This window comes from Brassica rapa, chromosome A02 (assembly GCF_000309985.2).
Source record: "Brassica rapa cultivar Chiifu-401-42 chromosome A02, CAAS_Brap_v3.01, whole genome shotgun sequence".
NCBI classification, from domain to species: Eukaryota; Viridiplantae; Streptophyta; class Magnoliopsida; order Brassicales; family Brassicaceae; genus Brassica; species Brassica rapa.
This window is the reverse complement of record NC_024796.2, coordinates 29,743,436-29,846,178: the sequence shown is the minus strand read 5'-3', so window position 1 is coordinate 29,846,178 and position 102,743 is coordinate 29,743,436. Positions and strand designations below refer to the sequence as shown.

The 102,743-nt window shown below is 34.4% G+C and overlaps 21 protein-coding genes and 3 long non-coding RNA genes across 43 annotated transcripts in view; 15 read left to right on the top strand and 9 right to left on the bottom strand.

Annotated features, from left to right (window-relative positions):
• Window positions 1–4,304: 4,304 nt before the first annotated feature.
• LOC103854954 (U-box domain-containing protein 52) lies at window positions 4,305–8,322 on the top strand. The gene is made up of 8 exons (XM_009131921.2): window positions 4,305–4,509; window positions 4,602–4,723; window positions 4,797–5,112; window positions 5,213–5,667; window positions 5,961–6,062; window positions 6,122–6,550; window positions 7,026–7,784; window positions 7,868–8,322. The coding sequence occupies exons 1-8, from the start codon at window positions 4,305–4,307 to the stop codon at window positions 8,045–8,047; spliced, it is 2,568 nt and encodes an 855-aa protein (XP_009130169.2). The 3' UTR covers window positions 8,048–8,322.
• Window positions 8,323–8,760: 438 nt separating this feature from the next.
• LOC103854953 (U-box domain-containing protein 51) lies at window positions 8,761–15,538 on the top strand. Of its 3 annotated transcripts, none has more exons than XM_033284473.1 (9): window positions 8,761–10,794; window positions 11,726–11,901; window positions 12,188–12,309; window positions 12,393–12,514; window positions 12,597–12,772; window positions 12,848–13,158; window positions 13,230–13,769; window positions 14,265–15,050; window positions 15,127–15,538. In XM_033284473.1, the coding sequence occupies exons 1-9, from the start codon at window positions 10,769–10,771 to the stop codon at window positions 15,310–15,312; spliced, it is 2,445 nt and encodes an 814-aa protein (XP_033140364.1). In that variant the 5' UTR covers window positions 8,761–10,768; the 3' UTR covers window positions 15,313–15,538. The 3 variants fall into 3 exon arrangements, with proteins under 3 accessions (XP_033140364.1, XP_033140365.1, XP_018511683.1); XM_033284474.1 differs by lacking the exon at window positions 8,761–10,794 and adding an exon at window positions 10,836–11,286; XM_018656167.2 differs by lacking the exon at window positions 8,761–10,794 and adding an exon at window positions 10,836–11,333.
• Window positions 15,539–16,443: 905 nt separating this feature from the next.
• On the bottom strand, window positions 16,444–17,677 carry LOC103854952 (ethylene-responsive transcription factor ERF104). The gene has a single exon (XM_009131919.3). It carries the CDS (start codon window positions 17,367–17,369, stop codon window positions 16,698–16,700), a length of 672 nt encoding a protein of 223 aa, XP_009130167.1. The 5' UTR covers window positions 17,370–17,677; the 3' UTR covers window positions 16,444–16,697.
• A 294-nt stretch (window positions 17,678–17,971) lies between these two features.
• LOC103854951 (probable transcription factor At5g61620) lies at window positions 17,972–19,815 on the top strand. The gene is made up of 3 exons (XM_009131918.3): window positions 17,972–18,900; window positions 19,077–19,288; window positions 19,362–19,815. Exons 1-3 carry the CDS (start codon window positions 18,603–18,605, stop codon window positions 19,764–19,766), a joined length of 915 nt encoding a protein of 304 aa, XP_009130166.1. The 5' UTR covers window positions 17,972–18,602; the 3' UTR covers window positions 19,767–19,815.
• A 167-nt stretch (window positions 19,816–19,982) lies between these two features.
• LOC103854950 lies at window positions 19,983–25,501 on the bottom strand. 2 transcript variants are annotated; one of them, XM_033284602.1, is made up of 3 exons: window positions 24,148–25,501; window positions 20,629–23,568; window positions 19,983–20,244 (listed from the first exon to the last, which is right to left on the bottom strand). In XM_033284602.1, the coding sequence occupies exons 2-3, from the start codon at window positions 20,873–20,875 to the stop codon at window positions 20,039–20,041; spliced, it is 453 nt and encodes a 150-aa protein (XP_033140493.1). In that variant the 5' UTR covers window positions 20,876–23,568; window positions 24,148–25,501; the 3' UTR covers window positions 19,983–20,038. The 2 variants fall into 2 exon arrangements, with proteins under 2 accessions (XP_033140493.1, XP_009130165.1); XM_009131917.3 differs by lacking the exon at window positions 24,148–25,501 and having other exon boundaries at window positions 20,629–24,138.
• A 5,143-nt stretch (window positions 25,502–30,644) lies between these two features.
• Window positions 30,645–36,521, bottom strand: LOC103854946. Of its 7 annotated transcripts, XM_033284539.1 has the most exons (8): window positions 36,270–36,473; window positions 35,912–36,008; window positions 35,638–35,709; window positions 35,396–35,471; window positions 35,000–35,311; window positions 32,572–32,745; window positions 32,445–32,473; window positions 30,645–32,064 (listed from the first exon to the last, which is right to left on the bottom strand). In XM_033284539.1, exon 8 carries the CDS (start codon window positions 32,062–32,064, stop codon window positions 30,904–30,906), a length of 1,161 nt encoding a protein of 386 aa, XP_033140430.1. In that variant the 5' UTR covers window positions 32,445–32,473; window positions 32,572–32,745; window positions 35,000–35,311; window positions 35,396–35,471; window positions 35,638–35,709; window positions 35,912–36,008; window positions 36,270–36,473; the 3' UTR covers window positions 30,645–30,903. The 7 variants fall into 7 exon arrangements, with proteins under 7 accessions (XP_033140430.1, XP_033140429.1, XP_033140433.1 ...); XM_033284538.1 differs by having other exon boundaries at window positions 32,445–32,745; XM_033284542.1 differs by lacking the exon at window positions 32,445–32,473.
• Window positions 32,760–34,477, top strand: LOC103854947. Its single transcript, XR_630604.3, has 2 exons — window positions 32,760–34,298; window positions 34,388–34,477. It is a non-coding gene; the product is annotated as an uncharacterized LOC103854947 (long non-coding RNA).
• A 51-nt stretch (window positions 36,522–36,572) lies between the features above and the next one.
• On the top strand, window positions 36,573–38,099 carry LOC103854939 (LYR motif-containing protein 4B). Of its 2 annotated transcripts, none has more exons than XM_009131905.3 (2): window positions 36,573–36,751; window positions 37,576–38,099. In XM_009131905.3, the coding sequence occupies exon 2, from the start codon at window positions 37,616–37,618 to the stop codon at window positions 37,877–37,879; it is 264 nt and encodes an 87-aa protein (XP_009130153.1). In that variant the 5' UTR covers window positions 36,573–36,751; window positions 37,576–37,615; the 3' UTR covers window positions 37,880–38,099. The 2 variants fall into 2 exon arrangements, with proteins under 2 accessions (XP_009130153.1, XP_009130154.1); XM_009131906.3 differs by having other exon boundaries at window positions 36,666–36,751; window positions 37,573–38,099.
• On the bottom strand, window positions 37,904–38,957 carry LOC103854940. 2 transcript variants are annotated; one of them, XR_630599.3, is made up of 2 exons: window positions 38,731–38,957; window positions 37,904–38,549 (listed from the first exon to the last, which is right to left on the bottom strand). It is a non-coding gene; the product is annotated as an uncharacterized LOC103854940 (long non-coding RNA). The 2 variants fall into 2 exon arrangements; XR_630600.3 differs by having other exon boundaries at window positions 38,700–38,919.
• A 106-nt stretch (window positions 38,958–39,063) lies between these two features.
• Window positions 39,064–41,681, top strand: LOC103854941 (amino acid transporter AVT3A). The gene is made up of 2 exons (XM_009131907.3): window positions 39,064–40,031; window positions 40,885–41,681. The coding sequence occupies exons 1-2, from the start codon at window positions 39,294–39,296 to the stop codon at window positions 41,431–41,433; spliced, it is 1,287 nt and encodes a 428-aa protein (XP_009130155.1). The 5' UTR covers window positions 39,064–39,293; the 3' UTR covers window positions 41,434–41,681.
• A 189-nt stretch (window positions 41,682–41,870) lies between these two features.
• Window positions 41,871–45,308, bottom strand: LOC103854944 (SNAP25 homologous protein SNAP33). Of its 2 annotated transcripts, XR_004455201.1 has the most exons (6): window positions 44,902–45,308; window positions 44,055–44,574; window positions 43,655–43,748; window positions 43,441–43,571; window positions 42,795–43,078; window positions 41,871–42,036 (listed from the first exon to the last, which is right to left on the bottom strand). XR_004455201.1 is itself a non-coding variant. In XM_009131910.3 (5 exons), the coding sequence occupies exons 2-5, from the start codon at window positions 44,514–44,516 to the stop codon at window positions 42,881–42,883; spliced, it is 885 nt and encodes a 294-aa protein (XP_009130158.1). In that variant the 5' UTR covers window positions 44,517–44,574; window positions 44,902–45,308; the 3' UTR covers window positions 42,755–42,880. The 2 variants fall into 2 exon arrangements, 1 of the variants encoding a protein (XP_009130158.1); XM_009131910.3 differs by lacking the exon at window positions 41,871–42,036 and having other exon boundaries at window positions 42,755–43,078.
• Window positions 42,051–43,159, top strand: LOC103854943. Its single transcript, XM_009131909.3, has 2 exons — window positions 42,051–42,569; window positions 42,646–43,159. Exons 1-2 carry the CDS (start codon window positions 42,222–42,224, stop codon window positions 42,727–42,729), a joined length of 432 nt encoding a protein of 143 aa, XP_009130157.2. The 5' UTR covers window positions 42,051–42,221; the 3' UTR covers window positions 42,730–43,159.
• LOC117131814 lies at window positions 44,583–45,141 on the top strand. Its single transcript, XR_004455211.1, has 2 exons — window positions 44,583–44,724; window positions 44,772–45,141. It is a non-coding gene; the product is annotated as an uncharacterized LOC117131814 (long non-coding RNA).
• Window positions 45,309–45,527: 219 nt separating the features above from the next.
• On the bottom strand, window positions 45,528–48,624 carry LOC103854945. Of its 3 annotated transcripts, none has more exons than XM_009131912.3 (6): window positions 48,222–48,624; window positions 47,145–47,784; window positions 46,647–46,971; window positions 46,413–46,555; window positions 46,087–46,351; window positions 45,528–45,992 (listed from the first exon to the last, which is right to left on the bottom strand). In XM_009131912.3, exons 1-6 carry the CDS (start codon window positions 48,472–48,474, stop codon window positions 45,726–45,728), a joined length of 1,893 nt encoding a protein of 630 aa, XP_009130160.2. In that variant the 5' UTR covers window positions 48,475–48,624; the 3' UTR covers window positions 45,528–45,725. The 3 variants fall into 3 exon arrangements, with proteins under 3 accessions (XP_009130160.2, XP_009130159.2, XP_009130161.1); XM_009131911.3 differs by having other exon boundaries at window positions 46,069–46,351; window positions 48,222–48,623; XM_009131913.3 differs by lacking the exon at window positions 48,222–48,624 and adding an exon at window positions 47,926–48,207 and having other exon boundaries at window positions 46,069–46,351.
• A 422-nt stretch (window positions 48,625–49,046) lies between these two features.
• LOC108870808 lies at window positions 49,047–52,999 on the top strand. The gene is given in 5 exon segments (XM_018656505.2): window positions 49,047–49,055; window positions 49,839–49,907; window positions 49,909–49,944; window positions 49,946–50,078; window positions 50,081–52,999. Coding segments are annotated over 5 exon segments (351 nt in total). The 3' UTR covers window positions 50,185–52,999.
• LOC103854938 (40S ribosomal protein S19-3-like) lies at window positions 49,327–57,251 on the bottom strand. The gene is made up of 3 exons (XM_009131904.3): window positions 56,101–57,251; window positions 55,867–55,957; window positions 49,327–55,784 (listed from the first exon to the last, which is right to left on the bottom strand). Exons 1-3 carry the CDS (start codon window positions 56,182–56,184, stop codon window positions 55,588–55,590), a joined length of 372 nt encoding a protein of 123 aa, XP_009130152.2. The 5' UTR covers window positions 56,185–57,251; the 3' UTR covers window positions 49,327–55,587.
• On the bottom strand, window positions 53,115–53,759 carry LOC103855095 (meiosis regulator and mRNA stability factor 1). The gene is made up of 2 exons (XM_009132052.3): window positions 53,495–53,759; window positions 53,115–53,398 (listed from the first exon to the last, which is right to left on the bottom strand). The coding sequence occupies exons 1-2, from the start codon at window positions 53,757–53,759 to the stop codon at window positions 53,115–53,117; spliced, it is 549 nt and encodes a 182-aa protein (XP_009130300.3).
• A 201-nt stretch (window positions 57,252–57,452) lies between the features above and the next one.
• On the top strand, window positions 57,453–61,584 carry LOC103854937 (protein LEO1 homolog). Its single transcript, XM_009131903.3, has 11 exons — window positions 57,453–57,701; window positions 58,153–58,469; window positions 58,840–58,960; window positions 59,036–59,248; window positions 59,335–59,511; window positions 59,652–59,783; window positions 59,885–60,064; window positions 60,156–60,284; window positions 60,704–60,808; window positions 60,889–61,116; window positions 61,210–61,584. Exons 1-11 carry the CDS (start codon window positions 57,564–57,566, stop codon window positions 61,348–61,350), a joined length of 1,881 nt encoding a protein of 626 aa, XP_009130151.1. The 5' UTR covers window positions 57,453–57,563; the 3' UTR covers window positions 61,351–61,584.
• A 4,592-nt stretch (window positions 61,585–66,176) lies between these two features.
• Window positions 66,177–79,007, bottom strand: LOC103854936 (DExH-box ATP-dependent RNA helicase DExH14). The gene is made up of 49 exons (XM_033284461.1): window positions 78,740–79,007; window positions 78,513–78,574; window positions 78,096–78,276; window positions 77,569–77,998; window positions 77,401–77,466; window positions 76,899–77,003; window positions 76,520–76,816; window positions 76,239–76,355; window positions 76,096–76,155; window positions 75,813–75,884; window positions 75,622–75,738; window positions 75,372–75,533; window positions 75,149–75,214; window positions 74,847–74,999; window positions 74,679–74,762; window positions 74,403–74,477; window positions 74,190–74,321; window positions 74,049–74,114; window positions 73,783–73,848; window positions 73,582–73,704; window positions 73,301–73,450; window positions 72,802–73,014; window positions 72,507–72,662; window positions 72,182–72,406; window positions 72,009–72,110; window positions 71,840–71,920; window positions 71,675–71,755; window positions 71,225–71,428; window positions 71,016–71,132; window positions 70,794–70,916; window positions 70,615–70,704; window positions 70,367–70,492; window positions 70,223–70,285; window positions 69,936–70,024; window positions 69,738–69,828; window positions 69,500–69,649; window positions 69,211–69,402; window positions 69,037–69,102; window positions 68,765–68,920; window positions 68,539–68,682; window positions 68,226–68,293; window positions 67,967–68,132; window positions 67,804–67,866; window positions 67,585–67,680; window positions 67,285–67,452; window positions 67,021–67,191; window positions 66,791–66,931; window positions 66,575–66,706; window positions 66,177–66,490 (listed from the first exon to the last, which is right to left on the bottom strand). Exons 1-49 carry the CDS (start codon window positions 78,847–78,849, stop codon window positions 66,407–66,409), a joined length of 6,252 nt encoding a protein of 2,083 aa, XP_033140352.1. The 5' UTR covers window positions 78,850–79,007; the 3' UTR covers window positions 66,177–66,406.
• Window positions 79,008–79,571: 564 nt separating this feature from the next.
• LOC103854935 (PLASMODESMATA CALLOSE-BINDING PROTEIN 1) lies at window positions 79,572–81,786 on the top strand. Its single transcript, XM_009131901.2, has 4 exons — window positions 79,572–79,829; window positions 80,225–80,464; window positions 80,702–80,735; window positions 81,296–81,786. Exons 1-4 carry the CDS (start codon window positions 79,778–79,780, stop codon window positions 81,555–81,557), a joined length of 588 nt encoding a protein of 195 aa, XP_009130149.2. The 5' UTR covers window positions 79,572–79,777; the 3' UTR covers window positions 81,558–81,786.
• A 238-nt stretch (window positions 81,787–82,024) lies between these two features.
• On the top strand, window positions 82,025–84,895 carry LOC103854934. Its single transcript, XM_009131899.3, has 3 exons — window positions 82,025–82,983; window positions 83,088–83,361; window positions 83,458–84,895. The coding sequence occupies exons 1-3, from the start codon at window positions 82,891–82,893 to the stop codon at window positions 83,541–83,543; spliced, it is 453 nt and encodes a 150-aa protein (XP_009130147.1). The 5' UTR covers window positions 82,025–82,890; the 3' UTR covers window positions 83,544–84,895.
• Window positions 84,896–86,599: 1,704 nt separating this feature from the next.
• LOC117132022 lies at window positions 86,600–90,644 on the top strand. The gene is made up of 3 exons (XM_033285333.1): window positions 86,600–86,665; window positions 86,751–86,839; window positions 86,925–90,644. Exons 1-3 carry the CDS (start codon window positions 86,600–86,602, stop codon window positions 87,064–87,066), a joined length of 297 nt encoding a protein of 98 aa, XP_033141224.1. The 3' UTR covers window positions 87,067–90,644.
• A 1,741-nt stretch (window positions 90,645–92,385) lies between these two features.
• Window positions 92,386–100,689, top strand: LOC103854933. Of its 6 annotated transcripts, XM_009131897.3 has the most exons (7): window positions 92,387–97,306; window positions 97,568–97,630; window positions 98,542–99,248; window positions 99,345–99,468; window positions 99,671–99,904; window positions 99,982–100,106; window positions 100,187–100,689. In XM_009131897.3, the coding sequence occupies exons 3-7, from the start codon at window positions 98,561–98,563 to the stop codon at window positions 100,441–100,443; spliced, it is 1,428 nt and encodes a 475-aa protein (XP_009130145.1). In that variant the 5' UTR covers window positions 92,387–97,306; window positions 97,568–97,630; window positions 98,542–98,560; the 3' UTR covers window positions 100,444–100,689. The 6 variants fall into 6 exon arrangements, with proteins under 6 accessions (XP_033140411.1, XP_009130145.1, XP_033140409.1 ...); XM_033284518.1 differs by having other exon boundaries at window positions 92,387–92,897; window positions 93,152–99,248; XM_033284519.1 differs by having other exon boundaries at window positions 92,387–93,234; window positions 93,337–99,248.
• Window positions 100,690–100,908: 219 nt separating this feature from the next.
• Window positions 100,909–102,743, top strand: part of LOC103854931 (histone deacetylase 5-like) — a 3,192-nt gene continuing 1,357 nt past the window's right edge. The window contains exons 1-6 of the mRNA XM_009131896.3: window positions 100,909–101,135; window positions 101,235–101,436; window positions 101,514–101,660; window positions 101,738–102,062; window positions 102,405–102,469; window positions 102,540–102,710. Of these exons, the coding sequence (XP_009130144.2) occupies window positions 100,984–101,135; window positions 101,235–101,436; window positions 101,514–101,660; window positions 101,738–102,062; window positions 102,405–102,469; window positions 102,540–102,710 (1,062 nt within the window). The 5' untranslated portion in view covers window positions 100,909–100,983. The remainder of the gene's footprint in view (window positions 101,136–101,234; window positions 101,437–101,513; window positions 101,661–101,737; window positions 102,063–102,404; window positions 102,470–102,539; window positions 102,711–102,743) is intronic.

Sequence of the window (102,743 nt, the reverse complement as noted above, 5' to 3'; positions counted from 1 at the left end):
AAAATTGAGTTTGGCTTTCAAAACTCCAATCACAAATAACAGTACTGTCTATGCAATTCTGAGTGAGAAGAAGCGATTCTCAGCGACTTTAGAGAAAACAAGTCAGTGAAAGGATGGTGAAAAACCACTTAGGAACTCGGACATGATTCAACATGGCTTAATCATTTACCTTTCACTTTCTATCGGAATTAAAATTCTGAATATTCTTCAAATCAGAAATTTTTCCAACTTCCACCACTACTTCCGAAGTAGATTTTCACTATTCTCTCACTGGAAGTACACTTGTTTGATCTTCAGTCATTGTGAATCACTTTCTATCACTCATAATCGTTTTCTATCACTCAGAATCGCATGACACAATCGATATTACTAATTTTAGAGTTTTGAAATCTAAACTTGATCCCCTTTCCAATTACAATTAACGTTTATGTCTAGTAATTAACGTTTGAATTTTTCAAGTCTAATTTTGCGCAGTCAACTATGATTTTGAGATTAAATCTGTGCAAGTGATAGCTGAGTATTAAAAGTGCTGATTTCAAATAGATGAGAATTTAAAAACTCATTTTCCCTAAAATATCCAGAGATGTTTAGAAAGATCTCGTAGTTTCTACATTGTCTCGTGGAGCAATGTAGTCAGTCCATGAATTCAAATTAGGAATGTATTTTACATCTATTTCTATATTCTTTCTTAACTCAAAGCAAATGTAAAAAGAGTTTATGGCCTAATATATTTCTGATTAAGTAATGTAAAACTTTTCTCAGGTTACACTTGTAATGAATTTTATCTTTATTAATTTTATCATCTTCTAATTGTATATATATATATATATATATACTTTAATAACAACTAGGTGATAACCCGCGCCCTGCGCGGGGCGAGGAGATTATTAATGTATTAGATATTATAATATGTAGACATAATTAAAGTTATAGGCATAGTAATAAAAATATATATAGGAAAGAACGGATTATAGGTAAGAATTTTAGTATGTGAATATAAATTTACATGTGATGGGCATGAGAATTAAATTGTATATTTGTTTGCATGCGGGTAAATTATAAATATAATATTAAATGAAACATAAGCAACAGGCTAATAAAATATTAAAAGAACAATGTATAAAAAAACAAAAGAAAATTGAAAATTCGGACAAAGTAACTGCTGCCAAACCGCAACCTTCAGAAGTCTTCGTTTGCAATCCTATTATGAACAATAAAAAAGAGATCATGTAGAGAATTTAAAAATATTATTTAACAAAATCTGTGAATGCATATATTACCTCAATCGTAAAGCATCAATTTCTGGGACACCAATGGGGTCGAAAACAATTTTGGAAATCCCATCAATGTTAGTAACCCTCTTAAGTCGGCCTTTTTATGAAATCCAGGAAAATATTAGGAAAATTTACATATAATATCAGTTCCTATTAACCTATTGTATATACAATAAATACAATAGATTACCTTGTCCCCAATTAATTTGCCAACACTGTAAAACACATAATATTATGTCTGCATCTATAGAATTCCATAAATCATTGAAAACATGAGCAAGTGCACCATAAGCGACACACTTAATGACGACGTTACTAATTACCACAAAAAAAGAAGGGTTAAAACCATGTGATACTATACAGATGTATATCTTTCTTTTTATAGAATACAATGAATACTTACGGGATGTGTAGTACAAAAAAACGGATTTTGTGGTCGATGATACCATTATTTCCGTTTACAGGCTCCATGATATATTCTTCAAGAAATCCAACTCCTATCACTTGACCATAAATATCTAATGGATAGGCAAAAAAAATTACACATATTTAGATATTGCCTATCATCAATATGAACAGATTCGATATTTCGATATTGCCTAACGATTATTTTGCTGCTTTCAATTACATTTAATTATATAGAAGATAAAACATACCAATAGGAAACTTAGGATGATGTAAGCCGCGGTAGAGATCATCCCAGTTTGGAAAACAATAAAAGCTGAAATGTTTTATAGGATCGATCTTCAAAATGACAGAGGATTTAGTGATGTTAATATTGTATCGGTTCCTTGTCAATCGAACACGCTCTGGTATGACATGGGATAGCTCGAAATCTTTAATTTCATAAGAGTGACCTTCCTCCAATGGCATATCAGCTGAAGCCTCCAAATCTCTAACCAAAGTGGCTTGAATTGTATTTCCCTATGTCAAACATGTAATCGAATGTATTAGTATCTTTCTAACCGAAACGTATAATATAATGTAATCGAATGTATTAGTATCTTTCTAACCGAATGAATTGTATCTTTCCCTATGTCAAACATGTAATCGAATGTATTAGTATCTTTCTAATCGAATGAATTGTATCTTTCCCTATGTCAAACATGTAATCGAATGTATTAGTATCTTTCTAACCGAAACGTATAACTCACCAATTAGAAAGTCGGGGTTAAGACTACCATCGAGAACTTCCTGGAAGTTCACGGGTGTAAAACCATTTAAACCTACAGGCAAAGCCTCGCAACTTCTCACACGCGTTGTGGCCAACAAACTGATCTTGTAAAGATGGTTTGTCGTCCGGTATGAGCCAACCGAATGATTCAGAGAGAAATTAGTGAGAGTCAGAGTTTTCCCCTGCTCAAGCTGGTGGTCGAACTGGTTAACCAATTCTTTCTTCACAGTCGCATGGATCTTATCTCCCTATACAAATAAATAAACGATGCATGAAAGACATAATTTCATATTAGTGAAAGAATAACTAAATATAATTATTTGATCTTAATAAGATTGTTTCAAACTTACATTGGAATCAATGATAACCATTTCAATGGTCAGTCCTCCAGCAGCAGAGTATTGCTTCCACAACCTCACAATGCTCACTTTCACTCTCCACATGGTCTTAAAGGGTTTCAAGTCGGCAACAGAGTTAAAACCTGCCATTTGATTTTTTGTGTTTGCTTGTATCGGGTGCTTAAGGACTTTAGAGAAAGAGGTAATGGTGAGGAGATGGATACGAATTGCTCTAATATTTATATCAAAACAGAGCATAGGTTTTTACTCTTCACGCAATGTTGCTTTTACGATACGAACATTAATGCTCCTCTTTAAGCCCGTATATACGACTTACCTTATATGGTTATTGCGTGATGCGTTTATATGTTATGTGCACTATCAGATCCGTGATGGTCACGCCAAATTAAATCAGGAATATTCGTCGATCGATTATGGTAAGTATTGAAATCTATTTGATTGTTGTTTCCTTTTATATGTACATAATATTATTGTGTTTACTTAATATTTGACCAAATTAGTGTGTATAATAATTTGGAATCGTGTGATCAGTTTGTTTCCTTTCTTATGAATGTTCTTCCCTTTTTTTTTGAATGCGTAACGTGAAAAGAAAATGTTCATAAAATTCTTTTTTTTTTAAAAGGCTGTTCATAAAAAATGATCATAAAATGTTCATAAAATTCTTCCCTATTACAATACGATTTGAATGCGTAAAAGGCTGTTCATAAAATGTTGCATAAAAATGATCATAAAATGTTGACTTGAATGTTAGAAATTGTTCTTCAAACGTTGCAATATAAGTGCATGCAGACAGAAGGTTTAATTTCATATAATGTTAAGGGTAGCATTATAACATACGTTAACAAAATTGTTCATAAAGACAAACCTTAATATTCGTCGCCTCATAAGTTTGTTGCCTTTTACAAAATTATCAATTTACTGCGTGCTTTAAATTCCGGTTTCATATGTATCAATTCGGATTGTAAGCATATATTATAATGCATATTAGCAATGGCATTTGGTGGTAAATAATCTAGTAAAGAATGGGTTTTTTTATAAAGTTAGTGAGAGTGCATGAGAGAATGCCACATAGGAAATGGCATTCATGTAATAAACACATGGTTGAAAGGTTTATTTCTAAGAGTGTTTCTCTTTTAATAAGAAAGGGATCTCAAGCCTTTATTTTATTTGTTTGACTTTGTTTATTTAAAACAAAAATTGAGGGATATACGACGTAGATACTTTTACGACGTATATAACGATAATTTTATAGAAACAAGACAGAGAAAAGTATGTACTACTATTTCAACGTATGAAAAAAAATAATTAATTAGTGAGCTAACTATAAATAAAGATTGTGCGGCAACAACGTGTTTGCTTGTGGCAAGTTTTCTGTCTTTAAGAAAATGTCATAAGATCACCAAACTTTAGGGGTTTTGTTCTTCTTCCTCCTCATTGTTCTCTGTTAGAACATAACTACAAGGTAACTACCGTGTTGACTTTTGTCTGAAAGCCACAATGGAAGGAAAAAAACCAGCAAGATCATTAAGCGAACACCTATCTCTACCTCCTACACCATCTCCTGCTGTAGCTGTAGCCATTAATGGTAAAAAGAAGAGCAAATACGTAGCCTTTTGGGCTCTTGAGAAGTTCATCCCTGAAGGCTTCTCTGATTTCAAATTGATCTATGTTCGTCCTCCTGTCACTTACATCCCTACCCCTAGTAAGTTGTGACTTAAAATATTTTTTTATAGCTTATGCAAAATATCTATGTGTTTGGGAACAAAGATTTGAGTCTTTCTTATTCGGTTTCAGTGGGGAATGCGATATCGATATCCGAGCTAAGAGCTGACGTAGTATCAGCTTACAGACAAGAAGTGGATTGGAACACAAACGAGACGCTCCGTCCTTACAAGAAAATGTTCGAAAGGAGAAAGGTTTGGTCTCAAGACTTTCCTTTATTGTTCTGTTTTCTCAAAATCTGAAAGTATCCCAAATGGTGTAACGTAGGTGCGAGTAGAGATTCTGGTGCTGGAGTCGCACGATCCTGTGGCTGCGATAGCAGAAGAGATTGCTGGAACCAGGGTCACCAAACTCGTTATAGGAATGTCTCTTCGCGGATTCTTTTCAAGAAAGATCGATATGTCTTCTATGATCGCCACTGCTGTCCCAAGATTCTGCACAGTCTATGTAGTCTCAAAGGGGAAGCTAGCATCCGTGCGTCCTTCTGATTCAGACGCTAGCGGAACGATAAGGATCGAGAGAATAGAGAGAGACAGCTTCACCAGTGGCTCCACTGATAGTCCTAGTCCTAGAGTCCCTTCTGGTAAAACTCTAAGATTGAATCGTAACGAGTCTTTTATTTTATTGTTTTAAGTTGGAAGTCCATAAAACTTAACAATTATTTATTTGGTCGTCTGGAACAGACTACCAAGACTTTCTCTCCTTTGTTTCGGAAGCGCAATCCCGAGTCTCTCATTTCCTCCCCCCTGCAAAACATTCGGAGGTGGGCAGCAGCGCGGTGGTTCAAATGGATACGAGTTCTAGCGAGACGGACCAGTCGGAAGTGTCTACAGGGAGAGCGATGCAGATTGTACCGAGCGGTGGTAATGAAGAGAAGAAGAGTAACACTAGCAATGAGAGCTTTAGTGCATCGTTTCCAATGGGAGCTGAGGCGTATCACGCGATGAGCTTTGCTTCTAAATGGAGAGATCATGAGGATAGGAGATCGATCATGAGCTCGTCATCGAGCAACAACCACGATATAACCAATATGGATTGGGGAGCAGTGGTTCCTGAGAACTATTCTTTTGTTTCTCATCAAGCTTCTAACATGTCTGAGGGCCTCCTCAGTGTCCATTCCGTGACCAATAATAATCAGGTAAGTCAACTGTGTTGGTTCTTGATATTCTTTTTCTAGAGATCTGAGAAGGTTAAATTTCATGGACTTCCAACTTAAAATCAATTAACTAACGGTAAATGGGCCAAAGTCTCTTATATATTAGTGTTGGTTTCTGTAATCTTTCGAAGTGTAATTTCAACAGAGAACTAGATTCTAGAGTATCATATCATTTTGCTGACTCAGAGCAATCAAACTGTCTTGATCTTTGTTTTCTTTGTCTGAGAGACATAACTTATTTATGTTTGTAACTGAAGTTATGTCTGATTGTCTAGGTGAATCTGAATTTTGAGATAGAGAAGCTGAGAGCCGAGCTGAAACATGTTCAGGAGATGTATGCTATGGCTCAAACCGAGACTGTTGATGCCTCTCAAAAGGTTTTAGTCTAAACTTGTTATGTTATATTATGTGTTCTTATTTATGTTTTTGGTTGCAGCTAACTGAGCTAAACCAGCGAAAACATGAGGAGTCAGAGAAGCTTATGGAGCTGAAAGAAAAGGAAGAACTAGCTAAAGATACAGCTTCAAAGGAGAAGCAGAGGTACGAAGAGACGATGAAGGAGGCAGAGAAGGTTAAAGAACTCATGATGAAAGAGGCTTTACGTAGAAGAGAAGCTGAGATCAAAGCAGAACGTGATGCTAAAGAGAAAGATAAGCTCCAGGCTTCTCTCGTCTCTCCGGGGATCCAGTACCAACATTATTCATGGGAGGAGATTGCAGCCGCGACTTCTGACTTTTCTGAAGATCTCAAGATCGGAATGGGAGCCTATGGAACGGTTTACAAATGTAATCTGCATCACACAACCGGTGCTGTCAAGGTTCTTCACGCAGGAGAAACTCAGCTCTCTAAACAATTTGATCAAGAGGTCAGTTTTCTAGTTACATTAAGCAGACCGGTCTTGGGCATACCGCTATAGTTAAAACATTTGTTTTAACTTCCCAATTTAAAGAACAAATTTACATAAGTTTTAAGCACCTAAACTACTAAAAAATTCATTTTAAGTTTTATCTTAAAATGTTCATTGCCCTCCCAAAATTATTTTTTATATTATTTGTTGTTCTTTTGGATTGATCCAAAACTATTTTTTTTTTCTTTTTACGGAAAATTAATTTCTTAAAATAAAATGAAATAAAAATAAATGAAAATTAACTATAATTACAAAAAACTCTTCTTCAATTATGCATACGCACCAAAAATAGGAATTAAAGTAGTAGATCTTTCTCTTTGTCAAAAAAAAAAAGTAGTAGATCTTTTGGCTTACTTCATTCCTCAGTTTCTTTTTATGTTTACCATAAACTTACTAATCAGAGTCTGAATGTTTGTATTTTATGTTTTGACAGCTTGAGATCTTGAGCAAGATCAGGCATCCTCACCTTGTCCTCCTCCTTGGTGCATGTCCCGAACGAGGCTGTCTTGTCTACGAGTACATGGATAACGGAAGCTTAGATGACAGGTTGATGCAAGTCAACGACACACCTGCTATCCCTTGGTTCGAGCGTTTCAGGATCGCTTTAGAAGTCGCTTCAGCGCTAGTCTTCCTCCACAAGTCCAAGCCTAGACCAATCATTCACCGTGACCTCAAACCAGGAAACATCTTACTTGACCACAACTTCGTCAGCAAACTAGGCGACGTTGGCCTCTCCACGATGGTTAACCAAGACGACGCTGCTTCTAAACTAACCGTCTTCAAGAAAACAAGTCCCGTGGGAACACTATGTTACATCGACCCTGAGTATCAACGGACAGGGATCATCTCACCCAAGTCCGATGTATATTCACTAGGGATTGTGATTCTGCAGCTGATAACAGGCAAGCCCGCGATAGCTATTACACATGTGGTGGAAGAAGCTATTGGAGACGATGCTGAGTTTATGGCATTGTTGGATATGAAGGCTGGACCGTGGCCTATTAGTGAGACTCGTGAGTTAGCTGCTTTAGGGCTGTGTTGTACTGAACTAAGACGCAGAGATAGACCTGATCTTAAGGATCAGATCATACCGGCTTTGGAGCGGCTTAGGAAAGTCGTTGACAAAGCTCAAAACCTTATCGGGAGAACACCTTCTGGTCCTCCATCCCATTTCATTTGTCCACTTCTCAAGGTTTGAACATTATTTGTTACTTGTATGGCAAGAAACTTTGTATTGGTCATGATTTAACCTAGTTTTCTTTACATTGATTATAGGGAGTGATGAACGAGCCATGCGTGGCTGCAGATGGATACACGTACGATCGTGAAGCCATACAGGACTGGCTTAGAGAGAATGATACGTCCCCAGTGACAAACCTACCGTTGCCTAACAAGAACCTTCTTGCTAATTACACTCTTTACTCAGCAATCATGGAGTGGAAATCTAATAAATAATAATGAGAGAGATAAGTACAATTTGGTTCAGTGATCATTTTTTGTGTGTGTGCGCTTTTCGTTCCTCCTTTGTTTCTTGTGTGATGAGATGCCAGATTACAACAATAGAGATGAAGAGATATATGTCTTTTGTTTTGTTTTTTTTGTCAAAAGGAAAAAGAAAAGAGATATGTCTTTTGATTTAATCTCCTTGTATTTCTTTCTACTCTTGTTTGATAACAGTGTAATCTCATTTTGAACCTCCTTAAGAAAAAAACTCTTGATTTATATTTTCATTAAATCAAGGATTTGTCATTCTATGTTTTGCCAACATTAATACACACCACTAAACTACAGATTCTATTAAAAAACTTATTTCAGTCCAAATAGAATTAGATAGACTGATGATATGAAGATGTTGGACCATCTCCAAGAAAAGAACCCACACCTACACTATCATATCAACCACGAAATGTCCACTCGAGGTTAAGGTCAATAAATGCACATGATCAGTGATAAAGTTAAAACTGTGATTATCAAACGCATAATCCCCTATATATTAAAGGAGAAGCACTTTTAAAACTTACCATAAAACTTTATTAGCAAGGAATGTGACGTGGTGACGTGGCTTCACGAGAAGCTTTTATTTAGTACAACGCTTAGGTATCACGCAGAAAACGCTTCTTACCAAAACTGTAAATTTAATGCGTTCACACTAACATTACTTAAAAAAAACTTCATACCATCTTTATCATTATTTTTCTTGACAAACACTTTTACGTGATAAACCTTCAGCTTCAACTTTGATTAGTTGATTTATCAATCATCTCAATATAATCATAGCATCAATAAAGCTTCCTTATTTCTCTATATGTTTCTGTTAAAAACGATAACCTATTTGATCTATCGCCACTAAGTCGACTGATCCGTAGAGACGACAAAACGATGAAACTTTAGTATGATGCCAAGTGTTAATGAAATAACCATTTTCTCCATACATGCCTTCATGCATTTAGTAGAGTACTCACGTTCTTGAGAACCGTCTCTCATTGCTGAAAGAGTACGTTGAAAATATATTTCTAGATAAATGTGTCGTACTCGATTTTGTTACTGCTCGATAAGGTGATATCTGTTTCGAGGAGATTCAATCATTGTAAATCGTCTCAGTTTAGTGTATTAGTCTTCTCGAACAAGCAATATAAGCATCCGAGTGTCACCACCTTCGCCGCCATGAGAGCTCTGCATTAGACGACTTTGAAAATGAGGAAAAAATTTCAGGAACGAACCACCAGCAAGTCTCACATGCTGGTCGCATCCAGAACAACCTTTACAATTTAGAAAGAGCGAATAACCTTCATTTTTTTATTATGCAACTATGTTTTCTGAATTTAAAAAAGCTATACTTTTTTTAATTTCACACAGTTATTTTTTTTTTTTTTTTAATTTCACACAGGTATTGTTTTGTTTATAATATGTTATTGATCCATATTTTTTCAATTTTATTTGTTAAATTCTTAAATCCATAACTATTACAACATGATAAGCGAAATAAAAAAAAATTATTTTCCAAAGCTTCTTCTCAAATGCAAACACCATATAACAAATTTTAATATTAGTGCACCCATTATACCTTTAGTTCTATCTAACTATCGCTTAAAGTATATCTTATGTTTTACATAATCATAATATATAATTTTAACATTAATATAGACATCTTATCCCGCGTAAAGCGCGGGTTACTATCTAGTTTAAAGTTTTATTCCCCATAACATCCTTATCTCAGATTTCCAGCACCTGTTATTTTGTCCAACATTGAATGTTAACAACTCAAAGCCATTTAATGAACATAATAAATGCTAAAAGTACATCTGTATGCTCATATTGGACCGCCACTATAAATACATCCAAGAGTAATCCAATGAAAATAATGCTATTTATTACTACTAGTATATGTGTTTCATAATATTAAATGTTTTGTGAAACTGAGTGAGTATTAAAAGTTGTAGTTATTAAATCGACCACTAACTAAATGGTTGTACAGTAACTGAGTAAATGACAAACTAGTTGGTACCTAATACTTGATCTTTTTTTTAATATAAGTCGTTTTAGAAAAAAATTATGTTCCAAATTATATGACGTTTTTGATTTTCTATATAAAATTTATTAGCACTTAATGTTATATGATCAATTATAATATATCTTTTATTTTATTATTGATTGACTTGTGGTTAGGTAAATAATTAATGATGTTTTGTTTAGAAAATATAAAAAAAATAATGATTTTCTTAATCTATATACACAAATTTAAAATGATTTATATTAAAAAAATGGAGAGAGTAACTTTGTTTAAAAGTTCACATGTCACTCAAAAGAGTTGTAGAAGGACAGTCTCAATAAATGGTCACGTGTACATCTGTATTTCAATTGCTCTGTTGCATGAATAAGTAGATCAAATTAACTTGTCGTCTAACTTATCTGACATGCATATCCATTTAAGAGGTGAGCATCCGCATCTGAAAGCTTTGTAGGGGATTTTCTGTTTTACTGTTAAACTTCTCAAGTACCCAAATACTAAAGATTCATGCGAAGAAGTTTATTAGTTGGAGTATAGACCACAAGACGTTTTGGTTCAGATTGTATTGTGACGGGAAGATTCATGTGATAATTTTACTGGGAGGTATATCGACGCAACGAGGTCCAAGAAAGGAGCTGCTATGGATAAGTTCTCTCACGTATTATGTCATGATTCATTTGCTTTTAAAACCAAGGTAAAACAACATGCAAATTATCATCAAGTTCAATTTCATGTCACTACAACAAGATTCGCAAAAGAAGAGTCATATTGTAGTTGAACAAGAAAGCTAAAACAAAAGATAAATCTAATGTATTCACTATTGATCAGCGAAAACCTCACAACTTGAAAAGTCAACAATATAGAATAAACAAGTTGGTAGTCCGACAAAATCCCACGTCGTTCTGACTTACAACGTCATCTCGCTTCTCAAACCTTTGTGGAAGAGACATCACACAAACAAACAAAAAATCATCTAGACTTTTTTGACACTTTCATTCCCTTAACCTTTTAATCATTACTTTTTTGAAATCCTGGTTTAAAATATAGATATTTATTTAATCAACTGACCATTTCACTGACTCAAATTTGATTCGTCATCATCTTCTTCTTCTTCTTCTCTTTCTCTCTCTCCATCACATCCATTCGTCGAGTTTCTGGGAAAGCTTCAAGCAAGTCAAAAGAAATCGTTAGATATCTTCAAATCTTATCTGATACCATTGTTAAGACTTTCTGGTATTTTCTTAAAATTTAATAAAACAAACCTTAAACGCTTATAATCTTACCCGTTGAATTAGTTAATCAGGGTCTTCCATCTTGTTATGTTACTTTTTTGAATAAATATTATTTTATAAATTATTTTATCCATTAAGGATTCAGCTTGTTTGTTTTGTCCACAGAACATGTCTTTGTAACTACATTAATTAATCAAAAAAAAACATACCAAGTTGTTCCAAAAGTAAAAAACATACCAAGTCATGACTCTCTCTCTCTCCACCTCTCTTTGTCTCTCTAAGCTCTTAAATCATTTCAACGACCAGATTAAGGAAACAAAAAGCTTGAAATAAGTCAAATCCATCAGCAATCTTCAGAACTTATCTCTAATAACCCTTTCTTGGTTTCTGTAGTTTTTTGGATCATCAGATCTTAGCCGCTGAAGTTGAAGAAATGGGAGATGGAGCTTTAATCGTAGCGGTGGCGATCAAAGGAAACAACAGCAAAACAAAAGGCGTTGTTCGATGGGCACTTCAACAATTCGCTTCTCAAGAACATGTCGTCTTCAAACTCTTACATGTCCAGCCAAGTAAGAATATTACAAAACGTTACAACCTTTTAAGTCAAAACTTGATCTGATATTAGGCTCACCGGTTTTCTTCGGTCCGAGCCAGTCTCGTTGTCTAGCTGGTTATTAGGCTAAGTCCGGTTCTACGTTGGGTTCAGTTATTTGTCGTCCTAGTTTCTCTTTGTTTAGTTTCATTTTCGCATTCGGCTATGAATTCTCATTATAATTTTTCCAAAAATATAAAAATTGATATACAATTTAACATTTTACTAAAATTACATTTGATCTATATGTTGTGAAAAAATAGGAGATTCAATTTCGGTTTCAACCGCAAGAAAAGATTCAACCACTACGGTTTACAAGAAAGATGTTGACAGGAAAACAAGAGAAATGCTTCTTCCAAGCAGAGACATGTTCGCTCATAGAGAGGTATTTTAATCTGGACCACTTGATTTAATTTCTTGTTTCTTATTTTTGTTATCAAGAACTTGTATCTTGTGAAAATGTGATAGGTACAAATGGATATAATGGTGCTTGAATCAGATGATGTAGCAGATGCCATCTCTAAAGCGGTTCAAGATCATGGAATCAGTGAGCTAGTCATTGGAGCTTCCTCTTCTATTATCTTCTCATGGTATAAAATATCCAAAACAAGTTTTAAATCTTTCGGAATTTTTCAATTCCTTAAATATATATATTTTTTTTTTGTTTTGCAGGAAGTTGAAGAGAAGCAACTTGTCTTCAAAGATTTCAGATGTTACACCAAGATTCTGCACCGTTCACGTTATCTCTAAAGGAAAGCTTCTCAATGTTCGTAAATCCGATATAGACATTGAAACAAGCATTACAGATGATAGAAGCGAAAACCAGTTCACTTCAAGTAGCCATTCAGGTAATAACTACTTCTTTAGGACACAAGAAGTTCTTGAAAACCGGTTTGATTTTGGTTGCTTTTGTAACATTTTAGGGTCGGTAAGTTCAACATCAAGTCATCAGTTCTCATCTACACCTTTACTCTTCCAAAGAATGCAAGCACTTTCAACCGTTAACCAGAAGGTCGGCACAAAGATTGGAACAAATAACAATATTGATACACACCATAACAGAACTGCGTCCCTAGATGTGGATACAAAGATGCTTAACCAGAAGGGCTTTTACCGAACAAACAGCTCGGGAATCGGGTATGGAGGAAGTGATATACAAGGCAGGAGAAGGTCTTATACAGATGAGGGTTCAAGCTCAAGTTGCTCCAGCGACCCTACTTCATCTAGTAGCCAGGTATAAGGAGTGGAGTTGATTCATTTAATTAGTATATTATAGTTTTTGAATGTGGCATTGTTAACATGTAGGTGAATAAAGACTTTGAGCTAGAGAAGCTGAAGATTGAACTCCGCCATATTAAAGGAATGTATGCAGTTGCTCAAGGAGAAGTCATGGATGCTTCTAAAAAGGTTCAAGATCTGAACCAGCGTAGGTCAGAGGAAGCAACGAGGCTCAAGAACTTAACGATAAGAGAAGAAGACGCGGACGAAGTGGTGGAGATGGAGAGGGAGAGACAAGAGCAGGCGGAAAACGAAGCTGAGCTCGTGAGAAGATGCGTTGAGAGAGAAACTGAAGACAAACTTGAGGCGCAAGCAAGAGCTGAAGAGGTTAGAAAGGAGAAGCAGAGGCTAGAGGATGCACTTGAAGGAGGGCCGCTTCAGCGCCAACAATACATGAAGTTTGAGTGGGAAGAGATCGTTCAGGCCACATCTTCTTTCTCAGATGAACTTAAGATTGGAATGGGCGGGTACGGAAGCGTGTATCGGTGTAACTTGCACCACACGACAGTAGCTGTCAAGGTTCTTCATGCAGACAAAAGTAACTTAACCAAACAGTTTCACCAAGAGGTAAATAAGATAATTTTTCCTTTTACTTTTTATAATGTTAAGCAAGCTTACTATTTTCCAATGTTCAAAAAAATCTTTAGGCGTTAACTAAATGCTCTATTAAAAATTAGATACTATGTGAATTATTCAAAGCTTATGTTCTGCCTTAACAGTTTAAGTTATTTTGAAAATATTGTGATTAATTAGAAAATTAATTTGATGAAACATTATAAATTAGATATACTTTGACGAGAAGAAAATTAAAACTTTATTCATAGACAAATTAATGATAAAATAATATAATTAAATTAGTAATGCCCTAATTTGATGTTACTTGATTTAACAGGTTTAAACTAATTTAAATTAATTAAAACTGATTTAGAATGATTTGATCAATTTAGTACGATTTAAACAAATTTGTATTTGCTTAAATCGGATTTTAAGACGGTTTTCATAACATTGCTATTCAGTTTTTTTTTTTCAAAACGATTGCTCTTTTGGTTGATACTTCTTCAGCTTGAGATTCTTAGCAAGATTCGCCACCCACACTTGCTTCTCCTCCTAGGCGCATGTCCTGACCACGGCAGCTTAGTCTACGAGTATATGCACAACGGAAGCCTCGAGGAAAGACTCATGACACGCAGACCAAACTCTGACGCACCACAACCGCCGTTACGGTGGTTTGAGCGGTTCAGAATCGCTTGGGAGATAGCTTCAGCTCTCTACTTTCTCCACACAAACGAGCCAAGACCAATCGTTCACCGCGATCTTAAACCGGCAAATATACTCCTAGACCGGAACAACGTGAGCAAAATCGGAGACGTAGGCCTCTCCAAAATGGTTAATCTTGATCCTTCGCATGCCTCAACGGTTTTTAACCAAACCGGTCCGGTAGGAACGTTCTTCTACATTGATCCTGAGTACCAAAGAACCGGTGTGGTGACTCCAGAGTCCGATATCTACGCGTTTGGAATCATACTTCTTCAGCTAGCCACGGCTAGGTCAGCTATGGGTTTGGCTCATTCGTTAGAGAAAGCGTTGAGAGATCAAACCGGGAAATTTTCAGAGATCTTGGATAAGACTGCTGGTGATTGGCCGGTTAAGGAAGCTAAAGAGATGGTTATGATAGGTCTTAGATGTGCAGAGATGAGGAAGCGTGACCGTCCTGATCTAGGGAAAGAGATTCTACCGGTTCTTGAACGATTAAATGACGTTGCTTGTAACGCAAGAAACATGTTTGCTGAAACCCTAATTGACCATAACCACCACGCTCCGGGCCATTTCTACTGTCCAATAACTAAGGTAATGATAATGATCGAATTTACAACATAGTTATCGTTTATTTTTGTTTGATTTTGATCATTATTGATGATATTAGGATGTGATGGATAATCCATGTGTTGCTTCTGATGGATACACATACGAGAAGAAAGCCATTATGGAATGGCTTGAGAAGAATCATAAATCTCCAATGACGGATGCGCCCTTCCCCAACCAAACTCTTCTTCCTAATCAGTCTCTTCTTTCTGCTATTAAGGAATGGAGATCACATCTAATTAAATAGAAAAAAGGTTACAAGTTACAATTCTAAACTCGTCAATTAACATGCATCATTGTGTTTTCCTTTTCCTCACCACTCTTGTGCACACATACACACACGACTACACGAGTAGATAAATGTTGATTTTATACATATTGAAACTATTTGAGTTTTGTACGTAAAATTAATAACCTTGTTTGACAAAAAAAATAAAATAGTGATCTTATATAATTAAACATTTGCTTGGCTCTGTGGTGCATCACTTCTTTCTCCTCTTCTGGCTAGAATTGACCGGAGCATCATATTTTCCTGCATCGAACATGTGTTTGGCAGCCTTTGTGTAAGGTGTCATTAGTCTTTCTCTGTCTCTCTGGTTTACTCTGTGGACCCCCATTCCTATATACCCATTAACCATTTATGGAGACAATTTAAGATCTTTTGTCAGGACTCATTCAAGTTGTGCCAACTTGATTTTGTCTCTCATGGTGACTAACTTCACTAACATCTAGTTTGATTCTTGTTGGGTTCATTCCCTTGAGCCACATATGGTTCAAATCCTAAGTTATTTGCTAAAAAGCTCGTGGGTTTTAGCTTATTATGGGTGAATGTCTTAACATATCAAGATACATCATGTACAATAACGTAGGACTAGAGGAGAGACAAATTCGTCAAGTTGCTTTTCATGTAGGGTTACCTTGCCAGCTACTTGCTAGGATATGATTTGAAGCAACTTGATTTTCTACTTAATTTTCTAGGGCTCCACATATATATATATACAAAACCAAACTCCACCCTCTTGCTCAGTTGCTTGACAATTACACTCCTAATCTAGTAATAATATTAAGTCATATTTTATGAATAAATTAATCCTCATAATTTTAAAATAATGGGTAAGATGATGTTGATTACACATTCTTTTTATGGATGCTTTGTAGATAATCTTAGGCGGCATTATCCATTGATGGTGTGTTCCACTATTGAAAATTTAAAAATATTAACTTTGACGTTTACGTTTGTGTAAATAACTGCTTATTGTATACTTTATTGATTAATTAGCATTTTTTTAATAGCTACGTTTACCTTTTTACTGTTATAATTGTATACTCTATTGACTAATTAATTAGCAGTGAGGGTAGATATGACTTGAAGAAAAACTATGATGAACAAGAATTTTTATAGAATCAACGAATTTACAAGAATATCAACAAATACAAAATATCATTTTAGATTTTCAACATCCACACTTCTCCTATAAAAAAAAAATTAACGAATAAAATGATTGGTACTAAAACACTAATTTGATATTTGTACACTACCGCTTGTATTAGTATATACTATAAAGAATAAAGAAATTATGAGAGTGAAGCAGGTGAAAGCGTACGTCACCAACCGTTGACAATTCAGAAGTTTCAAGTAGCGGAGCTGGGAGACGTCGGAGTTAACGGAGGAACACTGAATATCCCGTCTCCTGCTCCCACGTCCCAAACCCCTTTCCAGCTTGACGGCGTCAAAGGAACCGCTTCAACCTCAGCCACCGTGGTATCACTCTCCTTTTCCTCAGCTTTAACCCTAACCGGCACCGTCTCTTCCTCCGCCACGAAGCTCTTAAGCCGCTTTCGTTTCCCTAATCCGACGAAACAACTTTCTGACGTAGCCCTCACATCTAGAGGGAAATTCAAGATTGCTTTTCTCCCACGCAACTCAAACGCCGCTAGGTCGTAAGCTCTTGCAGCTTCCACGGCGGTGTCGTAAGTCCCAAGCCAAAGCCTAGAACCCTTTTTGTTAGGATCCCTAATCTCCGCTGCATACTTTCCCCATGGCCTCCTCCTCACTCCTCGGTAATGTCTTTTCTCCTCCTCCTCATCCTCCTCCTCTGGCTTCTTCATCGTACTAGAGACCGAAACGGATAGGTTCGGTAAGGGCGGTTTACGACGGTTAAGAGTAGAGTTTGGTTTAGGGTTATGGTTTCCTATGGTTCTTGGGGTTGTTTCTGAGTGAAGGTGGTGATCTTGGCTTGCAAAATCTGTGAGAAGGTGTTGGCTTATGAACTCGATGGCTAAAGCTTCTTGCTTAGTTGCCATCTATCTTCACTCCTAGTTAACCCTATTGATCTTTGTATATGTTTGTAAATGTGAAGTAGAATGAGGATGAGTATATGGTAATTATATAGTGAAGAAAGCTTCTAGAAAGGAAGGGTTTGAGGGAGTTTCGTGGATCGGTCCGAGAACTATCATACTACCTTCGGTTGTTTTGGTAGTGGACTTCTGACTTGTTGTCTTCTTTATCTTTAGATCTTGTCGTTTTTTTTCTTCTCCTTTTCACTTATTTTGTCTTATTGCGCGACATGGACTTCTTATCAATTAAAAGAATTAATCAAGTTATCATGATTACACTCTTTAAGACTTTTTAAATATATATACACAAGGGTGGGTGGGTTATTGACATAATTTTATGTGAAGTTGCTTTATTGATATGTATTTATTAACAAGTTGTTTTACTCATGGATTAGGGATTACTTGCCTTTTAATATTTATATCAACAATACGGATACATATATTAGTTGGTAGGAATTCTAAGTTAACATGCATACACCACTTTTGTAGTAGTTTTGATGTTCAACACTCATTTAGTATCATTTTTTTAGTAACCAAATCCAAAAGAAGAACAATTCATTGTAAATAAAATAGTTTTACAACGAATTGAGATTTAAGAATCACGGATGTGAAAATTCCGATTCGACATGTCATTGTGAATTTATCGGTCAATAATAAAATATCCGATCGATAGAGAAATAATAATTTACTTATAGGGTGTACTAAAAGACTTCGCCATAATTTTTCTAGGGTGTACTGTACAATTTACTTATATCTTAAGACAAAGATAAAAGTAAATTTCAACTGCACTAAGATTGGGAAATATTGATAAAAATCTGGATGTCTTTGGAAACTCAATTAAGAAAAATCGAATATACGATTTACTCTCTCAAATATATCAGGAATTAATATTCACCACAATTTTAGCTGGAAAAAAATCTAACGGCTGAAATCTACACTAATGCATAACGTAAAAAATCTACACCGTAGGTTATGATCTTATGCTGATACTGCTGGATATTTTCCAAAAAAAAGAAGATAAATAAGGAAACGCTTTATCTCTTAAGGTAAAACACCAAAGATATTCACAAAACCAGCTCACGCATATATTCGGATATAAATATCGTATATATATAAAATATCTATAAATTACACGCAGAGATTAAAGATATAAATGCAACTCGTGAGAAATCGTACGTAGAGAGAGATCATCGGAGAAAGATGGCGACTACGGCGAAGACGTGTTCACTCTGTGGCAACAATGGTCATAATGCACCTACTTGTTGCCTTAACAGCGTTAACAAAGGAAGCGTGAAACTGTTCGGCGTTGACATATCATCTGATCCTATTAACTCGCCTGAGGTAACGGCGTTAAGGAAGAGTCTCAGTTTAGGGAATCTTGATTCTCTTCTTGATAACGGTAATGGTGACCTAATCGCCGCCGTTGAAGATACGGGTTATCATTCTGATGGTCAGATTCATTCAAAGAAGAGGAGGTCTTCTCATGAGAAGAAAAAGGGTAGGCTTTTCTTGACCTTATCTTTATTCTTTTTCTTGATTCACTAAACAATCTAGTAAGAATTTTAATTTAAAAAAAAATTGAGAACCTATAAATCATATACATTAATTCTAAATATTTTGGAACAAATGTCAATGTTTCACTGTCTATACGGTTCTTGTAATCAAACTTTATAGGGAATCCATGGACGGAAGAAGAACATCGTATGTTCTTGGTCGGCTTGAAGAGGGTCGGGAAAGGAGATTGGAGAGGGATCTCAAAGAGCTTCGTGACGACAAGAACACCGACACAAGTGGCGAGTCATGCTCAAAAATATTTTCTTAGGTTAAATGGTAACGACAAGAGAAAAAGACGTGCTAGTCTCTTTGACATCTCTCTAGAAGATCAGGTTTTTGCCTTGCTTAGTATCCATTACTCCAAGTTTTTGATATTTAGGGTTTTAATTTTTGATTAACTTGTAGAAGGAGAAAGAGAAGAATTTTCCAGATGCATCAACATCATCATCAAAGACTCCATCTAAACAACTAATAACCGGATCTCAAGAACCGGTACAAGTTCAAACTCAAACTGAGATATCAAACCGGTTTCAGAATCTATCAATGGGGTACATGCCAATCTACAACTTTTCACCTTTTATGTTCCATCCAATGTACTACGCCAACCCTGGACCGATTAGGTATGTTCACCCTTCCGGTATACCTGTACCAATGCATGTACCGGTTAGTATGCCTCAACCTCATTTAAATGAAGTCTCTGATATGACAACGAAAGACGGTTTGGAACTTGCTATCGGTTTGCCTCCTCCTCCTCCACAAGCTACCGGATCAACCGACTTGACTGCCCATGGCACCATTCATGTGAAGTGACGCTAATAACAATTTTAATCCTCCTCCATGCATTATTCATGTGAAGTGATATTACAATTTTTTTGATAGTTTTATATGAATATATATATATCTCTATATTTAGAAGTTTTGTCAATCGGATTCATGTAGAATTTTTTGTTTTTGATATCAGATAAATACACTTGGATTTAAATTAAGCTGCTCATTTATTAACCAAAAAAAACTTTGGAATTATAGATTGGAATGATGATCCAAAATGCATAAAAATGGATTGGTGGTTTATTTATTATTAACTAGTAGAAGCCTTTAATCAGTTTCCTTGAAGCTCGTCTGTTCCGATCAGCATAATGTGTTTTGTCTGAATCACCACTGAGCTCTAAGGTTGCGCCCAAGAAACCAGTCTGAGTTCCATCACTATCATTGTCGATGTCTCCTTCTATTGTCAGTCCTTCAATCCTAGCCGCAATAGATTCCTCTCTCATCCCAACATCCACCACATCTACAAAATTGTGTTATGTTATAAATTACTCATACAACGATCTTACTTACTCACACTAGCTAATTGCAAATGAGTGAGGTTGCATACAGAGCCGGTATTTGCCATAGCGAGATAAAACATTGGTCTCCAAAGTAATTTACTTAATATGTATATATCACTCGGTCCCCAAATGATTAAAGAAAACGGTATTCTAAGAAAAATATATGTTTAGTAAAATTTTTCAAGCCGATCATGAGTCTCAAGGTAGGTCATGGTTGTATAGTGTTTTTTTTTAAAAAGACTAAAAATTCTAGGACCGCAAGTTCAGCTCAAATTGGACCATTATGTTACTACACGTAGAGTTTTTGGTTCACTAACCTTTCTGTGTGTACATTATATATATACCTGGATTTGAGAATAGCCAAAGGACGAGAGCACATGCAAGAAGAACAAAAGGAATGATGTGAATCGCCTTTTCTGCGAACTTGGCAGGTGACTTCTCCTTCTTAACCATCTCATCCGCTGGTGGATTATTGTAGGAAGGTGGCTCGTCTTCGTCAAGGGGACCGATCATGGAGCCCATCCACAATCCTTTGGGCGGTGCGGACGAGTAGTCTTCCGTGGCACGGTTCCAACTCGCAGATCTGTACATATTCTTTGCTTTGTAGAATGTTGATGGTTTTGTAAACGAGCTTGATCAGTTTCTCCTTTACATTTTTTTTTTTGTAATTCGTTGATATATACGCAATTATTCTTACAAAGAAAATTCCGTATTTGATTGCGAATTTAGAGCCTGTGGTTTTGGTACATTTGGATCGAAATTAGGACTTTGTCAAATCGTTCAATGGTAATCTCACTTGTTTCTTCCTTTCAGGGTGACAAAAGTAATTTCTGTAGATTTGTTTTGTAATTCTATCCAAATTTTGCAATAACATTATATGTATCTCAGCGAAAATACATATACAGTAAAAATCATATAAATTAATATTCGATAAATTAATAACCCCTATAAAGTAATAATTTTTCTCAGTTCTAAATTGAGCCGGTTTAAAATATGACATAAATCGATAAAATAAAAGATAATAACTTTTTAGAAAATTCATGTAAGAATATGGTCCAATCAACATTATAAATTAATAATTTATATCGAGTTTGGTATTATATAAGTTAAAAATTATGATTGAATTGACATTTTATTCAAATAACAAAAAAATCTCATGAATAATTAATAAAAATGATTGAATTCATTTCTACGTCTTCTCTCTTGATAATAGAAAATATGCTCATGAATAATTAAGAAAAAACTAAATTTTATCTCATTATTTTAGAAAATTTGATGGTGCATTTATTGTCGTATCCATAATCTTCTTGCGCCTTACATATTCTGAATCCTGCAAAACAAATTTATAAAGAAAATCAGAAAGGTTTAATTATAAATTAACTAGAAAATAATATTTAGTTTTATATTAGGGATATTACATCCCACATCGGAAATTCTAAGAGACATTAACTAATATATAAAGGGTTAGGGCCAATCCACTAATTACCAATTGGTTTTAAGTTGGAAGCACATAATAAATTCGAATTTAACATTTTATTTATCAAGAAGTTAGAAAACAGGACTATAAAAAATAATGGTGAAAGATTTCAACCTCACTTAGCAATTTTTAGTATCACATAAATACTAATGCTTTACAATTATTAAACTAAATAAAAGAATATAATTATTAAAATTACCTATCGCAGTCTACTGATGGGGTGAAAGGCACAACTGGAGAAATATGATAAGAGTTCAGGCAAGTTGATAAGGTTTGAATATGGAGATGATTGTGCAGCATCTTTGAAACATCTGCAGAGGTGTCGACGAGTCAGTCTCCGGGTTATGCTATTAATAGCCTCACAACAAGTAACTGTTGGCTTCTCACCTACGACATGCTGTAAACATGGTTTCACCTTGTCTAGCGGCTAGCGCCATGCCACAAATGATACTATACACCATATTAACATTGAAAAGTGGAGGAAATAATGGTCACTACTCACTAACACTACTGAAACTATAAAAATTAAACGAAAATAATGAAAATAGGGTGTTTTATAATTTGTTACATAAAAACTGTTGTATAAAAAATCTCCAACTCCACTGTATATTTTACTCCAAAACAAAATAAGACATGGAGTAATGAACAAATAATAAAAGCATTACTCTATAAAATTATGTAAAATATGGAGTATATTGGAGATGCTTTAACACACTTAAATGATGAACATAATCATTTATTTTTGGGTCAACTACCTATTTCCCACGAGAACTATCGTATAGTGCTTTATGTCTCTGAAACTATTGCCTCTATCTATATTTCCCTGAAATATTTTTTTGATAAAAAAACAAAACTTGGTAAATTACCATTTATTTTCTTGGTAATAGCATATACAAACATGTTTAGCACTACTCTTTAGCAGCTATCTTGTTTTATAAATTTTTTGCCAAAAAAAGAATAGCTAATCGATTTACGACATTTTAATGTTAGTCTTTCGCCTCTTCACATGGAGATAGGCATTCATTTAGGCAATGAAGTGTATGGGGAATTTATGGCAGTTTAATGTTACTTTTGCAACATATTATTCTCAATTGGTGAAGATGGTTTCGGAACCAGAAGAATTGTCAGTCTTTGCAATGTATTTTGAAGATATTAAGATCCTCAGAAGCAATTTCAACCATGCATGGCTCATTCATGTACATCGAACGAAAAATATCAAGGCGAACAGTCTCGCACACAGTACCAGGAAACAACTGTTTTTCATCGTTCATATGGATGCAGAGTTACCAGTTTGGTTTACAGATTCATCATGAATATGTTCTTGTTTATGTCAGAAAAAAATAGATTAGAAGCTGCATTGATGATAGGAGCATAAGACAATATAAATAAGGGTACAAACAGAAAGATATGATAAGAGATTAGAAGTTTTTTTCTGAGAAAGGAAGATTAGAAGTTGTATGAAAGATATATATATACTAGATGGTGGCCCGCACACTTGTGCGGACTAATATATATCCAACTAATTCAAGTTTTAACAAATTTTTAATTTCAATCTAAATTATTTAATTAGTTTCAAATATTAAATTAATTACTGATATAATTATCTTTTTTTATTACAAGACAACATAGATAATGGTTTGGTATTTTTAAAATGTTTTATTTATTATATCACTAAACCATACATGTAAAAATATCATCATTATAATAACCTAATAAAGTTTTATTATTACTTTAAAAATAATATAAAAGATAAATCTACAAATAAACCATAATTACCAAATTATCAGTGAAGCCTATGAAATCAAACCTAGTGCTGGGAATATGAATCATTATCTGCGGGCCCCGCCCCATTTGACCCGCTGCGGGGCGGGTGCGGGTCGAGTGATTTGAAAAATTTGGTTCGCGGGTGCGGGTGCGGGTTGAGTGATTTTTATGTGGGGCGGGTGCGGATCAGCCAAAATTCAGTGCGGGTATCCGCCAACCCGCAAAAACTAAAAAAAAAGATTTTTTTTTAAGATATTATTTTTAAATAGAAAATTTTTTAAAAATAATTTAATTTTTAATTATAAATAGATTAATATTTATTATTTTTAATAAAAAATATTTAAAATATTAAATTTTATTGTTATTTTTAATAAAAATATTTAAAATATTAAATTTTATTGTTATTTTAATAAAAAATATTTAAATTAATAATTTTTAATATTATTAATATTATCCGCGGGTCTAGCGGATCACTCGCGGGTTTTAGCGGGGCGGGTGCAGATTTCATATTTTCTTCTTGCGGGTCAAGCGGGTCAAATTTTTTGAGTAAAAAAGTTCAGTTTACCCGCGGGTTGGCGGGTCAGCGGGGCGGGTTTGACCCGCAACCCAGCTCTAATCAAACCCCTATTCATCAAAGTCTTAATTGCATTTTATATGAATTTCTCCTTCATCGGAGTTTATATTAATACTTATTAACAAATTTACAATAATTAAAAACATACCTCTATTTAATAAAAGTATATATATCTTGTAAAGCTGTATTTTTTTAATTTTTAACAGCGAGAGATTGTATTCTTTGGACTCATATTTTGATTGATAAAATAATTCGGTGGTATAAAAGAGAAGCAAGCTTCATTTTAAAAATAATAAATAAAACATTAAAAGATTTAATATTGAAAATTAACATAAGATGAACAAAACTATAAAATTAATACTCATTAATAATATTTATTCATGAATATATTGAAAAGATTTATTAAATAATCACTATATATGTTCAAAACTAACAATTCAAAAAGTTATTTATTAAAACTAATGACTGAGCCTAAATTAAATCATGGAATATGAAAAATAATGTTCTAAAAGTAATAAAACATGAAAATAATAAAAATAGCCTAAACTTATGGATAACATGACAAGTAAGCAAAACTAAAATTACCACCTAAAATTATTTTAAATATGATAAATAAATAAAATTACTACAGAAAATTATAAAGAACATAAGAAATAATAAATAACCTAAATTATGGAGGATATGAAAAATATGAAAAAGTATAATTATTGAAAACATAACAAATAAATAAATTATCTAAAATTATAGAAAATATGAAAAATAAGCAATAAACAATGATAAATAAACAAAAATTATCTAAAATCAAGCATAAGAGGACAACTAAGCAAAATCACAAATTATAGAAAATATGACAAATAAACAATAATAAATAATTAAAAATTATCTAAATCATGGACAAGAGGACAACTAAGCAAAATCACTTCATAAATAATAGTATAGATCTTATTAAAGTAGAAGTACATTTAGGAAGTGTTTCGAAACATGTATATCAGTAAAAAATGAATATAATAATGTTTGGAAACATGTATACCAATATATTAAGAAAAAAAAAGTAATAACTTATGTTTTAAAAAAATATTGGAAGTTCATAATATTATGATAAACTATATATCTAAGCCAGCTTTAAAATATACGAAAATAGCCCAATCTAATTACCTAAAACATTTTTTGTCTAAAATAATGATAACACAAATTTTAAATTTTATATACATATTTCAAATCAAAATATTAATTTAAAATTGATTTAAATCAAAAATTGATTCAAAATATAAATCTATTCAAAAATTGATTTTTACTAAAATATTTTCCAATAATCATTATAAAAATGCTTTAAATATATATATTAAAAATAAAATACAAAGCTCAATTTCAAACGCAAACTTAAATTATGGTTTTTATATTTCACATTGTGTTTTAAAAATATTATATATATGATTATGATACATATAAAATACTATTAATTATATAATGACACATATATGATATATAATGGTGACAAGAAAAATAAATAGCAACATATTTTGAAAAATATAATATATAGAATATTATATTATACTTATAAGAATAACAAAATAACATTTAATAAAAAATAATAATATAATATTGTCTACTTACAACAAATATATATATTTATATAAAAGATAAAGTAAACACCCGTGTGGGTGCAGATCAAAATCTAGTTGTCATTAAATGGGTTTACATTATGTTTGCAAGGTGACAGTCTCACAACAATTTAAAAATGAATACACCGACATGTCACATGCAGAAAGCTTCTCAACCAAACTCTACATAAATGTATACACACTATATAATATTTAATATTTTTTCAATATAAAACTCAGATGTAAGATTCTACGAATTATACACACGTTCTAAATAAAATAAATTCAAAACAAATCACTAATGTCTAGGCTTATTTTACTTTTACTTAATTTTTATTTTAAGAATTTTTATCTTTTATGTGTTATTTTGAAGAAAATGTATTTTAATGTTAATTAACTGTATCTTTAGATATTCATCAATCACTTATATATATATATAATATATATATATATATGTGTGTAAAGGTGGGCACGAATCAGATATCCGGGGTTTTAAAGATATTCGTGATCCGATTTGTTTCGTCTGAATAATTAAATATTCGATTTGATTTGATTCATAGCTATCCGAATATACGGTATCACAGATATCCAATTTTTTAAAGATTTTAACCGGATAGCCGATCCAATCTGTAAAAATAAATAAATTAATTAAAAATGAATAAAAACTCTAAGATAAAAAAAATTACAAAAAAATTATTAACTTTTTTGAATACTAATAACTATTTTAATAAATTTAGTAAATAACAATATTGTAAAACTTATATATATAATTCATTATATATAGCATATAATGAATCAAATCGGATATATTTTTCTAAAAATATTAATATTTGTGACTTTTTTGTTTCTATGGATATTGCATATTAGCATTTTCTTAGCTTCGTAGAGTTACAGATATCCAGATTTTTGGTTCAATTCGAAAAGGATAACAAATCAAATCTAAATTTACGGATATTTTGCCTCGCCCTACATATATGTGCACATTGAAGTGAGTACCTATATAACTAAATATTCACTACAAGTGAAGATTCTAATTCTCTTGGAAGCTGAAATATTATTTTTTAACGTTTCTTTTTACCATCGACCAAATTTTAATGAAATGATTTGTCTTCATAATTTTCTTCTTTCTCTTCAATTATTATCTAGATTTGATTTTATTTTTCATGCATTTAGAAATTATAATATGAAACCATTAGTTGGACATCAGGACTGCCTAAAATTCATATGATATGAAACCAAACAAATAATAATAGATTTTGGTTATCATCGAAAAAAACTAAAAACCTCAAGCATTTAACCGAAGAAACAAAATAAATATTGATTCAGAATGGTAGTTATATTTTAGTAGATTAAAAACCAAACAAACTAACCTAAAACCGAACTGATATCAAAATTAAACATACCTAATATCTTCTTATCTTAAGAAATAGCAAAATTAATAATTTCAGCATGCGCAAGACGCTGGTTATTACCTAGTATATATTAAAAGATAAGCATTTCTTTAACAAAAAAAAAGATAAACATTACAACATTTTAACTATGACACGTGGTATCACTAGAATACTTCTTAAAGTCTATAGAGAAATAAATATGTTGGTCCACTTGACATATATTATATACTTCTCATTAAACTAACCATGAAATTAATTAACAATCTACGATTATTATTTTGCTTTCTTTCCTTAAATAAAAGTTATGGAATTATCAAAAGTGAATTATATATATTTGATAATTAATAATTTTAATAATAAAGATTTGACAACAATTTACATATCTTCCATATTTTAATGTTATATTATTAAAATAAATTAAACAATCATATAAACCATATAATAAAAATTTAGATTTTTTGTGTATGTTATATTTTGAATTTATTAAAATGACTATAAATAATGAAAATTGTTAAAAGTCTCACATTGATAATTTTATAATCTATAGTTTAATTTTTGTATAATAAAATACAAATGATCAAAAAACTATGAGTAATAATAATATTTAATAGATATTCAGATATATATATATATATATATATATATATATGGCTTATGAATGATATAATTATGGTTGAACGGTCAAAATTTGTATTAAAAAATTATTAAAATATAATTTCATTATGACTATATCCCCGGTTCATGGTCAAACTTGGTCCAACAATCAGGTCGGTCCGGTTTTTAAAAACACTGCCTAGGAATGAAGCTAAATCACTCGTAAATTATGGGATCTTATGCTTGTACCATTAGGACTTCATTGGACAGGCACAAAGTGCATCTGTTGAGATGGCTTTTCATCGACAGAAATATTCTGTAGATTGGTATCAAAGAACCAACAAAACTCCTAATTAAAGATAACACAACCGATCATAAAATAATTTGCTCTTGGTTTTGGATAAGAACTTTAAGAAGGATAAACATTATGGCAGAATGTTATTTTTACTGGACAATTCTCAACTTTTAACATTTGTCCCAAAAAAAAAACATTTTACCCCAAAAAAAAACATATTATGGCAGACCTTCTCAATCGTTGGAGTGGGTAGTTCTTCATCCCATAACCGTAAACCAAGTTCTTGATGGCATAATCTTTTAACAACAGACCAGCAAAGTTCACTCTCATTCTCTCAAAACCGTCGAACCCCAGCTTGTCGTGCTTGATTAGCCGTAAACGAAAGTTTTGTTTCTCATTGGTATTTAAGAGAAATAAAACCAAAAAAATGATTGTTCTTTATTTAATCACAGATTTAGTTTCTTTTGAACAAAATTTTATACAGTTACCCAAAACGGACCAAACTGTATTAAATAAACCGTCCAAACAGATATTTGTATAATGTAGATTTATGTGTTGGTTCACATATGGGGTTCTCGTGCACTACATTGTTCAATACAAAGCATAACACTAGAGACAGATTATCTCTGGCTCTCTTACCACTAATCTCAACAACGGGTGTGTTTTCACATCATGTTAGTGTTATGTTATTTCTATTATAGTCGCTGAATTTTGTCGCCTAATTAAAGAAAATATGCTCATGAGTGATTTAAAAAGACGGAATGTTATCTTATTTTTGGAAAATATTTTGATACATTAGTAATCGCATTAATCTTCTTGCTCCTTGCATATTCTTCTTCTTCTTTGCTTCAGACTTGGATGCTGAGAAACAAAATTTATATAAAAATTAGAAAAGTTAAATTATAAATTAACTAAAGAATAAAAGAAAATATCTCATATATATATTTATTGAAATTTTGAAAAACACGACTATGGATAATATTGGTGGAAGATTTCAACCTGCACGTAACAATTTTTTTTGTTTCACATAAAAATTAATTTTTATAATTATTAATCTAAAAAATTAATATAAAAATTAATCATACCTATCACAACCATGAGGTGGGGTTAAAATCCCAGTTATAGGAATCCGACAGAGTTCAGGCAAGGGTATAAGTTTTACATATGGAGATGAATGGATAACATTTTTAAAGCAGTTGCAATAAAATTGTCGAATCTGTTTGGTCGTTGCTTGGAACTCTATGGCTTGAAGAGCATCACAACAAGGTCTTGTTGGCACCTGACCTGGTGCCAAGACCAAACAAGGTCTCATCGAATCTTTTGCCATTCCACAAGTGATACTATACACCATTTTAGCATTGAAAATTGGGGAAACTATAGTCATTAAAACGATAGAAACTATAAAAACCGAATTACTCATATTTATCAGATTATATATATGATTTTTGGTTTTGTGATAATTTTTTGAATCAGATGAACGAATTTATATACAATTTAAAAAATGTTTAAGCCCACAAAGTCAAAAAACAATTTATCAAATGTTATGTTTGAATAAAATATTACCAAAATAATAATATTTGAATTGAGAAAAATAACCAAATAATTAAAAGAATTAATTGAAAAATAATTGAAAAATATAGTCAAGTCTTGATAGATATGCAAAAGAATCTAAATTGATTACTTATTAAAATGTGTCAACAATTTTTGGTCAGTATATTAGTTTGATTTTTTTTATCAATAATTTCTTTAAAATATCCTAAATTGGTTACCAATTTTTAAAATTACACTCAATCAAAAACACAATAACATTTGGGGTTAGATTTAGTGATTACTATTTAAAGTTTAGTATTTAGAAGGTGGGATTGTGTTTATAAAATTCTATAAATATTATATAAATTATTCTTATGCATTTATAAATGATCTAGGAGAATTAATTTAGGTGGTGTTATTTGAATAGATGATGATTCTAAATTCTACTTTAAAATCTAGTGTTATTGAATATGGTATTTATAAATCAAATTTAAAATCTGGTGTTATTAAGTGTGATTTAAATGTAGTGTTATTCAACTTCAAAGGATCTAAAAATTCTTTGTATTTAAAATTGATTTCCAATCATTTGTGGTGGATTCTCATGAACAAATAAATCAAAATCCAAGGTATATTACGTAGATTTTAGAATTCATTAATTAAAAACTATGTTTAATTTTAAAAGTTTAATTGATTACAAAACTTAAAAATTGATTTTAAATCACCGATTGAATAACATCCCCTAAAATAAAATCACCCTATAAAAATAACTTCACGTTTTTTTATATAAGACACTGAATTTTCAAAACACAAACGCAGAATTTAAAAATAGAAACCCAAACTTAACACATTTTTCTTTAAAAAAAAATATATATATATATATATATATATAAAGATTTTGGAATTGAGAGTCTGAAAGCTTCCATAAACTTTTGATTTCGGTTTTTTTATATAAAACACTGAATTTTCAAAACACAAACGCAAGATTTCAAAATGGAAACACAAACTTAATACGTTTTTCTTATAAAAAAAGTTATAAAGATTTTGAAATTGAGAGTCTGAAAGCTTCCATAAATTTTCGATTTGATTCTAAAACTGGAAATGGACATCGCTTCCATGCTACATAGATCATGATTGTAAAAAATAATAAACTGTTCTTTTTCTTTAATTGTGGAAAATAGATAAAACTTGAAATCTTTACTTCATCTTCAGTTATATTGTCAAGGTCATAAATCCTTTTGCTCTCTCGAGGACAGTAACAAGACAGTTATATCTATAGCTCTCTTCCTCTCAAAATAAGTTCTCAAAGTTTGAAATATTGCATGTTATATCGATCATATGCAGCACACAAATAAGTTTCTGTTGTCTCACTGTTGGCCACCCAAAGGACTAAACCTTAAAATGTTGTGGCCTTGCTCTGAACTTTCTGAGGTGTCTTATTGTCCTGAAGAGAGATTACAGTTTCAAAAGCACCGATAAGAGCTTTCACTTTGGTCTTCCTCACCTTTGTCAACTTACTCATTGTCTCCTCAATCACATTGTTGAATAGTGTCATCATTTTTTTCTTCCCTTCTACCTTTTGATGCCTCAGAACAACCTTCTCATGTTTGCTTCCTTCACAAGAACCACTTCTTGTCTCAATACCTTTCAGATTCTTCTTCTTCTTCCCTTCGGTTTGAGGTTTCAGTTCCTGCACAACCTTCTTTCTGAACTTGATCCATTTAGGAGAAGCGTCCTCAGGTCTTGGTTCAAGAGTCTTCCCTTTCTTGAAACTCATCTGCTTAGCTAGATTCACCTTTGCACCTGACATCATCCTCTTAGGCCTAATCTTCTTCTCAGGGGTTTGATCTGCTTCAAGCTCTGCATCACCACTTTTCTTCTCAGATGATGCTTGCTTCTCACTCTGAACACCTTTGACGCTAGCTTCAACAACACACACTGTCTTCTCTTTTACATCTTCACCACTAATTGCCTGAGTGTTTCTCTTCTCCTTATTCTTTGGAGCAGAAACCTTCTTCATAGCAAAACTTGACTTATCATTTGCCAAGCCAGGAACCTTTTTAACTACAGCTGAACCAGTTAGAGTACTTATGGTTCCTTTGTTCCTCTTAGCTTCAACAGATCTCGCCATCTCACCATCTCTCTTTGCAGCCACAGAGCTTTCCGGTTTAGTCACACTTGCCAAAGACTTCTTTCTCAAACCTGGAATCTCAACTTTAACCGTCACTGAGGCTTCAACACTCTTTCTCCTCACTACCTTCCATGGTTTCACCGCATCATCATGTTGATCACACCTCTTGCCATGTGTCCCATGTTTGCAGTGATCATGAATTGAGCTCACATGATGATCACCGCGATAACGGGACTTAACCTGCGGTTTACCTGCTCGTGTACCAGCAGCTCTAGTTGAGTTCACACTTGGTGGCTTAGGCACAGGCACTTCATTAGTCTCTGATACACACTCTTCTTGACCCTTGGGTGCCTCAGATATAACAACATCTTCCACAGGTCCCACGTCCTTTACATGTGCCGTTTCCACAGAACCTTCTTCAGACATCTATAAACCACAAGAGTGGACAACTTTTAAACATATCAAATTAAAATAACTTTTCTTTCTGTACTCAAATTACATAACCAAAGATGACTAAACATTCTTCTTCATTTCAACAATTTTTAAACGAAGGAATCTACATCCAAAGGACACATGTTGACTTTTAAGAGTCTAAATCAAAACATGTGTGTCATGCCAACAAGTCATCAATGACATCAATACCTAAAAGACAAAACTGTAATCTGATCGTGATACAATTAAAACTGAGATATGATCAAATATTTGAGGACTACTCTGCAGGCTTTAAAGCCCTACCAACAGTTTTTAAACTCAAACATAACCAAACACACAAAACACAGAGAAATCAAGGATTCAGACAATGATACCTTTAGATTGCTTCTCAAGGAATGAAAACCTAATTCTCAGAAAATTACAAACAGAAGAAGATGAAGAAAATAATCGAACAGAAGATGAGAAGAAAATAAATTATATAAAACCAGAAGGTTGCCTTACCAAGGGAGACTAGTTTTCTCTTTACTTTGGGAAACAAAATTGATGAAAGAAGAAAAGTAGGTTTGATTGTTAGGAAAGTAAACACACACAAAACAACATAGAGAGAGAAGAAAATATTTCCTTTGGAGAAAGTCTTATGAGAGAGAGAGGGAGAGGCCAAGTTTTATAACTATACTAGGATCGGCCCGCCCTACGGACGGGAAGTTATAATAAAAACTATTTTATATGATTTTATATAAATCTATGAAGCATTTAAAATCATTATAGAAAATTGTATTACATACAAACAAATAATGATAACTTTAAAATATTCAATTTATTTGAGTAGAATATCATAACTTTAATAATATTTTCACAACAATTTTATCTTTATTTTACTATTCATTTTGGAGATTATATACTTATCTAACTATTATATAATTTAAAATTAAAATTATTTACTTTATTTCATTGTTTGTTTTAGTCTATGGATTAAAAATTACAGTCAATTGGATTCAGTAGAGTTATAAATAATAAGTGAACTTTCCGTTAATTTCTATTTCATTTATATGTTTTTTTATGAATTAAATTATTTTTATTTTTAAAGATATATTTTCTGAAAATTAATTACACATGGAAAAGAAATAACTTATTCATTAATATTTTAAAATCTATCTAATTACATTGGAGCGCTCACGTTTATTTTGTGTAATGATTTTTTTGATGGCCTTCCAACTTTAATCTCTCATTGTCTTATTTTACATCCATTCAGTCTTGTTCAAGTAGATTCTCCGGACTGCTAACTTTTCCCTACATAACATGAGAATATCGTATAGACAAATGGCATTGATATAAAAACTTTGTGTTGATGTTCGAAAGTGATGCATCCCTAAGTTGACACTATTTTTATGGTAATATTTTTGTATGTTTTTCACATACTGAGCTCCTGCTTTCCGAGTGGAAAGGCATCTCGTCATTAGATCAACGTAGCTGATTAGTGGTGCTCATGGATGGTCTGTAACGAATAGATACATATGTTCTTGTAGACCTAGGGATCCAGAGCGGTTTTGGATAAAATCAATAATGATTGCATGACATTTCCAACATTGATCTTTGAAAATTAACCATATTTATAATCTATGGAATAAGTTCAGGATTTTTCTTCAAAAATAAATAAGGTGAGGGTTTTATTAATTTTTTAATTCTTTTTTAGAAGAAATTATCTCACACATATTGGTCTCGCCCAAAAATAATAACCAAATGTTTTGATTTTGACCCATTTAATGTGTATTTGAAACCACTTGTAAAGCTCATTCAGGATTTTTTAAAATAATAACAATTCCTGGAGAACCAATGATCATATATGCATACTTAGAACTTCTACATACCAGTTTTATCTAAATTCTAAAGTAAAGATATTGAGCATGTACTTTTACAAAAAAAAATATTGAGCATGTTAGTGACAAACTAAATGCCATAATCCGAAACTCATATCCATACTCATAAGTCATAACCATTATAACACTAATACAACACGTGGAAGATCATGGCATCAACATCTAAGCAAGTGGCCTTTGATTAGATGAATTCTCCCGATGCAGAGAGCACCATGCTCAGCCGTAAGCTTCACCAGCAATCATTTTGAGAGCTTAGTCATTGCCGATATTTGCCCAAATCACCTCCTTTTTTCTTGGTGATACAATCTCTCCGCCGGTAAAAAATCAGAGCATAATCCAATAAGCATCTCAGTAAGTTTTTTTTGTGCAGCACTAATTTGTAATCTCTTTCTTCAATAAGTATAACATGAATCACTGACGTCTCAAATCTGAAAAAACAGATAACACTCTAATCAACGGAGAGCGGACTCTTTGTAGGGGGAACACCGAGAGTACTGAATCCGACCAGATGATTAGAAGAAATCCAACAACAATGATGATTGAGAAGGAGAAAGCGATGAATCTCAGGGAAAGGAACTCCCAGATTTATAGTAGTAGATTCATAAGGAGGTGTGTATTGATTGAGACGTGGTGGTAGTAGTGGGTCGGTGGCGTTTATGAGGAGGTTAATGGAGCATTGATAGCGGTGATTGAATGCAAGCGTTTTACGTAACGGTGCCGGATCTCCAAAGCCGCTGGGAAGCACATCGTTCATCACGACGGCGTCTTCGCTTTCCAAAGAACCGTTTGAAAAGAGGGTCGGTTGACGTGAGAAATCATTATGGGCTTAGGTTTGTGAAATTATGGAAGCCCAACTATTAAACAACCTAATCAATAACTTTTCTAGCGTTTATTTTTAGAAGCCCAACATGTGATGAACGAAGAAAGTCCATCCCGACGTGCGGTTAAATGAAACGCCGAGTTTCATTAATGGGGACACGTGGCAGCGCGAGAAAGCTCAACTTTCCTAGGTGGAATCCTAGGTGGCACATCCTGGAGAGAACAAACCTTACTTTATATATAAAGATATCTCTTCATATTTAAGTTTTATTTTTAATTTATTAAATTTCTTATTTATGTTACTTAAGATCCAATTAATAATTAATGGTGTTGTCATTTTTGGTCTATCTATTAATAAAAAAACTATAAAACTGATACTTTTATTTGATTAAGGAGGAATATAGATTAGTGGAATGTGTCTTTAACTATACAATATGAAAGATAGAAACTTGTTCCATTTTCATGAAGGTGTAGATACCGAAGCTAACGGAAGAGCAGCTAATTCCTTTGGAGTTTCTCCCTTGAAGCTATTGAAGCTCAAGTACCTTAAAAAAGAAACCATGATTTTCATTTGGACGCAAATATGGATAATCATCAGAAGCTAAACAAGAAACACAATGGTAACTTACAAATGGGTTAGCCTCTTCAGCTCACCAACCTCAGGGGGAAGGAATCACATCTTGTAGTTTATTCCACCTCAGGTTTCTAAAAGTTGCAACAGAGAAGATGATTAGGTGAAGCATTGGCATGATATGATGACACAAATAACACACTCCTGTCACATGCAAGTCTCAGAACAATAAACAAAGGTAAAATGAAAAAGACAGAAGATCAACCACACTATATCACTGTAAGAGCATAAGGAACATACAGTAACTTTCAGCCGTTTTAGTCGCTTAGTCTGTGAAGGGATTGGACCAGTCAGCTTGTTGTTATGTAGATCCTTGAAAAAAATCAAACAAACCAAACACCGTTTTCAATTTAACCATCTCAAAACATGAACGCTCTAACAGTCTAGTCAAATCCAAAAGGATTGTTACTGCAAGGTCCAACAATCGAAACCGCGTAAACTTATCTATGTTCAGTCAAGTAATATACAGAAGAAAACATTAAAGCCAGAACAAGAAGAAAAAAGTAGGACTTACAGTTCTGTGACCAAGGTGGGAGATCTCCATCTCCTCAAGGATCATGAATACACCACTCTCCATCCTAAAGAAGCTTTGATTTCATTCAAACCTTTCACTGTGCAAACAGATCAATACAATGAGCAAAGAGAGCTAATATTAATAATATATATATTAAGTAACTAGCTTCATGATTGATACACAGACAGAACTTGACTGAGGCTAGTAGTACATATACTATCGGATCTATTCCTTGTCCACACATAAGCCAATCGAAAAGAATAAAACTTTATAGAGAGATACAAAGAATCTTGACAATGGGTATGTTCCAAATCTGTTAAAGAGCTATAGAAATCAAAAGTAATGGAGAGAGGATTACATAAACACAGAAGAACCAGACGGTGGAAAAAAGCAGACTTTACCATCACGCTTCAACGTCTTGGAGTGAGAGAGTGAGAGAGCAAAGAAGAGAGACAAGACGCAGATCACAAGTACCTTCACACTTTGTTTGACGCAGAACCGGTTAAACCAAAACCAAGCCTTAAAACAGAGTTGACTACATTCTCTCACTCACAGAGCGTTGACAGAGAGAGACAAGAGAATAGTGTTTTTTTTTTGTGAAATATGCCACGTCATACAGCTTATTATTAAAAAAATGCTTTTCACCTATTAGCCCAAATATAACGGGCCTAAATGTCAGGCCCATTATTAAACCGGTTTAATTATTCTTTCCCGGTTCAATTTCGGTTTTAACTAACTACTAGGTTTATGTAAGCACGGAGAAGGAACCTCAACGCCGAGCTCCCACTTTGTTGTCGTCGACGTGAGGGAACTAATCACACATCGACGTTTTCATCTTAGGTATGTTTATACGAATTTGGACTTTGGAGTTTCGTTTCCTCAGATTCTATTCTTACCTGAATTTGATTGGATGGATCCTCTCTTGTGTGAATTAGATGTTCTTGTCTCTTTTAGTTGTTGTCTGCAATTACTATACAATTTTGGTGGAGTTTAGTACTTTAGTTGTATGTCGGCTGTTAAGTTGTTGTTTTAGATACAATTTAATCGGTTTTGGTTTTTTTTTTAATTGCTTCTTTAGCATATTTTTTCAGTGAAGCTTTTGTTGCTAATGTTAGAGATTGAATGCTGCTGATAAATGAATCTCCTCACTAACTAGTTTTGATTTTCTGGAGAAAGTTTGGTTCTTTTTTGCTTTAATCCAATTCCACTGTCATATGTCAAAGTTTGTGTCTTTAGCCCTTATCTTGACTCATTCTCTTTTGTTTTTTTTGGCACTGCTAATCACTTTCCTAGATTGTGTGTTGTTATATTGAATTGCGTTTATGCAGGGCTTTGTACAATAAAGGGTTAATGTCTATTACTGCAGTGGTAGAGAAAATTCAAGTTTATGACTCTTTAAGTATGTGTATGGCTATTAAGTTCCTTCTTGATTGTCTAAAGAGGTTGTTTTAGAGTCAATTTAATCGGTTTTGTTTAAAAGTTTTGGTTTTTATTGCCATAGTTTTCAGTGAAGCTTTGTGTTGTTAATGTTTGATTTTCTGGAGAAAGTTTGGTTCTTTTTTGCTTATAATCCAGTTCCACTGTCTACAAAATCTTCTTTTCATATGTCAAAGTTTGTGTCTTTAGCCCTTATCTTGACTCTTAATCTTTGTTAATGTAAGCAGGCTTTGTACCAATAAAAGGGGTTAGTTTTCATTCACTGCGATGGTAGATAAAGCTCAAGTCATCAGCCTCTGTCGCTCCCTGCTTCGAGCGGGGCGTCAGTACCCTGACTACAACATCAGGGAGTACGCTAAGAGAAGGACCTTGGATGGGTTCCGCATGAACAAGAATCTCACCGACCATTCTAAGGTGGAGGAGGCTTATGCTGAAGGCAAGAAGCAGCTGGAGGTTGTGGAGAGGGTGGTCAAGGTTTACTTGGCGTATCCTCCCAAGACCAAGAACATCATGGAACTCAAGCTTCAGTAGTGGATATGTATGTTTGTCACTTTTAATACACTCCAAAGCTATTTGTTATTGTTATTGGTCATGTTTCTTAGTTCTTTTCCCAACTATGAGACATTGCTTTGTGTGATTCTCATGTAATATTTGTGTCTTGATGGCTTCAGACCCTTTATTGAGTGAAGAGAGGATCAGAGAATAATTTTGTATTAGAGCTGAGATAAAAAGAGTCTTTGTGTTAATTCTTCTTACTAATAAATCTCACATGTTCTCAATTTTTCTGTAGTGTATGTCTACCTTTAGCTCTGATGCTGTTAGGTTATAGATTCATACACATTATCTATGAATTGTCAGGAGACAAATCTGTATGATACAGAAGAACAACAACAATATGGTTGCTTGTGTTGTATACAAATAAAGTTTAGGTTTTCCATAATAAGAAGCGTTTTGAGTTTAAGCAACAAGATTCACAGAAGATTAAAACAAAAGAGGGTCTGTGATGAACATGTATAACTCTGTTCATCCACTTCCCAGCTGGCAGCTGCTGTTTTGGTTGCACTTGAAGTTGAATTCTTCAACATCATGATGAAGATTGTTTTTCTCTGTCACTTCACATGTCAACTTCCATGTTCTTTAGCTCCCCCCAACAGATCACTCAAATCTGAAACCCATCTTGTAGCTTTGCTTTTTTTTCCATCTGTTGAAAACGAGTCTAGTTTTAGCAAGACAAAATGATCGAGTTCCACTACAGCTAGATGACAAAAGCAGTAATAAAGGACAGAGGCTTGATCATTAAAGCAACACAAGTTAGACTTAAGAGGAGAACATGTCTTGGAGGAGCACTGACACCATCAAATCTCAAAGATGACTGAACCGACCTTCTCCTGTAGATGATGATGATACAAGCTCAGCTTGAATACACTCTCTAGTCTCTTCCTAAATCATTCACATGGCCCAAAGAGAGACGGAGAGAGCCCAAAGAGGAGCAGAGAAGCGTGTAGAAGTTGAAAAAAAAAAGAAAAGAAACGTGCGCCGTCTGCAACCTCCACGTTGCTTCCCTGTTACTGGTTGACACCTCCTCAATCATTTCTCAATTTCTCCTCACACCTGTCCTCTCCTCCCTTATTCACTTTGATTATGTTTATTCACTTTGATTTGATCTCTATTTAATATCCTTCTCCAAATCATTCAAATCCAACAAAACAGCTCATTACAAAAAGTATATGGTTAAACTAAGTAACATGTGTCGGTCCATTACATAATACTACAACTCTAAAAAAAACAAAAACTTTGTCGTTTTCGTACCTTTTTTGTTTCTCTCAGATTAACAAGAAGACTCCTGAGATGTGGTAAAGTTTCCACCTTTATCATCTCCAACTACAAACCACAGCCTCAAACACACACAGATCTTGTCTCTTTTCTTAGTTATCATCTTGTCCTGATGGGCTTGGAGTACGATCAAGACTCGGGATCGTCCACCCACTCCCTCCGATCATCCTCCAACTCCCTCTACGTCCCACGAGAAGACACCCCTCTCCTCGGCCCACGAACCCTCTCCTCACAGCCCAAAACCTTCGCCAACGTCTTCATCGCCATCGTCGGCGCCGGCGTCCTCGGCCTCCCCTACACCTTCAAGAAAACCGGATGGCTCCTCGGCCTCCTCACCCTCTTCTTCGTCTCCTCCCTCACCTTCTTCTGCATGATGCTCCTCGTCCGCACCCGCCGCAAGCTCGAGTCCCTCTCCGGCTTCTCCTCCATCACCTCCTTCGGCGACCTCGGCGAAGCCGTCTGCGGCCCCGCCGGGCGCCTCGTCGTCGACGTCATGCTCGTCCTCTCCCAGGCAGGGTTCTGCGTCAGCTACTTGATCTTCGTCGCCACCACCATGGCCAACTTGCTTAGCCGTGGGACTGAAGTTATCTTGGGGCTTGATCCCAGCTCTGTGTACATGTGGGCGTGTTTCCCTTTTCAGCTCGGGCTTAACTCCATCCCCACGCTGACTCATCTCGCTCCTTTGAGTATATTCGCTGATGTTGTTGACGTGGCGGCTACCTTGGTGGTTATGGTTCAGGATGTGTTTATCTTTGTTAAGAAGAGACCTCCTTTGAGAGTCTTTGGTGGCTTCTCTGTGTTCTTTTATGGGTTGGGAGTCGCTGTGTATGCGTTTGAAGGGATTGGAATGGTAAAAAAGACAAATCACTTCCCTCTCTCATTACATCTCATTACATCTCCTGTCTCTATGGTTAGACGTTTTATAGAAAAGTATTGTTTAGGAGTTGTTTGAAGGGACTGGAATGGTAAAAGAGAATCACTTTCCTCTTCATTACATCTCCTGTCTCTATGTTTTGAAACCAATGTTTGAAAAATCGCTAGGCGGTGGTTAGGCATTTCGTAGAAAATTATTGTTTAGGAGTTGCTGTGTAGGCGTTTGAAGTGATTGGAATGGTAAAAGAGAATCACTTTCCTCTTTATTACATCCTGTCTCTATGTGTTGTCTGTGTTGAAACCAATGTTCAAAAAAAAATCGCTAGGCGGTGGTTAGGCATTTCGTAGAAAATTACTGTTTAGGAGTTGTTTGAAGGGATTGGAATGGTAAAAAAGACAATCACTTCCCTCTCTCATTACATCTTCTGTCTCTGTGTTTTGAAACCAATGTTTGAAAAATCGCTAGGCGGTCGTTAGACGTTTTGTAGAAAATTATTGTTTAGGAGTTGCTGTGTATGCATTTGAAGGTATTGGAATGGTAAAGACAAACACTTTCTACTTTATTACATCTCCTGTCTCTGTGTTTTGAAACCAATGTTTAAAAAATCGCTAGGCGTTAGACGTTTTATAGAAAAGTATTGTTTAGGAGTTGTTTGAAGGGATTGGAATGGTAAAAGAGAATCACTCTCCTCTCTATTACATCTCATGTTGTTGTCTTTGTTGAAACCAATGTTCAAAAAATCGCTAGGTGGAGTTTTGCACAGAAGATTATTGTTTAAGCAGACATCGTCTAGACCTATTTTTTAACACTGGTTGAAACATCTCTACAGGTACTTCCTTTGGAGCTAGAGGCTAAGTACAAAGACAAGTTTGGAAGAGCGTTGGGGCTAGCCATGGGGTTAATCTCGATCATGTACGGAGCGTTTGGGCTGCTAGGGTACATGGCTTATGGAGACGAGACTAAAGATATCATCACCACAAACCTAGGAGCAGGTTTGGTGAGCACTCTTGTTCAGCTAGGCTTAGCAATCAACCTCTTCTTCACGTTTCCACTCATGATGCATCCTGTCTATGAGGTCATAGAGCGCCGTCTCTGCAGCTCTAGTTACTCCATTTGGGTTCGTTGGTCCACTGTGCTGGTGGTCACTCTCGTTGCCCTGCTTGTCCCTAACTTTGCAGACTTCTTGTCTCTTGTTGGGAGCAGTGTTTGTGTGGTGTTGGGGTTTGTTTTGCCATCGCTCTTCCACTTACAGGCTTTCAAAGAGGAGCTGAGCTTTGCAAGAAAGGTGGTAGATGTTGTTATTTTCCTCATTGGTGTTATGATAGCTGTGACTGGGACATGGACTGCTGTCATTGAGATCATGACATCCAAGGCCTGATCATTTTTCTTTCATTGAAGATTCTTGTTAGCAGTAGAAACAAGAAGAGAAGAAGACATTGTTGGTTGTTATTTCTGTTGCGTTCCCTTCCACACTTGTTTTTGTTTGAGTCTTTTATTACTATTTTGTAAGAAAGACTCTTGAAGAGATAACCAATAATACAAGTATTCTTAAGAGTGTGACCGTGCGGGATTTATTTTGTAGTTATTGTGTCATTATGTTTTATACAATAGAGATGGTTTATTTAATTCGAAGTAAAGAAAAGAACTAACAGTGTGTATAATTTTTTTGAAATGGACTAACCATTTATGTTTTCCATATACTGCTTTCTTATGTAGAAATGATTCTTTGATCGAATGTTTAACTGTTTAGTTGCTTTTCATCTCTAGTTGTACCTTATGTGGAAGCATCCTTCTGTAGATGCAAAGATAATCAGATAAGCACAACAAAGATCAATTTTTTTTTACAAAAACTTAAATAAGATTATGAAACTATGAGAGAGATTCATACATCATCTTTCTGTTTGTCAGAATTTCTTGAGAAAGTATATGTTTGCTTGTATTCTATTAAGATTTTTGTTCTTTCATAATCAATATCCAATATTTTTTTTTTGTCACTGAAATTATATTAAAGATAGAAAATAAAGGAGGTTCTGGCCCAAATGGCCTTAGCCCAAGTTCAAAACACGGTGGTGAAGAGCCGCCTTAGCTAAGCGATCACAGTTTGAGTTTTTCGATCTAGCGATATGAAGAAAAAGGATAGAAGCGAAAGCAGAAGAGATTGATCGGATGTCTGAGACAATTCCAATAATTTCTTTTCTCTGCGATTTGCCGGTGATTGCTCCAAGGAGCGTTAAGCAGTCGGTGTGGATTCTGAGATCGGCGATCTCTAGCTCCACAGCCTTCGATAGAGCCGCTCGAACCGCCATGGCTTCCGCCACTAGTGGTGATCCAACAAACTCCTCTACACGGGTTTCTTCCCATACGATCGGGGGGGATGAGCCTGAGAACGTCCAGGCTAGTCCTGCTCTCTTTCTCTCTTTCTCCCAAGCCGCGTCTGTGTGGCAGATGACCGCTTCCCCATTTTGTTGCCTTCTACTAGATGATGTCGTCTCCCTCTCCTTCTGCAACATGGAGGTATGAAGTTCGTTCTTTTGCTGCGCTAGATTCCATTCTTGTGCTGATGCTATTCCTTTTGTCGCTGTCTCCTCAGATGTATAGCTTTTCTTTTCAAAGACCAGCGCGTTTCTTGAAGTCCAGATTGCCCAGCAGATCCAAGGTAGTACACTGCCTCTGATTCCTGTCGGAGGAAGACAAATTGCTTGCCGGAACTTTGTGATTGCTCAAATCAATATCCAATATAAACATAGACAGAAACGTATATAAGCAACTAGTTCACTGAAGAAACACGAGAGGAAGGAGTGTAATGAACATATAACTATGTTCATCTACTTCCTGAGCAACCGGCTGGCACGTTGGTTTGATTGTTGCACTCTGTAATTGAGTTCGTCAACATCATCATGAAGATGATCAAGACCATCTTTCTGCTTTTCCATTTCACTTCCCATGTCAACTGCCATGTTCTTTAGCTCCCCTAGTAGATCACTCAAATCAGAAAGTCCATCATCTTGCTTAGCTTTTTCCATCTGTCATAAACGTATAAATTAGTAAAGATTACATAACTTTTTTTACTCAAATGTCAAGAGAAGCTAGCTTTTGATGTTTAATCAATGTATCAGGGTATGGATCTTTGTGCATTTGCATCATGTTCATGCAACACTCATCTAGGACCGGTCCTGAGCATAGACTAGTGAAGCATTGGCCTATGGTCTCTAAAATTGAAAACTTTATAGGTTCCCAAATTTGAAAAAAAAAATTATATAAATCTTTACTTAATTGTTTATAGTCTCAAAATCTTAGTACCTGCCCTTAATCTCATATGTGAGATTATAGTAATGTTCCTCTGAAAGAAAGAAAAAAAAGCAAGAGAGGGAAGAGAAGTGCTAACCTCCACTCTCTGATAGGCATCAGCTGATTCAGGGAGAGGTTCTCTGGTTCTTGACTGTGCTTTTGGTGCTGGACTCAGTCCCAGTTTTTCCCTTTTCTCTAAGTGGTTAACTCTTCTCGTTGGTGAGTGATCTAAAAACACACACAATGGGAATCATGCAGTTAGTAAGAAAAAAAAAACTAAAATAGCTGCGAGAATAAACCAAGAAGCAAACCTCTAGATATGACAGGACCATTTATAGGGCGAGTCTTCTTCGGCTTCCATGTCTTTGAAAACATACCTCCAAGGCTTCCAAGAAGCTTCTCGCCCTTCAAAATCAAAATATCTTAATCAATATACCTCATGTGACTCATGTCATTATTTTATTTCACACCAATGTTCGAGAAATCGCAAGGCCCTAACTATGGGATCATTGACTAGACACGGCCGTCTAGACCGATATTTTTAGTGTCTAGACTGATTTTTTAAAAAATCGGTCTAGAAAAATCATTTTGTTAAGGTCTGATTTGCCGACTAGGCTTATTTTTAGAATACTGTTTCACACCAAACAAACACACCCTCTCATCTGTAATCAATTAATAAGAAAAAAAACAAGAGAGAGAGAGAGAGCTTACTCTACTGAGATCATGATCAATTTCAACAGCTTTATGATGCGTCCTCGTGATTTGCTCACCCTGGTCATGTAACATGACCAAAGTTCTAGTAGCATCTGACCTTATCTCTTCAGCTACTTTCAGACAACCTTGAACAGACTTTGTAGTCTCTTCAGCTTTGTACACAGCATAGCCTTCAAGCTCCTGAACAGACTGGTTCTCAACACCTCCTGAATCCCTGAAATTGTTCTTGTACTGGTGTCTCGAGTTCGAAGTCAATGACTGCTTGGAAGAGCTACTACTAGACCCTTTCTCAACCTCATCAAAAGGGTTGGTCGTGATAGCTAAAGAGGGTTCAGAGGAAGTTCTCTTGGAGGGGTTAAGGGTGGTATCATCTGAATCAAACGGGTTTGGTTTGTGGAATCCAGGATCAGCAGAGTTGTGCTTGGGAAGGTTTGCTGGTGATTTCTTCGAACCGAACATTGTCTCTTAAAAACTTGTGGACAAACGAATATTTGGGTTGGTTATGTAATAAACTTTCCTGCAGAAACCAAACAGTGGTCAAGATTTGATGCTTTGGTTCTGACTTGGAAGCTAAACAACAAAAGTAAGAGTAAAAAGGGGGTTTTGTCCAAGACAAAACATAGAAGCTACGGTAGCGAATAATATCAACGAATAAACAAAAAAAAATGTAAGATCCATCGATTGCACTTTGTTTCTTTTAGATATCAAAAGGAGAGTGCTTGAAAATAATGGAGCAGATGGTGCAGGGACAATTGAAGTGGCTAAAAGAGACAAACGTACAATACTTTCAATAATCATCAGACAACAAACATTCAGTCGGAACAGGAACAGAAGAACAGGTTACCTGAATGGATGAGGAATGGAGTAGAGTAGAAGAGACGCGGAAGAAGATTGGTGTTTAAAAGGACCAAATCAATGCGTATAAGAAGGGATCAAAATAAGGAAAACGATTTAACGCGGAACGACCCAAGAAGAAGGTTTTTAGTTCAAAAGTCTTTAGGATTTGTCTTTACGAAATATTAATATCTTGTAGCAATTAAACTACGTATATATATCTATCTATTAAATAAAACAAAATTATTAATTCCACTCTCTTTTTTCATGCACCAGTGTAAAAAATATGTTAGTTTCAACAAAAGATACAATAAATTTACCAGAAAAATTAGAATTTTTAATAACTAAATATCTCTTTTTTCTATTTTTTGTTTCCTTTTCCCTGTATTTTTGACGTTTGGGGACATGTTATCGATCAACTTTTAACCAAAAACAACCTTCTTTGTTGAATTTGTCAAACAACATGATATAATGTAGCCCAAAATATCATATACTTGAAGATTAAAATATGATAGTTTGACCATGCATATATGCACGTGTGATATGCCCATTCAGCACATTATTTTGTTTACCTAGAATCTCGTCCAAACCTTCTAGCAGGTATGAATGATACTTCAGTATGTGATTTCAAACGCATACAAGAAAATATGAATCGAACTTTAGGTAGATTTTACATTTTAATCATAAGCCTTTTATTTGAAAAATACACACATTTATTTAAATAACCCCATCATGATGAACCTTAAGTGGCGGCCCATTAATCACAGTATTTTGTTTGTCAACCACATAGGCCCAGTGGATAATTATTGAGGGCGGGAAAATACAAAGGCCCAGTTAAGGCCCATTCTTTCTAACATAAGCAAATTTGGTCCCAGCTTGCTTCTTCACCACGGCATCATGCTTCTTCACAACGGGTTCACGCTTTTTCACGGTGGCAGCATGCTTCTCCTCCTCCACACGCTCAGATGTGCTTCCAGCCTCAACCACCGTCTGCTTCGACGTATCCTCCAGAGAAACTTCTAATATCTTGACCATTGAGTCTCTTGGGTGATCTTTTTCTTTAAGGCTTTCTTCTAGAATCTTCTTATCATCAAAGAGAACCTGTACACTCAGTGTTTAACAAGTATCAGTGAGACTACTTTAAGCGTTAAAAACCAAAAAAAATACTCAACGTTACCTCTGCATGCTTCTTTACCTTGGCAGCGTGCCTTCGACCCATCAGATGAGACTCAAAGACAGTTGGACAAGCGCATACCACACTGCAGATACTACACACATATGCTTCAGACTCAGCTTTATCTTTACTCACCTTGTCCTTGAACTCCTCTGGATGCTCAGTGACTCCTTCATAGTCGCCTGAGTTCATCTCCAAGCTTTGGTTTAGCATACTCTCAAACTCCAGGGTTAGATTTGCATTTTGTGAAAGCTCTTGTGTGTTGAAAATTGCATCAATCCATTCCCTGTAGCAGACTTCAAAAATAAGAATACTTCAATTTGGCATAAGCCAAGTTTGAAGTTTACCTAGCTTCTTCATTTGGAAGAGGTTTGTAATCAATCTCTGGTACGTCTTCAAAGTAGTCGATATTCTCTGATGCCTCTCCATCTATCAAGTGACCATTATGTTGAACAACATCATATGGTATTTGCTTATCACCAAGTAGAGCCTGTTTCAATAATAACGTTTTATCATAATCAAACCTTTGACTTCAAATTGAGACACTCTAGAGATGTGCAGAAACAGACTCATTAACTTACCTCTGCGTGCTTCTCAACCATGGCAGCATGCTTACGACCATTAAGATGAGACTCGAATATGGCAGGACTATCACAAATAACACTGCAGATACTGCAAACATAGGGTTCAGCTTTATCTTCTTCAATCACTCTACTCTTCTTCTTGTTCCTCTTTTTCTTCTTCTTGTTCATGTCCTCCTTTAGATTCTCACTCAGGCCTGCAGGTGCAGTTTCTGGCTCACCTGACTTTATTTGTAAGATCTGTTTGAGCATGCCTTCCAACTCCTCGATCACAATCTCATTTTGTGTAGGTTCTAATTTCATGGGGATTGCATCAAAACTCTCTCTGTTACACAAAAATATTGTCAGTGTTAAAGTTTCGTGAGCTTCCAACTTAAAACCAATTGACGGTAGATAAATTGAGAAGATAAAGTCATCGATGTAAGAGCTTTATATTAACACAATCATATTAGAATCTACTTAAAAATGTGACATTTGAGAGGCACAACTGGAATTTACCTCACTTCTTTGGGCACCGGAAAGTCACGGCTTAGTTCACCGTAGACATAATCTACATTGAGAGGAGCTACATTTCTTTCAGATGTTGTAATAGTCTCCATCAGTTCTTTGTTCTGTTTCTCCAAGCACTTCAAAGACTCTTGGTCATTGTTTTGAACACTTTCTTCAACGTTTTTAGTTTCACTACATTTCTTCTGAAGCTTCTTTCTATTTGCCTCCTTTACTAAGAGCTCATTTGGTGCTTTTGGGACATAGATTCCTTTGAGTTTACTTCGCGCAGCCTTACTAGAACCAGACCCTGAGTCCATTGCTTGTGTGGACAAAACATGTTCAGAAACATCTTCACTAGTTATTTCAGAACCGTCAAGTACCCCTGAGGATCCACACTGTGTGAGAGAACTCCCACTTGCTAATAATAAGCTTCTCCAGAGCCATGAGGTCTTAGCAGAAGCAACCAGGGAAGGTGAAATGTTTTGAGGGTGTGCTAGAAGAATGTTGTATCTTCTCATTCGCAGCCGGTGAAGAGCATCAGAGAAGTCTATGTCACCGGAGATAAGCATTATATTAGCCGGAGGAGGATTCTCCACCACCCACAAAAACATATCCACCAGAATCTTCTTGTCACTCGCGTCTTTCCTTCCTGTTCAAGAACCAAAAAGACTTGAGATTCAACGACCATACCCACATCCAGTTCCTTGCAATAAATAAAATGTTAGAATAAATAAGTAATCCAAATCCAGCAACGGATATTAAAACAAAAAAAAATCTGATATATATTTACATGTGGTCTAACTCTATTTAGTACGAGGTCTTTTGAGAATAACCGATCCAATACAAATCTGCAAGGATTTAATTCCGAAACGGACAATATATACTAAGCCAAGGGTTGGATCCAGGAATGCACATCTGATCTGTTACAACATAACACACATCTAGTATAATTTTAGTAGAGTGTATGGCCTAGAAATGCATCGTCCGTCACAACATAAGCACAGCTCCTTGAACCTAAACTCTAACTACATAATCCATTCCGATCCAAAATTTATATATGTATTATAAAAATCAAGAGATTTTAACCGGAGGGGACGTGGTTAAGAGAGATTCCAGTGGAGGAGAGAGCTAGTTGAACAGCTTTAGGGATGAGATCTGTGTTGCCATAGGAAGAGATAGAGAGAGGACCACAGTAATTCATATTAGCCAGCGCTGCGCTTAACTTCTTAGTGATCCCATGAGCATCACAACCCCTGGGAACAGCACAGTTCTCAATGTCCCACCAAACCGACGTTTTAGCCCTCGTGTACTCAGCCTCAGCCCTGTTGTCCATCACCATCTCCGCCGATGTGATGAGAAGGTCGTCACTCAACTTCTTCTCACATACTCATCGTATTATTGAAGAGGCTGATCGGTTTTGTACAAGTAAGCTTTTGCTTTCCAAAGCAAAGACGACAAAGAGAAAAGCAGAGGACAACAAAAAGTATATAAAATTGACTTGACTTTAGAATAAAGAAACTTATTGAAGAGCTTAATTATAATTTAATTACAACTCGATAATTAGTTTTTTTTTTCTTTTTTTTTTGGACAAAATTAGTTTTTATTTTTCTTAAAGAATGTTTAGTCTTTGGTTTAAAATACTTTCTTAACGTTATATTCTCATTAGACCACCAACTACAGTTGGCCAAAAAACAAGAAAGAACACAAACTATCAAACAGCCCTGTTCTTCTGCTTATTGAACTTGGGTTAAGGACTGTCAGATTTAAGGAAGAAACCACTTGGAGACTTTATTTCTCAGCAAATTCCATACAATATACTTAATATATTAGAATATTTTACCTGTGTCATCTAACACCTTTTCTTACTGAGTGGGTCCGCCGGAAACATGGTTAAAATGTATGGTGTAAATAATGGCAGTTGTATGAAACTATGAAGCATAATGTTTGACATGGATATAATGTGTGGTATAATCAATGTTTTAATAAGTGTGTCTGGATGTAGTTGTTTCAAAATATAATTAGAGAGTAATTCAATAGTGGCGTATTGATCACAAAACAATTATAAACTTAAATATTATTATGATACACCACTTAAATATGCAAAAACTTGGTTCCATGATCATTTATAAGTAACTTATAATCTTAACTTCCCCTGTGGTAGAATCTGAACTGGTTTTTGTTCTATTCTTTCTTGGTTTCTAATGTGGAAATCTTTTTATTACTGGTTTGAAGTAATTCATCTTTAACACTTATGAGGATTCAATTACCTCTTTTATTAGCAAATAGGATCGACATACCTCTATGTAAATACAAAAATAAAAACGAGATTAAATAATGTTTCTTTTCATCCTAGATTACTTTATTTTGATGTATAAAATGAGAGTTTAGAGATTGTTTTTTTTCTATAAAAAAACTCAAATGATTTACAGATAATTGCTAGAATAAGCTATTTATTATTAATAAGATTTACAATGGTGTAATAACTGCGTATTGTTTTGTTTTTGTCAACACCTGCATATTGGTTTGTTTAGTAAAATATAATATTGTTAAGCCATTCCATTTCCAGAGACACTTTCCCTCTTACCATAAAATATTATAGATAAGCTTCTCGAAGTAATCACTTTTTTTTTCTTTTGACAAACATCTCGAAGTAACCTTAATGTACTAATTTTGTATTGCACTATGAGTTCTCTCTTTTTTTAGAAACATTATGAATTCTACTTCGAGCTTAAGAGACATGTTGACAGCAAACTTGACGAGTATCTAAACAGTTTTTAGCGATGGTCAATTGGCATGTTACAATGGTACGTACTATCCAATGCGAGATGCTTTCGTTGCCTTCCGTCACATTGACCTTCTACAAAGGAGCTTCTTTAGTGTTTGGTCCAACCAGCCTATTCCACCATTCTGGAGATGAATATTTCTGCTTAGACGTGTTGATGAGCCAATTATCTTAACATCATTGGGACAATGACATACCAATTATAACATCGGGTTTGAAGATGAGACCATTTACTTTGACAAAATCTTATGCGACTATCTTGACTAGGTCAGATTGCAATGTTCCACGAGATGCACTAGTGTTTTTAAATGTAATGTTTTTTCTTAAGTTCGTAATAAAAGCTCAGTTTTCTTAATTAACAACTACGATAATTTCAAGACATAACATACAATGTTTTTCTCTTCACGTACGCTTCGTCCGGTATTATTATATAAACAAGTCCTAGAGCTGCAGCTCTTATTAAGTAATCCCTAAATTCTTTTAGTTAGAATCTGGTTAAAACTAAGTTGGATTAATGTTTCCATTAATGTTTGCTCCGGACTTGGGAATACTACAGAGCTAAAACCGAACTTTATCGATTTAAAAAGCAAATAGAACAAATGTTAATTAAATAGGGTGTATCAATTCCATACAAATTTGGTGATCAAAAGAAAACATACTATAAATTGTTATAGTTGATGACATATGTAATTGATGTGTGAATAAATGGGTATGTGTGAAAAATAGGTAAGGTGGATTCCAATTCACTATTGGATAGTAAGAAGTGTTTAACATAGTAAATATTTTCTAGAATTTGACTATAAAGATGTGTGTATCCATCACTGTCAGCCAAATTTCTTCAATCCACAATTTGTTTTCAATCCAAAAATATGAAATATGTGAAACAATAAAATACCATATTTCGCCTTTTTAATTATTATCTTTCTATTTTATATTTTCACTTCTATAACCATTATACATTTATATATGATATGGATGGAACTATTTTTCACACAAATAATTATATAATTAGAAATAAAATATAATATAAATTAATATGTGAAGAACGAAGTAGAGAACAAATTAGCTGGTGTTCTTTCTTGTTTTTTGGCCGACCGCAGTTGGTGGTCTAATGAGAATATAAAGTAAAAGAAAGTACTGATAGAAAAAAACCATTAAGAAAGTATTTGAAACCAAAGATTAAACATTCTTTTAAAAAATTAAAACTAATTATTGAGTTGTAATTAAATTATAAAGCTCTTCAATAATAATAATTGGTCATTAGTTTCTTTATTCTAATGTAAACAAAAAAAGTTTCTTTATATTAGAATAGTTGGAATTTAGAGCACATGAATAGTTGGGATTCTAAATATTTAACAAAAAAAAAATGAAATTAAAAGAGAGAAGACCAAAATTCTAATTTTAGAGGTTTTTAGAAACTTTTAGTATATCTAAAAAATACATGTCATCATATAAGAGAAAATTAATGATTTTGTTAATTTAGAAAAATAAAACATAATTAAATAATTACAATACTAATATGTTATTTCTTTTAGAAACTTATGTGATTTCTTATTGTTGGAATTATGTTGGAATTGCTCTTAGAGCCTCCCCCAACGAAAGATTTCCACCAAACTTTTAATGAGAATTTTTTATTGGATGTGCTCTTAGTTTCTTTCCTTGATCTTTTCTTTTGGCAGCTTCTCCTTAAATTTTCCAAGACTCTTTATGGGGTTTTTTTTTTTTCAAAAAAAAGACTCTTTATGGCTTCCTAGGGTTAGTTCTCGGTAAAACACAATAAAACATTTGTTTTGACTCTTAATTTTAAAGCACTATTATATATAAATCGTATGTTTTCAGATTGGAGAAATTTTGTTTATATTAAAATTCATCTTCAAATTATTATTTTTTTGGTTGAAATGTTAAATTCTTCAAATTATTGTTTATGACCCTATAAATCTTTAGACCAGCCTGATTTTGGTTCGTTTATGGTTGGACTTATCTTCCAACTCCAGTCACATTCACATCTGTGTACTCTCTCTGGAAACACATCCAAACATCCTCTGATATGGCATTTATCTCTACTCGTTATCTTCTTGGACCCCTTGAAACCTTAGATCAGCAATCTCTACTATTTTATGTTCCTTTGTTGTTTCTTTTTCTGTATCCCTTTCTTCTCGGAATTTTGAGTCGAGAATGAGTGCATGTTCTAGTGATCTTTGGTTAAATTCTTATCAAGTTCTTGCATCAACGTTTGCCTTCTGCAACATAATAATCTAGTTTAGTTTCTTTCTCTTTGATTCACTATGTATATACTGCTATGGCCTATGTACCCTTTATTTGACACTTGAAGTGGGAATCAAACTCTGGCTACCACAAATCTTACTAAAGCATGGTTATTGAGCTATATAACTAATTATTAAGAAGTTTCCATCTTATTTCTTTACCGTGTCGACCAAGAAACCTTTAGTTTTCTTTCTTGAATAAAGCGTATAATCTACGATAGCCGTGTGTAACTTTGGAAGTCGATCTACTGTATATCGGTAATTACTAATTAGCAGAAAAACTAGAAAATGGGATGTTAAGCAATTTTATTTAATAATTTTAGGCAGATGGACGCATGTGAAAGTTTTAATTAGCGGAACTAAAATCACACATTTCTATCTAGAGGTCTCGAATTTTAAATTTTTAATATTTTTGCCACAATAATACTCTACTAATTTTTTTGGGGGTAAAAGACAGTGTAAAAACGCTATCTTACAGAACAAAAACGTTTATAATTTCGTAGATCACTTCCTCCTTTACAAAATACATTTAAAGACAAGTACCTCAAAACCAGTTCTGAAATACACAAATTGCAATTTCTTTCACTTATAAGCTATAACTTATAACCCAATGTTTATACTTTAAGTTTGTTTTTGTGTTTTCTCCCTGAGGTATGTTCTTCATGCCCAGCTGTTGCGTAATGGACTTCGCAAATCTTACACCACATAGTTTTTGATTTGACATGACTGCTTTGAGTGGCTATACTATCGAAGCCTACACAACAAAAACAAATTAAGAAGAAAAAAATGGTTTAATCTTAAGACTCAACAACAAGCCACATATAAAGTAAAAACATACATACTTGTTGGTTCTTGAAGAGGTTACGAGTTTCTTCACATTATAACTAATTAGGACAAGGAACATGCACACGGAATCTCTTGCTACTCTTACTTTCAACGACCAAGGCCTGAGTTCACACCCTTGCTGACCTCGGAGCCAGAGCCACCAGCAACTACGCTCCTCCATAACCATATTCTATCTGCTGCAGCAACTAAAAAGCGAGATGCACTCTCAGGTCGCACTAAAAGAACGTTGTACCCCATCATCCTCAATCGGTGAAGAACATATGAGTAATCTCCATCACCAGAGATCAGCATCACATTAGCAGGAGCTCGGTTTTCCATTGTCCACAACAACATATCTACAAGGATCTTCTTGTCGCTCCCGTCTTTAACTCCTGTTGAAATCACACCATCAAAGACACCTTAATGATCACCACTAAAAAATACAAACTAGAGACTTGATAATCAAGAAAGGGGTTAGATATATTAACCGGGAGGGACGTGGTTGAGTGATACGCCGGTGGAGGAGAGAGCTTGTTGTACAGATGAACGCATTTGATTAATGTCACCATAAGCATAAATGGCGAGCGGACCACAATACTTCATTTTCCCCAAAGCTGATTTAATGTTGAGAGCAATCTTATGGCCATCACAACCTTTTGGGACACCGCAGTTCTCAATGTCCCACCAGACTGATGTTTTCGCTGTTCTCGCAAATCCCTCTTCCTCAGATGCTTCTCTGCACGTTGCTTCCATAGCTAGATACTTAAGACCAGCGTCACTGAGACACAGTCGCTGCTGAACGACGCCGTTCTCAGATATTCTAGTCCTTCTCAGCGTAACTTGCCGGAAACGTTTTGAAAAAAAGATTGAAGCTAACATCATCAGTTTGAATTTCATACTTTTTTTTTTTTTGCATATCTTGACTTTAACGTTTGAAAAAAGGAGTAATGGAGTGTTTTAGTTCGAGTAAACCACATATATCTATAGCTAAGCAAATACGAGCAACTAGATAATAACCTACTACAAACATGCATGTGTGATGTGTGCATGCAGCCTAAGGCTAAAAGTTGATGATTAAGCTTTTTTGGGAAGATAAACCGTCGAATTTTTACAAAGGCTTCCCAATTATGAAAAGTTGTAGATTTCTTTCATAATTTCATTGTCAGACTGTGTTAACGTTACCGTAAGTAAACAAAAATAAATGATGATCTGAAAAATCTCTAGGGACTAGGGTATAACTTTTCCCGAAAATGAAAGTAAAGGTGATTGGGCTCAACGAGAGGACAACAAGCACCAGCAAATTAAAGTGTATAATTCACCTTAGTTCTGTATGTGCCTTATATAGGTGATCGGAATAATTCATGGTTAATTTGAAAAACCAAAATTGCATAAAAAAAAGCTTTAGGCTATAAACTAACGTACCAATGAAAACTAAATAACATAAATAAATAAAAAAAATGAAATCATATTATAAAGCACTACTAATCCTAATGAGATACTCTAGAATGCTTATTGTCACGTGAAAGTCTACTAACAAGGAGACGAGAAAGGGCCTCCTGCAAACACGCTTTGGGGAACGCTCGACTTCACCTTCTTCAAGTTCGTTTTGATGGCTTCTCCCTAAGAATAATGTGATCTTCATACTTAGCTTCGCTGTGGAAACCAATCTGGCAAACTCCACACCACATTAATTTACTGATATGAGTAAATTTGTCCGTAAATTTGTCCACATTAAAATTTAGTGAACAAAATACATGTTTCATCCTACTACGCCTAGAAATGACTTTGCATTAATCTAACACCATAGAGGCTTTTTTTTATTATAAGTAAAAGTGAAATAAATATATATTGAGCCCAAGGAAAAGGACAGGAAGCACTAACCAAAAAAAAAAAAAGTTTCGTGTACCTTAGTTCGAGGGCCGTCTCAAATTAATTTGAAGCCCTGTTCAAAAAAAATATTAATCGTATATTTTATGAAGTAATTTTAAAATTTAATAATTTTTTTTTTTTTTTAATTATAAGTTCTAAATTTAGCATTATATCTAAAGTTTTAAAGTTTCTTACCATAATTTATCTATATATTTCCAAAAAGCCTTAAATTTTTTATTTTTATATTTCGGGGCCCTGTTCGACCGCTCTACTTGCGCGTGCTGTTAGACGGCCCTGCAGTTAGTTCTGTACTCTCTACCAGAGAGGTGAGTGGCTAAATCATGGTGTGAACAAACAACATTGCATAACCCACAGAAACTCGAACTTAAACTGAGAGATCATCAAATCCAAAGATAGGTAAAAACTAGCTAGATTCTCGCAGATCAGTTTCCCATTCGGATTATTAGACCAAAGACTTTGTTAGTCAACCTCTATGATTATTATCTATCTGAAACCTTAACAACGACCCAAAGGGCAGTACTATTGTGTACCAGGACACTTCTTTCCCAAGTAACACATGGTAAACCCTTGCTCAAGCAACCGACGGCGGATCCTTCAAATAACGGATCAAGCGGTTTCACAATAGGTGATTAAACCCTATCTTCCTCAACCGAGGGATTATAAATGAAGATATGAAACCGTGAGGATTTGCTTAAACAACTAACCCTTTGGTGTCAAGTTCGACAATGTTCATGGTCTGAAGCTGCTGAAGAATATGACGAGCAACACCACCACTGCTCTTACAGAAATGAGGAGGACGGCTCCCGTTCCTCTTGCTTCCTCCATAGATCCTACGGAACGCACCGACTCCAAGTCCACTTCTCAAGTACACTTTCCTCGCCATGGACGCTTTAAAAAAAAAAAAAAATACAACTGTCAATCTCAGACACAACTAGTTTCCATTCAAAGATGCAAAACTTTATATACATACCGGCTCTGATGTAGTACCAGCCAGGGTCATATGGAGCAAGCTCCTTGAGCTTACCAGTCTTCACTATGTCTGTCCACGGTGGCAGCTCAATCTAGCATCAATAGGAAAAATAAACAGTTATACGACATCGTATCAATATGTCTAAAACACAATTAGAACTCATTCCTAATCAAGATTAGCAAAAAAAAAATAAGAACTCACTAAATGTCTATACGGCATCGTATCAATATATACCTTGCCTGAGCGTTTGAGATGGGCAGCGTAAGCCTTGACGAACTCGTGTGGAGACACATCCTTCACCGTTTTGCCCGTAGACATTGTCCCTGCGCTTCTGATCTTCTGCTTCGGCGTCGGCTTGTGTACGGATAGAGATAGGTGGAATTATGGTTTTAGTGGAGTTTTTGTGAGGAGCAGGAAGTATATAATTACTCTGGGCCTGTGAAATATAAATGGCCATTAATATACTAGTACTTAAACTTAAACTTGAACTTTGCACTTAAAACTTGAAATTACCATATGTTGTACACTTTTGATGTTATGTTATAATCTTCCGGAGGAAAAAAGGAAGAAGAAGAACTTTGCACTTAAACTTGAAAAATGCATGTTATAGACACTTTTCTGATCCGTAAGAACATTTCCAACCCATTTCTATAATAGAGATCTCTAAAATAAAGGAAAAAATAGAGATGGTGTTTTAGCTCCAATGTGTTACTCTATAATAGAGAAATACTATATTTGTCTCTATAAATAGAGGAATGCTATTTTTTCCTCTATATTTAAGGGAAAAAATAGCATTCCTCTATTTATAGAAGCAAATATAGCATTCATCTATTATAGAGGAACACATTGGAGCAAAAACACCATCTCTATTTTTTCCTCTATTTTAGAGATCTCTATTATAAAGATGGGTTGGAGATGGTCTAAAAGCACCATCAATTCAATAATTTAGTCAAGAGTTTATTGATATTTTTATATTATAAATAAAGATTTTTTAAAAATTCTTGTTAATAATTATACTCCCTCCGTTCACTAAAGAAATATTTTGTAGAGTATTCAAGCATATTAAGAATATAATAAATGCTTACAATTATTTTATTTCGCTTTTTTTTAATAACTATCAACCAGTAGTATTTAATCAATTCAAATATTTCAAATTAGTGTTTTTTAAAAGTATATAATTTATCAACATTAACTATCAAAAATACTTTAAAATTCTATAAAATCTATTATTTTGGAACAAAAAATACATCTAGAAAATCATAAAAGTACATATTAATAGAAAAAATATTTTACAATAATTTTGGTAATCCTTATAATTTAGAACAATAATTTGTTCTATAAATGCTTGTTGGGGCCCAGACAGTGGAAGCACCATGGCCTAGTGGTCAAGGTTTAAAGGCTTCTAAATCTAGGTATGAGGTTCAAATACCAGACAACGCAGAATTGTCGGCTGTAATATCGTCTATGTAATGTTTCTATAATAGCATAATTAAACCAGAAAAAAAAAATGTTTGTTGGGGCCTAATATTCATCAATTTATGGGCCTTTTGCATGAATGTTTGGGCTTTAAAACTTGTAAGATCATCTCATTGGGCCTTTTCTTAATAAAATAACAGAACAAATCCTTCGGCCGCGATAGAGAGTTAAGCCTTCCGCCGAAGCTCAGATCACAACGATCACCGTCACGAGAGGCGAAGATGGTGGCAGGAGAAGTAAAGAGGTTAGAGATGATGCAGAATCTCTTCGGAGATAACTCCGAGGAGGAGGAAGAAGAAGAAGAAGAAGAAGAGATCGACTCCGAACATGAGTCCAATCCTCACCCCAACGATCCTTCCGTAATCCCTTCCCTCCTTCCTTCCCTTAGGGTTTCGTATTTTTAAAAAAACATGTTCTTTCTCTGATTCCATTACATGACATGATACTGTTTTTTTTTTGGTTTCTTGTCCAATTATCAAATTCAAAGCGTAAATGTCTGAACTTTTTAATTAAAAAACATGGATAGGATGAGGCAAAGTACTTTGAAACATGTTTCATTGTCTGGTTCCATTACATGACATTTGTGTTGTTGTTTGGTTTCTTGTCTTTTTCTCTAAACTGTATGATCCAATTAAAGTGTAAATGTCTGAACTTTCTTATTTAAACACCTATAGGATGAGGCAAAGTACTTTGAAACATGTTTCATTGTCTGATTCCATTACATGACATCGGTGTTGTTGCTTGGTTTCTTGTCTTTTCTATAAATATAATCATCCAATTAAAGTGTAAATGTCTTAACTTTCTAATTAGGATGAAGCTGAGGGAGGTGTGGAGCCTGGAGAAGAAGCTGCGGTTGAAGTGAATGTAGAGGCTGAATCTGAAGGGGAACAGGGCGATGTAGAACCTGGTCATGGAGAAAGCGAGGGTGAGAGAGAGCAAAGTTCACAGGAACGTGATGTTGCTGAACCAGTGGAGGAAAGCGAAGAAGAAGAAGAAGAAGAAGAAAGAGATGAGGAGAGAGTAGTTACAAAGAGGAGACAAGATGTTGTTGAGAGTGGATCAGAGAGGTCTGGTGAAAGGCGGTATGAGTCTGAAGATGAAGAGGTTGAGCAGACTAGGATTCAAAGGTACCCTATTCTTACTAGCTCTTGTGTGGCTTCCTTTGAACTTTTCATTAAAATAAATGTTTTAGAAAGAAAAATTTGTTTCAAAAATACAATTTTCTTTTTGTATTTTCAACGCATTTTATGGTCTAATAATGACTAGTTGTAAATTTCAAAAAAAAAAATTGCATTTATTGAATTCTTATTGGTTTAGAATTATTGGAAATCGATAATTATGAAAAATTATGCAAAATAAATAAATAATATGTTTTATTAATGTGTGAAAATTCTAAAACATGCATAGGAGAGAGTAATTGATAATATTTGCTTGTCATCTGAGAGTATTTGAGATTCACTTTGTCTGTTGTGAATGGTAACATGGCATGGTTCATAGATCACCTAGTGAGGAGAAGGAAGAGGCTCCAGTTGCACAGTCAGACGTTAACATTCGCAATGTATTTGGATCTTCGGATGATGAAGATGCAGAGGAATATGTTCGTAATGACATTGAGCCAGTGAGTTTCTGCTTCCTTTTTAAAACCATATGACTCTGCACTTATGTATGCTGAGATGTTTACTTTTTTTGTCAGAGATCGCCAGTGGGAGATGAAGAAGAGGGCTCTGAGAAGGATCAGAGACTGGACGATATGGGCCTTGATGATGATATGGTCCCTGAAGAGGATCCTAGATACGAGTCAGAAGATGAGCGTGTTGAAGCTAGGCACAGGGACAGGGACAGGCCAGTTGGTCCTCCTATGGAAGTGGGAGTTCCTTTCCGCCCTCCTCCTGGTGATCCTGAAAAGGTATATATGCTTTATGCTGTTTAAGTATACTCCTCTGACTTGCCTAATTACCTTTCTTTTAATTAATTCTGATGGTTTTTTTGCAGATGAATATGATAAAAGTTTCTAATATAATGGGGATTGATCCAAAGCCATTTGATGCCAAGACCTTTGTTGAAGAAGACATATTCGAGAGTGAAGAACCTGGAGGAAAGATGCGTATTCGTCTGGCTAATAACATTGTGCGCCATAGGTTTGTTAAGGGTCGAGATGGTAAAACATATGTAAGTCTAAACTCTTTAATTTTTCTATCAAAACATATGTTAATACTTCTGGTTTACCAATTTCATTAAATGGCATTTCTTGTTAAAGTTATAATTAATTTGCTGATAAGTATTAATTGTTAAATGATGTTCATATGCAGAGTGAAAGCAATGCTCGGTTTGTAAGGTGGTCAGATGGAAGCTTACAGCTATTAATAGGAAACGAAGTTCTTGATATAACCGAACAAGATGCACGACAAGACCAGAATCACCTCTTAGTCAAACATGAAAAGGTGTTAGATCAAATCAATAAACAACTGATTTTTTAAAGTGATCTTTTTGTTTAGAAAATTAATATAAACTCATAGCTTTATTTGGATGTGTTTTGTTGTAGGGAATCCTTCAATCACAAGGAAAAATTATGAAGAAAATGAGATTTATTCCATCATCTCTAACGTCGAATTCACATAGGCTTTTGACTGCTCTTGTTGACTCGAGGCAGAAGAAGGACTTCAAAGTCAAGAACTGTGTTACTGACATTGACCCTGAGAGGGAGAAGGAGAAGAGAGAAAGGGTAACAACAACCTCTTAACTTGAGCTCCAAGCAAATCCAATTGTAGTTTCATTGACTTTTCCTCATTTGATAAATATCAAATTTTCACCAGATGGAGAACCAAAACCTCAAGGCTAGTACAAAGTTGAGTCAAGCAAGGGAGAAAGTTAAGCGCAAGTATCCACTTCCTGCTGCTAGGAGACAACTTTCCACTGGGTACTTGGAAGATGCTCTCGAAGAGGTTTGTGTTCTGTCCATTTTCTAAAGCAAAGATTCCAACAGTAACTGATAGGCCTGCGGTTTTGAACCGAACTTGCCGAAAACCAATCGGTTAGGTCAGTTAGTTCAATTACGAGTTCGGTTCAATTTGACAGGTTTATGAAAAGCTTCGGTTCGGTAATCGGTTAGTTCGATTTAAAAATAAATAAATCTAAAACCAAATTACAAACCAAACTAACCGACTTTAACTAATTTTTTAATCGAAATATAATTGAAACCAAAAGCTTCGGTTAGTTTTGGTAAAAAAAAATTTTAAAAAACCAAAATACCAGAATACATAACCAAATATTTTTCCGGTTCAATTTAGCGAGATTTTAGTCAAACCGAACCACCCAAACCCGCATGCCTAGTAGCTAACAACTGATTGTTTTGGGGAACCAGGATGAAGAGACAGACCACTATGGCTCACACCGCTCAAACCGTGGCTATGAGGAGGATCTTGAAGCCGAAGCACAACGAGAACGAAGGATTATGAACGCCAAGAAGGTAAAACAAGAACATATTCACAACCTTGCGTTAATGCCAAAACAGTTATTTAACTTCTTGTTCTTCTTGGGTTGAACCAGAGCAACAAAGGCTTTACGGGGAGGTCTTCAATGACTTCAGCAAGACCAACAAGGCGTCAAGAGTATTCAGAGAGTGAGAGAGAAGAATCAGAGTATGAGACTGAAGAGGAAGAAGAGGAAGAGGAAAGGCCACGTTCACGTAAGAGAGTCAAGGAACCAGAAGATGAGTATGAAGAAGAAGAGGAGGAAGAAGTAGAAGAAGAAGATGAAGAAGAAGAAGAAGCTGAGGTACTCAAAAGTTAAAATAAAGTTATTCTATTTGTTGTTGTTAATGAGAAGGATCATTACACATATTGTAATGTTGTGTTGTGGTGAATGCAGGGACTGAGGGGAGATAAGGACCGTGGTGGTGGTGGCCGGAAAAGGAAAGGGATTGAATCAGATGAGGAGGAGGAGTCTCCTCCGAGAAAAGCTCCGACTCACCGTCGTATGGCCATGGTTTACGACAGTGATGAAGACTAACACTTCTCATCTATCTTTCACTCTCCCATTTCATTAACTTTTTTTTTTATGCAGTCTTGGAACCAGACTCGTTTTAAGTAAAGTTTTAGTTAAATTGAAATATCACCAAATCGTGAGGGTTGGATTGATCATTTTGTAATTCATGTATTATTGGTTGAAGATAATAAACGGTGTGTTCCCTTCTGTAAATGTAATACAATCATTTGCTTACTGAGGTATAGCAATTGCAAAATATATAAAAATATATAGACTAAACCAAAAAGACTGTCGTTTTTGTTTTTTAATGATTAACTAAGTTCTGTTGCGATTAATGTAGATTTTGGCAAATTTAGATAGTATTTTTAAATTATAACTGAGTTAGGGTTGTATTTAGCATTGATTATTTATTCAGGTTATATTTGCCATGATTCAAATTATCCGGCCTTTCTCCCGTTTTACTTCATAGAGATATCATAGAGATATCAAAGTTGATTGGAAAAGATGTTTATTTTGCTCTGAGGTAAGCATTGTTTGATACTATGTTGACTAGGTAATGAATCCGTGCGATATCGCACGGGAACTCATTTTATTAAAAAAAAATATCATATTGTATAAAATATTTTTTTTTATAAAAAAATGTTTACAATTGAGTTTTAGGAAATACATATGTTACAAAATTATTTTACATACAATTATTTAAACAATTATTAGTTCAGTCGATAACAAAACTTTTACTATTTTATATATTTATTTACTTGTTTTTAGAAAGAATATTAAGGAAAATGGTTATCTTAATAAATATACGTTGACTTATATTGATATGAGTCTTCTCGTTTATAATATTATCTTAAATGTTTGGGAGAGTTTTTATAAAACACCAACACTTATTAATTATTATATTAAACTAACGCAAATAAAATTAACTAAGTTGACAAATTATGGGTTTACCTTTTTAATCACTAATGGTTTTTATTAGATATTTAAATAAAAAATTTAAAGTCAAGGTGGTACTGAGATAAAAAATACTTCCGAATGTTATCGGTTTCTGAACAATTTTCCAAGCTTAGTCTAAGATACAAGAATAACAAAAGGAATCCATGATTATATGTGTTTACTCAAAGATCGTTCGATTAAAAAAAAATCAAAGATCCTTGATGATCTTTTAACAATGATTATCTCACTTTTATAGTCTATTTGTGATTTGTCAATGCTGATAAATCTTTAAATAGAGGACTAATGGTTGCAATAGTTGGTTAACACCAAAAGTTGTAATGATTTATCATCAAAGACTATAATCACCAACAATTACAATGATTCTACAAAATATTGTAATCGTTCATATTATTAATTTATTTTTTATAATGAAAACACACACCTCTTAAAACAATACATTTTAGAATATGAAACACACTTTCCTTAGATGTAAAAATATATTCTTATGACGAAAATCTAGCTTTTTTGAACAATGAATGAAAATATAGCCAAAAAACATGTTTTAGAATACAACAAAAAATAATTTAAATTAGAAATATTATTCACCTTGTTCATTATAAAAATTTGAAAACATTATTTTCTCATGTTCACCATCACCATAACGTGCTTTGGCATATTATTAAATCGACCCACTCCATTGTATGTGACAAAACTGTTGGATTAATTAGTATTTTGATGACCCGACATTTTCTGTAATCTAAGTGTTTCAAAACATTAAGATTACAAAGAAAGAAACCCAGTCTCTCACACATCACTTTCTTAAACTCTATTTGTTTGTTTTAATTTTGTTGTATTATTGAATATGCATATAATCTTATATTGATATTACATGTGTGATGAGAACTCCTCACATCATCACTTCACTTGGTCTTTTCTTCTTCCTTTCTCTAATACTCCAAAGCCATCAACAAACTATTGATCGAACTCAACATATTGTTGGTAACAATGTCAATGATCAACAAGCCAATAATGTGGCGGTGACTTTGCCGGAAAGGAGAAGAAAAGAGATATTTAACGTATTGTGGCCGATAACCACATGGAGGAAGGAGAAGATATATAGGTTCAATAATTAAGTTTCTAAGAAGTACCTGAAACATACGTTAACAATTTATGATAAAGAGATGAATGGTGAATATAAATGCAAATAAACGAAGAGATTGAACGTATAGCAGAAATCAGGAATCAGAAAAAGAAAATTGAGAAAAGAGAAACTGTAATCTGGTTACCAAATATATATGAACATAGGAAAAGATGCAAACCAGGAGTCACAAATCCATTAATTGACACAATGCTTCAGTAGCGTCTTGTTTTGTTTTTGTCAAAACAAAAGGTATGTCTAAACTTAACAATTAAATTAAAAGGTGTGTTAATCTCAACCATTCCCTGTTTTAAAAAGAATATACAATTTATGAAAAGGTACTTCACTGCTGACATAACGCTACGGTAGCGTCGTCTTTTGTTTTGTCAAAACAAATGGCCAACTTTTGGATTAAAAGGTGTGCTCATCTCAACCATGCTATCTAAAATGAAAACACATATTCTTTAGATGTTAAAGTACATTCTTATAATGAAAAAGGCATATGTAAACATTTTTACATAACATTTTCTAATAGTTGCATGTTGAAAAAATAATATTAATATCAGTTTTTTTTTTGTAAAAAGACACAACTTTTCAACATTAAATGAGACATAATTCTTAAAACTAATCTATATATAATAGCACATCTATATAATAGCAAATCTATTTTTTGTTTTCACTGACATCATCATTTTTTTATAAGAAAATAAAAGTAAAATCGTATGGTTAATACTGTTGCGGTTATATAATCTGATGAACACAATTTTAGTATCACTTAGACGTCTGATGTGATCAAAAATCGTTTCCTTTTTCTTAAATCGTCACTTCCGAAAACACAACCTTTCGAAATAGAATCTTTTAATTTATATATCGTTTCTTTATCCAAAGCATCTTCATTGTTCTTATTTCCATTCAGTTTTATGGATTTTTGGATTTTTTTTCACTATAGAATAAACCCTTATCTGATTTCATCATCACTAAACTTAATTGAGTACTTGTTTCTAAGCCGCTGATCTCAATGTCAACTTTCCAGTGCTCTTGATTTCCATCTCTTCTTTATCTTCATCTCTTCCTCTCTGATGATTTCCACTCTCTTTTTCTGTCCCCCCAACACAATGATTAATTAATCTACTGTTTGTGTGGAGTTATCATCCAGAGATGCCGTTAGATGGAGATGCCATTAACTGATTGCCCAGATTGTAGTTATGCTTCGTAAAATGAGAGTAAATAGATTGTAGATTTTCTGTCCGTTTCTTATTACTCTAATAATTGCACAAACACACAGTGGTTCAAATGTCCATTTCGTTTCCAGTTTTAGTCGGACAAAAAGAGGAGATACATTGAGTGATGCGTTTACATCTAACCAAACAGTTACGGTATATCGATCGCCTTTGGGAATAGATTCAATCGGTTAAGTTCCTTTTTCTTTTTCGATAATGTATTATCGACACATGTGAGAAAATCGGTGAGAGTGATATTCAAATAGGTAGGAGAATTTTGTCCTGGTGTAGTGAGTACCTTCTCAAATTTTCAGTAAGTCGTTTGTTTTATCATCAAAATTTGACCAGTTTGTATGATTATAACCTTATAGGCATGGGAGATTTTTTTTATTCATCTGTAATTCTCTTAACAATAGTTATCTTTTCTCCAAATCCTGTGTTTTTTTATGTTATTATTTTTGTGATCTTAACCTCAGGGGACGCAATGGTTCTCTTCTGAAGTTTGAAGGAACATGTTCACAAAATATGTCTGGTGGATTCGAAGTCTAAAGATCGTCGTTGGTAAAACACAAGACGTGTGCATGAATATTCGTGAGTCTATGACAAGATCTCTTCAAGAATATTTGACCACATGCAGAAGGTTTTTTTTTTTACAAGAATCTAATAGTCTGCAATCACACTTTTTTATAACTTCCGTCGCTTTCTTTTCCGTCCGTAGCAAGCGACTGTTTACATAAACATTTATTGAAACTAAAATGGGATATCATTTTTCATCGGTTTGTTCGGTTTGTTTTACAATAACAACAATGGCCATAGGGAGACAGTAATAAAATGAAACGGATATAACAAGAAATATTCAATTGACTATCTTAATGTGCTAGCATAAATATATAACGTCTACTTTTCTTAAAATGTCAGCGAAGCACAATTTGTATGTACGAAAGACAAACTTTTTCATCTATCCAAACAAGTAAAACTCTTTCTACTATTTTTTGTTTATACATTTGAATATCTTCTAAAACTTTATAACCAAGTAATTGCATATAACTTTTTTCTCCACTATTTTATTATTAGTTCGATTAGCAAAAATTTTATTTTGAGAAATGCATGGGCATAGACTATTTATAGATTTTAAAAATTTATTTGGATAGTCACATCTCTTCAATTTGAATAGTCACAACTCTTCAATTTGAATAGTCACATTATTTCTATTTAAAAATAGTTATTTTGAAAAGATACTTATAGAAATAGTCATAACTCTTCACATGAATAGTCACAACTTATTAAATACACATCTCTTAAAACAAAGAATTGTACAAAGACATTTTTGAGTATTTAACATCATAAGAAAAAAAAATAACTATATAGACAACTTTTAGAAAAGACACAACCTTTCAATATTCAACTTTTAGAAAAGACGCAACTTTTTGACAACTTATAGAAAAGACACAACATTTCAACATAAGTGAAATTCACAACCTTTGGAATTAATTGGGATTGCTATTATTAGTAGATATGTTCTATTGATTGGAAAAGATGTTTATTTTGCATGGTCATAAACTCATAATATTAGACTATTAGTCATCTAATAAAATAGAAGTGTAGAACACATAGACTCTTGGATAGTGATTTAATCCAAAACTTTGTAACACTGTAAATCTTTTCTCTTGATCTTTTTTGGTTTTTACATTAATTATTATTAAAAAGCTGAATTTTGAAAATTTTCGACATCTAAAAAGTTGAATGCTTTAAATAAGCGACTCCCCCACTATCATCTGATGGCTCATTAGCGTCGGGCAGGTCGTTGTTCAATGGAGTGTTCTTGCTCAAATCCCAAATAACAATCCGAGACTAAGATTAGTTTAGTATCCTGACCAAACATAAAGACAATTTCAATGGTTACTATTTGTAGACGGTAAAAGAGAGAATTGTTAAGTTAGCGAAAAAAAAGAACCTGGAGAGAGGTTATGTTGGGAGGTAACTCCATGCGTGTGATCAGACGACCAGTGAACGAGACTCTCTTCACAGCAAAGAGTTCAGAAGTTGAAGTATCACCAAGTACCAACCACCACGCTTCGTCTTTCACCTATAAGCAACCCAAGTATACAAACCGTAATGAATCTTTTTTTATGCATAAAAATAGTCTGTGGTAAGTCTTTAGAGAAGAAACCTTTGGGAAACGAGGGGCCAATGCCCTTGAGGTATTCCTCTTTGATATCTTTTCTAATCTGATTTCAAGCGTCGAAGGCCCGTTAGGATCCTTCCTTTGGAGTCTCACATTCATTTGTATACGCGGGAATCGCTGGAGATCCTAATTAAGACCAGAAAAAAGTATAGAGAAGAGTCAGACAAGTCCGTGAAAAAGAAACAGATGTGACCAATTTGAGAGAGGATTGGTACCTGAGATAATTTGGATGCAGGGAAGTTTCCGGTTACACTTTTTAGAGTTTCCCTTGGAAGTTCTAATAGCTGATGCAGCGTGTGAATTCCTCTTGCGGTTAGAGATCCCAGAAGGTCATCGTTCATGCATGGAATCATCCATAATGACGAATCTTGGTCGGACCACATGCCCTGCAATCAAAGAGAGAAATGGATCAAGTAAAAGCGTTCTGCTTCCAAAGAAGTGGAACGAGATAAAGAGTAAGTAATCTTTCAAGAGAGTACCTGCATGACCATTTGCAAGAGACGCATGCACGTCAGTGAGCTTGTGAGCCATCCACTGTTTGCGCATATGTCAATCATGGCTTGGAGGATTCGAATGCTTTGGTCCAAGACTGACTTTAGATCAGTGTTATAATCACTGATTGGAAGTGCCAGCTGAGAAAAATGTGCCTGGAGTACAAGAAGTCGTGATTATAAAGAACGCTCAGAGTCATAAACTTCGTTGTTTAACCATGAACTCATTAAATCTGGAATATTTGTTTTTTCATCCTTCACAGTTTGAGGAATGTGAAAAGAAATTACCTGGAAGAGCAGATTTGCCTTCGTATGAGGATCATCTAGATGGTTATTATCCACTCGATACCTAACTTTCTCTGACAATGTTTTGTTGTAATTTTCCTAAGAAAAAGAGGGCATAAAGAACATAAAGAGCGGAAATTGTAGACAGCTTATCACTAAAACTACTTTTCTAAAATAAACCATGTAGCTTCCAAGTACAAAAGTGTGAACAAAGAAACAAACCTCATTGTGCCGCACAGGAAGTTCATCATATTCAGACGCTCCAGCCAAAATATGCAAGAATGCCTAAAACGGGTTGAGGTAAAAGAACAAAACAATCAGAATCTCATGCATGGATACATTCATGCTCAAGTTTGCATAAGACTTTATCGGTTCAGTTTCTTACTTCGAGCGATGTATCGGGGCCTATATTAGAACCAAACATAGACACGGTCATGTAGCTAAGGTAATACTGTGATGCTATTGTACCCAGCATCATAGGCTCTACACTATCTTCTGTTACTTTGAGGCATCCACTGTCTTCAAGATCATCAAACGTGTTTTGCACCAATCTACAATAAAATCCACCCACATACCTCTATGTTATACTAGTCCTTAGCTTCTTATTAACGAAACTTTCTTTATTAAATAATTTTCGTATATACCTTGATAAGTAGGAACACACTGACTCATCTTCAGTACCTTCTAGCCCATAGTACGCAGGATTAGCCATCTGTTACATAGACATTCAGTTCATAAGACATTTCCTAATGGACGGATTATAAACTTGGTAAAAAGTTCGCAGCAATGGAAAACACTTATAGGGAAAAAAAATCTGGCTGCTGGTGTCAAACTTGGCAAAACGTTTACTAGTCAGTGATTCAAAAACTGATTATGAACTTAGCAAAATTTCTCAGAGAAACCAGTATCGAATTCTCAAGCTGTGTCGACTTTTGATGGAATGTGAAGAATGGTTACCAGTCTACGAAACAAATACGTCCATGTAAGATAGTGCACAGCGTCTTCTTTGTTGCCAATTGTCCCAGAGACTATTTCTGCATTGAAGTGATCGTGCAACCTCTCTTTCAGGCTACTTTCTACCGGGAATGGTTCGTACAAGAACTGCATCCAGAGGAAATATGATAATTGAGGTAAATCCATGCTACGGATATTAAAATTGCTAGAGAATTTTAGTTGCGCTTGCCTTTTTGTAGAAGCTTTTTTTAGGTTCATGTACAAGAATAACCGCTTTTCCATGTTGATCAAACTGTGGACGTCCAGCACGCCCCATCATTTGCAAGATTTCTGTAAGAGGAAAGTCAACATATCTTTTGGTTTTTCCGTCGAAGTATTCTGTTCCCTGAGGCATTAGAAAACATTGCCAACGGCAGCAGTAAAGAGAAAAGACAATCCGTTAGAAGAAATAGATACAATGTGTAATAGATACAATGTCATAGCAGAGGATCTAAATTCTACCTTTATAATAACCAAGTGAGCTGGTAGGTTCACTCCCCATGCCAAGGTACTTGTTGAGACCAAAACCTGAAATGGAAGCAAGGAATCAACCATCAGCATGGAAGCATGAAATGTAAACGCGAAATCATGGATGTAAACAGTAAGGACAGAGAGAGTATAAGTGGAGGAAAGTGCCTGAATCTTGTTGTTCACGAAAAGCTCTTCCACTACAGATCTATCCTGGTCATTCAAACCTGCATGATGCAACCCAATACCAAATTGCAACGTATGTCGGAGGTTCTGGTCAGTGATCTGAGAGAGGACCATCTGCAAGTCTTCCTCTGATACACTCAGAAATTGCCGCGGATGCTCGTCTGACGCCGCAAACTTTATTTCATAGTAGAAGAAGATGCAAAAGATTATAATTATTAGAGTAATATAATCGGAAGATCAACTGGTGTCTGAGTTTGATGATAAATCATACCTGAATAAGATCCAGTGCGGTAAGCCTTGTCTGTCTACGCGATGAAACAAAGATAAGAACAGGTTTTGTAGGTGAATGGGTGCAGATAGCTGCATATGCTGGCTTGTTCATGCTATTCATCCTTGGGCAGTAATACTTTCCAGGATAACCCTGAAAGCAAAACAAGATTAAGTCAGTAAATCTCCTTCTTGGATGGTTTCCTCGCATATCTACCCACCGAAAATGATATAAAAGATACCTGAATATGAACTTCAATTGGTACAGGTCTGACACTAGGTTTAAAATTGAAAAGTCCGATCTCCCCAACACCCAACCAGTCAGCCAAATCACTGAATGAACATGGCATCAAGCCAAAATGTTAACAGCCAAGTCAAAAGAAAATACACACAGAAAAGAGCCTACAAATTCAAAGAGGCATAGAAGTTAGAATACAGACCCTGCATTTGCCAGAGCAGTAGAAAGTCCAACAAACCGAACAGAGCGCTCTGTCTGTGATGATATGTACCTCATTCTAGATACAATAACCTGGAAACCAAATGCAGATTTAAAATAAACCAAAATGTTAACAGAACTTTGAAGTACTTGTTGTCGAACGTATATTAGCTCTTAACCAAAACCATAGAGAAATTACAGGTGTCATGATATAACTGGAAACTTCTAAGCTATTAGTGGAGCTTAGCATAAGTAATTAGAAATGTAATATAATAATTTTTAGGCTTCTACCTCAAGGATGGGTCCTCTGTCGGCACCTAGCAAGTGAATCTCATCCAAAATAACAAGGCCGACCTATATCCCCAAAACATTATAAGTTACTCACTCACGAAAAAGGTAATCCGATACAACAAATCTACTGACAAAGAGATGTACCTTTTTTACATAACTTCGAGTATGCCAATTACGACTAATGCCGTCCCATTTTTCTGGGGTAGATATGATGATATCAGCAGACAAGAGAGCAACTAAATCTGGAGTGTAATCTCCAGTCATTTCAACCTGTGGAAATGCGAGTGTTAGGAATAGTATCTGGTAGCCAATATAAACACATGAACTCTGGGTCTGTTACATGTATATATGCTCCAAGGCAATATACATTATAACATGCAACATCCGTTTACCATTTCTTTTCCAAGTGGAGCAACAAGATGCTTTTTCCAATCTTTCATTCTTTCTCGAACAATAGCTTTTAGTGGTGCTATGTAAACAACCTGGGTGCCGCAGAAAAAAGTAAGCATCCCCTTTAGAGATAATAGAAAACTAGAAACTGACTAATTCTTATGAGTCTGAGAACTCATACCTTCATATCAGGCTGGGTACTGAAGAGACGCAACATTGCAAGTTCAGCAGATATAGTTTTCCCACTTCCAGTTGGAGCTCCCACAAGAACATTGTTGTCTGTGTGATATAAGACATGAAAAATCTGCAACACCAAAGCATACCTTTTCAATTAACTAGGAGTGATGAAGAAAAACATTTATGAACAAGAGAAAGGAAAGCATAGGCCAGAATATGCCCAAACCTGAGTCTGTATTGGATTGAAATGTGAAAATTTGTAAAGCGATTCATACAACCTATTCCCAAGAGAAGTCACAGGAAGAGGTTTCAAGTCTAGAAGCTCTGTGTGAGAAGTACGTGCCTGAATGAAGAAGAATGTTAGGATTGACCAACTCAAAGGAACAAATGATCTAGTGACTGCTTAGAAAATAGCAACCTCTAGAAGCAATATACCTCTGGTAGTGCAAGATTGTGGAAAGAGATTGTGTAGAAAGACTCTGCATGCAACCAGGAATCAGAAATAGCATGAACATAGTATTGCGGCGGATGTGGTTCAAATATAGGCACAGTAAAAGAAAGCTTCTGCGGTTCCCCTCTAGCCATCCGTTTCGTTAGTGTGAAAAGATCTGAGTGGTAGATATAATCATTCTCTGTGTCCTGCCAAAGACAATTGCACAAGACAAGTGTTACTAGTGGAATATATTAACACTGCCAAAAGAGAACAATATTCAAGATATAAATTCATTAGTTAACAAGCAAGCTTGTTTACAAATGCTATCCAGCACGGAGTCTTTTTCCTCCAAGTGGTTAGTAGCGCCATAAGATGAGATACTAGATTATAAATGTCAGCTCGTTATTTGTCACTGCAACACATGTGTCTTAATGGGAGTTCTATGGTACAACCTCAATGAGAATCCACCAACGAAGAGCAGCACCATGAAAGCGATCCTTCCATATAAAATCTGGAGTTATACGCAAATCCACCTAAAATTGTGACAAAATGAATGATGTTAAATAGATTGGCATCTGAAGAACAATCAAATATTGAAAAGGCCTTCCATAAGCTACCTTCAACACAGTGCGGGTGATTGGACTAACAGTAGCTTCCAGTTGAATTGAAGGAAAATATGCTAGATGTTGCTTGACCAACTAGCAAGATAGCGCAGAAATGTTAGTGTTTTTCTCCAAAAATATATAAATGCATTAGCTTATTGAATTATGATATGTATAGATATACCCTTCCCCCAGGATTGTAACGAATCAGCGCTCCAATGTCTTTTTCCTCCATCTCATACAAGCGGTCTAAGTCGGCCCCTCGCTCTTCAAGTTTTCTCAATGTCTGTTTGATTGAGATGAATTAGACAAAAAATATTCCATATTGCAAGTCAAATGTAATTATCAGAAGCTTACATCAAAAGGTATATCCCTATCGAATTGCCGAAGAGGATGTTGATGAGGCCACAGTTGACGATCAACTGCCTTGCAGTATTCCAACATAAATAAAGTCATCTCACACCACCCTTTTCGCAAACATGTCTCAAACAGGGCACGCATTATACGTGCTAAACTAGCACTAATATATGAAGCATCAGAGACCAGAGAAAATGCATCAATTGACCCACGAGATATGAACAACTGCAGATCATAAAGTCAGTATATCAGAACTCTACACATCAACCATCTTTTATATATCCTAGGTATAAATAATATTGCAGTGATTGTGAAAGTCAATGACCTGAATGAGAATCGAAATTTTTCCATGTTTGTTAGAAGGTCCTCCCTTTACTTCTAAGGGACAGCAAGAACGTGCAAGAGTCTCAAGTTCATGCTGCTCTTCCTCTCTTACCACAATATTTTCAAATTCAGAAGAATGGGCAACCATATCAATTATCTACAGCAGATAATTTGACATCAGTAAGTAATGGATAAATCTTTAGCAAGGTACCGAACAAAGAACAAGGTGGAACCATTTAAACTTAGAATCAATCATTAAAGGGAAATTTAATAACAACAGAATGATTATAGCAAACCTCGCTTTCATTCATGTGCCGCTTCAACATCTCGTTGTACGTTTCAACACTAGAGTATTGAATATAGAAGTGACTTGCAACCCGTCCAAGCTCAGTACAGTAGAAGTTTCCACTTTTTTCATCGAACCTCATCATTTTAGCTTTGTCCAGTGAACGTGCAGCCTCAGACACAAGGGCCCGTTGCTTCAATGTTAAAGAAGGATCGGCAATTATCTGTGACGAGTAGCACGATCAGAATGGTTTTAAGCACATATTTAATTGTAGCACAAACACAAGGAATATTTTAAGTACAAAATGGTACGAAAACACACTATGAACACAAACAATCTCCAGGATAAAGATCTCCATGTAAACTTTTAGAGCTTACAAATTCAGCACAAAATTTTAGAAAACATGTGAAGAACCAATATCTCTCTGAAAAAGTGGAGAAAAGAACAAAGATCTTCATCAGCCGGAATGCAGATAGCTATGGAGACTACCCATGCAAAGAATAACGTACCTCGTCCCATCCAATGCCATAGGCCAAAGGATTTAACTTCATCCGAATTGACAAATATGTATATCCAAGCCAAGCACAAGCTTCCTTAACATTAGTCACAGTTCCCAAAACCACTTCTGCGTTTAAATTGTCTTTCAAGGAGCTTATGAACTGCAAATAAGAATAACATTGGAACTCGTTGTATGGCCAAAAGAATTGACAGATCAAACTACAAATGGAACTTTCGGGAAGTTTATGTATTAGGATGACAGACCAAAGTTCTTTAGGTTTGTGCCCAATACCTGACTTTCTATGGGAAGCTGACTCGTCAGCAGCCGAAGATAGTAAGCCAGCTTGTCATGGGATGTGATAATAATTCCCTCACCACTCTTGTCAAACTGCGGTCTCCCAGCTCTTCCAAAGATCTAATACATATAATAGTATGACACATTAATAAATATTGCATTGTCATGCCCTTTTCCAAAGAAGAATTTTTCCTTTACCTGCATGACATCAAGCATTCCCAAGTCTTTCCACCCACCAGCCTTGGCATCATACAATTGTGTTCCCTGGAAATTAACCAAACATATTGAGCTATAAGGACAGATTATAGCTATAATGAAAGATTATATAAATTTGTAGAACCACTTGTTGATCTCCAACAATAAGAGAAACTTCTCTTGGCATAGATTAAGAGTAAGTTTGACTATACAAAAACCAGCCATACAACTAAAATATACATAATCAATTTGTCTACACATAAGCATACCTTAATTACGACTGTGTGTGCAGGCAAATTTACACCCCAAGCAAGAGTTGCAGTGCAAACAAGCACCTGAATGCCCAAAACATGTTGGAAGAAAATAAGTATCTATGCAATAAAGAGCAAGCAGACAAAAATATCTCGTACCTTCAAGAGTCCATCGGAAAACAGCCTCTCCGTAAGTGTTCTATCAGATCGTAACATCCCAGCATGATGAATACCGAAACCAGCTTCAAAAAATTTGACAAGATCCTTATTTCTGGACTTGATGACATCTTTCTGAGATTCAGTAAGAACAAACCTAAAAAATTAGTAGCAACAATGGATTTCAAAAAGATGATGCATAATGCACTTATTTACCTTTCTTATGTGAAATTGAGGATGAGTCTCATTCGTGAACAAATCGAGCGTTTCATTTTCCCGAGCAAGATCAATCTACGTCAAAAATACTGAAGTTATGTACGTCTAGATCTGGATTTTGAAATCCATTGAGAAATCATACTTTGCAGCGAAATCATCCTCACGTGTTTTCAGGTGTACATAACATTTAAGATTTCAGGAAAAAAAGATATGCATGAATTTTGGAAGAGAACGGGTAAAGAGAAGCAGTATATAAATATGTAAAATATCATATACCAATTTCTCAGCTGTTTTTGAAGTGTCTTTTCGGGAATGAACAAAAATCATTGCTTGATGACCTTGTCTAATTGAATCAGCAACCTAACATGAAAGCATTACCATGTAGATAAGTGACTGTCCATATTAACATAAAAATGGACAAGGCTTTATTCAAGATGTATAGACCTTTTTGTAGCATATCTCATTTAACAATGCATTTTTAGCAGCAAAGTTATGCTCGGTGATGCCTATATACTGCTGAGCTAAGGGAACTGGGCGATAGCTCGAATCAAAATAGAAAAGGCCAATGTCTGGGTTCACTCGTAAAAACTGAGCAACCTGAAATCCACCCAACAAAAAAGGTTCAAAAATAAAATATAAAAATTGAGCGACTATAATTTCCCGAGACTAACGAGGAAATATGAAGTAACACAGTGTAGTGCATAAAAACATCGTGACAGATATATATATATATTGTTGGAACAGACCTGTAGGTAGCTAGGTAAAGTGGCTGACAGGCCTACAATTCTTATCATTGTCTGCGTCGACTCTACCTGGTACAGAACAAAAGTCAACCAGATTTTACAGTGATGCCCAAATAGAGGAGAGTATAACTTCAAGAATTGCTTTAACAAAACCAATATTCACGGAAAGATTATTTCTAGCATTTAACTCAACAACGAACAAAATATGATCAAAACAAGACGTTACCTGACGGAGGGTCCGAGCAACTAATGCCTCTATCACTGCACCTCTATCATCATTCAGAAGGTGCACTTCATCGATGATCAAGAGTTTTACTAGCATTGACAATGACATGTCGCTGCTTTTGCGAGTAATGACATCCCATTTTTCTGGTGTTGTCACTATCATCTAATTCACAATCAATAAATCAGGTATATATCAGTTCATGCATGCCTCCGCAAGAAACTTAAGTATATCTTGTAAGCTTATATAAAACCTGAGTTTCTTCAAGTTCGCTCTTGGTGAGTTGCATATCCCCTGTAAGCTCCTTCACAACCATATTTAATGGACCAAGACGACGGCTAAAAGCTGATGTGACCTCTGCCGCTAACGCCTATAAAGAACAAAAAGTAAATAAAAATTCTGACGATAAAACTTATCCACAAGATTATATTAACATGATTCTACCTTCATAGGAGCTACATAAACAATCTTAAACTCGTTTTTGTGCAAGTAGCCATCCCTGAAGTGTTGTTTAATCTGCGAGACAATTAGATAATATATGAGTAAAATATGAAACATTTTAGCATGATTACAATATATCAACTTCTTTTACAGCACAACATACATACATTTAAAAAAAAAATCTATTCACGCTCTTCGTAAATAAAATCTCAAAATGTTTTCAACATGTCTGTGATAAAATCAGGTTGGGAAACAAAAATATTAAACCAAGTAAAAAAGTACTTACCTCATGTAAAACAGAGATCATAGCAATATTTGTTTTTCCAGCTCCTGTTGGAGCACACACCTGCAAGGACATAATATACTTATGCTTGAGAAGGTAACTCGCATTGTCGCTCGGTGCGGACACAAAATTTACATATGACTCACCAATATATTCTCATTGGTGTTGTAAACTGTCTGAAATATTCGAGACTGAATACGGTTCAAAGTTTTGTACCCATGAAAAGCAGCTTGAGCGACGTCATCCAACTCCTTTATCTCAATCTGGCAACATGCAAGAATTTAAAGTTAGAATGCACGCAATCTCACAGAAAAGGCTACAATAGGATCTAAACTAGAAAATTTATTAATATGTTTGAAGAACACTTGGATTTAACTTTCTACATGCAAGAACTGTCATCTATCTTCTAGATATGGATGAGACGTACCAGTTTCTCGCCTGGTTTCAATTGTGCGGTAGGGGTAGGCGGGATAAAGACTTCCTCATATCCTTTTAAGTGCTTCCTTACAGTACCTTGGGGAAGAGCAAATGCAAGAGAATTGGCTTCTCCAGACCCGATCAGATCATCAAACCCACTATTCTTTTCACTTGCCTCTAGTAAATAAGAAAAATTGGCCTCCGATATTTCACTCTCTAAACCAAGCTCGGCACTGCGTTTGTTTTTCTTTTCCTCCTTACGCCGAAGTTTCTCAATTTGCTTTGCGGACTCTGTTTGAACAGTAACCTGAAAGGTGGCTGCGGGTTACTGTGGCTATAAAAAAAATTGGCACAGCATTATATGGAAGGCCTCGCTCAAATGGCACTACCTGTGTGCCATATGTAGGCATCCGGGTTTGGGTGTTTGAAGCTGTTTTGTCAGACTTGAGAACCATCTGACCATGATGGATAGCATCAACAATCTCCTTCCGATGCTGAAAAGGGAATCAACAAGTCAGACACCATTCAGATTTCTTAGAAACTAGAAAGCAGAGAATAACTTCACTATATATCGGAGTAACAACCCTCTTAGTCTTTTACTATACCTACGCACAAACCCACACATATCCACGAAATGACTTTATATCAAGCGAGAACATTCAGTAATAATATTAGAACGTGATTCAGTTAAACACCATTAAAGCCGGCTTGCAGTAACATAGACTAAGCTAGTACGTAGCTTTAACTAAGAGCTACAAGATAAAGATTACCACTCAAACGTAACAGCAACTCTCGAGACATGCATTTTATACAGTAGAATCTAAAGCTAATAAGGCAAAAAATGTCCAATCACAAGTTCAGATAAAAGAGAAATATACACGCCAGGCTTACCATAATAAGGTCTTGAACAGTCTCAAATGCGCCATCCCCAACAAGATCCAACAAATCTCCAGCTATCTGCAGAGAAAAAAAGGTTAAAACCCCTTTTACTTCCACTTTGAGTATATGCTGCAGGATGAGGCATAGTAACTCCAAAATATTTCACCACAACACACATACCTCCTCACCAGGCTTATCCGAATCCAGAAACCTACATATAGCCATTGCCAGCTCATCACGGGAAAGTTGTGAATTGCTTTCTCTAACCATCTGTCCGCATGCGTCTCTAAGCCAACTTAAATCAAATTTTCCTGCATTCTGATTCTTTGTCATGTCACTGACATCACTCCAACCTTCAGAAAATGATGCATGAGCGCTATTGCTCTCTTCATTCTCAAACCCTCTTTCGCCAAGTGATTCTTCCACCAGAAAACGACTTGGTAGATTGAAAACAAGGTCCGCACCAAATTCAGCACCATCATCAACCACATCCGCATATACCTCAGACTGATGAGCAGGCTGTATCGAGTAGAGTGCCAGAGCAAAGGAGGCCACGTTCTTTACATTAGCATCCGAGACAGCATGACCAACAACATTTTGCAACTCTAACCTGTTAAATAAAAACAAAAACAAACCAACGTTAAACACCCAAGAAAAAGTACAAAGCTTTGGCCTTTTTCATAAATCAATCTTCCAGGAGTACTTACTTCTTTTCAGCAACGCTCTTATCACTAAAACCACTGTCCTCCTCCTCCTCCACTGGCTTCCCAAACAGACGATACGCTGTAAAAGCAACCTCACGAAACTCCTCTGATTGAACTTCCCGATCTATCAACTCCACTACAGCTCCAATAAACTGCTTGTACGCTTGCCGCACTTCTGGAGAAGCTGTTTACACCAATTCAAATCAACATACACACAAAGCACCACCTCATAGTCTAATCCACTTAGAGCATAATCAATGGGGTTCTTATCGGAATATAAGAAACCATCTAAAAAAACTAAGAACCTGCTCTTAAACCTAAGAACCCTCGTTAATCATGCTCTTATAAAGATAATTAAATATATATATATATATATATATATATATATGTATATATATATAAATTAAATCAGAAAATCACCTCCTTCCCATTGATGAACTATCCTCCTAGCAAGGTCAGATTCATCGAGGCGACTCCCAGAGCTGAATTAGCAAACACAACACGATCCAATTCAATTAAAGTATTTACAATAAGACAATTCAAATACTCGTCATCACAATGATCCTAGAGAATCCAGTGAAACCCTAATAAACGAGTGAATTTCAAATCAAGGCGAAATCTCAGGAACTCGGGGAGGAGAAGCTGACCTGCGAGGCTTGTTGAGAGTTTGGAGTATGGTTTTGCGGCGAAGGTAGGCTTGATCGATGTCGAAGGGGTCTCTTAGAGAGCTTGTCAAGCGAGGAAGCTGGACCAACATGATTAAACGCTGTCGTCTGCGTCGTTTAGGCTTCTTCTTCTTCTTCTTCTTATTCGCCTTCTGGTTTAACTCTCCGGGGAAGAAGGCGATCGATCGCTTTCGCTTAAACGACGTCACTTCAATACTTAATGAACAGTTGTACTAGGACCCGTAACACCGACCCGCTAAAATACGGGTTCATTAAAACGATGGCGTCACTTCAATAGGACCCCGTTCATTGACCCGCTAGAATACGGTTTCATTAAAACGACGGCGTCACTTCATAGGACTCGTACACCGACCCGCAAAAATACGGGTTCAGTTAAACGACGGCGTTTGGATTGGTAAAGTTTTTTTTTGTATAGATATTTTACAATTAACATGTGATGGACCAATAATAAATTATTCCTTTTTAATTGGTAGCCATTTAGGTTGGTGAGAATAGTGCTTTTGAGTTTGAATTTTGAACATTTATTGCAAATAGTTAACTAATATTGTCAATATATTAAAATATAGATGGACTGTGTAATAGTGTTTTTGAGTTTGAATTTTTACATTAAATTTTGTAATACAGCATTTTTTATTTTGACATTTGTGTGGAACACCACACAAAATTTGGCTTTTTCATTAAATAATAAACATGGACTGTTTTTTTATTTATTTTTTTACCAGTAAATAATAATAGAATGTCTCTTTAATTTAAATCTCAAAACATACGTACCAAAAAAAAAAATTCTACACGAGCTAAGTTCTTTAATGATGCAAAAAAGCACTCAAAAACTCAAAAGGGTTTTGAGAAGAGACAAAGAGGGTAACACACCACATCACTCTCTACACAAGAAGTAGCCAACACTCTCTCTCTTGTGTTTTCTCCACTTTCTCTTCTCCTTTGCTCTAGAGATCTCTCTATCTCTATCTTCACACTGTGACATTTTCTCTGAACGCATCCATGGCTGCTCTGGTTCTCTCACTTCTCCTACTAGCCATGGCTGGCCATTCTAGTAAGATCTTTCCACTCTTCCTTCAGATTCTTAGCATTAGTCTTGTCTTTATCTCACTGTCCTAGTCTCAACCCTTTTGGCTCTGGTCTGAAAAAGGGTTCTTGTAACAGTCAAGGGTTTTACTGTTCATGAGTTTTCTACTAGATTAAAAGTTACCATTTTTATATTTATTGTTATAAGTATTTCACATTTATTTCTCTTAGCATCTGGCTGTCTCAAAATGGGTTCTTTTTTTTTTTGGTGTGAATAATTTAAAGGTAAAAATCAAGATTTGTTTTCTTTTGTTCTTATCTGGTAGAACACTCAGGAACAGAAGCTACTTGAATATGGAGTCTCATGGCATTTTGAATCAGTCACTAAGTGTTACCTCTCTCTTTTTTTTTGGGTCTATGTAGGTGCCGCATGGTGTGTGTGCAAGACAGGTCTGAGTGATGATGTGTTACAGAAGACCATAGACTATGCTTGTGGAAATGGAGCAGACTGTAACCCCACTCACCCAAAAGCACCTTGCTTTAACCCTGACAATGTTAGGTCTCACTGCAACTATGCGGTCAACAGCTTCTTCCAAAAGAAGCGTCAAGCTTCAGGCACTTGTGATTTCAGTGGCACTGCCACTCCAACTAACTCTGATCCAAGTTAGTCTCAAGCACCATCATCATTTTTTTTTTACTGCTCTTTGGTTTCATTCATCTTCTTGTTATACAATGCACATTTGATTGGTTTATGGTTACAGAAAGTTTAAGGCTTTATGTTTTTGTTACAATGTGAATATATGCCAAATGTGTGATAAAGACTAGTTCCTAGTTACAGTTTTGTGGATAATTATCAGTTTATTAACGTATTATGTGTTTATTGATCCTTTTCTTTTACAGGTTATTCAGGATGTACCTTCCCTACTAGTGCAAGGTATGTTTCTGATTCAAATGGCTATATCTAGAATTTGAAAGAAACATTTTATGGGACCAAAACCAAGAATTTAAGCAACTTTTTTTTCTATTATATTAGTGGTAAAGAGAAAAGGTGGATTAAAGCTTGATTTGGGTCCCAAGTTTGCAACTTTTTGATTTTTTTTTTCTTTCTTTTGATGTGAAAGGGATAGCATCATTCAAAATCTATTAAGAATAGGAATCATCATAATTAATATTTACTTAAACAGAATAAAATAAATAATAGCATTTTGACTCTAATGTGAACGGTCCATTACAACTTCTTTTTATATGACTCTTTTTACATGAGCCTAAAAGTACTCAATTTCTTTAGTTCTTTAATGAAACTTTTCAAATGCTTTATTGGATTACAGTTTGAACGCATGATCAGTGTTCTTGACTGTTATGAACCCCTCAGTTATTAGAGACGGATACATATTTACCTTAAAGTCATTGAACCAGCTTCCTTCATTAATGCCTCAAAGTGGTTGTTTCTTGTGTGATATTCACTTCAATGTAACTTGTTGCCTTTTTCACCAGCGGCTCTGGAGGCAGCACTACGGGTACAACCAATCCAAAAGGCAACTCAACCAGCACCACACTTCCTGGTGGCAACAGTCCTTACTCAGGAACCTCAACCAATGGAGTTTTTGGAAACAACAGCACAGGAGCAACTGGGACAGGAGTTAACCCGGACTACACTACAGAAAGCAGTGCCTTTGCTCTCAAGAACTCAAGCAAACTGTTCACCTTCCTTGTCTTGATCGCTTCGAGTGGGTTCTGCTCTTTCTTGATGCTCTAAGGATGTTAATGTTCCCTGGTTTTTGTTGGTGCACTTATTGTCGTAAGGACATTGGTCTAGCTTAGGGGTAATCTCTGTCCTGTGTGTTCTGAGTCTTTATGTGCTTGTTGTAAGAAGATTTCAGCTCTTGCTTGTGCTCTTGCCACGTGATGGTTTCTGGTAGACTTAATCGTAGTTTAAAAACTTATATATAAATGATATTTTATCTACTGGTTCTTCTTTTGTTTTACTAGATTGGGACCAGTGATGCAAGGTTTGTTATCACCAAACATACTTCTACGAATCTTCTGTTTCTATTTCAAGAGAACGCATGGCAAGCTAATCTGAACTCTCAAGTCTCTGATACCCCCATATGTGGTACACGACAGACAAAGAGGACAAGCAAAAGATTGTGAAATCCCCTTGTTGCCCTTGAGCTTCTTACCGACAGACGGATGAGCTGGAACCCTCTGTCTCTCTTAGAGTCTTATTGACACTTAAACTCCTTCCTCGGTCCATGAACCTCTTCTCAGACGCTTTGATACCTTGAACTTCCCTTGAGGCATTCAGGAGCTTTCTCACAGCTTGATGTCTTCATAACTTTCACTTTGTTCTTTGACTGATGATCATGTTCAATTGTTCACGATGAAGTGAACATAGCAACGTGCTTAGTAACATCATGGTATATTAAGTTCTTTGGGAGAGTTATGTTCCTTGTGAATCATTGTATACTTTCCACATGATCAAATCATATAATAATGGAATGCAGAAACGTATACATCGCATGTTATAATTTAAATAAATTAACTAGATTTTGATCCACGCAGCTGCACTGTTATTTTCAGTTTTATATGCATATATATATATTTATTTTAGATCATTAGTGGTATACACTTTTAATTTTAATTATATATTTAAAATTTTATATAACTGTTTAAAATATTGTAAATAATCAATTATTTAAAACTGTTACATGTATTTGTAGTTTTTTATTATATGTCTTTGGTCTTTTAGACTAGGCTGTTAACTTTAATGTTTAGTAAAAAAACTTTATTCAACAGATATTTTAACACAGTTGATGATTGATGAAACGTATTTTTCAATACAACCACTAGACTGTGCCAACGTATTTGAACTTCGCTTCCCTATATAAACACATCAAAGGGTTCAAGTTTAGGTTCCGAGAGAAGTGACAAGAGGTTCGTTTTCGCTCTTCAGATAGATAGAGAGAGACGAACACAAAAGCTGTTTCTTGCGTCCCAAGAAAACGATCATCTTCTCTTCCCTCTTTCTTCTTAAACCGAAACCTCTTTTCTTCAGTCGACGCCACTGAAGATCCCTTTGATCGATACCAATGGAGGACAACGGAAGTGGGTCCGAGACTGGATCAGAAACAACGCTACCTCCTTCTTCTTCTTCTACCGAGAAAAGCGTTACCAACTATAAGGTAAAGAAGCTAAGCATCTTCGTACTACTTGCATACGTTTCGATCAATGCGATTCTTGAGACCGTTTCTTGATTAGTCTAGTTCTTATTTTTGCTAACATGTAGAAGAAGAATACGAAGCCTTGTAAGATATGCGGAAGTAACGAGGATGACGATGATGTAAGGAAGTGTTATAAGCCGCACATGTGGTGGCTATGTGAAGTGTGCCGTACCTTACCTGGCGTAGTCGAAGTTAAGCCTGAAGATTCTAATGAGACAGTACTTCCTAATGATTCTGTTTCATCAAGCAGTAGTCGTGTGGATGCTCAGAACAGTGGTAATGAAACCTCAGCGACTAATCAACCTTCAGAATCAGAGGCACATACTACAAGTCCTGAAGGTAACGAGACCAATCTCATTAGCTTATTAAGTGTATATGGTTTAGTTTCTCTGAGTATGAAATCAAGAAACTGATGTGTCTTTTGATTTGTCACAGCTTCTTCTGCAGCGTCCATCAACACATCTCCTGAGAAGAAACAAGCAGACTCCAACGCTCCCTCTGATTCGGAATCTTCAAAGTAAATGATTTTCTCAGAGCTTAGTGGTTGTTAGAGACATCTGGATTTTAGGGTTTCTTTTTTTAAAAAGGATTGTTTCTTGGGTCGCAAGTGATTTTACATTAGACTTCTTTGATGGTTATTTCATTTGCGTCAGTATTCTTGAACATTCTCCGTTTCTTCTTCTGTTATCAGAGAGATGTGCGAAGCTAGGCATATAGATTCAGGGTTTATCTCTTAAAACGTGAGTTTCTTGTGTCGCAAGTTAGAATTTAGTAGATAAGGTGAGATTAGACTTCTTTGGTGGTCATTTTCTTCAGTACTCTTGTACATTCTCCTTTACCAGCAACTTTGTTACAAAAATAGTATATGCTTCAACGACAGTTTTATAGATACAATTTCATGAGTAAATGCCTAATGACAATATCTCCCAAACGCTTAAGACTGATTCTGAAAAATGTGAAATTTTAGATAACTTATATTAATTTAACACTGATTATGAAAATGTGGAATTTTCGATAATTTATATTAATGGATCACTCTGACAGTTTTTGATAAATTTATAACTAGACAAGATTAATATACGCAATTCCGTCTTGTCAATTGTGTCCAATATTGAATTCTTGTTAAATCTTCAATACTGATATTTCAAGAACTAACTGATATGGTCTTGTTAAATCTTCAAAAAAAAATTTTGAAGAAATACAGAAGAAACGATTAGAACAGTGGTCTTGTGTATATCCATTATATAGTGATGCAATTCTTTTTTCCTTGGATAACAAATTACTCTCAAAAAGTGAGTTTGCATTTCTTGGATCATCATTTTGAGCCACACAACTTATATTCTGTCTTTTTTTTTCTTGGAACAAAAAATTTATATAAAAATTACATAATGTAAATTACAATATTGCTAGAAGTTAAAATGCCAAAATTACAAACAAATAGGGGAAAATGAGATATTGATTATTTATTAAATATTGATTATTAAAATTTATAGCTATTTAAAATGAAAATAAGAAATGTTTCCAATAAGTTAAATATTACAAAAAGTCTAAAAGAGAATCTAAATTATTTCAATACTTTTGCATACTTTTACATAAAAACATAAGCAAAATATGGGCCTTTTTGAGCAAAATATAAGAATAAAATATGGGATAACAACTTAAGAAATCAGATGTGAAGACTTGAAATAACGACTAGTTGACAAGGTGAAATTAAAATTAAAGATAAGAACTCAATTCTACTGTTTTTGGTTACAACATTTTAGTATCTATGTCCATGTTAAAAATATATAGACTTCTTTTATTTACTTCAAAAAGATATTATATTATATATTATCCAAATTTGAGGTGATTTGGAAAATAAAATCGTAACAAAGAACCAGTATCAGATATATAAACATATATATTGGTGGACCCAATAATAAAAGAATTCCATTTTTAATTTTATATATTCTTAGCATTTTATTTTATTGATAGTAATTTTAAACATATTACATCATAGAAGAGATACGAAATATGAAAATATAATTGAGAAACTAATTGTTTTTTGAAACTTGAAAAAAAAAATTTAAAACTAATCGTCTTTTGATACGGAAATTTTACATATTTATGTAACCAAAATTTTCTATACAAATTACATAATGTAATTTACAATATTGCTAGATTTGAAAATATTCACCTTTTTTGAGGATTAAAAGTGAAAATGCAAGAATACAAACAAGTAGGAGACAAAATGGGATAATTGTGAATTAATTATAGGCCATAACATATGTTGAACTAAGAGAATATTATCATATTTAATACATTTCTCTTATACAACTTCTTGTACTAGGTTAAGACCCGCGCCTTGCGCGGAATGAACATTATATATATAAATTATTTTATTATTATATGTTTATAACATATTATGAAATAATAAATATATATTGAATAATTAAAAAGTTATTATCTACTACTTATATAATTAAATTGGTGCGAACATATAAATAAATTTTATAAATAAAAAAAAATATTTTTTTTCTATTTGATATGATATATAATTAAATTTAAATGATAGTAACATATATAAGATATATTTTAATATTAATATTTATTAGATGATGCTTTTTGCTCATATTTTTTTTTTATCGTTTGTATCTGTTATAGCAAAAAGTCTTGATAACAAATTTTTTACTGTGGGATTAGTGGTTTAAGTAATTTATATTATTTCAAAAAAATTAGTTGTCAATATTTTTTCAATTTTTTTATCAAAAAAATGTTCAAAGTAAATTTCAAAATTAAGATATTTATGTATTTTTATATGGCATATAGTTTAATTATTTGTATCATGTCATAACAAAAGTTTTAAATCATAGATCACAAAATTTGAATGTGAAACTTTTAACAGTTTTAGTAATTTATACTCGTTTTTAAAAATTCAAAATATAATATATAAATAATTTTTTAAATTTTTATTATATGGTTACTATGATTGTTTAATTTATTTTAATAGTTTAAAATTAAACAAATATAATTATAATACACACTTATTTTTATCAAATCTTTATTATTCAAAATCATTAATTGTCATATATACTTTAGCCACATTAGGCAATTCCGTAATCTTATTTAAGGAAATAATGAAACACATTAATAATGTATTTATTGTGGTTTAATAAAAAGCTTATTATATATTTAGATGGACCAACATATTTCTCTAATGATTCTAAGAATCATTCTAGTGATGACATGTGGCTACAAAAAATGTTGCAATGCTTCTCAAATAATATATAGGGGATAAGAATAAAGTTCAATCGATGCGCATAAATTTGTTTCTGTAATTTCAGTTTGACATTGATAATAATAGTTTAACCCGAATTGGAAAAATTTGTGAAAAGGTCATAATTAATTGTGTGAATATAATCAAAATATTGACTAGATTGTGCTGAAGTATTTGAACTTTGCTTCCCTATATAAATACATCAAAGGCTCTTCAAAGAGCAATAAGAAAACAAAAGCTGGTTCTTGCTATCTAAAAAACGATAATTTTCTTCCCTCTTTCCTCTTAAACCGAAACCTATTCTTTCTTTGATCGATACTAATGGAGTACAACAGAAGTGGTTCGTCTTCTTCTTCTACTACAGAGGAAAGCGTTACCAACTATAAGGTAAAGAAGCTACTAAACCGAGTTATTAGTACACATTGATGAATTAGAAAATGCGTTTCTTGATTAGTCTTGTTATTGTTTGTAGGAGAAGAAGCCTTGTCAAATATGTGGAAATAATGCAAATGACGATTTTATTATGACTTGCTTCAAATGCAGAGTCACACGAGAACATATGTATACGTATTAGGATTCATGATTCATCCTCCTCCTCCACTTAACCAATAACATGGATCTTGATTTATTTGTTGTAATGTTTCAGTTATTGCGCAAAGGTGCTTTTTAAAGCTGTACCTGACGTGTGGCTATGTGAAGAGTGCCGCGCCTCACGTGGCGTAATCTTCATTAACCATGACGAAGCCTCAGCGAGTAATCAACAATCTGATTCGGAATCTGCAAAGTAGCTGAGCTGAGTGGTTGTCAGAGACAATTGGATTTAGGGGTCTCTTTTTTTGTAAGTTTGTTTATTGGTTCGCAAGTGGTCTTACTTGATAAGTGAGATTAGTTGTCTATCTGAGCTTAGCAGGTTGTGAGAGAGGTCTTGATTTAGTGTTTCTTTTTGTTTTTAAATATGCTTGTTGTTTGGGTCGCAAGTGATCTTACTAGAGAAGTGTGAGATTAAACTTCTTTGATGGTCATTTGCTTCGGTACTCTTATACATTCTCCTTTGCTTGCTACTTTGTTACCCAAAAAAACGGTACATGATTTCAAGACAGTTTAGAGATACAATTTCAAGATTTAATGACTATTGACAATATATCTCCCAGACGATTAATACTGATTCTGAAAATATGAAATTTTCGTGTTAGTGTTTAAAGGGGAATCGACTCCAGTTCGAAGAGATATAAAGGGAAATCAAAGCGAAGAATAACAAAAGAAACATAGTTTGGAGAATAAAAGAGGTTGGAACATATTAGGCTGTCAAACTCGAATTGAAACTAACTTGAATTAGGGCTCAACAAATTTGAGAGGTTTTGGCTGTGGGTGAGTGTGCTTTTCACAATTTAATGACATGTTTAATTAAAACTAACGTCATTTTCTGTTAAACATAGTCGACACCATCTAAATCGATGTGTAAAAAATACAAATTTCAAAGGTTTGTATATTTAATGGAAAATAAAAATTAGTTTGTGTATTAAACGAAGATCCAAAATTGTTCGTGTATTTTATTAGCAAATAATAATTAGTTCATATTTTAAAGGAATTTTCTTTTTATAATTTAAACACGTGTTTAATTAAACACTAGCTAACGTCGTCAATACTTTCGTTAAATATAGTTAGCCGTCTAAAACGATGTGTAAAATCTGCGAATTTCAAAAGTTTGTGTATTTAATAGGCAATGAAAATTAGTTCGTGTATTAAACGGGGATCCAAAATAGTTCGTATATTTTATCAGCAAATGAAAATTAGTCTGTGTATTTTTAAGGAATTTTCCCTAATTTATATTAACTAATGGATAACTCTGAAAAAAGTTAGATAAATTTATAACTAAATAACACTAAAATACACAATTCCGCCTTGTCAATTGTTTCCAAAATTAATCTTTCAAGAACTAACTGATATGGTCTTGTTAAATCTTCAAAATTTGATTTTTAAAGAAATACAGAAGAAACGACTAGAACAAAGGTGTCGTGTATATACCATTTGATTGTAGGGTTAATACAAATTTTTCTTTTCCGTGGATCAAAAGTTATTCTCAAAAAGTGAGATTTAACTTTTTTGATCATCTTTTTGAGCCACACTCAATGTATATCTCGTCTTCTTTAATTGCCTATGTCTCCTTGCTACTACACTCTGTGAAGCAATGATTCTGATGAGAAAGACTACTAATCTAAACTTGTGGTGACTTGAAAAATTAAATCGAAATAGAACAACTAATACCAAATATAGTAACATATATATTGGTACACTCAATATTAAAAGAACTTCATTTTAGATTTTACATATTTTTAACATTTTATTTTATTGATAGTGATTTGCAACATATTACATCATAAAAGAGATATGACATATGAAATATAATTGAGAAACTATTCATCATTTATACTGAAATTCTTACATATTTATGTAACCAAAATTTTATATACAAATTACATGATGTAAATTATTATATTACTAGATTTGAAAATTTTCACCTTATTCAGGATTAGAAGTTAATTGCCAAAAAAAAACAAATAAATACAAGATGAGATACTATGTGAATTAAGTATAAGCCATAAAATATGTTGAACTAAGAGAATAGTATCATATTTAATACATTTCTCTTATACAGCTTTTTTATAAAAAGAAAGTTTAATCAATGCGATTAAATTTGTTTATATAATTTATGTTTGACTTTGTGTGTTCACGATTGATAATAATGGTTTAATTTGAATCCCAAAAATGTGTGAATAATCAAAATTATTGACTAGAAGTACAATTAAAGTTGTATAAGAAGAAATTTTAATCGATGCGTTTAAATGTGTTTATGTAATTTATGTTTGACTGTGTTTTCCGATTGATAATAATTGTTTAACCCGAATCGGGAAAAATGTGTGAATAGTCAAAATTATTGACTAGAAGTACAATTAAAGTTAGAAGAAATTTTAATCGATGCTCTTAAATTTGTTTCTGTGATTTCTGTTTGAACTTGTATTTTCCGATTGATAATAATTGTTTAATCCGAATCAAAAAAAAAAGTGTGAATAGTCAAAATTATTGACTAGAAGTACAATTAAATTAATATGAATATAGTCAAAACTATTGATTAGATTTGGCCAACGTATATTTGAACTTCTCTTCCCTATATAAATACATCAAAGGCTCTTCAGAGAGAGACAAGAAAACAAAAGCTGTTTCTTGCATCCTAAGAAAACGATCATCTTCTTCTTAAACCGAAACCTATTCTTTCTTTGATCGATACTGATGGTGTACAAAAGAAAAGTAAAGGAGTACAAAAGAAGCGGTTCGTCTTCTTCTTCTTCTAGAGAGGAAAGCGTTACCAACTATGAGGTAAAGAAGCGTTATTGGTACACATTGATATAAAGAAAATGAGTTTATTGATTAGCCTTGTTATTGTTTGTAGGAGAAGGAGCCCTGTGACAGGTGCGGAAGTAATGCAAATGAAGATTGGATGCTGACTTGCTTCAACTGCAAAGTCGCAGGAATGCATATATACGTATTAGGATTCATGATTCCTCCTCCTCCTCTAACTTGAATCATTAACAAAAGTCTTGATTTTATTTGTTGTAATGTTTCAGTTATTGCGGAAAGGAGCATTTTAAAACTGTACCTGACAAGTGGATATGTGAAGCGTGCCGTACCTCAATTCGTGTACTCTTCATTAAGCGTGGCTTTGCTAAAGGTCCTAATGACACTGGTAACTCAATTCGTCTTAATCGTGCGTATAACACTGGAAGAACACTGGAAGCGAGCACTCTGGTAATGAAGACTCAGCGATTAAACCAAAAAGAAAAAGACTCAGAGAGTAATCAACAGCCAGACTCAAACACGCCCTCTGATTCAGAATCTGCAAAGTAAATGCTTTTGTCAGAGAGAGATGTGTAGTTGAGCTGAGTGGTTGTTGTCAGAGACTTCTGGATTTTATGGTTTCTTTTTTTTTTTTGAATAAAAGTTGTTTCTTGGGTCGCAAGTAATCTAACTAGAGAAGTGAGACACTCTTAAAAATATATTTTACTTGCTACTTTGTTACAAAAAAATATCTGAATTTTATGGTTTCTTTTAAAAAATAAATAAATAAAAGTTTGTTTCTTGGCTCTCAAGCAATCTTACTAGAGAAGTGAGATACTCTTAAAAATGTCTTTTACTTGCTACATTTTTTTTTTACTTGCTACTTTGTTACACAAAAAAAAATTATGCGTAAAGGCAACTTATAAGATGCAACTTAATGAGTCAATGTGTGATGACAATATCTACCAGACGCTTAACACTGGTTCTGAAAATGTGACCATTTAAATAATTTATTTTAACTTTATATAATCCTACTATATAAAAGGGACTAAATCCCTACTTTCTAAGCCTTGCCACATGGGCAAAATATTGTGAACCAATCAAGATGCCATGTCATCCGGACTTGAGTTTGAGTTAAAAAAAATAAGCTATTTTCGGAGCCCATTCGACCCATTTCGAAGCCTATTCCCGAGCCACTCTCTCATAAGCATAATCCCGTGTTCTAAACATCCTGTGTTAATTTTTTTAAAACACTCATATCTTAGAAATAGTTTAGAAAATATCTTTATATAAATGTTTTTTTCTTGAATAATATTTAACTATAATTTTTTGTATCTTCTTAACTTTTATAATAAAAATATTGTTTTCAGATAGCAACAAAATATATATAAAAAATATCTTATTTTTCAATTTTTGATAATTTTATTATATTATTTTAGAATCAATTATTTAATATTAATATAACATATAAATTTTATATGATTAAAATAAAATTCTTTTTTAATTATATATAAAATTCATTAAGGGTATTGTTTTAATTAACACATTAGCGAATCACTTAGAAATTAATAATAAATCAATAACCTATCTAAAAGTCTAAAACCTAATAAAATATGAAAAATAAGAAAAACTAACTAAATTTTAATATAAAATAGAAATTTAATATTACTAAAATAAAATTTATTTTTTAATATATATATAATATTAATTAAGGGTATTTGTTTAATTAATAAATTAGTGACTTAGCTAAAAATAAATAATAAATCAATGACTTAGCTAAAACCTAATAAAAACATGACAAATAAGCAAATTTACTAAAATTATGGATAATATGAAATATGATTGATTCTTTAATACAAAATTAAAATAAGAGTTTTGTTAAATCAAACATAAGTTTGTCGTATCGGTGTTACAAAAAAAAACAATAATTAATAGTGTCGTATGAATTATGTATTTTCCATTAGCGAATAAAATTGAAGCAGATTGTTGGAGGATATCTCAACGTATAGACGAGATTATGGAGATTGATATGGGAGTTGAAGTAACGGACACAACTGTTCCTCCGCAAAGAAACGCTCTTGCTAGACATCCTGGATAAAATGAAAGAGATATATATGAACTTGGCTTTGTGTTAATGGATGGTGAGTTTCCAATGCTGTTTGGAGCAAGGGCCAATATACACGCACCAAATCACCACTGCAAGCGGAAGCTGAAGGTTTGCTATGCGCAATGCAAGTGATACTGAAGTTTGGACACAAAGAGATGGTCTTTCAATCAACTGTGAACAACTGGTTATACTCATTCAAAAGGAGGAAGACTGGCCTGCTTTGAACTCGGAGCTAGACGAAATACATGCTGTATCTAAATAATTTTCTGAACTTTCTATTGCTTATATTCTTAGATCTTTAAAATTCTGTACGAATAGCCTAGCAAAAGGTGTCCGATCACGCGCATCTCGATCAGCTTTTTTAAACCCTTTTGCACCAAGTTGGCTAGCCCCACAAGTTAGCATGAGGGTGCCAAAAAAGAGAATAAAGTTGAAAGTGAAACTAAATATTCCAATGAACAAATTTATAAGAAGTTCATATTTATGTGGATGTCTATATGGGACAAACAATTTTTTTAAGATAATTATAGAATGTAGTCACGAAAAATCAATCTTAAAATATATAATTAAAAAAAACCATTTAAACAAATCATCAAAATTTTCAATATTACAGCAAATAAGAATATAAAGACCAACTATATTCTCTTCATGTATAATGTGTTGTGGTAAGATTCAAAAAAATTAACTTACTTTACAGTAAGGAAAAATTAGATTTTTAATTCCAAATTTACAGTAAAAACATAACATTTTATAAAACTAAACAATTGACATAATAGTATAAAAATATTAAAAAAAAATTAAAATACTATCCGCGCGTAGCGCGGACAAGGACCTAGTTCTGAATAAACGTAATTTAGATAAGTTAATAATTAAAACAAGTTTAAAAATACGCAATTGACGATTCAGGAGGTAACGAATTTAAAGATTCAGAAGAATTATTTTTTTAAAATTTATTTAACATCGTTGTTATACGATGAAGTCAAGATTTTAAGTTTTAGGGCTCTGTTTCTGTCTTCTGTTTCTCTATAGAAACCACATCTGCCACTATCGGCACAACGTTTCAGGCGACGCCAGTGAAGACCTTTGGATCAAGAACAACAAATGAAAAGGAGAAACGTAAACGAAGATCAACCTGAGAGTTGGCTTCTTTCCTCAAAGAAAGGGATGCAAGAATCGAGAGTACGTCACAAGTTTCTTATGATAAACTACAATCTTGTCCTTGCTTGCAGTTGTTAATGTTGGTTTGGTGATTCTTGGATCTGTTTGGTTTACGTTTAAAGTGATTCGAGTATATATGCGTGTGTGTGTGTGTGTTCAAGGCTTGTGATCTTGTGACTGTTGTCTGTTGTCATCTTGATTCTCTTCCTCTTCTTTGTATTGTTTCACGACTCGTTAGGGTTGTTGATTATGAGAGTTGTGCGGTCTATGTATAGGAGACGTGTGAGATATGTGGAAGTGTGGGCATTGCTGGTTTGATGATGGTATGCTTCAAGTGCAGAGATACTCGCGAGCATACGTAAGTAATGATCTTGGTCTAGATTTATCATCCTTACTTTTACTCTTGCAAGTCAAGGATTTTCTGATTGCTTCATGGCTGTTCTGTTTTTGTGTGTTTCAGTTATTGCGCAAAGGTATTTGTACCATGTGTCCCTCACATTTGGATATGTGAAGCGTGCCGTTCATCATCTCGCGTATTGCTCATACCTGGTGTTGCTGAGCATCATATGGAACTAGAAACCACTCGTGTTGAGCCTTCCTTAGAGTCAAACAACTCTCTCAGCTCCAGAGTAGATGATCATGATGAGACTGCTAAAGTAAGAACTATTGATATGGAAGAAGTTGTAGCCACATCAGTGATTCATCAGCCTTTGCAGCCACATACAAGTCCACTAGGTGGTGAAGCTCATCTCTATTTTTCTCTCACATTTTTTGTATAGTGGCTTACCACTATTGCTAACTACTGGCCTTTGATTTGCATGTTAATCAAAGTGCTTAAAGGAGTGTTATTGAGGTTCCAATTTTGTTTATGCAGCTAAAGAAACTTCCTCGGTACTCAATGACTCATCTCAAGACAACGAGCAGCATCAACCAAAAAAACGCAAGACGTTTCAGTTGATGGGCATACAGATCACTCTCTGATCTCCCTTCTCTTGATCAAATCTTTCACAGGAGTGCCTCACCTAAGTGTAAATCAAGAAACGGTTCAGTTGATAGGTATATAATAATAAACGATCAGTACATAGGTCTTGACGTCTTGTGTGTAAGTATATTTCATCCATTTGACTATGTTTTGTTCCTTGGATCACAAGTTACTACCAAAAAGTGAGATTCCATTTTCTTTGATTATGATTTTGAGCTACACTCTACTCAACGTATATATTATTATATTCTAGTCTTCTTAACTTACCTCTCTGTGTGTCCTATACTCCGTGAAGCAAAATGACTGATGAGAAAGACTATTGATTTTAAAGTTGTTTTGTTACAAAGAAAGATGATAGAGGCAGGCTTTCGCGACTACAGATTTCACTCATCAATAGATGTTACCAAATATAGTAACCTACGTCTGCCTTTGTCAAGGATTGAGGGGACCAGTCGGTGAACCCACTCTTAAATGAACTCCATTTGCAATTTTGATACTCCTTCAGCTTTTTATTTATTTGGCTTAACTAACAAAACTAAAAACTACATTTGAGTTTTAGAGTTGTGCACATCGATTGAAAAAAAAATATTTTTTAAAAAAAATATTTTTTTCTAAACAAAAACATCATTAACTATTTAAGTAATCCCATTTCAATTACAAAAAAATAAACTAAATAATTTAAAGAGCCATTAGCACTAAAAGTTTATTAATTTTACTAAAAACTAAAAATGTCATCTTATTTAAAAAAATACTTTAAAACGTCAATGGATGAAGTATTTATCTAATAGAATATTTATACACGTTACATAAATGTTCATATGTAAATTACAATATTGATATTTTTGTTTTTTCATCCATTTTGAGTAAAAGTTAAAATGCCACAATTACAAACAAATGAGATAAAATAGGATAATTCGCGAATCAAGGATAAGCCATAAAATATGTTGAATTAATATAGTACTACCATATTTAATAGTTTTCTCTTATATAATAGTCGAGCCAGAAACATAGAAAGACAATTAAATTGTACTGAATGGTCAAAATTTACAAGCCATAGAATATGTTGAACTAAAATAGTAATACCATATTTGATAGTTTTCTCTTATATAACTACGAAAAATTAATTGACGCGCTTATGTAAAAATTTATTTCAGTAATTTGGTTTGAATAATGTATTTTCTGACTGATAATAATAGTCGAACCCAAAAACATATAAAGACAATTAAATTGTACTGAATGGTCAAAATTTACAAGCCATAGAATATGTTGAACTAAAATAGTAATACCATATTTGATAGTTTTCTCTTATATAACTCCGAAAAACTTAATTGACGCGCTCGTGTAAATATTTATTTCAGTAATTTGGTTTGAATAATGTATTTTCCGACTGATAATAATAGTCGAACCCAAAAACATATAAAGACAATTAAATTGTACTGAATGGTCAAAATCTACAAGCCATAGAATATGTTGAACTAAAAAAGTAATACCATATTTGATAGTTTTCTCATTATATAACTCCAAAAAGCTTAATTGAGGCGTTCATGTAAAAATTTATTTCAGTAATTTGGTTTAAATAATGTATTTTCCGACTGATAATAATAGTCGAACCGAAAAACATAGAAAGACAATTAAATTATACTGGATGGTCAAAATTTACAAGCCATAGAATATGCTGAACCAAGATAGTAATACCATATTTGATAGCTTTCTCTTATATAACTCTGAAAAAATTAATTGACGCGTTCATGTAAAAATTTATTTCAGTAATTTGGTTTGAATATTATATTTTCCGACCGATAATAATAGTCGAGCCCAAAAACATAGAATGACAATTAAATTGTACTGAATGGTCAAAATTTACAAGCCATATAATACGTTGAACTAAAATAGTAATACCATATTTGATAGTTTTCTTTTATATAACTACGAAAAATTAATTGACGCGCTCATGTAAAAATTTATTTCAGTAATTTGGTTTGAATAATGTATTTTCCGACTGATAATAATAGTTGAGCTCAAAAACATATAAAGACAATTAAATTGTACTGAATGGTCAAAATTTACAAGCCATAGAATATGTTGAACTAAAATAGTAATACCATATTTGATAGTTTTCTCTTATATAACTACGAAAAATTAATTGGCGCACTCATGTAAAATTTTATTTCAGTAATTTAGTTTGAATTATATATTTTCCGACTCATATTTATAGTCAAACCCAAAAATATAGAAAGACAATTAAACTGTACTAAATGGTCAAAATTTACAAACAAATGAGATAAAATATGATAATTTGTGAATTAAATATAAATCATAAAATATGTTGAACTAAAAGAGTAATACCATATATAATATTTTTCTCATATATATAACTCCGAAGAAAGTTTAATTGATGGGCTCATGTAAAAATTTACTTACGTAGTTTTGGTTTGAATTATGTATTTTTGACTGATAATAATAATCGAACCAGAAAACATAGAAAGAAAATTAAATCGTACGTCAAAATTTAAAAACAAATGAGATAAATAGGATAATTTGTGAATTAAGTATAATCCATAAAATATGTTGATCTAAAATAGTAATACCATATTTAATAGTTTTGTCTTATATAACTTCGAAAAAATTAAGTTGACGCGCTCATATAAAAATTTATTTCCATAATTTTGGTTTGAATTATGTATTTTCTGACTGATAATAATAGTTGAACCCAAAACATAGAAAGACAATTAAACTGCGATGAATGGTCAAAATTTAAAAATAAATGGGACAAAATATAAAAATTTGTAAATTAAGTATAAACCATAAAATATGTTGAACTAAAAGAGTAATACACTATTTAATAGTTTTCTCTTATATAACTCAGAAAAAGCTTATTCGATGCGTTCATGTAAGAATTTGTTTCCATAATTTTTTTTTGTTTCTGTGTTTTCCGATCGATAATAATAGCATAACCCGAAAACATAGAAAGACAGTTAAAATTGTAGGAATAGTCAAAATTTATTGACATAGAAAAAAAAAAGTTGATTCTCATTCTTCATAAGAGACAATTCCTTAAATATCACCTCATGTATAGATTTGCAATTATCAAAAGTTTATGGGCATTTTTCTTCAGTTAAAGACAAAAAGTAACAAAATTGCCCGAAAGTAAAAACTACTGAACAACTTGGCGACGAGTAAAAGATGAACTTTTAGTAATACTTGATACAATACGAGGGGTAGTTGTGTATTTAAATGAAAGCTAAGGACTATTAATGAAATTTATTCTTTCTTTAATAATAATATTGTCGTCTTCTTTGTTTCCCACTTTCCCCCTCTCTCTCACTAACATTACCTCCCCACACCACACCACACCACACCACACCAGTCCACTTTCTCTCTCTCTCTACAATCTCTCTTTTCTCATTTCAACGTTAAACACTCTCTCCCTTCGCTTCTGAGTTTCACGGTAACGAATCTGAACCGTTTCGTATGTAAAGTCTCAATCTTTGCCATCGTTTTACTCTGCTTTTCGTAGTGGGTTTCCTCTGAGCTTTGTTTAGTTTTGTTTAATCTCTTTCTTCTTTCTCTTCATGTTCCGTACAACGCAAGCAACCACAAGTTAAAGATGTTTTTTTTTTCTGAAACAAAGAGAAATTGGCTGATTCTGTTACTCCTCTGTATCTGCACTTCTCGTCACTCGTAAACTGACAATGTGGGTTTCGTTTAGGGTTTTGTAGGTTTCTTCTGAATCCAAATCAGGTTGAGAATAAGGAAGAAAGGCGTCGACTTGGTGAGACCCTCTTTGTTGTTATTACATTGCCTTGTTCGTTATGTGGAAGAAAGAACCAAAACCCAAGCCTTTCAAAACTAGGGTTTTTGTGTCTTCTCTGATTCGTTCTGTGGATAGATTCTATAACGTTTTGGTGGAAAGGTTAGATTTTGTGAACATGGGTTCAATAAAATAGTCTTGGCCTAACTTTTGTCACTGCCGTTTTAACCCTCTTTAGAGCTGAGTTTGGTACGTAGCTGCTCTCTCTTATTGAATTAGATTCTAGGGTTTTGGTTTCTTGTCTTCTCTGGTTTGGTAGAAAGTTTAGATTTTGTGACATGGGTTTCATAGATAGTGTTGGTTTATAGAAGGTTTCTGAATCAGATGATGCTTTAGCTCCCTCGAGAGTTGAGTTTCAATACGATTATAACTCTCTAGATTCTTGGTTTTAACTAGTGTTTTGGTTGGGGTTTCGTTTTTCTCTTTGTGGCAGGTTGCTAGTTTAACTTTGGTTGTTCTTGTGTTTGGGTTTGGTTTTAACTTGTTTTTTGGTGCTTTTGATGGTTTCTTGTCTTCTCTGATTCGCCCTGTGCATAGTTTTTGGTGGAAAGGTTAGATTTTGTGACATGGGTTCATTAATAGTGTTGGCCTAACTTTTGTCTCTGCCGTTTTAAACCCCTTTAGAGCTGAGTTCCGTAGTAGCAGGACGATTATAACTCTCTCTTATTGAATTAGATTCTAGGGTTTTGGTTTCTTTGTTTTGGTAGAAAGTTTAGATTTTGTGACATGGGTTTCATAGATAGTGTTGGCTTATAGAAGGTTTCTGAAGTAGATGATGTTTTAGCTCCCTTGAGAGTTGAGTTTCAATACTATTATTATAACTCTCTAGATTCTTTTGGTTTTGACTAGTTTTTGTTTTTTTTTTGTGGCAGGTTGCTGGTTTTGTAAGCAATGAGTCCTGGTCAAGGCAAACTACCTTCAGATTCGATCAAAGTGGTCCCTGGAAGGAGTAAACTGAGGGTTGAATCTTCAAACCCGGTTGCTAGAGGGAATCCTATACCTAGACCTTCAAAGGTGAAGTGTATCGCTCCAGAGGAAGTTATAAAACTACATTCTGGTGTCAGTAAAGTGCCTCTTCCTCCAGCTTCTGTGTCATCAAGACCTTATAAGCCTGCTCGTCGAGCTTTTGAATCACAAAGACCTAAGCCTACTCGTGCAGCTTTTGAATCACAAAGACGTGAGCCTGTTCGTCCATCTTTTGAATCATCAAGACCACCTAAGCCTTTTCCTGCAATTTTTGAATCACAAAGACCTAAGCCTGCTCTTGCTACTTTTGAAGCACCGAGACATGTCCCGGCTCGTCCAATTTTTAAACCACCAAGACCTGTCCCACCTCGTCCCACTTATGAACCACCAAGACCTGTCCCTGCCCGTCCTGCACCAGGTTTGAGAAAAGAAATTGTTTGCGGTCTTCGAGCTGCTTCGAGTATGAATCCAACAACAGTGAGACAGAGAACCAATCCAACAAGTCCCTCACAACCTAGGACGGTTGAGCTTCCTCCTAGTCTACGTGCTTTTCAGATTCCTTCAAGAGTTCGACAACAAGATACTACTGATGCAACAATACATACAATACAAGGTGATACTTTTGTGCTTCTTCTCTTTTTGAAAGCCAAACTTGTTTTCACTGGATGACTTAAAAAAAATTGTGGGTTTTCTTGTTTTTTTTTTCTAGAGACAGTTGTGGAAGCTGGTGATAAAGATAAAGATCATGGTTCCAAGGAGACATGTCGATCAACATCTAAAGAAAGGATCTCAGAGTTGCTTCTATATCGACCAGCTTTGCTCCCTACTTGGAAGTGAGTTACAAACTGTCTTTTGAACTACACATGTGTTTTGTTAGAATTGTCAGTGCAAGCCTTACCATTAACCATATGCTACATTGTTGAAAGTGAAGATATATAGGTGTAGAAGCTTGAACAAGATCTTAATAGGATCTATTATACCTTCACAAGTCACTAGCTTTGCTGTTATATTGATCAACTTGTTTCTTTCAACCAGGGGACGCATGGTGGATTCCACCACGCTTTTTCCGGAGTTCGACTGCCAGTTTTGGGCTAATCCACCATCCAACATCAGCAGGAAAGCACTGAGACTCTCAATGGCGATGCCTATATTTCTTGAGGTGGAACTGGTTCCTATAGGCCGTATTCTGAATAATGTGTTGTTTGGTAGAATCCCAAAGCTATCAGATGTGGAATTATACTTTTTCTTAGATGAGAAGGAAACAGTAAGGTACTACTAAAAAAAACATTTTCTACAATGGACAAGCTTCTTCTTCTTCTTGTTTTATACAACTCATTCTTACTTAGGTCTAAACGGGAACGTGCTCATCTATTTGAGACCATGGCGACTCGCAAGGCTATGATCAAAGCTAGTGTAAACGGCACAGAGTTGTTGATATTCTCCTCAACACTACTGGACAAGACCTCCCAGTGTATGTATGCCTATTCTTGTTTTTGTACATAATTTTTCAGTGGCCTCAAGAATAATAAACATATGTTTTGTGTGTTGCAGTTTTCATCAAGAAGCAGACCAAAACAGAAAACTATCTTTGGGGTTTCTTCCTCCATAACAAAAACTCACAAGCACATGTTCCAGGAACTTCTCATCACCTTGATGATGGCAATGTTGTTGACATGGACATAGACCCTGAAGACCAGAAGACTCTAGGGCTAACTCTCCAGCCAATTGCAGTATCACAAAGCACTTCCTCAAGTCTACCTCCTGGTTTTAGGATGATATGGACACCAACCTCCTCAAGGCCTTGTTGATCTTCTGGAGAAAGACCGTATTGGAGTTAGATAAACATCTTCAGGTTTGAAGTATAGTCACGGTGAAGCAGCTAGCTTAGATAGAGAAGTACATATCTCGGTTTAGCAATTTGACCATTTAAGAGAAATTTTGACAGATCTTTTTGAGTGTTTGTTGGAACCACAGACTCTTCTTTTGTGAAGACAATATTAAAATGTTTGTAACCAAACTTTAACCAGAGATCTTAAAGAACATCATTGACTTTGCAGTTTGATATCACCAATTTTTTAAAAATTAATTTCTTAGGGTTCAATTGATCCGGTTCAACCGGCTAATTGGTTTTGGTAAAAGGTGACGTGTCAGACTGTTATTGGTTAACAAGCTAGGTTTCTCACTTTCCCTCCAAACAAAAAAGAAAAACAAATTGAAAAATAAGTTTTAAGACTTAAAAGAAGCTTCAGACATATGATTAGACAGACCCTTCAGCTTCTTCTTCTCTCTCTCCGGTCTTGTCTTTAGTAAGATAAAGAGTACTGTGCACACATCTCCCTGATACGACCATGGCCGGCGAATCAAGAAAGCGAAAGGTTGGTCTTTTATACGACGAGAGGATGTGCAAACACGACACACCTGACGGTGAGGACCATCCCGAGTGTCCTAATCGCATCAAAGCTATCTGGGAGATGCTTCAGCGCACTGGTCTCGCTCAAAGGTTCCTACTTTCTCTCATCTCTAGCGGCTTTGTTGTTGTTTGTTTGTTTGTTGCTGAAATTTTAGTCAAATGGGTCTTGTGGCCTTTCCTTTTCTGTAGATGTGTGGTTCTTGGTGGTATCAAAGCGGAAGATAAGCATCTCCAACTGGTTCACACGAAGGAGCATGTTAATTTAGTTAAGAGATTAAGCACGAAGAAGAAAGATTCTCGGAGAAACAAGATTGCTTCAAAGTTGGATTCGATATATCTTAATGGAGGCTCATCAGAAGCTGCATATCTTGCAGCTGGATCTGTTGTGGAGGTAATAGTAATACTAGATGCATATAAATGACTTTGAGGATAGTTAACACTTAACAGTATCTCCTTGCAACTTAACAGGTGGCGGAGAAAGTTGCAGAAGGAGAATTAGATTGTGGCTTTGCTATTGTTAGGCCACCAGGGCACCATGCTGAGGCAGATGAAGCCATGGGGTATTGTCTATTCAACAATGTAGCTGTTGCTGCTAGCTATTTAGTAAACCAAAGAGTAAGGATGTCCATTGACTTTTATGATGTTATTATTTCCTTTTACATAGTTTTAAAAATGCTTTTTCTTGAATGCAGCCGGATCTAGGTATCAAAAGGATTCTGATTGTTGATTGGGATGTTCATCATGGAAACGGTACGCAGAAGATGTTCTGGAAAGACCCTCGTGTGCTAGTTTTCTCCGTTCATAGGCATGATGGTGGAAGCTTCTACCCAAGGGGAGATGATGGAGATTATGACAAGGTTGGGGAAGGAGCAGGGGAAGGTTTTAACATAAACGTTCCATGGGAGCAAGGAAGATGTGGAGATGCAGATTATTTTGCTGTATGGGACCATATCTTGATCCCTGTGACCAAAGAGTTTAATCCTGATCTTATTTTGGTTTCAGCTGGATTTGATGCAGGTATTTATTTTAGCCTTTTTTTTTTTTGCAAGAATATGTCTGTCTTAAGACCATCTCCAATGGCTTACTCTATTTTTTACTCTAAAATAGAGTAATTCTATAATAGAGTTTGAATTTGCTCCAATGGTACTCTATTTTAGAGTAAAAAATAGAGTGATGAACAAACAAAAAACAAATTACTCTATATTTGGAGTAAACCTATTTTTCACTCTATTATAGAATGAGAAATAGAATACCATTGAAGCATTTTTTACTCTAAACTCTATTTTAGAGTGAAAAATAGAGTAAGGTTGGAGATGCTCTAAGATGTGTTTAACCTTTTCAACTTCCTCTTAAAAACAGCTATTGGTGATCCGCTTGGGGGCTGTTTAGTTACACCAGGTGGATATTCAGTTATGTTGCAGAAGGTTTGTGTTTATAGTGTACTGATTGGTTTGGCTGGTTCTTCAATATGTTTTCACCAAAATGTTGTCTCAGCTGATGGAGTTTGCACAAGGAAAGATTGTGATGGCATTAGAGGGAGGGTACAGGCTTGACATAGTTGCAGAGTCTTCAGTGATGTGTGTCCAAGTTTTGCTTGAAGACGACCCATTTCAATGTTCCGTTGAAGAATACACACGGGACTCTACACGTACTGTCATACAAGCGGTATGGCTCTCTTCTATATCTTCTTCAGTGCAT

Excerpts from the sequence above, each read along its gene's own strand:
- LOC103854938 (XM_009131904.3), bottom strand. The coding sequence starts at position 56,184 with ATGTCTACGGGCAAAACGGTGAAGGATGTGTCTCCACACGAGTTCGTC. Across the intron at positions 55,958-56,100 it reads ATCTCAAACGCTCAGGCAAG|ATTGAGCTGCCACCGTGGAC; the intron begins GTATATATTGAT and ends TATTGATGCTAG. Across the intron at positions 55,785-55,866 it reads CTGGTACTACATCAGAGCCG|CGTCCATGGCGAGGAAAGTG; the intron begins GTATGTATATAA and ends TTTTTTTTAAAG.
- LOC103854939 (XM_009131905.3), top strand. The coding sequence starts at position 37,616 with ATGGTAGATAAAGCTCAAGTCATCAGCCTCTGTCGCTCCCTGCTTCGA.
- LOC103854944 (XM_009131910.3), bottom strand. The coding sequence starts at position 44,516 with ATGTTCGGTTCGAAGAAATCACCAGCAAACCTTCCCAAGCACAACTCT. Across the intron at positions 43,749-44,054 it reads TTGATCATGATCTCAGTAGA|GGCGAGAAGCTTCTTGGAAG; the intron begins GTAAGCTCTCTC and ends TTGATTTTGAAG. Across the intron at positions 43,572-43,654 it reads TGGTCCTGTCATATCTAGAG|ATCACTCACCAACGAGAAGA; the intron begins GTTTGCTTCTTG and ends GTGTGTTTTTAG.
- LOC103854941 (XM_009131907.3), top strand. The coding sequence starts at position 39,294 with ATGGGCTTGGAGTACGATCAAGACTCGGGATCGTCCACCCACTCCCTC. Across the intron at positions 40,032-40,884 it reads CGTTTGAAGGGATTGGAATG|GTACTTCCTTTGGAGCTAGA; the intron begins GTAAAAAAGACA and ends ACATCTCTACAG.
- LOC103854950 (XM_033284602.1), bottom strand. The coding sequence starts at position 20,875 with ATGTACAGATCTGCGAGTTGGAACCGTGCCACGGAAGACTACTCGTCC. Across the intron at positions 20,245-20,628 it reads TTGGCTATTCTCAAATCCAG|ATGTGGTGGATGTTGGGATG; the intron begins GTATATATATAA and ends ACAATTTTGTAG.
- LOC103855095 (XM_009132052.3), bottom strand. The coding sequence starts at position 53,759 with ATGGAAGCAACGTGCAGAGAAGCATCTGAGGAAGAGGGATTTGCGAGA. Across the intron at positions 53,399-53,494 it reads ACTCAACCACGTCCCTCCCG|GAGTTAAAGACGGGAGCGAC; the intron begins GTTAATATATCT and ends TGATTTCAACAG.
- LOC103854934 (XM_009131899.3), top strand. The coding sequence starts at position 82,891 with ATGGAGGACAACGGAAGTGGGTCCGAGACTGGATCAGAAACAACGCTA. Across the intron at positions 82,984-83,087 it reads AAAGCGTTACCAACTATAAG|AAGAAGAATACGAAGCCTTG; the intron begins GTAAAGAAGCTA and ends GCTAACATGTAG. Across the intron at positions 83,362-83,457 it reads ACATACTACAAGTCCTGAAG|CTTCTTCTGCAGCGTCCATC; the intron begins GTAACGAGACCA and ends GATTTGTCACAG.
- LOC103854954 (XM_009131921.2), top strand. The coding sequence starts at position 4,305 with ATGGAAGGAAAAAAACCAGCAAGATCATTAAGCGAACACCTATCTCTA. Across the intron at positions 4,724-4,796 it reads AAATGTTCGAAAGGAGAAAG|GTGCGAGTAGAGATTCTGGT; the intron begins GTTTGGTCTCAA and ends GGTGTAACGTAG. Across the intron at positions 5,668-5,960 it reads CCGTGACCAATAATAATCAG|GTGAATCTGAATTTTGAGAT; the intron begins GTAAGTCAACTG and ends CTGATTGTCTAG.
- LOC103854951 (XM_009131918.3), top strand. The coding sequence starts at position 18,603 with ATGGCGACTACGGCGAAGACGTGTTCACTCTGTGGCAACAATGGTCAT. Across the intron at positions 18,901-19,076 it reads TTCTCATGAGAAGAAAAAGG|GGAATCCATGGACGGAAGAA; the intron begins GTAGGCTTTTCT and ends CAAACTTTATAG. Across the intron at positions 19,289-19,361 it reads ACATCTCTCTAGAAGATCAG|AAGGAGAAAGAGAAGAATTT; the intron begins GTTTTTGCCTTG and ends ATTAACTTGTAG.
- LOC103854937 (XM_009131903.3), top strand. The coding sequence starts at position 57,564 with ATGGTGGCAGGAGAAGTAAAGAGGTTAGAGATGATGCAGAATCTCTTC. Across the intron at positions 58,961-59,035 it reads TTCGTAATGACATTGAGCCA|AGATCGCCAGTGGGAGATGA; the intron begins GTGAGTTTCTGC and ends TTTTTTTGTCAG. Across the intron at positions 59,512-59,651 it reads GTCGAGATGGTAAAACATAT|AGTGAAAGCAATGCTCGGTT; the intron begins GTAAGTCTAAAC and ends GTTCATATGCAG.
- LOC103854945 (XM_009131911.3), bottom strand. The coding sequence starts at position 48,474 with ATGGTGATGGACAACAGGGCTGAGGCTGAGTACACGAGGGCTAAAACG. Across the intron at positions 46,972-47,144 it reads CCGGTGCCCAAAGAAGTGAG|AGAGAGTTTTGATGCAATCC; the intron begins GTAAATTCCAGT and ends TTTGTGTAACAG. Across the intron at positions 45,993-46,068 it reads AGGTAAAGAAGCATGCAGAG|GTTCTCTTTGATGATAAGAA; the intron begins GTAACGTTGAGT and ends CTGAGTGTACAG.
- LOC117132022 (XM_033285333.1), top strand. The coding sequence starts at position 86,600 with ATGGAGTACAACAGAAGTGGTTCGTCTTCTTCTTCTACTACAGAGGAA. Across the intron at positions 86,666-86,750 it reads AAAGCGTTACCAACTATAAG|GAGAAGAAGCCTTGTCAAAT; the intron begins GTAAAGAAGCTA and ends TATTGTTTGTAG. Across the intron at positions 86,840-86,924 it reads AGAGTCACACGAGAACATAT|TTATTGCGCAAAGGTGCTTT; the intron begins GTATACGTATTA and ends GTAATGTTTCAG.
- LOC103854952 (XM_009131919.3), bottom strand. The coding sequence starts at position 17,369 with ATGGCAACTAAGCAAGAAGCTTTAGCCATCGAGTTCATAAGCCAACAC.
- LOC103854933 (XM_033284518.1), top strand. The coding sequence starts at position 98,561 with ATGAGTCCTGGTCAAGGCAAACTACCTTCAGATTCGATCAAAGTGGTC. Across the intron at positions 99,469-99,670 it reads GCTTTGCTCCCTACTTGGAA|GGGACGCATGGTGGATTCCA; the intron begins GTGAGTTACAAA and ends TCTTTCAACCAG. Across the intron at positions 100,107-100,186 it reads ACTGGACAAGACCTCCCAGT|TTTTCATCAAGAAGCAGACC; the intron begins GTATGTATGCCT and ends TGTGTGTTGCAG.
- LOC103854935 (XM_009131901.2), top strand. The coding sequence starts at position 79,778 with ATGGCTGCTCTGGTTCTCTCACTTCTCCTACTAGCCATGGCTGGCCAT. Across the intron at positions 79,830-80,224 it reads AGCCATGGCTGGCCATTCTA|GTGCCGCATGGTGTGTGTGC; the intron begins GTAAGATCTTTC and ends GGGTCTATGTAG. Across the intron at positions 80,736-81,295 it reads ACCTTCCCTACTAGTGCAAG|CGGCTCTGGAGGCAGCACTA; the intron begins GTATGTTTCTGA and ends CTTTTTCACCAG.
- LOC103854946 (XM_033284543.1), bottom strand. The coding sequence starts at position 32,064 with ATGTCTGAAGAAGGTTCTGTGGAAACGGCACATGTAAAGGACGTGGGA.
- LOC103854936 (XM_033284461.1), bottom strand. The coding sequence starts at position 78,849 with ATGTTGGTCCAGCTTCCTCGCTTGACAAGCTCTCTAAGAGACCCCTTC. Across the intron at positions 78,575-78,739 it reads ACTCTCAACAAGCCTCGCAG|CTCTGGGAGTCGCCTCGATG; the intron begins GTCAGCTTCTCC and ends TTGCTAATTCAG. Across the intron at positions 67,681-67,803 it reads TTCCTGTGCGGCACAATGAG|GAAAATTACAACAAAACATT; the intron begins GTTTGTTTCTTT and ends TCTTTTTCTTAG.
- LOC103854943 (XM_009131909.3), top strand. The coding sequence starts at position 42,222 with ATGTCTGAGACAATTCCAATAATTTCTTTTCTCTGCGATTTGCCGGTG. Across the intron at positions 42,570-42,645 it reads TCTCCTTCTGCAACATGGAG|ATGTATAGCTTTTCTTTTCA; the intron begins GTATGAAGTTCG and ends CTGTCTCCTCAG.
- LOC103854953 (XM_033284473.1), top strand. The coding sequence starts at position 10,769 with ATGATTCATTTGCTTTTAAAACCAAG. Across the intron at positions 10,795-11,725 it reads CATTTGCTTTTAAAACCAAG|TTTTTTGGATCATCAGATCT; the intron begins GTAAAACAACAT and ends TGGTTTCTGTAG. Across the intron at positions 13,159-13,229 it reads CTACTTCATCTAGTAGCCAG|GTGAATAAAGACTTTGAGCT; the intron begins GTATAAGGAGTG and ends GTTAACATGTAG.